This window comes from Hippocampus bargibanti, linkage group LG01 (genome assembly GCF_051943395.1).
Source record: "Hippocampus bargibanti isolate YZ-2025 linkage group LG01, ASM5194339v1, whole genome shotgun sequence".
NCBI lineage: Eukaryota > Metazoa > Chordata > Actinopteri > Syngnathiformes > Syngnathidae > Hippocampus > Hippocampus bargibanti.
Genome location: NC_142734.1, coordinates 24,954,542 through 25,085,195, shown reverse-complemented (window position 1 = coordinate 25,085,195; position 130,654 = coordinate 24,954,542). Strand labels below are relative to the sequence as shown.

Here is a 130,654-nt window from a genome sequence, read left to right as displayed (position 1 = left end):
TCAAAGTGTGCTGAAACTGCAAAAAAATGAAACCGGAAGTGACCAGTTTCAGAAGGTCCCACCCCCTTGTTCGTGGTGTCACCCCAAGACGTCTTGCCTAGCTGGAGAATCAAAACAATGGCTTCAGATTCGGAGAATATGCTTTCTTGTTACTCATCCAGTTATGAATATGATTCAAATAGTTCTGATTTATTCTATTCCGTGCCATTTTGAGGTATCTGGGTGCGGGAAATATAGCACCAAAAGAGGCAGAAAATGGCGACAAAGCTCCGTGTAAGGAATTAATCAGCCCGTTTCCACAGGCTGATTAATTCCTTACACGGAGCTTTGTCGCCCTCTTCTGCTTCTTTTTGGTGCTACATGAAGTTTTCAGACCAAACAAAGTACAGCAAAATGCATTGATGTGATGGAAGGACTGCTACAATGTGTCCCTTTTTTCGGTCAGGGGCGTTCCTTCAGTGACGTAACGTGAGGACTTGTCACCAACTCAAAACAAGACTTCCGGAATATTCAGCGTGAGTCTTAAAACGTAAAATATAGCTATATGCGGTTGAATCTTTGTAAAATACGCTCAGTAGAAGTCATTTGAAGCGATTTTACAAATTATGGACACAACTTGTCCGGAGACGTCGGTTGTCCTTTAACTTTCTGAACATAAATAAAATATTGAACATGAACTGTCCTAAACATGGCTTCTTTTGCTTACTTCTTGCTGCTAGAGACCTGGCAGCGCTTGTTTTCACAAAGCCGAGCCACATTTGGCTTGAGGGAGGAGGCAGTGGAGACTCTGAGTAGGGCTTGAAGATGCTCATCAGTAAGTCTGGACCTGTACTTGGACTTCTTGAAGTTCAAGGTGGAGAAGAGCTGCTCACATAAGTATGTGGTCCCAAAAAGACACATCCGCTTGAACATTCGGGAAAGTTCAGGGAAGCTGGGGGTTAACTCACTCAAAAATTGCCCAAGCTTGTCTGCTTATTCCATTCACATTCCTGAACCAGACTCTGCTATGAATATGTAGCAGAGTCATAGCATAGTCCGGCACTGCCATGTCTGGACAGTAGGGATATATATATATATAGGGCCTAAACTACCAGTAAGACTTTAGTTTGCTGACAAAGTTTCTTGGATAAGAAGCGAATGGTCAAACTCCTTCACAGGACATAATTTAGGACTTGGTAAAACTCCATCACAGGCCCTAATTTCGGACTTGGTCAAACTCCTTCACATGACATAATTTAGGACTTGATAAAACTCCTTCACAGGAAGAGCTCATTAGCCAGGTTACAAATCTCTCAGTTCATGGAAAGACAACCCAATAAAATGTCGACGTTCTGTTGGATTACAGCTGTTGGTGCTTGGGACGTCCAGGGGCGTGGTATTCAAATGAGGAAGACTATAGTTGACTCATGTATCACTCCAATTTGCATCTACTCTCAATAAATAGCTTGGGAAAGGGCTGCAGAGGTTGGGCGTCGGTCATGAATGGCTACGTGCATCCGCTGTCGGCTGTAAAAGACAATTTTCCTGCGTTCCAGCCTTTGTTCACAGTGTCCGACCTACCATCTCAGTTTGACAGTTTGAAAGTTTGACACTCAAGTTGGCGTGGGAGTGGCAATCAACAGCTTCAATCTGTTTTTTTTCTTTTAATATTTGAGTGGTGCTTGTTCCTGTGACGTGGTCTGAGTATGGTCTTCCATTGTCCCGCGCCAGTGGCCAAACGACGAGGGAATTACGACATTTCTAGATGTCGAAAAATTGTGTTGGAATCAGCCCTATGCCAAGGCTCTTTGCACAGCCTCAAATGGATTGCTTGAGCTCTCTTTTTTTTGCCCCACAGTCTCTGTCTCCTCTGATAAAAGTTGTCTTTTTTGACCCATCTATTAGCTATCTGGCTAGCTGGCTATCCAACTCGCTATCTATAGTATTAACTGTCTAGTTAGCTATCTACTGTATTAGCTATGTATTAACTAGCTTTCTATCTATTTGCAGATTGAGTTCCAGGTTGAGTGAATGCTGGTGCGTGTGTATAATAATAATAATAATAATAATAATAATAATAATAATAATAATAATAATAATAATAATAATAATAATACATTTGATTTCTAAGCGCCTTTCAAAACTCGCAAGGTCATTTTACAGTCACAGTATCAGTTTTTCTGTGGGTGAGCAGCGGCAGCCACATGCGCCAGTGTTCACTCAACCCGGAATAACTCTAATAATAATAATAATAATAATAATAATAATAATAATAATACGTTTTCAAGCGCCTTTCAAAGCTCTGAAGGACACTTTACAGTCACAGACAAGCATAGGTATAATAATAATAAATAAAATACAATTATAAATACAATACAATAAATAAAATACAATTATAAATAGATAATAGATAAATAGACAGAGACAGCATTTCCTTTTTTTATAAAAAATAATAATAATACATTTAATTTCAAGCGCCTTTAAAAACTCTCAAAGGTCAATTTACACTCACGGGATAATTATTTTTCTGTGGCTGAGCTAGCTGGATAGGTAATAGATAGCATGCTAGATAGCTAATACAGTAGATATATAGCTAGACAGCTAGACAGCTAGATAGCTAATAGATAGATAGATAGCTAATAGATAGATAGATAGCTAAGCAAGCCAGCAAGCCAGATAGATAGCTAATAGTCAGCAAATAGATAGCCAGCTAGGTAGCCAGCCAGATAGCTAGTTGGATAGCCAGATAAATAACATACATGCTAAGTTTCATAAATCCTAAATCCCCCCTTGAAGCAGCAAAATGCAATCCACCACAGTCGTACGTCCAAAAATCTGTAGACGTCCGCCCGCCTTCCTCCGGCATGTCCCGCCTGACAGGCGGAGCCTCATTCCCAACATCCGCACCCTTTTTCCAAAGGCTAAAAATAGCCTTGGCCAGCTAGAACAATATAGAAGAAGGAGCGAGCACTCATCTCGTCAAACATTCCTGACTGAGGCCTCACCGCCCTGGATGACGAGCGAACACGCCTTCCCCAACGTCCATTGCACGCAAACGCACACGGAGACACGTCCGCCGGTTCATCAGCGCACGGCAAGAATTCGAGAGCCTTCAGGGGATGACTTCCAACGTCATCCTGCACCAGGTATCAACTGAAGGCAGGCAGCTCCAAACCATGGTTAGCGCCGGCTGTCATCCATTTTGAGCGGTCAGCCCCCACCTGGGAATTTGCAGCGTAACGTTCACATATAGCGCGAGTGACTCACATTTTTGATGTGCAAGATGCAAGTTGTGGTTTGCGGTCAACTCAACTAAATTGACTTTGCAAACAGCAGCAGGTTGGCATCCGGACGACCTTTCTTCAAAAATGAGGCCTCCTTGAAGTTAGGGATTGATTGACACACTTGGGTGTCAAACCAAACATCACTTCAATACATTTCATTTGTAATCGCCTTTCAAAACTTTCAAGGTCACTTTACAGTCACAGGATACGTTTTTATGTGGGTGAGCAATGGCAGCCACATGCGCCAGCGTTCACTTAACCCGCAAGGAACTCAAATAGATAGAAAGCTAGCTAGCGAGCTAATAGATAGATTATAGATTGCTATTAGATATCTAGCTAGATAGCTAGATAGCTAATAGAAAGCTAGCCAGGTAGCTAGCCAGCCAGCTAGACAGCTAATAGATAGCTATTAGATAGCCCTTAGATAGCTATTAGATAGCTAGCCAGATAGTTAGCTAGCTAGATAGCTAGCCAGATAGCCAGCCAGCCAGCTAATAGATAGCAAATAGATAGCTTGGTAGCTAGCCATTAGATAGCTATTAGATAGCTAGCCAAATAGCTAGCTAGATAGCTAATCGATAGCTAGCTAGATAACTAGCCAGTTAGCAAGCCAGCTAGCTAATGGATGGCTAATAGATAGCCATGAGATAGCTATTAGGTAGCTAGCCAAATAGCTAGCTAGGTAGCTAATAGATAGCTGGCTAGATAGCTAGCCAGATAGCCAGCCAGCCAGCTAAATGATAGCAAATAGACAGCTCGGTAGCTAGCTAGATAACTGATATTGAATGGATTTTACAAGCAAAAATCTCAATTTTATATTCCATCATTCCTTTCAGTCCCTGTGCCCAAACATGAGCTCAGGCTGAAATGTCTTTGCTTGTCTGTTGAATTCACGGGGGTGAAAAAAATGGTCCTATGGGGACGTGATGGGCTGCCGGAAACCGGCCCGGATGCTCGATAGCTTCGGCACGGTAATTTCCATAAGAGGAAAATATTGGTGGGAACTGAGATAATAATAATAATAATAATAATAATAATAATAATAATAATAATAATAATAATAATAATAATAATAATAATAATAATAATAATACATTTGATTTCTAAGCGCCTTTCAAAACTCTCAAGGACACTCAGAAGAAAACACTCAAGTCACAGGATATCTTCTGATGGTTTCACGTCAAAATGCCAAACGCATTAGCTGGGTTATCAATTAGCATCGATGTGATACTGTTACAAGCTTTCAAGCAGTTGCTCGTTCATGTAAACCAGGGGTCGGGAACCTTTTTGACTAAGAGAGCCATAAAAGTGAAATATTTAGAAATGTTTTTTCAGTGAGAGCCACACACACACACACACACACACACACACACACACACACACACACACACACACACACACACACACACACACACACACACACACACACACACACACACACACATACACTTGCAAACACGCGCACACGCGATTTGAACAAAATGTCAGAATATATTCTTTAAACTAACTTTGTGATAATACTCACCATGAATATGAATAGTTTTCCGTTCCTCATTATTGGTAAAAAAAATCCATCCAAACAATCGGAATAAAAGTCAACTTGCCGGGTCTATAGGCAAAGCTACTGCTAGCTAGCCTGCACACTGCTCATTAGCTTGCACGCTTGCTTTCTCCTGTCTCTTGCAGAAGTAGATTGATGATAACGTTAGGATGGGGCTTGTCATAGAGCTACTGATATTCAATCGTGTCATTCATGGTATTGTTTCATTGCAAATTAGAATCACGGCAGGGCCTTTTCTCTCCACAAAGGCAAATCCTTCCGTCCATTCAACGTCATTCTTTTTACTCACCAGGCACATTTAAAAGGGGGCGTTTACCTGTTTAAACATCAACGGCCATAGGTCAGTATCATCCAATAAAAAATGCGCTTTCCACCAACTGCCGCCCAAACAGGAAATGGACAGCGAAAAGGCGAGAATATGTATTTAGTTTTATCGGCGAGCCAGATGCAAGAACAGGGAACAGGTGGCAGACAAACTACAGATGTGGAGGTATGCCCTGGAAAGGAGAGGAATGAAGATTAGCCGCAGCAAGATGGAATAAATGTGTGTGAATGAGAGAGATCCAAGTGCAAGAGTGATGCTACAGGGAGAAGAGATAAAGAAGGTGGAGGATTTTAAGTACTTGGGGTCAACTGTCCAAAGCAGTGGAGAGTGTGGAAAAGAGGTGAAGAAGCGTGTCCAGGCAGGCTGGAACGGCTGGAGAAAAATGTCAGGTGTGATGTGTGATAGAAGGGTTTCAGCTAAGGATGAAAGGAAAAGTTTATAAAACAGTGGTCAGACCAGCCATGATGTTTGGACTGGAGACAGTGCCACTGAAGAAAAGACAGGAAGCAGAGCTGGAGGTAGCAGAGCTGAAGATGTTGAGGTTTTCTTTGGGAGTGACCAGGTTGGAGAGGATCAGGAATTAGTACATTAGAGGGACAACTCATATTAGAGGCTTTGGAGAGAAAGTCAGAAAGGCCAGACTGAGATGGTTTGGACATGTCCAGAGGAGAGAGAGCGACTATATCGGGAGAAGGATGCTGAATCTTGAACTGCCAGGCAGGAGACCGAGAGGAAGACCGAAGAGGAGGTTTATGGATGTTGTCAAAGAGGACACGAAGGTAGCTGGTGTGAGAGAAGACGATGCACAAAACCGGGTTAGATGGAGGACACTGATTCGCTGTGGCGACCCCTGAAGGGAAAAGCTGAAAGGAAAAGAAGAAGAGGCGAGCCAGATGCAATCATCAAAAGAGCCAGATATGGCTCGCAAGCCATAGGTTTGCGACACCTGATGTAAACAGACACTTTAATAATCCCCCTGTGGTGGGGTGGATTTTGGGTTCTCTGCTTGAAGATAAAGAAAAAACAAGACAAAGACGAGTTCCAACAGCATTGAGACCTGATCTTGTTTGTTTGTGTCTGCATGACTGGACTAAGGGAACCAGCCGAGTCCAAGTACAGTGATACATTTGCTTCCGAACTTAATTGGTTCCCAGGAAGTGTGTGTAAGGCGAAAAGTGTGTATTCCAAACATTAATTTCCCATAGGAAACCATTACAATGCTAATAATCCGTTCCCAGGTCCCCATAAAACAGACATTTCTACTAAATAAGCCTTAAAGGACAACCGACGTCACTTTTTTGTTTTTTAACTGACATCAGAAAAACGTTTTATAGCATCTAAAATACCCAAAACACGCGCTATGATATTTTTATTCAAATGCAAAACACCAATAACAATGACTTAAAGGGCAAACGACGTCACGTTTTTGTTTTTTAACTGACATCAGAAAAACGTTTTATAGCATCTAAAATACCCAAAACACGCAGTATGATATTTTTAGTCAAATGCAAAACATCAATAAAAATGACTTAAAGTGTCCAAAATCTGCAAAAAATGAGCTGTGAATTGGGCATTTTCAGAAAGTCCCGCCCCCAGTTCGTGACGTCACGCCAAGATGTCTTGCATTGCTGGAGAATAAAAACAATGGCTTCAGATTCGGATAATATGCTTTCTTGTTACACATCTAGTTATGAATATGATTCAAATAGTTTTGAAGAGGAAAGCATACATGTTTGCCATCGATTAAAGACGTCCTTCCGTGTCATTTTGAGGCATCTGGACTGCAATGTAACGTCCCACAAAAGAGGCAGAAAAATGGCGACCAGCTCCTGTGACGAATGAATCAGCCCGTTTCCACAGGCTGATACATTCCTTGCATGGAGCTTGGACTCCCTCTTGGAGCTTTTGGATGTAACACAAGGGTTTAAAAAAAAAAACAGTACAGCAAAATACATTGACGTGATGGAAAGACGCTACAATGCGTCTTTTTTTACGGTCAGGAGGCGGTCCTTTTCTGACGTCACGTGAGGACTCGTCACCAACTCAAAAACAAGACTTCCTGAATGTTCAGCGCGAGTCTTAAAACGTAAAATATAGCTATATGCGGTGGAATCTTATTAGAATACGCCCAGTAGAAGTCATTTGAAGCCATTTTACAAATTATGGACACAACTTGTCCGGAGACGTCGGTTGTCCTTTAAAGTGTCCAAAATCTGCAAAAAATTGAGCTGCGAATTGGGCATTTTCAGAAAGTGCCGCCCCCAGTTCGTGACGTCATGCCAAGACGTCTTGCATTGCTAGTGAATCAAAACAATGGCTTCAGATTCGGAGAATATGCTTTCTTGTTACACATCCAGTTATGAATATGATTCAAATAGTTCTGAAATCGATTAAATAATTTATTCCGTGCCATTTTGAGGCAACATTGGGGTTAAATGTCTCACTCAAAAATAGGCAGAAGAAAATGGCGACCTCTTGTCGACATGACAGTGTATTGCGTTTCCACAGGCTGATAAATTCCATATATGGAGCTTGGACGCCCTCTTCTGGCGCAACACAAGGTTTTCAGACCAAACAAGCATTTACGTCAGTGACGTCACGCACGGATTCGTCACCAACTCAAAAACAAGACTTCCGGAATATTCAGCACGAGTCTTAAAATGTAACATCTGCGGTGGAATCTTTGTAAAATACGCTCAGTAGAAGTCATTTGAAGCAATTTTACAAATTATGGACACAACTTGGGGCGGCTCGGTAGTCGAGTGGTTAGCACACCGACTTCACAGTGCAGGGGTCGCCGGTTCGCGTCCCGGTCCGGCCTCCCTGTGTGGAGTTTGCATGTTCTCCCCGGACCCGTGTGGGTTTTCTCCGGGTCCTCCGGTTTCCTCCCACACTCCAAAAACATGCAAGCAGGCAGATTGACTACTCAAAATTGTCCCTAGGTGTGAGTGTGAGAGTGACTGTTGTATGTCTTTGTGTGCCCTGCGATTGGCTGGCAACCAATTCAGGGTGTCCCCCGCCTCATGCCCGAAGACAGCTGAGATAGGCTCCAGCAACCCCCGCGACCCTAATGAGGAATAAGCGGTACGGAAAATGAGATGAGATGAGAGACACAACTTGTCCGGAGACGTCGGTTGTCCTTTAAAACTACACACAATATACCTTGCTTTACGTATACTAAATGTGCTATGGTATTATTGGATTGGATATGCCTTTATTAGTCTCACAGTGGAGAAATTTACATTTCACAGCAGCAAAGTGATGAAAGGAATGAAAGTAGAAAAACGAAATACATGAGCTGCTGGAAAGGCAGCCACTCTCGCGGCGCCTTCTAATAAAATTTTAATTTATTCTAATTAAAGACATAAACTGTGATGTATAAAAAGTCGTTTCATTTATCTTTGTGATGGTCGTTGATGCTTGATGGAATTGATAGCTTTTTGCATAAAGTGTCCCAAGGAGCTCTGGGTTGTACATGTTGGAAGTTGTGATACTGCAACAGATGCATGTAGACTAGAAACTTCATTAATAGCTGGTTCCCTTGCTTGTCAAAGTCAGCTTTATTGTCAAATATGCTAATATGCATGAACTACCACACAGATGAAATGACTGTCCTCTCGGACCCAGCGTACAAGGCACTTAAATTGACTACTCTTCTAATTGTACAGATGGCTTGTGCAAGTTATTTGAGGAGCCTGATTGATGGGATATTTTAACCTTGCAGTATACACTCTGCCTTTGAACTGTCAATAAAGTTGAAACGAGTCCAAATTTCACTGTTTTCTATCCATTTTCTCAAACTCTCTCTGCCGTCTGCCTATCTATTATCATGTGCAGCTCTGTGTTTCTGTAACCCTCCCGCCCTTCTCTACCATGGATCTTGACCAATCACGTGCAACTTTAACTGAAGACTGGGGGCGGGGAATAGAGGGGAAAAAAAGGCTAGTGCCATTTTCCAGCTTCTTTCACTTCAGAGATCCAGCTCCAAGAACTGGCTCGTTACAGAATGAGCGAACATCACTCATTGTGGTGCTCCCTGTGTTTCCCGAAAAATAGTTTGAATGCCAAGATTGTATTCTCGCGAATTTAACATTCGTAAAGCGAAAAGTTGTTATTCTCCTTCAAAACCACATCACAAAAAGGTCTCCTTGTTTTTTTTTTGGGTGGAGACTGGAACGGATGACCACCACCACCTCAACCACCACGTGTGTGTGGAACTGAAGAATTGAAGCGGATTGACCTGGGACAGGAAATGTGAGATGATCTCTTGGTCAATACATGTGACCGCTTCGTGTTTGCGTTCAAAACGTAGGTTGTAGCAGACGTCTGCACGTTCTCAGCATGACGTTCATGGTCCACTGGTGAAAAGGAGGCTTTGATCCTCTGCTCTTTCATCTAGAACTGCTTCATACAACAAAGAGAAAGTGCTTTGAGATTGAATGACTGTGTCTATTATGTTAATAAATAATAATAAATATAATAATAACAATAATAATAATAATAATAATAATAATAATAATAATAATAATATCCATCCATCCATTTTCCATACCGCTAATTCCTCATTAGGGTTGCGAGGGGTGCTGGAGCCTATCTCAGCTGTCTTCGGGCACAAGTAATAATAATAATAATAATAATAATAATAATAATAATAATAATAATAATAAATTTCATTTCTAAGCGCCATTCAAAACTCTCATTGTGACTTTACAGTCACAGGATAAGTTTTTTTTCTGTGAGTGAGCAGCGGCCGGCACATACGCCAGCGTTCACTCAACCTAAAATAACACTGATAGAAAGCTAGCTAGCTAATAGCTAGCCAAGAGCTGGTTAGCTAGCTAGTAGCTAATTAGCTAGCTAATGTGAAATGTAGTGTGTAGTAAAATGTAAATTTCTCCACTCTGAGACTAATAAAAAAGGCAAATCATAACTTTGCTGCTGTGAAATGTAAATTTCTCCACTGCGAGACTAATAAAGGCAAATCCAATCCAATCCAATCCAAGATGGTCTAGCTATCTAGCTGGCTGGCTAGCTATCTAATAGTTATCCAATATCTATCTATTAGCTATTTAGCTAGCTATTTTGCTAGCTACCTAATGGCTATCTAATTGCTATCTATTAGATGTCTAACTGGCTGGCTAGCTAGCTATCTAATAGTTATCTAATAGCTATCTATTGGCTACCTATTAGCTATCTAGCTAGCTATTTGGCTAGCTAGCTAATGACTATCTAATAGCTATCCACTAGCTGTTTAGCTGGCTGGCTAGCTATCTATCAGCTACCTAGCTAGCGATCTAATAGTTATCTAATAGCTATCTATTAGCTAGCTAGCTTTCTATCTATTTGAGTTACTTCCGGGTTGAGTGACCGCTTGCGCGTGTGGCTGCCGCTGCTCACCCACAGAAAAACTTCCTGTGACTGTCAAGTGACCGTGAGAGTTTTGAAAGGCCCTTAGAACTCAAATGTATTATTATTATTATGACACCCAGGTGCCTTCTTGATAAATTGCTCCGAGCATGTCACTACCACAGAAGATCTGAAGGATAACCTCGGACTATACAGGGAACATCAGAGTTACGACAAAACGGTCGCAAGTTATTATGTATCAAAGTTAGTCGATGGGTTCTTTATGAGGGCGGCGTGTGACGTCACGCGCCCACGTGATCCAAATCCCATCCTTGATTTAGCGTCGCTTTTCGACCAAACTGGTCGACGCCCGTCACGGGTCCAAGTTCCCAAGTTCGTCCCGTGTCGAGTCGTCCGGTGGGGCCGCTGGTCCAAAAGAGTGAGCAGGACCCCTCCCCCACCCCCACGCCGAGCCGCGCCTTCCGCCCCAGCCTCTGAGAGGGCGGGGAGACGCCCCAAGGTCCAGAGGAAGACTTGAGAACTTGAAAGCCAAGTGGAGCCTCCGCTCGGAGGAGACTTTGATAGCCCTTATGCGCCCCGTGTGGCACTTTCGCCGACCTCCCGCCCTCGACGTCTAGGGCGGCGACGACAAAGAAGAAGAAGAAGAAGACAGCGGCGACATGTTTAGTCGCGCCGGCGAGGTGCTCGGACTTGTGTCGTTCGGCTTCCTTAAGTAGACTTCACAGCGACGGTTTTTAGGGTTGTGTTTTGTTGTTGTTGTTTTTTATTGCGCGTGGAAGTCAAAAGTTCCGACGAGGTGGTGGAAAGTTTGTCGTGCCTGCAGGTGAACAAGTCGCGCGGGAGCGCCGGGGACGACATGCCGCCAGCGGACAACAAGTCGTCGTGCTTCTCCAACATCAAGATCTTCCTGGTTTCGGAATGTGCCCTTATGTTGGCCCAGGGCACCGTCGGAGCCTACCTGGTGAGTTTTCGGCGCGGGCGAGTGGGCTCCCACGGCGCTGCTGGTGGATGGGCAACTTTCACGCAGGAAGGCGGGGGTGGGGGGTGGGGGGGGGGTGGACTTTCCGACTGCAAATCAGACAGCGAGGGGCACTCGTCCCTGTCAAGAGCACTGGGACGTACTCAAGTAGGGAGGCCCCCCACAATCCCCACCCCAGCCCTGGTCCACGACCGACCATCATGTCACGGTCTCAGGTCAACTGGATTCTCCATTATTGATGTGCCGTTCGCGAACGAGCCTGAAGTGAACGAAGAGAGCCAGTTCCTCACAAGGAGCCAGAAATGGGAGCCGATATTTTTGTCCTCTATTCCCCACCCCCAGTCTTCGGTAAAAGCCGCACGTGATTGGTCGATATCCGTGGTAGAGGAGGGAGGGGAGAATTACAGCACACGTAGCAGTGAGGAGAAGGGGGGGGGTGGGGGGGGGGGGGGTTGGGTAGACAGGTGGACAAATGTTATCACATTATGCTGTTATTATTCAATTATATTTTTTACTAGTTGGTATGATGACATTATTAATAAGAAAAACAAATTCGTGTCAGCTTATCATCAGACCAGAGTAACCACAGGGAAAGTGAAAGTTCGTGGATGCTCTCTGTGCACATATACATCAAGCCATATAAATAAAATATTTTACATAGTGTATTTTTTACATACGTAATTCAGATAGCCAGCCAGCTAGACAGCTAATAGATACCTTAAACGGATTCATGACATAAATAATAATAATAATGCATGTCATTTATAAGCACCTTTCAAAACTCTCAAGGACACTTTACAGTCACAGGATATTTTTTTTCTGAGGGTGAGCAGCGGCAGCCACACGCACCAGAGTTCTATCGTGTATTTTTTACATGAGTAATTCATTTTTCACACAATTTTACCCAATTTTTGGTAGTTAATTAATTTAAGCAAAAAAAAATTGAGGAGCCATTTAGGCGCTTTTTCGTGAGCTGAGCCCAAAGAACCGGCTCTCTGAAAAGAGCCGGAATTATTATCACTAGTTTCTTGGGCTAAAAAAAATAAAATAAAAGCCTTTAGGGAAGCACGGGAGCCACCCCACCCGCCACCCCGCAATAAAATAGGCGGCATGGGAACCCCACGCTGTAAAAACAAACAAACAAAAAGAAACAGCCAGTAAGTGTGGGAATATGTTGCCGACGGGCCATCAGGAGTGCGCCATGGAACCTTTCACCCTTTCCGTTTGGGCGCCTTTGACGGGACAATCTTTGACACCTTAAAAGACAAATAATAATAATAATAATAATAATAATAATAATGATGATGATGATGGTAATAATGAATAATAATAATAATACATTTATTTTTTAAGCGCCTTTCAAAACTCTCAAGGTCACTTTACAGTTACAGGATAAGTTTCTCTTCGGGTGAGCAGCGGCTGCCGTGTCGAGTATGCAAATTGCCAAACGAACGTTCGTGCTTCGGACTATACGTGACTGTGAAGTTTTGAAAAGCGCTTAGAAAGAGGAGTCCACGTGACTTGTAGCGGTTTGCTTGTAGCTTTTGCTTTATTGAATAAAACAAACGTTTGATTTGAAATCTTATGTTATTTTTTTCTTGAAGAGGTTGTTGGCCACCTGGGCCGAGACGTTTGTAAAGTTGTACGCCTGACGTAAAAGTTGTACGCCCCGGGCCTCCGGGCAGACGTTATTTCAAACACTGCTACGAGTCAACCGGGCTGGCTAGTAACTGAATCAACTCACCAAATGGGAAATGAAGTAAATGAATAAATAGCTAATCGATTGCCAGATAAACAACAGCTAGCCAGCTAACAGCCAGCCAGCTAGACAGCTAATATCTAGCCAGCCAGCTAATGCATAGCTAATAAAAAACTAGAAATAGCCAACAGCTAACAGCCAGCCAGCCAGACAGCTAATATCTAGCCAGCCAGCTAATGCATAGCTAATAAATAGCTAGAGATAGCCACAGCTAGCCAGCTATGCAGTTTACAGCCAGTCAGCTAGACAGCTAATATCTAGCTCGCTAGCTAATAGATAGCCGCCAGCTAGAGAGTTTAGACAGCTAATAGCTAGCTAGATAGCTAATGGATAGCTAATAGATAGCCAGATAGCTAACAGCCAGCCAGCTAGACAGCTAATATCAAGCCAGCCAGCTAATTGATAGCTAATAGATAGCCAACAGCTAGCCAGCTAACTGCCAGCCAGCTAACAGCCAGCCAGCTGAACAGCTAATAGCTTGCCAGCTATATAGCTAATAACTAGCCAGCCCTGCTCATCCACAGAAAAACTTCTTATCCTCTGACTGTAAAGTGACCTAGAGAGTTTTGAAAGGTGCTTAGAAATCAAATATATTATCATTATTATTATTATTATTATTATTATTATTATTATTATTATTATTATTAATAATAATTATTATAATAATTATATAATAATAATAATAATAATAATAATTATTATTATTATTATTATTATTATTATAATTATGGTTCATCTACCCATGGTGCACTGCAGTATTTACATTGATTGACATCCATGTTGCAATATGGAGCGTGACAACAGAAACTCTAGAAGAGATTCAAAAGTCAGCAAACAAACATTCTCGTGACAATTCGTTGCGGCAAACTGCTGTTCATGATTCAAATTTGTTGGCGAATGGGAAGCATTTCAGAGCTGTTGCAGCACATCTTCGATCTTTAAAGCCAAAAAATGTGTTGAAGTAAGAAATATTGTGACGAGTCTGTTTTCTTTGTCTTCTCTGAATGGATTTCGACCTACTTCTATTTTGACTTACGACCGTTTGGTCGGAACGGAACTCGGTCGTAAGTCAGATGTTACCTGTGTATTGGTTCAAGAGCCAGACTTATGTACTTTTTATACTTTATGTTACTTCTGAGTTGTGTGAACGCTGGCGCGTGTGGCTGCCGCTGCTCACCCGCAGAAAGAATATATCCTGTGATTGTAAAGTGTCCTTGAGAGTGTGGAAAGGCGCTTACAAATCAAATGTATTATTATTATTATACCGTCCAATCTCAAAATAGCTCAGGATTGATTGTGCAGTCACTCAAGAAAATGGAAAATGTTTATTTTGTGGAGGAATACATTCCTTGACTTGAATTAAAGTTGTTGATGTATATGAAAAATAGATTTGAGTCAAATAATGGTTTTTCATTTGCCATTTAGAAATACAGGTAACATCCGATTTACGACTGAGTTCCATTCTGACCAAACGGTCGTCAGGCAAAATGGTCGAAATCCATTCAAAATGTTGAATAGAGACTCTGTGCTAAATGACTAAATGACCTGATTCGGATGCCGCGGGGGCAGTTGGGCGTGGGTCAGGGTCGCCGGTTTCCTACGGTTGCCCTCTCCTTGACCTGACCCCGCTCTCTCTGTCAACGCCTGGCTCAACCCTGCGGCCTTCTGCAGCGCTGGCGCGCCCAACCCGCCAAACCCACCACCTCACTCCGAAGCAGAACCAACTGTCTCAAGGAGGCGGCGGCGCAAGCGCCTTGCGGTGCCAGGCGTAGAATTAAATTTTTTAAAAATTGGGTCTGGTGTTCATGGTCGTAAGTACAGGTAGTCGTAAGTCGGGGAGGGGGGGACATTAATGAGATAGGCAGACGACAGAGAGAGCGTGAGAAAATGGATAGAAAACAGTGACATTTGGACTCGTTTCAACTTTATTGATAGTTCAAAGACAGAGTGTAGACTGCAACGTTAAAATATGCCATCAATCAGGCTCCACAAATAACCCGCACAAGTCATCTGTACACTTGATGCAAAAAGCTATCGACCTCAACAAGATAAAATTATCGCAGAGAAAGCATTCCTCAAGATGGTGAAAGAAGGCTACGTTCCTCATCATCGATTCCATCAAAATGAAAATGAGTGAAATGTAAATTTCTTCACTGTGAGACTAATAAAGGCAAATCCAATCCAATCAAACCATCACAAAGGTAAATAAAACGCCTTTATTATACAGTACAGTTTATTACTTTAATTACAGTCCTTGTGGAATGTGACTCTCCTTCCAAACAGCAATTCCCTCCCTCCGACCTCCTCCCACCCCATCCTTTTAAGCCATTACCATCACAAATGTAAATAAAATGATTTTATTACACAGTACAGTGTATTTCTTTTATTACAATACAATATCACACTTATTATACATTAAACAAGGTATATTTTTTGTAGTTTTGCGGCTTACTTAGAACAAAATCATGTTTTATGGGGACCTGGGAATGGATTATTCTCATTTTAATGGTTTCCTATGGGAGATTAATTTTTGGGTTACACACTTTTGGCCCTACACACACTTTCTGGGAACCAATTAAATTCATAAGCCAAGCTATCACTGTATTTTGCTTGATTTCAATCAGTTGTGTATACTTCTGCAATGTAGTTCAATCGGGTGCCGTCCATTTTTGAATTTGGCCCACTTTTTTTCATTTCCCAGTTGTAGGTGGTGCAACCGTGTCGCGAGTGAGCGACACGTCTAATAATAACACGCGACGATTTGTTTGTGAATGGCTGGACCTTTGGCTGCGTTGACAAAAGCGTGAGCGAGCGACCCGCAGCGCGAGGCGATTTCCGTCTGGCCCGCCTTTTGGCTCAGGTCAGGACGGGCACAAAGGCACCTGAGCCTCTTTGCTTGATGACGTTTGTGGGTCGCAGGCGCAAGCAAGAGTTTCCGGACGCTCCAGCGTGATCTAGGACACTTCCTAATTGGATGATGGCGTCCAAAAGCGCTCGGCTTGTCTTCACGCTGACAAGCCAAGCTGTCATGCCGGGCGTACGTGAGTGTGTGCGCGTCTGGGCGCTGATCATCGGCACCAGGATCTTCATCCTTGAGACGCTGACGTTGGCAGAAGGCAAAGTCAAACCTTACAGGTCAAGTCGAAAAGTAGTATTGGTCAGTGTGCGTAGCCTTCCTAAAAACAAAGGTCTTTAGGAAGGCTACGCAAAAAAACAGAAGCCTTTAGGAAGGCTACGCTCACTCACCAATACTTAGTTTTTGATTCTAACCACTCTCTAAAATACAAACTAGGAGTTATCAGAACCCTCCAGCATAGGGCTAAACTCATACCAACAAGCGTCCAAGGTAGAGAAAAGGAGTCAAAAAAAGGAGTCAAAAATATCAGGAGAGCACTCACAAACTGTGGGTACCCTCAGTGGTCTTTTAACAAATGTCAGAAGGAAAGAATAGGGAATGAAACCAAAAATTCTGAAGATACAAAAAGGAGAGAGTAGCAGTACCTTACATCGCAGGAGTTTCTGAAAAACTACAGAGTCCTTTGGCAACACAAAATTCCTACTTATTTCAAACCGATAAACACTTTGAGGCAAAAATTAGTGCATCCAAAAGATAGGCTGCCAAATGAAAAACAAAGTAATGTAGTTTATTCAATACATTGTAAGAATGAAAATTGTATAGAGCAATACATTGGGGAGACTAAACAAATTCTCAAAAAAAGACTCAACATCGCAGGGATAATACTAGTGGGCCTCAATCGCCAGTACATATGCACCTAAAAGCTAGCAACCACTCATTTAATGACAATAAGGTTAAAATCTTAGCGAAAGAACATAGATGGTTTGAAAGGAGAGTAAAAGAAGTGATTTTCATGAAACAGCTAAATCCTTAACTATATGGTGGTGTGATGTTCAATTTGGATCTTTCGTACAACAGCAACAGTAATGCTGATGAAGTGATACCAGAGCAATTAGGGCAATCAGGCCAGTCGTTAGTCAGGACAATAGAAGCAATCAGTGGAGCCGCAGGGAGTAGTCCTCTGCTCACCCCAACCTAAGAGCAGGGACCTATCATAGCAGAGTCCGGCACAGTAGGGATATATATAGGGCAGGTACTACCAGTAAGACTTTAGTTCGCTGAAGAATCATCTTGGATAAGAAGCGAAACGTCCGACACCTTCAAAGAAGAACAGATGACGGCTGAAGAAACCTTTTCATCATTAACTTTAGCTTTCCCTCATCTTTTCAGAGAGCCACTTCTTTGGCTCGGCTCACTAAAAAGATCCGACCGGCTCTTCTCCCAAATGGCTCAACAGTTTGTTTGTTTGTTGTTGCTTAAATTAATTAACTGCCAAAAATCATGTAAAATTATGTGAAAAAAGAATTACTCATGTAAAAAATACCGTATATCAAATATTTTTATTTATATGTGCACAGAGAGCATTCATTAAAACGGCTCTCTTTGCGAACGACACATCACACTACAAGGAAGATCACTTGTGCTGAGGCGCTGGATGGACGACCCCTTTTTCAAATTGTCCTTTGCACGTCAGCAATAAAGTGTGGCACCATTTTTTTACTTTCACACGTCAGCCAAATTGAGCGCAAAAAAACGGTCCGATGCCAAAACCGCCGGTTGACTTTGAGTTCTGGTGGCCTGGGACAATTTGAAGGAGCCACTGAGAATGGAAAATTCCTTTTGGGCTCCCCGGGAGCGTTTGGCACCACTTTGAAAATAGCCTAGGAACCAGTCGGGTGTGTCGCAGCAGTTCGCGCGCAGCACAGGAACGGCTCCGAATCCCGCAGGCACGCCAGACCCAGAACCTTCACAACGCTTCACACGGGCGTCGGGCGTCCGTCTCTCGGGGTGCGACGGCAAATAATTGGCTGACCGGCAAAGGTCTGTCTTGCAGGTGAGCGTCCTGACCACACTGGAGAGGCGCTTCAACCTGCAAAGCGCTGACGTGGGCGTGATCGCCAGCAGCTTTGAGATCGGCAACCTGGCGCTCATTCTCTTCGTCAGCTACTTCGGGGCCAAGGCGCACCGGCCCCGGCTAATCGGCTGCGGAGGCGTGGTCATGGCCCTGGGCGCTTTCCTCTCGGCGCTGCCAGAGTTTCTGACCAACCAGTACGAGATCGGCGACACCTGGAGGACGGACGCCGGGCGCGACGTGTGCGCCAACGCCAGCGCCGGCCGAGTCCGCTCAGCCGAGGACGCCACTTGCGCCAACCGCAGCAACACCAACATGATGTACCTGCTCCTGATTGGGGCCCAGGTCCTGCTCGGCATCGGGGCCACGCCTGTGCAGCCCCTGGGCGTGTCCTACATCGACGATCACGTCAAGAAGAAAGACTCCTCCCTCTACATAGGTGAGCGTCCGCGAAAGCCGCGCGTAATTCCAAATGGTTGCTGTGTTCTTAGTCCTTGAAAATGATCGCGAGATGCAGAGGGTGATGAATGAGACCAATGAGACGTTACCTTTTCTCGTTTTCGCGCGGCGCCGGCGGCTCCGCTCGCTTGACCGTCATCGTAACGTCGTGGCAGGCTCTGGATTTCATCGCCAGGCTTTCACTAGTGCTATGTCTGAATCGCTCCAGTCCTAAAAAATGGTAGTGTGGTTTTCATCGCGAGGCCTACAGTAGTGCTACATCTGAATCGACCCAGTGCTAAAAAAGAGTGCTGTAGTTTTCATCGCTAGGCCTTCAGTAGTGCTACGTCTGAATCGATCCAGTCCTAAAAAAGGGTGGTGTGGTTTTCATCGCTAAGCCTTCAGTAGTCCTACATCTGAATTGATCCAGACTGAAAAACGGGTGGTGTGGTTTTCATCGCTAGGCCTTCAGTAGTGCTACTGTTCTGTTCAAATTCTTGTTTCTCATCTGGTTCGGTGTTCAACGAAGTTCTGTGATAAAAATATCATCGAGGACGATAGATGGTGAACAACAAAACTACTTTATTCTAGTGAGACAAAAAAGCACATCTCTCGTCGGAGCAGGAAGCCAGGAGCACACAGAACAAAGAGCACAAAGAAAGAGACAGGACCTCCCGCTCGGACTAGTTTTGAACGCACACTACAGCGATCTGTTGTCCAATCAGCTACGGACAAGTATAGGAAGTCACACAGCAGCGATCTGTTGTCCAATCAGCTACGGGCAAGTATGTTGGGAGAGAACATTTAGACTGAAACTTGAAACTTGTTACATCCTGCTTTCAAAACTATTCAACTAATGAGTTTAACAATCCATGTAGAATAAACTAAACATGCAATAACATAATATGTACTAAGCTAAACATGAAATAACGTAATATGTTTACTAATCTAAGCATGAAATAACGTAATATGTTTACTAATGTGCATAAGCACTCTATCATTCCCTCCTGTTTAAACATCAGTTCATACATTTCCAAAACAGTTTTCATGCATGCACGTCATACACTGTAAAACCCAACAAGTTGAAAGTACTCAAAATTTTTATGGCAACTGATTACATCAAAATTTTTGAGTACAGTTTACTCAAAAATTTTGAGTAGTGGAAATACATTTTATGAGTTTGACTGAACTTAAATGTTATGAGTTTGTTTGGACATAAATGTTATGAGTTTGAATGAACTTAAAAGATGTACTTTCAGTTTACTCTAATGTTTTCTTGTTATCTTAATTTTTAAGTTAAAATTAGGTTTCATATTTAGGCGTAACCAACTCCAATTTATAATGTTACATGAAAAAATTGTCACGGTTTGCTAGGTGGTGATGGCGGGTGCGGATCCCAAAAAGCAGGCAGGAGTGAGTAGGAGGTTGTTTGACAAATTGTATTAAAATAAAGGTCAGCAGGAACAAAATGTAAAACATCAAAATCATCTCAATGGAAAAAATACAAAGTAGCAAAAGAAGACCAAAAGTAAAAGTCCGCCAAGGTTAAACAAACACATGCGCAGCATGCAACAAACATGCAGCAAACAATGAACCGACACCGGATGGTCGTGCCGGGTGTCCTTTTAAGTGTCAGTGATTATAACGACCAGCACCTGCGAGGCTGCCTGCAGGGCTGACGTCGCTACCCGTTGGTCGCCAACCACATCATGACAGTACCCCCCCTTCAAGGGGCTGCTTCCAGAAGTCCCAACAGTCTCCCAAAAGGTCCACTCGGCAGGGATCGATCGGTGGAGAGGGCAACCGCTGCCTCTCCAGCATACGACGGGCGGCGGCCTGATGGGAACGGGACTCGGCCTGGGGTGGACGAAGACGGGGCACGGATCGTCGTGGGCGTGAGTGCGATCCCTCTCGCACGTTCACGCGACGGCGCATAGCTCAACGTGGACGTCGAACTGCCAGGCGCAGAATGGCACCCCGTACGGCCGTATGGGACCAGGTCTCGGCCGGACGCCGACGTGGACGTCGAACTGCCAGGCGCAGAATGGCACCCCGTCCGGCCGTATGGGACCAGGTCTCGGCCGGACGCCGACGTGGGCGTGAACTGCCCGGCACCGGGGGAACGAGACCAGTCCAGAGCCGCTCCGGAATCCAGCGGGTGGGGTCTCGGACTGACGTTGACGCGGACGTTGCACGGCTCGTCGTGGATGAGACTCAATTCGTCATGCACGACGACAGCGTGGCTGGACGTGGGCGTGCACTGCCAGTCTCCCAGTGTCACCCTGGACGGCCACCTGGAAGGAGGTCTCGGCCGGACGTTTACGTGGACGTTACGGCTCGTCGAGTGACGCAATTCAAACTCGACGAGGCTCGGGCTAACGTAATGAAATGAGACGGGTCCGATGTACCTGCGGGATCCGATGGTTGATCGGTTCATTCTGTCACGGTTTGCTAGGTGGTGATGGCGGGTGCGGATCCCAAAAAGCAGGCAGGAGTGAGTAGGAGGTTGTTTGACAAATTGTATTAAAATAAAGGTCAGTAGGAACAAAATGTAAAGCATCAAAATCATCTGAATGGAAAAAATACAAAGTAGCAAAAGAAGACCAAAAGTTAAAGTCCGCCAAGGTTAAACAAACACATGCGCAGCATGCAACAAACATGCAGCAAACAATGAACCGACACCGGATGGTCGTGCCGGGTGTCCTTTTAAGTGTCAGTGATTATAACGACCAGCACCTGCGAGGCTGCCGGCAGGGCTGACGTCGCTACCCGTTGGTCGCCAATCTGATCAGGACGACCAGCACCTGTGCAGGTGCAGGCGGGGCCGACAGCGCCCCCCGTTGGTCCCCAACCAGATCATGACAAAAATATATTCATGTATACTGTACTTACATTTGCCTTCTATGTCTAAAAACAAAAACCCACCTCACATGTCTGTTTTAGTGCACATTTTTTATTAAGGTTTAAAACAACCTTTGATAAAACATTCATAACAGTATCCAATGCACAGCATGTCCACGTACCAAAACAACAAATAAACCCCTGAGCAGTTTTTTTTTAGTAATTAACACAACATCGTGATAAAGATGTGAAATAAACACAACAACAAAACAAAATAGAAAAAAACAACAAATTATACTCTGCTGTTCTGTTAAAATATAAATTCTCTGACAAGCATATACTTGAATAATTACAAAAGAATACATTTCAATGTACTCGTTATAAGGTGCAAATCAAAGTAAAACTTACTAAAAACAAACAGTATTTGTGAAATGAAAAAAGACATTTTGGTGAAATCTAGGTTTACACATCAAATTATGAATACAAAATCAGTCACAAAAAGTGCATCAATGTTTAGGTATACAAAGCAGAGTAAAACTGAAATTACTTATCCAGTGTTGCTTTGTTCCGTAATATTGGAGGCCTTCAATATTGCGGAACAAAGCATTTTTCAAACTTAGCAGCCGTGGTTTGAGTGGTCTGTTATCATCAAGACACAGCAGTATTTTCTGAGTGAAGGTGAATGTGTGGATTAATTTTTTTTTGAGAATCTAAATGCAGTGCATACATTAAACCAAACAAGAGGAGGTGTGTATCAGCCAACCTGGGGAGACATCTCACAATAATGCCATCTTCTATCACAACAGAAATGCTGTTGGGGTTAAACAAGATGGCGCTAGTTGTCAGTTGTCACGGAGAGAAGTGCGACAGGAATGTTTTCAATGTTTGGATCCTCTTCCCACTGCAAAATACATCAATAGACATTTGTGTTAAGTCAGGCAATACATACATTGCATGTTTTGAAGAACTGTGAGTCATCTTCTCGTAGGTATGCATGGAGAGCACGAAGGGCCAGACTGCGTCTCGTGTATATCATGCTGTTCTTTATCAAAAGCAAGAGGAGATAAAAGCCAAGTTTTAATTTGGGGAAAGCGACAGGAGCTTAACATTGCAGTACTTGTCTTCAGCATCTCAAACCCAAGACAGTGGCCTATGGAGACCTATGGCGAATTAAGTTTAGGTAAAATACTGTTCAATATAAAATAATACATACATGTATTATTTTTAATATGATTCGGGTAATTAATCATGTAGCATTAATAAAAATGTAAACATACCTTAGATAATGGTGGTGTTACTCAATTTCCCCCCTGGGCTAAAAGTTTGAATAGAAAAAACAGACAACAACAAATGTAATCATTTAATTTAATAAAACACCCTGATCCATGTTTACTTTTTAAATTGAATAAATAATCTAATTTACCAGATTAAATGATGCCATCAAGCCAGTCAGGTGTTTGCAGTTTGAAAAATGGTGTTTGCAGGTGTTTGCAGTTTCAAAAATACATTTAAAAAGTTGTATGTTTACACATGAATGACCATTTAAAACTACACCAATTGTACAGAGGGATATTTCATTTGGCTAGCATTATATTTACTTAGTGCCTTCTTAAAACGGCAGCATAACTGTTGCACGTTGAATTAGCATGATTTATTGTGCTGCCGTTTAAAACAAAATTAACTCAAAGCACCAACCTGCTGGCGTTGCAGCATCTGTGTGGCGGATTTCGGGTGACCCTTATAACTTTTGAAGTTCATATAAAACTTAATTTAACACCCATTTGACGATTATTCTCAGACCTTCGCCGACACAAACAGTAACAACCTCGTGATAGTTGTTACTCCACCACCGCCCAAACAAACCTGCGCGGTACAATTCTCTTAATAACACTGCTGTGTCTTTCTACAAACAAGAGACGTTTAAGAAAAATTCCTACTTACCACAGAAGAGCTTGTAACATTAGGAGAAGTCCTTGGCTCGAGCAGTGGATGACATTGATATTAAATACGATTGTTTGTATTTCCACATATAATTTAAAAAAAATAATCCGTCGGTCTCTGCCAGATTCAGCCGTTGAGAATTCAAATGGCGTCCAATGAGAGCACGCAGTGATGTCATCACGCAGCTTCCTGCCGTGAACTCAAAATGTTTGAGTAAACGATTGACATGAACTCAAAAGTATTGATCTACTGCAAATTAAAAACGCAGGACTCATTCAAAAACTCAAAACGTTTGAGTTTTTGAAACAAAAAATCGGCTTTTGAGTTGACTGACCTCAATGACTTTAAGTCAGTAGTACTGTTCGGGTTTACAGTGTACTAACTGCACAGGGAACCATTCTTTATATTTTATTTTACTTTGTTTTATCTAATCTGTCTAACCTTATCTAATATTATCTAACCTAATCTAACCTATCTAACACCATGGAGAAGGTGAAAAACCTCTATCACAACTTTGCTGCTGTGATTTGCAACCTCTCCATTTGTGAGTTTTGAATTTTAATGAGGAAAACTCCTTCTCGGCCCTCCGTTTCTTTTTTGTTTTTGTTTGTTGGAGCAACCACACTCTGGCCATGGTGTACTATTCCTAGCTACAACACAGGGTCCCCTTCACGCATTTGTTGATACAAAACCTTTGCGTAATTCACCTGAGAATTAGTTATCATATTCATTAGCGTTGCTCTTAAGCATTGAATAATACAACCAATGACTAAGAAAATAAGTACAATCACAATTGCGAAAGGGATAAACATTCTGAGAAAAGTCCTATATCAGGGGCCCCCAAAAAGCCCGTCAAAAATCCACGGGTGATCAGTCCGTCGATCTTTGGCCATGGCATCTCTGAGATCCCTGATAACAGACAAAGCATCAGTCATGTTTATGGAATTCGCTTCTTCGGGTATGTACGTACAACAAGTGTCACCCACCATAGCACAGACGCCCCCTTGTGGGGCTGTCAAAAGGTCCAAAACCATTCTATTTTGCAGCATTTGTCTAATTGCTGCAATTTCGGTGTTTTGCATTTCATCTACTTCCAAACTGGCATTTACAAACACTTGAAACCTGTAGTCAATTGTTTCAATTTGTAGTATGTTTTTAGCCACTCCAATTTGTGGAAAAAGAGCTAACATTACTTTACTACCAGTGCTATGGTGTTTGAGTTGTTCTGGAACATCAGTTCCCCAGATCGAATCATGGGGCTTAAACGACACTCTTCTTTTCACATGATGGTGCCCTGGACGACTGGTAACGATGAAAGTATTGTCAGTTACATTAACAGGTGCGCACATACCGTAGGCTCTCGGAGGAATAAAAGAATATACTTTCCAACCGCATAACCACCAAAGATGTGAAGATACGGGTAAAATGGTGACATTGGTGTTTAACGGTAGCACATATAAACATATATCCTCATCTATAAAACCTAAGTTTTGACCTATACCGTACATTGCAACGCATACTGGTAATCACAACCCGCTCTCGGTCATAACCTGATTTTCAGTTTCCAAAATGGTATCTAAACTTGGAACAATCTCTCCTCTCGAAGTATTGCGAAGAACCGGAAAATGGTGATCAGGTTTATGCGAAGACATTAACATATACGCAGCTCGAGCCATTTTATCTCCAAATACCTTTGAATGCACTTGTTGTTGCGTCACGGAATGAGGCATATACGAGCACACAAAACAATTACTTTTCCTGTTTTGTTTAGCAATTAATGTAGCATAACGATACCACGTGTTTGATAACAACGGATTCCAGTCGTGCTTTTCTCCTGCAAACGGTTGATATAATGCGTCCATGACACCTGAATTTTTGGCCTTTTTGTCAGGTGTTTCCATATAGGCTGTCAGTTTGATGTGTGGTTTATGGTGTAAAGGCGATGTTGCGACTGGTGATGTCAAAGATGACATGATGCATATAGTTACTGGAAAACCAGTGTGATGTTCACGAAAATCAGGACAGAGTCTCAAGTCCATGCATCCTGCAACATCATGAGTTATGATAGCAAGTTGGATATCAGTCATTGTGCCAGTTCCAGTTCCTAACCAGTTCCCTCGAGCTATCTTGACGACAATTCGTTTTGCTTCTTGGGCAAGCAGGCTGCAGGATGTGCCATGTTTGGACACTTTTCTGCCGTCGTTGGGTGTAAGAATGGAATTTTGCAGGCTGATGGAATGGGAGGCTCTACGTGTGTCATCTGGATTGCCCCCACAAATCCGTACAGCAAGATGATGTGGACCAAACCCATGGCTATTGAGTAGTTTGGCTCCATCTCTCTTCCACCTGCTCAGGATCTGGTTGGTGAACGATCTTGCAATGGCTTTGATGCACCCAGGTGTCTCTTTCGGTGATCTTGATGGCAGTTGGCGTTGTGATCAGCACGGTGAATGGCCCCTCCCACTTTGGTGCAGACCAGGACTTCCTCTTGATTGCCTTGATCAGCACCTCGTCTCCGGGGCGCAGCCGCCTCTGTTCCTGTGGAGGAAACAAAGAGGACTGCGGCAGGACACATGCTGACTGGACCTCTTTTGTTGTAAACATTTCACACAACCATTTTGCCAACAAAGCGCCTGGATCTGATTCATTTTCTTGCCAGGGCACAGCTTCCCATAATGGGAGGATGAAAGGTCTGCCATGCAAGATCTCAAAAGGCGTTAAGCCGTTATTAGTAGGCGTTATTCTCATATATAATTTAACCAAAAAGAGACATTCAGGCCATGGTTTGCCTGTTGCCTCCATAGTTTTTCTGAGTGGATTTTTTTATCGTACTATTTGTTCTTTCAACTAATCCTGCACTCTGTGGATGATATGCACAGTGGTTCTTTAATTTAATACCTAAATGTTCGGAAATTTTGGTTATTACGTCATTAACAAAATGTGGCCCATTATCACTCCAAATTATTCTTGGTATACCATGTTCTGGAATATGTTTGCATAATGCATCGGATTTCTTTTGAACAATTTCCACCCATTTGGTGAATGAATCAATTAACACCAAACATGTCTGTGTAAGCTCTCAGTCGTACAGGAGTGGTCCATCGATGAGAAGGTTTCTTCAGCCGTCATCTGTACAAAAGTGCAGGTTTCGGACGTTTCGCCTCCTATCCAAGAGGCTTCGTCAGCGAACTAAAGTCTGACTGGTCGTATCGGCCCCATTTATATATCCCTAATGTCCAGACCTGGTGGCGCCGGACACAGCTATGATAGGTCCCTACTCTCAGGTTGGGGGGGCGGGACCCCTCCCTGTGGCCCCACTGATTGTTCCTACATTCCTGACTAACGACTGGCCTATTACCCCCACTCCCCCCGGTATCACCTCATCAGCATAACGACCCTCATCAGCATTGCGAAAGTTGCCTAACCTGTTTTGCCTGAGCAGGCTATTGTATGAACGATCCAAATTGAACCTCACACCACCAGACCGGTTTAATGAAGGATTTTGTTGTTTTATAAGAATCGCCTCTTTTACCCCCCTTTCAAACCATCTATGTTCTTTCGCTAAGATTTTAACCTCATTGTCGTCAAATGAGTGGTTGCTAGCTTTTAGGTGCAAATGTACTGCCGATTGAGGCCCACTAGTATTATCCCTGCGATGTTGATAAAGTCTTTTTTTGAGACTCAACAAATTCTCAAAAAAAGACTTTATCAACATTTTGAGACTCAACAAATTCTCAAAAAAAGACTTTATCAACATTTTGAGACTCAACAAATTCTCAAATAATCACAACCCGCTCTCGGTCATAACCTGATTTTCAGTTTCCAAAATGGTATCTAAACTTGGAACAATCTCTCCTCTCGAAGTATTGCGAAGAACCGGAAAATGGTGATCAGGTTTATGCGAAGACATTAACATATACGCAGCTCGAGCCATTTTATCTCCAAATACCTTTGAATGCACTTGTTGTTGCGTCACGGAATGAGGCATATACGAGCACACAAAACAATTACTTTTCCTGTTTTGTTTAGCAATTAATGTAGCATAACGATACCACGTGTTTGATAACAACGGATTCCAGTCGTGCTTTTCTCCTGCAAACGGTTGATATAATGCGTCCATGACACCTGAATTTTTGGCCTTTTTGTCAGGTGTTTCCATATAGGCTGTCAGTTTGATGTGTGGTTTATGGTGTAAAGGCGATGTTGCGACTGGTGATGTCAAAGATGACATGATGCATATAGTTACTGGAAAACCAGTGTGATGTTCACGAAAATCAGGACAGAGTCTCAAGTCCATGCATCCTGCAACATCATGAGTTATGATAGCAAGTTGGATATCAGTCATTGTGCCAGTTCCAGTTCCTAACCAGTTCCCTCGAGCTATCTTGACGACAATTCGTTTTGCTTCTTGGGCAAGCAGGCTGCAGGATGTGCCATGTTTGGACACTTTTCTGCCGTCGTTGGGTGTAAGAATGGAATTTTGCAGGCTGATGGAATGGGAGGCTCTACGTGTGTCATCTGGATTGCCCCCACAAATCCGTACAGCAAGATGATGTGGACCAAACCCATGGCTATTGAGTAGTTTGGCTCCATCTCTCTTCCACCTGCTCAGGATCTGGTTGGTGAACGATCTTGCAATGGCTTTGATGCACCCAGGTGTCTCTTTCGGTGATCTTGATGGCAGTTGGCGTTGTGATCAGCACGGTGAATGGCCCCTCCCACTTTGGTGCAGACCAGGACTTCCTCTTGATTGCCTTGATCAGCACCTCGTCTCCGGGGCGCAGCCGCCTCTGTTCCTGTGGAGGAAACAAAGAGGACTGCGGCAGGACACATGCTGACTGGACCTCTTTTGTTGTAAACATTTCACACAACCATTTTGCCAACAAAGCGCCTGGATCTGATTCATTTTCTTGCCAGGGCACAGCTTCCCATAATGGGAGGATGAAAGGTCTGCCATGCAAGATCTCAAAAGGCGTTAAGCCGTTATTAGTAGGCGTTATTCTCATATATAATTTAACCAAAAAGAGACATTCAGGCCATGGTTTGCCTGTTGCCTCCATAGTTTTTCTGAGTGGATTTTTTTATCGTACTATTTGTTCTTTCAACTAATCCTGCACTCTGTGGATGATATGCACAGTGGTTCTTTAATTTAATACCTAAATGTTCGGAAATTTTGGTTATTACGTCATTAACAAAATGTGGCCCATTATCACTCCAAATTATTCTTGGTATACCATGTTCTGGAATATGTTTGCATAATGCATCGGATTTCTTTTGAACAATTTCCACCCATTTGGTGAATGAATCAATTAACACCAAACATGTCTGTGTAAGCTCTCAGTCGTACAGGAGTGGTCCATCGATGAGAAGGTTTCTTCAGCCGTCATCTGTACAAAAGTGCAGGTTTCGGACGTTTCGCCTCCTATCCAAGAGGCTTCGTCAGCGAACTAAAGTCTGACTGGTCGTATCGGCCCCATTTATATATCCCTAATGTCCAGACCTGGTGGCGCCGGACACAGCTATGATAGGTCCCTACTCTCAGGTTGGGGGGGCGGGACCCCTCCCTGTGGCCCCACTGATTGTTCCTACATTCCTGACTAACGACTGGCCTATTACCCCCACTCCCCCCGGTATCACCTCATCAGCATAACGACCCTCATCAGCATTGCGAAAGTTGCCTAACCTGTTTTGCCTGAGCAGGCTATTGTATGAACGATCCAAATTGAACCTCACACCACCAGACCGGTTTAATGAAGGATTTTGTTGTTTTATAAGAATCGCCTCTTTTACCCCCCTTTCAAACCATCTATGTTCTTTCGCTAAGATTTTAACCTCATTGTCGTCAAATGAGTGGTTGCTAGCTTTTAGGTGCAAATGTACTGCCGATTGAGGCCCACTAGTATTATCCCTGCAATGTTGATAAAGTCTTTTTTTGAGACTCAACAAATTCTCAAAAAAAGACTTTATCAACATTTTGAGACTCAACAAATTCTCAAAAAAAGACTTTATCAACATTTTGAGACTCAACAAATTCTCAAAAAAAGACTTTATCAACATCGCAGGGATAATACTAGTGGGCCTCAATCGGCAGTACATTTGCACCTAAAAGCTAGCAACCACTCATTTGACGACAATGAGGTTAAAATCTTAGCGAAAGAACATAGATGGTTTGAAAGGGGGGTAAAAGAGGCGATTCTTATAAAACAACAAAATCCTTCATTAAACCGGTCTGGTGGTGTGAGGTTCAATTTGGATCGTTCATACAATAGCCTGCTCAGGCAAAACAGGTTAGGCAACTTTCGCAATGCTGATGAGGGTCGTTATGCTGATGAGGTGATACCGGGGGGAGTGGGGGTAATAGGCCAGTCGTTAGTCAGGAATGTAGGAACAATCAGTGGGGCCACAGGGAGGGGTCCCGCCCCCCCAACCTGAGAGTAGGGACCTATCATAGCTGTGTCCGGCGCCACCAGGTCTGGACATTAGGGATATATAAATGGGGCCGATACGACCAGTCAGACTTTAGTTCGCTGACGAAGCCTCTTGGATAGGAGGCGAAACGTCCGAAACCTTCACTTTTGTACAGATGACGGCTGAAGAAACCTTCTCATCGATTAACACCAAACAGTATTTATAAGAACTTCTTGTGCTTAGTTCAATGAAATCCATGTGGACCACTTCAAAGGGGTGTGACCACTGTGGAAATTTTCCTCTTTTTGATCACATATTACCCTGTGGATTATGTTTACAGCATATCAAACAACTCCGACAAAAGTTTTTTTGCATACGAGTTGAAACCTCTGCTTAAATGGAATACTTTCCCTGCTATAAACACCATGCCCCCTGTTGATACATGTGACCTACCATGGCTCAATCGAGCCACCATAGGGAACATGTTTCTCGGTAAACATGGTTTGTTGTCTATTTTATACAGCTCATCAACTAGCTTAGCACCATCGGCCAGCCACAAATCTTTTTCGGATTTTGTAGCTAACGCTTGCATATCCTTCAAAACTTGTGTGGGCACTAATTCACGCGTCTCTTGATTTACTAGATTGAAAGTTGTCTGAGCAGCCTTCTTGGCAGCTGCATCTGCTCTAGTGTTACCCAGGCTAATCCTGTCTTTAGCCCTTGTGTGTGCTGCACATTTGCATACAGCCACACTTTTTGCAAGGAGGGTAGCTTTCAATAAGCCTCTCAATAATTCTGCATGTTCAACAGATTTTCCGTTTGATGTAGTCATTCCTCTGCGGTTCCACTGAGCTGCAAAGCAGGGAAGTGTGGAAAACGCATATTGGCTGTCTGTAAAAATCGTCACTGTTTTTCCTTCCGCCCATTTACACGTTTCAGTCAAGGCAACAATTTCTGCTGCCTGTGCTGAATACGTATTTGGTAATGAGCCATCAGCAATAATTTCAACATCGGTCACAACAGCATAGCCTACCCTGTTAGCCCCTGCATCTGACCTAGACGCAGAGCCGTCAACGTACAGGTGGATGCTGTCAGGTAAAGGTGTGTCTTTCAAGTAGGGTCGTGGTTTGCAGGTCTCATTTATTCTGTCAACGCATGAATGTGGTTTTCCGTCAACAGGTAGAGGTACAAGTGGCGCTGGGTTAATGCTATTGCACCTCTCAACAGTTATGTGTGGTTGTTCCAGCAAAGTTGTCATGATAGACAAATGTCGTGCTGGTGACAAGAAAGTCATTTTCGTGCCTGTAATCAATAAGTCAACCGAGTGTGGTACCATCAGCATTGTGGGATGGAAAAGTACAAGTTCAGCTGACGACTGAACTGCCAACGCTGCGGCACACACTGCTCTAACACACGCTGGAAGAGCTGCAGCCACTGGATCCAGTCTTTTAGAATAAAATGCAACTGGTCTCAGCTTTTGTCCATGCTTTTGTAACAAGACTGAAGTCATGTATTTGTCTTTGCAGTCAACTGTTTGAACAAAAGGTTTGTCATAGTCAGGCAAGGCCAAAACACTAGTATTGGCTATCAAATTTTTTTTATTCTGTAAAGGCTGTAATGCCCTCTTCAGTCCACTGAATAGAGTCTTTCAGTGCCATTTCGTCTTGGTATAAAAGTAACAATAATGGTTGAGTGACTTGTGCATAATGCGGAATCCAAGTTCTGCAATAATTACACAGTCCCCAAAACGTCATCATCTGTTTTTTCATCTTAGGTCGGGGAACCTGCAAAATTGCTTGTTTTCTTTTAGTTGTCAACTCTCTTCCCTTTCTTGACAAAAGATGTCCTAGAAAAACAACTTCTTTTGGGCAAAACTGTAACTTATCCAAAGAAGCTTTGTTACCTGTATTCGCTAAATATTGGAACAAAGCTATTGATACAGTCTTGTTTTCGTCTTCAGTCGGTGAAGCAATTAAGATGTCGTCAACGTACAAAAGAATCTGAGAAGACTCAGGATGTTTAAAATCAGCAATACACGAAGACATTTCCTGTGAAAAAATTGTAGGGCTATCTAAACCCTTGTGGCAATCTTGTATAGGTATATTTTTTCCCTTAAATGTAAATCCGAAACAATGACGTGAATTTTTGTGCAACGGAATGGAGAAAAAAAAGCATTGCTCAAATCAATCACTGTAAACCATTTTTTTTCAGGTTTTAAACTGTTCAATAATGTGTGTGGGTCTGGCACACACGGAGCACGTGATTGTATGGATTTATTTATTTGATCTGTCGCAAATCATGCACCATTCTCCAAACTCCAGATTCAACTTTTTTAACAGGAAATATCGGTGTATTACATTCACAAGTTGGGTCTTCAATCAAAATACCAGCCTTCACCATATCCCGTATTACAGGAGTGATGCCAATAATAACATCCTGTTTTAATGGATAATGTTTAAGTCTTGGTCGACAAGTCGTTTTAGGCAATACTTCAACTGGTTTTGCTGTTTTAAGTAAGCCCACATCTGTTTTTCCCGATGACCAAAGGGTGGCAGGGACGTCTGGAAAGTCCTCCGCCCCTAGAGTGGCCATTAGTCATAATTCTAATGAATCAACCTGTACTGGGTCCCCCATAGCGTCAACTACAAAGGACTCCAGAAGGTTAACTTTTCTTCTGTTGGTATTAAGGCAATTTGTAGTTGTTGTAACAGGTCTCTCCCCAACAAATTTATATGACAATCACCACTCAAGACCATAGTGACCTTGTATGGAGTTAGTCCCTCATCTAAAATTTTTATTGGTTTAGAAATAGGTAACAATGTCACTTTCCCATCTGCAGATACAACAGAAATTTGTTGTCGACTCGGAGTGACACCTGGAATGGTGTCTCTTAACACTCATCTGCATGCACCACTATCGCATCTTTTTTCCCAATTTTTAGCCAATAATAAGGTTTTTCGTTTTCTGGCAAAGTCAAGGCAAATACATTTGTCAAATCCAATATTTCAACTGGTTTCATTGATCCCCATTTCCCACTGTTGTGACTGTTGTCATTAGTGTCGAAATGGGGTTCCGCGCATCAATCTGAATGTTTTGTTTTTTGTCCTCCACCATATCGTGTATTATATGGTGGAGGTCTGTAAAGTTTCCCATGTTTCCTTTGCGGTGTATTTTTTCTTTTGCAGTGACGAGCAATATGCCCTACACTGCCACAATTGTAGCATCGATCACTGGGCGGCATCCGTCTCTTCACCCGATCTTGGTACAACGCATTCTCCATTATGTCACCCATGGTAGATGCCATCACATGTTCCATCGGCGACTTTACACCATTTCCCCACTTTTTTCTCACCACTTCTTGGGCATGTATAGCCCACTCCATGAGATCAACCAACCTTCCAGTCCTGTGTTGGACATAATGTTTGCGAATGAAATCCCCCATTTCCGGCGTCAAATTCTGGAGAAATGTTTGCTTAAATTGATTGACATATACGGAATTCTCCTCAGCAGATTCAGGAATACAGCAGTGGTTCCGAAAAACATCTCCAAGGCGTCCCCGGAAGATATTAACATCTTCTCTATCATTTTACAAATTTTTAGCCAATAATAAGGTTTTTCGTTTTCTGGCAAAGTCAAGGCAAATACATTTGTCAAATCCAAGATTTCAACTGGTTTCATTGATCCCCATTTCGCACTGTAGTGACTGTTGTCATTAGTGTCGAAATGGGGTTCCGCGCGTCAATCTGAATGTTTCGTTTTTTTGTCCTCCACCATATCGTTTATTATATGGTGGAGGTCTGTAAGGTTTCCCATGTTTCCTTTGCGGTGTATTTTTTCTTTTGCAGTGACGAGCAATATGCCTTACACTGCCACAATTGTAGCATCGATCACTGGGCGGCATCCGTCTCTTCACCCGATCTTGGTACAACGCATTCTCCATTATGTCACCCATGGTAGATGCCATCACATGTTCCATCGGCGACTTTACACCATTTCCCCACTTTTTTCGGCATGCGGCTACAACCAGGCGCATCGAACAGATAATAGCATCGATGGCCGCGTGCACTATTCCGTCAGTGCACAATTCGGTCCGGCTTTATGGAGACCCACCTCGGTCAGATCACGGAACGGAACCGGAAAACGGGTCAGAAACCGATGAAAAATCCAAAAAAGCCGTGTTACAAGCCGGGAGGTACGTGGATTAACACGAATAGGACAACCTCTGGCCAGAAAGGGATCCCACAATACATTCAAATAATGGCTGCTAGCTAGCGCGTCACTCACCTAGCGAGCTTCGTTGACACAGCCGTGTAGTCAGTCAGCCAGAATGTCAGAAAGGGCTCCACCGCGCCGATACGAGCAGGTGTTTCCAAGAAGATTATGATCTTCCTGTCTCCCGTGAGAAATCACGGACAAACTCCACCGGAGAGAAGAAAAAAATAACTCTTCGTCTCTCGTAGTCAGCCATCAACCGGAAACCCCCCCCCCCCCTGTCTGTTTGGCACGGGTTTCGGCACCAATTTATGTTCTGTTTGAATTCTTGTTTCTCATCTGGTTCGGTGTTCAACGAAGTTCTGTGATAAAAATATCATCGAGGACGATAGATGGTGAACAACAAAACTACTTTATTCTAGTAAGACAAAAAAGCACATCTCTCATCGGAGCAGGAAGCCAGGAGCACACAGAACAAAGAGCACAAAGAAAGAGACAGGACCTCCCGCTCGGACTAGTTTTGAACGCACACAACAGCGATCTGTTGTCCAATCAGCTACGGACAAGTATAGGAAGTCACACAGCAGCGATCTGTTGTCCAATCAGCTACGGGAAAGTATGTTGGGAGAGAACATTTAGACTGAAACTTGAAACTTGTTACATCCTCCTTTCAAAACTATTCAACTAATGAGTTTAACAATCCATGTAGAATAAACTAAACATGCAATAACATAATATGTACTAAGCTAAACATGAAATAACGTAATATGTTTACTAATCTTAGCATGAAATAACGTAATATGTTTACTAATGTGCATAAGCACTCTATCAGCTACATCTGAATCGATCCAGACTGAAAAAAGGGTGGTGTGGTTTTCAGCACTAGGCCTTCAGTCGCGCTACGTCTGAATCCATCCAGACTGAAAAAAGGGTGGTGTGATTTCCTAAAATGTTATTGGTTCAATGCTTCAATACAGAACCACATCTGGAAGCAGCACAAAAGGGGAAAGAAAAGCAACGGAAGGAAGCTGAAAGTAAAATTTTATTTGATGGACAACATAGAATTCGCATCAGTCTGTGGTTCAGATCTTTTGAGGCCAGCCGAGAAGGCTTTGGGAGGTGCGCCGGTAGCCTCTGGGTTTTGCCGGGCCTCGGGGAGGAACAATGCGCTATTGAGCGGCCCTCAGCTGATTGCCCTAATCTTTCTGGGGTCATGTGACATGGCCCCAGCCGTGTGAATGGAGTAGATTGTGCGGCACCCGACCGCAAATCATTTGCATTCCTGGGCCGTTTGGCCGACCATTCACTCGCTGGTCTCCGTGAGGTTTGCATAAGACCGCCATACGTCCGGCAGATGCCCGAGGCATACGCCCTCCCTGTTGGTGTACGAGAGTCACGGGCTCTTTGCGTGCGGCTGCGCCGGCGCACAGGTGCAACCTCCTGGTTTCTGCTCAATTCTAGTCCAATTCCTGAGAAGAGTTGTCCGTCGAGCAGTCGGCGGACAATGCACGCCATCTCAAGCAGATTCGCCAACGGACGCCGGCCTTCCACTTGCTCTTGAAAACGTCACGGCGAGCCATGTGTGGCGCCGCGCGCTTGAGATTCATTGAGGTCATTTAGCACCGTGGGCACTTCTTGACACCGGGGTTAATCGGAATCAAAAGATTACCTTCCTGCCGCTCAGCCCACGTGGCCTTGGAGCGGATCACAGCTCAACCGTGATGCAAGGGAACTTTGACCTCAAAGGGGCAAAGTAAGCCATGTGCGGTACTGGCTCGTTTGCTCACTGAGCACTTTGGGACATAATAATAATCATAATAATACTACATTTGATTTCTAAGCGCTTTTCAAAACTCTGAAGGTCACTTTTCAGTCACTTTATAAGTTTTTCTGTGGGTGAGCAGCGGCCAGCCACATGCGTCAGCGTTCACGCAACTCAAATAAATAGCCAGCTTGACAGCTAGCCAGCTAGATAGCTAGACAGTTAGCCGGCTAGACAGGTAGCCAGCTTGATAGCTAGCCGGCTTGACAGCTAGCCAGCTGGACAGCTAGCCAGCTTGACAGTTAGACAGCTAGATAGCTAGCCAGATAGACAGCTAGTCAGCTTGACAGCTAGACAGCTACAAGATAGCTAGATAGCTGGCTGGCTGTCTGACCAGCTGTCTATCTGGCAAGCTATATTGGTGTCTAGCTAGCTGTCATTGGTGTTAGTTTCAAACAATAGAGGCTGTGTCTGGGTTTTGTCCAAGTGCGGAAGAGGAAAATTGCGGGCGCGGACTTGGTCAGCCTTGCTCTCTAAACAAATTAGATGGAGGCAAAAAGACGAGAGCAGATCTGTGTGATTGGATTAGGTCTGTTACGCTCCCTCGTGGACTCCCTCGTAAACTCCCTCCCCCCCAAGGGCTTTGGTGAGCTGCGCCATAAACAAGTTGCTTTAGCGCTTCTTGGCTTGCAAAAGGAGCCCTCGGCCGTGGCCATCTGTACTCCGCAGGTGCTTCAGAAATGACAGACTCGTTGGAGTCTTGATCTTATCAATCTAGCCATTTCACACAGCCATAAAAAAATATATGTACGGTGATTGGATTGGATTGGATTGGATATGCCTTTATTAGTCTCACAGTGGAGAAATTTACATTTCACAGCAGCAAAGTGATGAAAGCCCGATCTTGGTACAACGCATTCTCCATTATGTCACCCATGGTAGATGCCATCACATGTTCCATCGGCGACTTTACACCATTTCCCCACTTTTTTCGGCATGCGGCTACAACCAGGCGCATCGAACAGATAATAGCATCGATGGCCGCGTGCACTATTCCGTCAGTGCACAATTCGGTCCGGCTTTATGGAGACCCACCTCGGTCAGATCACGGAACGGAACCGGAAAACAGGTCAGAAACCGATGAAAAATCCAAAAAAGCCGTGTTACAAGCCGGGAGGTACGTGGATTAACACGAATAGCACAACCTCTGGCCAGAAAGGGATCCCACAATACATTCAAATAATGGCTGCTAGCTAGCGCGTCACTCACCTAGCGAGCTTCGTTGACACAGCCGTGTAGTCAGTCAGCCAGAATGTCAGAAAGGGCTCCACCGCGCCGATACGAGCAGGTGTTTCCAAGAAGATTATGATCTTCCTGTCTCCCGTGAGAAATCACGGACAAACTCCACCGGAGAGAAGAAAAAAATAACTCTTCGTCTCTCGTAGTCAGCCATCAACCGGGAACCACCCCCCCCCCGTCTGTTTGGCACGGGTTTCGGCACCAATTTATGTTCTGTTTGAATTCTTGTTTCTCATCTGGTTCGGTGTTCAACGAAGTTCTGTGATAAAAATATCATCGAGGACGATAGATGGTGAACAACAAAACTACTTTATTCTAGTAAGACAAAAAAGCACATCTCTCGTCGGAGCAGGAAGCCAGGAGCACACAGAACAAAGAGCACAAAGAAAGAGACAGGACCTCCCGCTCGGACTAGTTTTGAACGCACACAACAGCGATCTGTTGTCCAATCAGCTACGGACAAGTATAGGAAGTCACACAGCAGCGATCTGTTGTCCAATCAGCTACGGGAAAGTATGTTGGGAGAGAACATTTAGACTGAAACTTGAAACTTGTTACATCCTCCTTTCAAAACTATTCAACTAATGAGTTTAACAATCCATGTAGAATAAACTAAACATGCAATAACATAATATGTACTAAGCTAAACATGAAATAACGTAATATGTTTACTAATCTTAGCATGAAATAACGTAATATGTTTACTAATGTGCATAAGCACTCTATCAGCTACATCTGAATCGATCCAGACTGAAAAAAGGGTGGTGTGGTTTTCAGCACTAGGCCTTCAGTCGCGCTACGTCTGAATCCATCCAGACTGAAAAAAGGGTGGTGTGATTTCCTAAAATGTTATTGGTTCAATGCTTCAATACAGAACCACATCTGGAAGCAGCACAAAAGGGGAAAGAAAAGCAACGGAAGGAAGCTGAAAGTAAAATTTTATTTGATGGACAACATAGAATTCGCATCAGTCTGTGGTTCAGATCTTTTGAGGCCAGCCGAGAAGGCTTTGGGAGGTGCGCCGGTAGCCTCTGGGTTTTGCCGGGCCTCGGGGAGGAACAATGCGCTATTGAGCGGCCCTCAGCTGATCGCCCTAATCTTTCTGGGGTCATGTGACATGGCCCCAGCCGTGTGAATGGAGTAGATTGTGCGGCACCCGACCGCAAATCATTTGCATTCCTGGGCCGTTTGGCCGACCATTCACTCGCTGGTCTCCGTGAGGTTTGCATAAGACCGCCATACGTCCGGCAGATGCCCGAGGCATACGCCCTCCCTGTTGGTGTACGAGAGTCACGGGCTCTTTGCGTGCGGCTGCGCCGGCGCACAGGTGCAACCTCCTGGTTTCTGCTCAATTCTAGTCCAATTCCTGAGAAGAGTTGTCCGTCGAGCAGTCGGCGGACAATGCACGCCATCTCAAGCAGATTCGCCAACGGACGCCGGCCTTCCACTTGCTCTTGAAAACGTCACGGCGAGCCATGTGTGGCGCCGCGCGCTTGAGATTCATTGAGGTCATTTAGCACCGTGGGCACTTCTTGACACCGGGGTTAATCGGAATCAAAAGATTACCTTCCTGCCGCTCAGCCCACGTGGCCTTGGAGCGGATCACAGCTCAACCGTGATGCAAGGGAACTTTGACCTCAAAGGGGCAAAGTGAGCCATGTGCGGTACTGGCTCGTTTGCTCACTGAGCACTTTGGGACATAATAATAATCATAATAATACTACATTTGATTTCTAAGCGCTTTTCAAAACTCTGAAGGTCACTTTTCAGTCACTTTATAAGTTTTTCTGTGGGTGAGCAGCGGCAGCCACATGCGTCAGCGTTCACGCAACTCAAATAAATAGCCAGCTTGACAGCTAGCCAGCTAGATAGCTAGACAGTTAGCCGGCTAGACAGGTAGCCAGCTTGATAGCTAGCCGGCTTGACAGCTAGCCAGCTGGACAGCTAGCCAGCTTGACAGTTAGACAGCTAGATAGCTAGCCAGATAGACAGCTAGTCAGCTTGACAGCTAGACAGCTACAAGATAGCTAGATAGCTGGCTGGCTGTCTGACCAGCTGTCTATCTGGCAAGCTATATTGGTGTCTAGCTAGCTGTCATTGGTGTTAGTTTCAAACAATAGAGGCTGTGTCTGGGTTTTGTCCAAGTGCGGAAGAGGAAAATTGCGGGCGCGGACTTGGTCAGCCTTGCTCTCTAAACAAATTAGATGGAGGCAAAAAGACGAGAGCAGATCTGTGTGATTGGATTAGGTCTGTTACGCTCCCTCGTGGACTCCCTCGTAAACTCCCTCCCCCCCAAGGGCTTTGGTGAGCTGCGCCATAAACAAGTTGCTTTAGCGCTTCTTGGCTTGCAAAAGGAGCCCTCGGCCGTGGCCATCTGTACTCCGCAGGTGCTTCAGAAATGACAGACTCGTTGGAGTCTTGATCTTATCAATCTAGCCATTTCACACAGCCATAAAAAAATATATGTACGGTGATTGGATTGGATTGGATTGGATATGCCTTTATTAGTCTCACAGTGGAGAAATTTACATTTCACAGCAGCAAAGTGATGAAAGGAATGAAAGTAGAAAAACAAAATACATGAGCTGCTGGAAAGGCAGCCACTCTCGCGGCGCCGTCTTGAAGTCAAAAGAACAAAAAAAGTAAATAACAAATAATATGACAGCATAGAGACAATATGACAAAACAAAGACACAGAGAGACATTCATTCTTCAGGACTTGCTGTACCCTCTTTGTGATGACTGAAGCAGTTCTAGATGAAAGAGGAGAGGATCAAAGCGTCTTTCCACCAGTGGATCAGGGACATCATGGTGGAATGTGCACGTCGACTACAAGCTAAATGTTGAAAGCAAACACGCAGCTGTAGCATCCATTGACGAAAAGAGATTGTCTCACATCTCCTGTTCCACATACATCTGCTTCAATTCCAAGCCGCAACAGTTCCACATACGCATCGGCGCTCTGCGCTGACGCTCCTTTCTTCTTATCGCGGGTTCCCCAAGCCATGCATCCATCTAGCCGCAGACTGTCCAACAGCACTGACCTTTCCGCTAAACAAAGCGGGGCTGTGAAGACGCTGCCCATTACAGGCGCAAAAAAAGCACAATGGCCCCTTTGGTGTCCTGCGATGGCAGTCGAATGGCTCCGACATTCCTCCCATTCAAAAACAGTACTGGCATATTCATGCTGCAGAAAAAGCACAACCGCTCAGCACAGTCTCCTCCTTGATGAATGTCGTGGTCAAAAATGCTGAAAAACAATCTGTATCCATTCCACACGATGCACAACAACACAAAGTGACAAAAGAAAACACAAAACAAGACAAAAACAACCAAAAAAAGCAAGGCTCATGAGAGCACTTGCTGAGGCTGCCTACTCGGGCGCCATCTTGGACTTCATGATACGGTGGTTTATGAACCCCATAGCTTACTTTTTGTTTTACGAACGTTATATTTATGAAAATTTTTCCTTGGCATACGAACTATTTTTCGGGATACACACGGAGCGCCACAATGAGTGATGTGTCGTTGGTGAACGAGCCCGTTCTCCTAATTAGAAAATGGCAGCCGACTTGTTTTTATCCTCTATTCCCGCCCCCAGTCTTCGGTTAAAGCCACGTGATTGGTCAAGAACGCAGAAGTGAGGGGGGTTAAACATTAAATAGACAGGCAGAGGACAGAGAGTGGGTGAGAAAATGGATAGAAAACAGTGAAATTTGGACTTGGTTCAACTTCATTGATAGTTCAAAGGCAGAGTATAGACTGCAAGGTTAAAATATCCCAGCAATCAGACTCCACAAACAACCCGCACAAGCCATTTGTACACTTGATGCAAAAAGCTATCAACCCAGCAAAACAGAACACAATTGATGAAGAACAAGGTAAAATTATCGCAGAGAAAGCACCTACAACGGATCATTCCTCAAGATGGTGAAAGAAGGCTACGTTCCTCATCAAGCTGCCTCTCCCAGCCCTTCTCCACCCACTGTCATTCTGTAATCACGGACACGGGGCATTTATACGGTTCACGATCACCTCGTCAATGCCGGATGATTGACTCAACTCGCCACCGTACCTGGACTCTTCCTTCGATGCGCGAGTGTATCCGGTCCGAGGTATTTTCCCTGCGTCCCGTAAATGTATGTCATCTTCCGGGATTGCGTAATTTTGCACCCTCGTGTGCTATTTGCTTTGAGATAAGAAGGTTTCTTCAGCCGTCATCTGTACAAATTTGAAGGTTTCGGACGTTTCGCCTCCTATCCAAGAGGCTACGTCAGCGAACTAAAGTCTGACTGGTCGTATCGGCCCTATTTATATATCCCTAATGTCCAGCCAGGGCGGCGCCGGACACAGCCATGATAGGTCCCTACTCTCAGGTTGGGGGGAGCAGAGGACCCCTCCTTGCGGCCCCACTGATTGTTCCTACATTCCTGACTAACGACTGGCCCGTTTCCCCCACTCCCACCGGTATCACCTCATCAGCATTACGAATTTTGGATTGGATTGGATTGGATTTGCCTTTATTAGTCTCACAGTGGAGAAATTTACATTTCACAGCAGCAAAGTTGCCTAACCTGTTTTGCCTAAGCAGGCTATTGTATGAACGATCCAAATTGAACCTCACCCCACCAGACCGGTTGAATGAAGGATTTTGTTGTTTTATAAGAATCGCTTCTTTTACCCCACTTTCAAACCATCTATGTTCTTTCGCTAAGATTTTAACCTCATTGTCGTCAAATAAGTGGTTGCTAACTTTTAGGTACAAATGTACTGCCGATTGAGGCCCACTTGTATTATCCCTGCGATGTTGATAAAGTATTTTTTTGAGAATTTGTTGAGTCTCCCCAATGTACTGCTCTTTACAATTTTCATTCTTACAATGTATGGAATAAACTACATTACTTTGTTTTTCATTTGGTAGCCTATGTTTTGGATGCACTAATTTTTTCCTTAACGTATTTATCGGTTTGATATAAGTAGGAATTTTTTGTTGCCAAAGGACTCTTTGTAATTTTTCAGAAACTCCTGCAATGTAAGGTACTGCTACTCCTCTCCTTTTTGCATCTTGTGAATTATTGGTTTCATTCCCTATTCTTTCTTTCTGACATTTGTTGAATGACCACTGAGGGTACCCACAGTTAGTGAGTGCTCGCCTGATATGTTTTGACTCCTTTTCTCTACCTTCAATGCTAGTTGGTATTAGTTTAGCCCTATGCTGGAGGGTTCTGATAACTCCTAATTTGTGTTGTAAAGGGTGGTTATAGTCAAAAAGTAAGTATTGGTCAGTGTGCGTAGCCTTCCTAAAGTCTTCTGTTTTTAGCGCTCTGTCCTCTTTTATAATTACTTTACAATCCAAGAAGGCTAGTTGGTTCTCTTTAATGTCCTCACGAGTAAATTTAATGTTGATGTCTACAGAGTTGAGGTGATCTGTGAAGGATTGAATTTCTTCTTTTTTAATTATGACAAAAGTATCGTCCACATATCTAAACCAGTGTCTAGGTTTTGTCCCCGGGAAGGGAGGGCCTGTTTCTCCATCTCTTCCATGTACAGATTAGCCACTATGGGTGAAACTGGTGAGCCCATAGCACAACCATGAATTTGTTTATAAAATTTCTCCCGAAATTGAAAATACGTAGTATTAAGGCAGATTTCCAATAATTTGCAGATGTGATCCGCTTTAAGTTTGGTTCTTTCATGCAGAGAAACGTCCGCCAGCAGTCTCGTCCTCACCACTGAGGGTTGGGACAGATGTAAAGAGAGAAGTCACGTCGTATGATGCCAAAGTTTCCTCAGGTTCCAATATGAGGTCTTTGATCCTCTCTACAAACCCTGTGGTGTTCTCTACGTGATATTCTGTGTTACCAACCAACGGAGCTAAGATAGTTTTGAAATATTTGGCTACATTGTATGTAGAGGAGTCAATGCTACAAACAATAGTTCTGAGGGGGAACCCTTCTTTATGTATTTTTGGCAGGCCACAGATACATGGCGTGGCCTCTCCCGGGTATAATCTAAAATACATCTGTTTGTCTACATGTTTTCCTTTCTCTAACTTTTGGAGACAGTCGATCATTTCTTTCTTGTATCTATTGGAACCTTTTTAGTTGCTCATAAGTGTTAGAATCACTGATTAACCTATTTATTTTGTCTTCATAATCCAATGTGTTGAGAAGCACTGTGAATCTGCCCTTGTCTGCTGGCAAAATAGTAACATTTTTGTCTTTTTGTAGAGTAGTTAACGCCTTTCTCTCTTCTAATGTTATGTTGGACAGAGGTAGTTTGGCACTACTGAGAAGGGCTGATATTTTAATGCGTAGATCATCTGCCTCTGCATACGAAAGTTTGTTATTTTTAATAGCCGATTCAGTAGCTGTGATGTAATCTATTGTAGGTATTGTTTTAGGAGTCACTGAGAAATTTAAACCTTTGGTTAGTACCGCCTTTTCTGTCTCTGAGAGATCTCTGTCTGACAAATTTTTGATCCAATTCTCCCTTGAAATCTGCTCATTCCTAATTTTACGCGTGTTTACCAGTAGCTGGGATTGTTTCAGTAAAAGTAATTTTTGAAATTTACCATTTTGTCTCTCTTTGGTTTTGCTGTGGTGCCTCATATAACCGGATTTAGTAAATTCACACACTTCCTGATAGATTTTGTGGGTAAGTTTAGTTTGTAATCGCTGATAAGTTTCTATTTCTGACTGTTTGTTTTTTATCTCTATGTTAAGTCTCCTAATTCGCAAATTTTGTATTTTCCTAGTCTAATTTTGTTGCATTTTATCGGCTAAGTATCCGGGTTCCAGGGGTGCTTGCTTCAAGCATTTAGGAATTAACCGGCTCTGTCTACATCTAAGATTGAATCTGAGGTGGTTCTTTAAGTCAGCTAATTTAAAGGTGGCCTTTTCGAAGTTACGTACCAGCAGAAGGATGTCTCTCCCAAAGTTGGCAGCAATACGTCTGTGTAAGCTCTCAGTCGTACAGGAGTGGTCCATCGATGAGAAGGTTTCTTCAGCCGTCATCTGTACAAATGTGAAGGTTTCGGACGTTTCGCCTCCTATCCAAGAGGCTTCGTCAGCGAACTAAAGTCTGACTGGTCGTATCGGCCCTATTTATATATCCCTAATGTCCAGCCATGGCGGCACCGGACACAGCTGTGATAGGTCCCTACTCTCAGGTTGGGGGGAGCAGAGGACCCCTCCCTGTGGCCCCACTGATTGTTCCTACATTCCTGACTAACGACTGGCCCGTTTCCCCCACTCCCACCGCTATCACCTCATCAGCATTACGAATGTTGCCTAACCTATTTTGCCTAAGCAGGCTATTGTATGAACGATCCAAATTGAACCTCACCCCACCAGACCGGTTTAATGAAGGATTTTGTTGTTTTGTAAGAATCGCTTGTTTTACCCCCCTTTCAAACCATCTATGTTCTTTCGCTAAGATTTTAACCTCATTGTCGTCAAATGAGTGGTTGCTAGCTTTTAGGTGCAAATGTACTGCCGATTGAGGCCCACTTGTATTATCCCTGCGATGTTGATAAAGTCTTTTTTTGAGAATTTGTTGAGTCTCTCCAATGTAATGCTCTTTACAATTTTCATTCTTACAATGTATGGAATAAACTACATTACTTTGTTTTTCATTTGGTAGCCTATCTTTTGGATGCACTAATAAAGCCTCTTGGATAGGAGGCGAAACGTCCGAAACCTTCAAATGTGTACAGATGACGGCTGAAGAAACCTTCTCATCGACGGACCACTCCTGTACGACTGAGAGCTTACACAGACGCATTTGCGTTTTGGCGTAGTAAGCGGGTCGGATCACCCCCTGCCTTCTTACTCGCTGTGTTTTCTTTTATTTGTGAATAAACATCCTCCTTGGTTAATACGTGTCTGTTTTGGGATCCCAAACATTCCACTACGTTCCGACCAGTCATCACTCTCGCTCGGAACGTGACAGCTTCGGATGACTCGGCTACAGGATGTTCTTTTCTCTTAAAATATCTATCCAATGACACTTGCTCTCACTCCCACAGCAACATCACTAAATTTCACAGCCTCCTTATTCTTTAATATCGTACTGATCATAGATTTTGCCATGCTGTATTCCCTCGCCAGATCAGACACTCGCACACCTCCTTCATATTTTGCGATTATTTCTTTCTTAAATGCAATAGTTGTACGCACTACTTTTCTTTTGTCACTTTAAGCAGCACTTACTTTCTTTGGAGGCATGATTAGAGGCTAAAACTCTTCGTACACCTATATTAAACGCTAGAGCAAAACGCAGCACGTCCGCTAGCGACAACAGTTGGTCACGAACAGAGCGATACACCCGTGCGCCGCTCAGCTCCCCACCCTCGCGTACGCAGTCACACGTCATATCGGCGTTCGAACACCGATTGATGTTCGAATGCCGAAGCAAGAATATCTTGAATATTTTGTTCGAACACCGATTTGTTCGAACAGTGAGGCGTTCGAGAACCGAGGTACCACTGTAACTTAACCCGGTCTGCGTACTTCCACCTACGCAATATCAATCGTCTTCACCCGTCTCTCACTCCTCACACCACTGCTATCCTCATTCATAGTCTTGTCACCTCCCGGATTGACTATTGCAATTAACTTCTCTTTGGTGTCCCTCATAAACCTCTCCACAAACTTCAACTCGTCCAGAATTCTTCATCCCGGATCACCCTTTCACCTCATCACCCCCGTTCTCCAAGACCTCTACTGGCTCCCGGTCAAATACAGAATCAACTTTTAAATTCTTCTTTATACATTTAAAGCTATCCATAACCTTGACCCTCCATACGTATCTGACATTCTTCAAATTTATATTCCCTCTCGTTCCCTCATATCCTCGTCCTCCCTCCGCCTCTGTGTGCCCACCCCCTGCCCGTCTCAACACGATGGGTGACAGAGCCTTCAGCTGCTCTGCCCCCAAACTTTGGGACTCACTTTCTCCCAACATTCGTAACATCGATTCTCTTCCCACCTTCAAGTCCCATCTCAAAACCCACCTATTTAAAATTCCATTTTCCGTGTAGCTCCCTCTTCTTTTTTATAATTGTATTTTATTTATTGCATTCTATTTGTGATTGTATTTTATTTATTATTCTACCTATGCTTGTCTGTGACTGTAAGGTGTCCTTGAGAGCTTTGAAAGGCGCTTAAAATGTAATGTATTATTGTTATTATAGTTGGCTATCTACTGTATTAGCTAGCTAGCTAACTTTCTATCTGAGTTACTTCGGGGTTGAGTGAACGCTGGCGCGTGTGGCTGCCGCCGCTCACCCACAGGAAAAAAACTGATCCTGTGACTGTAAAGTGACCTTGAGAGTTTTGGAAGGCGTTTAGTTTGCATGTTCTCCCTGGACCCACATGGGTTTTCTCCGGGTCCTCCGGTTTCCTCCCACACTCCAAAAACATGCATGGCAGGCAGATTGAACACTCCAAATTGTCCCTAGGTGTGAGTGTGACAGTGACTGTTGTATGTCTTTGTGTGCCCAACGATTGGCTGGCAACCAATTCAGGGTGTATGAGGCGGGGGTCATGCCCGAAGACAGCTGCGATAGGCTCCAGCACCCCCGCGACCCTAATGAGGAATAAGCGGTATGGAAAATGGATGGATGGATGAATGTATTATTTATTTTTATTAAAAAAAAAAGGAAATGCTGCACCCTTGTGGGAAAGAAAAAAAACATTACCAGAGGCCATGGCCAACGCTTTATCGGCACCCAAGCATGAAAAAACAAAACCCAAACAATTCTGGAATGGTGCTCGAAGTCATCTTTTCAATTACCCAATCCATTTGTGAATGGCAGCGAATGAGGTGATGAGGAATAAGGTGAAAATAAGTGTCAACATGGGAAGAAACACTTTTTGCAAGTCAAATGAAGCCTCCGTCTTTCATGTCATCACAAGCCAAACGTGACGGCACTGCTTTTCTTTTGGGTCGCCAGCGTGCCGCAAAACCGATTGGCGCCAAGCAACCGAGGTCATGGAAACATTTCAATGGCTCCAAAATCCAACATGTGATAAGGCCGAGCGCTTGGGCCTTTGTGACCGTTTCAAAGCGTCTCCCGGTGGCCCCTAAAACGGGCCACGCCTCTCGTGTTGCCAGGGCGGCACGATCCTGTGATGTCATTTGGGTACGGAGCCTTTGCATCGTCGCTCCAGGATCCAGCGGCCTCCACTCGACAGACCAGTTGGATGACGCTTGCACACAAAAAGACAACTGAAGAACGACTCCATTATCACCATTATTCTTTTTTTTATTCCTTTTCTCATCATTTAAAGGACAACCGACATCACTTTTTTGTTTCCTGACATCAGAAAAACGTTTTATAGCATCTAAAATACCCAAAACACGCAGTATGATATTTTCAGTCAAATGCAAAACACCAATAAAAATGATTTCAAGTGTCCAAAATCTGCAAAAAAATTGAGCTGCGAATTGGGCATTTTCAGAAAGTCCCGCACCCAGTACGTGACGGCAAGACGTCTTGCATTGCTCGAGAATCAAAACAATGGCTTCAGATTCAGAGAATATGCTTTCTTGTTGCACATCCAGTCATGAATATGATTCAAATAGTTCTGAAGAGGAAAGCATACATGTTTGCAATCGATTACATAATTTATCCCGGGCCATTTTGAGGCAACATTGGGGGGAAATGTATCACCAAAAAGAGGCAGAAAATGGTTCAGTGTGAGGAATTAATCAGCCCGTTTCAATAGGCTGATAAATTCCTTATTTTTGTCGCCCTCTTCTGCCTCTTTTTGGTGCAACACGATGTTTTCAGACCAAACAAGTACAGCAAAATGCATTGACGTGATGGAAGGACTGCTACAATGTGTCCTTTTTTCGGTCAGGGTCGTTCCTTCAGTGACATAGGGTGAGGACTTGTAACCAACTCAAAAACAAGACTTCCGGAATATTCAGCGTGATTCTTAAAACGTAAAATATAGCTATATGCGGTGGAATCTTTGTAAAATACGCTCAGTAGAAGTCATTTGAAGACATTTTACAAATTATGGACACAACTTGTCCGGAGACGTCGGTTGTCCTTTAAAACAGGTACACGTCCCAGACACAACAATAATAATCATCATAATCATATATTTCATTTCTAAGCGCCTTTCAAAACTCTCAAGGTCACTTTACAGTCACAGGATAAGGTTTTTTCTGTGGGTGAGCAGCGGCCGAAACACGCCCCAGCGTTCACTTAAACCGGAAGTAACTCAAATAGATAGAAAGCTAGCTAGGGAATAGATAGCTATGTAGATAGCTTGAGAGTTTTGAAAGGTGCTTAGAAATCAAATGTATTATTCTTATGAGATGCAGACAGTTGACCGTACACAGCGATAAAAATGGATGTCATAGCGGTCCACCTTGGTTAATAGCTGCTCTTACAAATGATTTCAAGTCCAGTATAAAAGGCACTTAGAAATCAAATGTCTAGAATCTGTCATGATCTGGTTGGCGACCAACGGGGGGCGCTGTCGGCCCCGCCTACACCTGCACAGGTGCTGGTCGTCCCGATCAGATTGGCGACCAGCGGGTAGCGACGTCAGCCCTGCCTGCAGCCTCGCTGGTCATTTAATCATTGACACTTAAAAGGACACCCGGAACGATCATCCGGTGCCGGTTCATTGTTTGTTTGCTGCTTGGTTGCTGCATGCATTGTGTATGTGTTTGTTTAACCTTGGCGGACTTTTACTTTTGGTCTTCTTTTGCTACTTTGTATTTTTTCCATTCAGATGATTTTGATGTTTTACATTTTGTTTCCAGCTGACCTTTATTTTAATACAATTTGTCAAACAACCTCCTGCTGCCTCCTGCCTGCTTTTTGGGATCCGCACCCACCATCACCACCTCGCAAACCGTGCCTCGTCGAGTTTGAATTGCGTCACTCGACGAGCCGTAACGTCCACGTAAACGTCCGGCCGAGACCTCCTTCCTGGTGGCCGTCCAGGGTGACACTGGGTGACTGGCATTGCACGCCCACGTCCAGCCACGCTGTCGTCGTGCATGACGAATTGAGTCTCATCCACGATGAGTCGTGCAACGTCCGCGTCAACGTCAGTCCGAGACCCCACTCACCGCTGGATCCCGGAGCGGCTCTGGACTGGTCTCGTTCCCCCGGTGCCGGGCAGTTCACGCCCACGTCGGCGTCCGACCGAGACCTGGTCCGATACGGCCGTACGGGGTGCCATTCTGCGCCTGGCAGTTCGACGTCCACGCAGAGCCATGCGCCGTCGCGTGAACGTGCGAGAGGGATCGCACTCACGCCCACGACGATCCGTGCCGCGTCTTCGTCCACCCCAAGCCGAGTCCCGTTCCCATCAGGCCGCCGCCCGTCGTATGCTGGAGAGGCAGCGGTTGCCCTCTCCACCGACCGTTCCCTGGCGAGTGGACCTTTTGGGAGACTGTTGGGACTTCTGGAAGCAGCCCCTTGAAGGGGGGGTAATGTCATGATCTGGTTGGCGACCAACGGGGGGCGCTGTCGGCCCCGCCTACACCTGCACAGGTGCTGGTCGTCCCGATCAGATTGGCGACCAGCGGGTAGCGACGTCAGCCCTGCCTGCAGCCTCGCAGGTGCTGGTCGTTTAATCATTGACACTTAAAAGGACACCCGGAACGATCATCTGGTGCTGGTTCATTGTTTGTTTGCTGCTTGGTTGCTGCATGCATTGTGTATGTGTTTGTTTAACCTTGTCGGACTTTTACTTTTGGTCTTCTTTTGCTACTTTGTATTTTTTCCATTCAGATGATTTTGATGTTTTACATTTTGTTTCCAGCTGACCTTTATTTTAATACAATTTGTCAAACAACCTCCTGCTCCCTCCTGCCTGCTTTTTGGGTGCCGCACCCGCCATCACCACCTCGCAAACCGTGACAGAATCAAATTATTATTAAAAAATGGTGCCCATGTTGTTATTATTATTATCTAACCATTAGCTAGTTTGCTAGCTTTATATCTATTTGAGTTACTTCCGAGTTGAGTGAACGCTGGCGCGTGTGGCTGCCGCTGCTCAGCCACAGAAAAACATATCCCGTGACTAAAGTGACCTTGAGAGTTTTGAAAGGCGCTTAGAAATCAAATGTATTATTATTCTAAAATGGCGCCCATGTTGTTGTTATTATTAAAATGTAGCCACAAGGGGGCACAAGCCAGTGTTTTATTGTGCCGGTCCCAAGCCCGGATAAATACAGAGGGTTGTGTCAGGAAGGGCATCCGACGTAAAAATTTTGCCAAAACAAATATGCGAATCAAACCTCCGAATCCCATACCGGATCAGTCGAGGCCCGGGTTAACAACGGCCGCCATTGGTACTGTTGACCTTCAGGGTGCCAGTGGAAAATTGACTACTGTTGGTCAAAGAAGGAGAGGAGGGAGGTGTGCCCGGAGGAAAAGAGAGAAATGGAACGGCAAGAGTATAGACTAAGAGCAGGAATGTTTGAATGTAATAACAATGACAGGTAAAGGTCGAGAGCTGGTTGACATGATGCAGAGAAGGAAGGTAGACATACTGTGTGTCCAGGAGACCAGGTGGAAAGGGAGCAAGGCTAGAAGCTTAGGGTCAGGGTTTAAGTTGTTCTATCATGGTGAAGACAGAAAGAGAAATGGAGTTGGGGTTATCTTAAAAGAGGAGTTTGTAAGGAATGTCTTAGAAGTAAAAAGAGTATCAGATAGAATGATGAGTCTGAAGCTACAAATTGAAGGCGTGATGTTCAATATTGTTTGTGGGTATGCCCCACAAGTAGGATGTGAGCTGGCGGAGAAGGAGAAATTTTGGTTGGACTTTGATGAAGTCATACAGAACACTCCGAGAAGTGAGAGGGTTGTAATTGGCAATGTATTAACAGGTGCCAAATGTGTGATGGCAAGATGGAAATAGTACTTTGAAGAATTGATAAATGAGGAAAATGAGATGTGACAAAGGGTAGAAGACGTGACTGTTGTGGACCAAGACGTAGCAAACATTAGCAAGGATGAAGTGAGGAGGGCGCTGAAGAGGATGAAGGGGGCAAAGGCACTCGGGCCTGATGACCAGGTGGAAAGGGAGCAAGGCTAGAAGCTTAGGGTCAGGGTTTAAGTTGTTCTATCATGGTGAAGACAGAAAGAGAAATGGAGTTGGGGTTATCTTAAAAGAGGAGTTTGTAAGGAATGTCTTAGAAGTAAAAAGAGTATCAGATAGAATGATGAGTCTGAAGCTACAAATTGAAGGCGTGATGTTCAATATTGTTTGTGGGTATGCCCCACAAGTAGGATGTGAGCTGGCGGAGAAGGAGAAATTTTGGTTGGACTTTGATGAAGTCATACAGAACACTCCGAGAAGTGAGAGGGTTGTAATTGGCAATGTATTAACAGGTGCCAAATGTGTGATGGCAAGATGGAAATAGTACTTTGAAGAATTGATAAATGAGGAAAATGAGATGTGACAAAGAGTAGAAGACGTGACTGTTGTGGACCAAGACGTAGCAAACATTAGCAAGGATGAAGTGAGGAGGGCGCTGAAGAGGATGAAGGGGGCAAAGGCACTCGGGCCTGATGATTTACCAATCAAGGTATGGAAGTGTCTTGGAGAGGTGGCGGTGGTGTTCCTGACTTGGTTATTCAACAAGATATTAGATGGTGAACAGATGCCTGAAGAATGGAGACGAAGTGTACTGGTGCCAATTTTTAAGAACAAAGGAGATCTGCAGAGGTGTACTAACTAACTACAGAGGAATAAAGTTGATGAGCCATACAATACGTCTGTCTGAGCCATACAATGAAACTCTGGGAGAGAGGAGTTGAAGCAAGACTCAGAGCAGAAGTGAACATTTGTGAGCAGCAGTATGGCTTCATGCCAAAAAAAAGAGTACGACAGATGCAGTGTTTGCTTTAAGAATGCTGATAGAGAAGTACAGAGAAGGTCAGAAGGAATTGCATTGTGTCTTTGTAGATCTGGAGAAAGCGTACGACAGGGTGCCCAGAGAAGAGCTGTGGTATTGCATGAGGAAGTCTGGAGTGACAAAAAAAGTATGTCAGAGCGGTGCAAGACATGTATCATGACTATAAGACAGTTGTGAGGTGTGCTGTCGGTGTGACGGAGGAATTCGAGGTGGAGGTGGGACTCCGCCAGGGGTCAGCTCTAAGCCCCTTCTTATTTGCTATGGTGATGGACAGGCTGACAGACGATGTTAGACAAGAATCTCCTTGGACCATGATGTTTGCATATGACATTGTGATCTGTAGCGAGAACGGGGAACAGGGGGTGGAGAAACTAGAGATGTGGAGATATGCCCTGGAAAGGAGAGGAATGAAGATAAGTCGCAGCAAGACGGAATACATGTGTGTGAATGAGAGGGATCCAAGTGCAAGAGTGATGCTACAGGGAGAAGAGATAAAGAATGTGGAGGATTTTTAGTACTTGGGGTCAACTGTCCAGAGCAATGGAGAGTGTGGTAAAGAGGTGAAGAAGCGTGTCCAGGCAGGCTGGAGCGGCTAGAGAAAAATATCAGGTGTGATGTGTGATAGGAGGGTTTCAGCTAGGATGAAAGGAAAAGTGTATATAAAACAGTGGTGAGACCTGCCATGATTTTTGGACTGGAGACAGTGCCACTGAAGAAAAGACAGGAAGCAGAGCTAGAGGTAGCAGAGCTGAAGATGTTGAGGTTTTCTTTGGGAATGACCAGGTTGGATAGGATCAGGAATGAGTACATTAGAGGGACAACTCATATTAGAGGCTTTGGAGAGAAAGTCAGAGAGGCCAGACTGAGGTGGTTTGGACATGTCCAGAGGAGAGAGAGTGACTATATCGGGAGAAGAATGCTGAGCCTTGAACTGCCATGCAGGAGACCGAGAGGAAGACCGAAGAGGAGGTTTACGGATATGGTCAAAGAGGACATGAAGGTAGCTGGTGTGAGAGAAGAGGATGCACAAAACCAGGATAGATGGAGGACATTGATTCGCTGTGGCGACCCCCGAAGGGAAAAGCCGAAAGGAAAAGAAATTATTATTATTATTATTATTATTATTATTATTATTATTATTATTATTATCGAAGTATTAGCTAGTTTTCTAGCTTTCTATTTATTTGAGTTACGTCCGGGTTGAGTGAACGCTGGCGTGTGTGGCTGCCGCTTCTCACACTCAGAAAAATGTATGCTGTGACTAAAGTGACCTTGAGAGTTTTGAAAGGCGCTTAGGAATACAATGTACTATTATTATTATTATTATTATTATTATTATTATTATTATTATTATTATTATTATTAGCTAACTATTAGCAAGTTTGCTATCTTTCTATTTATTTGAGTTTCTTCCGGGTTGAGTGAACGCTGGCGCGTGTGGCTGCCGCTGCTCACCCACAGAAAAACGTATCCCGTGACGAAAGTGACCTTGAGAGTTTTGAAAGGCGCTTAGAAATCAAATGTATTGTTATTATTACTCTCAAGGACACTTTACAGTCACAGGATATTTTTTCTGCGGGTGAGCAGCGGCCGGAATTATTATCACTAGTTTCTTGGGCAAAAAAAAGCCTTTAGGGAACCACGGGAGCCACTCCACCCCCCACCCCACAATAAAATAGGCGGCATGGGAACCCCACGCTGGAAAAACAACAAACAAAAAGAAACAGCCAGTAAGCGTGGGAATATGTTGCGCATCAGGAGTGCGCCACGGAACCTTTTGCCATATCCGTTTGGGCGCCTTTGACGGGAAAATCTTTGACACCTTAAAAGACAAATAGTACCACCAGCAGCACCAGCACCAGCGCCAGCAGCACCGCCACCACCAGCAGCACCACCAGCACCACCAGCACCACCACCATCACCACCAGCACCACCACCACCAGCAGCAGCACCACCACCTGCACAACCACCAGCACCACCACCACCACCCAGCTAATAACTAGCCAACTATTAGCAAGTTTGCTAATAGTTGTTTGTTTGCTAGTAGCAACTTTCTATCTATTTGAGTTTCTTTCGGGTTGAGTGAACGCTAGCGCGTGTGGCTGCCGCTGTTCACACACAGAAAAACGTATACCGTGACTAAAGTGACCTTGAGAGTTTTGAAAGGCGCTTAGAAATCAAATGTATTGTTATTATTATAAAATGGCCCCCATGTTCTTCTTCTTCTTCTTCTTCTTCTTATTATTATTATTATTATTATTATTTAACTATTAGCTAGTTTGCTAGCTTTCTATCTATTTGAGTTACTTCCGGGTTGAGTGAACGCTAGCGCGTGTGCCCGCTGCTGCTCACTCACAGAAAAACTTATCCTGCGACTGTAAAGTGACCTTGAGAGTTTTGAAAGGCACTTAGAAATCAAATGTATTGTTATGATTATTATTATTATAAAATGGCGTCCATGTTGTTGCAACGTGCTCTGTGCAGGAATCCTCTTTTCCACGCTGGTGTTCGGACCGGCCTGCGGCTTCATCCTGGGTTCCGTCTGCACCAAGTTCTACGTGGACGCTTTGTTCATCGACGCCAGTGAGTCGCTTCGGTCCACGCGGATCACGGCGCGGAGGTGACCCAGGCCGCGTCTCCTCGCAGATCAGCTGGGCATCACCCCGGAAGACCCGCGCTGGATCGGCGCCTGGTGGGCGGGCTTCATCCTGTGCGGCGTTTTGCTCTTCTGCTCGGCGCTGCTCATGTTTGGCTTCCCTCGCTCGTTGCCCTCCAAGGACGGCGGCGAGGGCCCCGATGGCCAGCAGGCCATGCTAGCCCCTGCCCCTCTCGCTCCAAACCCAGAGGCTCCCAACGGTGTCACCTGCTGCCAGCAACTCAGGGGTGAGCCTTCTCCAGCGCACCTTCTCCAATCCGCTCTGCACATTTGGAGTCGCGCAACTTGGGTTCCGACCGCATCGCGGACCGGGCCGGGCGACTCGAGTCTTTGGGGCGAACGTGAAAACACATTTTTTTATTTCTTTTTTTTAACACTAGCAGCAAATGAATTACTTTGACCAAAAAAAACAACTTAAATTTATTAGATTGAAATATTTTGTTTCTGCAGATTTGGCTTACATTAGCAAGCTGGCTATCTATTAGCTATCTATCCAGCTAGCCAGCAAGGTAATAGCTGGCTATCTATTATAAGAAGCAAACGGCACTCGAGCTACCTATTCAGGTAGCTATTTGGCTACCCTGCGCTACTGCGCAGCAGCTTTCGATTTAATAATACTAATAATAATACATTTAATTTCTAAGCTCTCAACTCTCAAGGTTGAAGGTTTCTAAGCTTAAAACTCTCAAGGACAATTTACAGTCACGAGATAAGAACTTTTATTTTTTTGTGCAGGTGAGCTTTCTATCCAACTAGCTAGCATCTATCGATGAGAAGGTTTCTTCAGCCGTCATCTGTACAAAAGTGAAGGTTTCGGACGTTTCGCCTCCTATCCAAGAGGCTTCGTCAGCGAACTAAAGTCTGACTGGTCGTATCGGCCCCATTTATATATCCCTAATGTCCAGACCTGGTGGCGCCGGACACAGCTATGATAGGTCCCTACTCTCAGGTTGGGGGGGGGCGCGGGACACCCCCCTGTGGCCCCACTGATTGTTCCTACATTCCTGACTAACGATTGGCCTATTACACCCACTCCCCCCGGTATCACCTCATCAGCATAACGACCCTCATCAGCATTGCGAAAGTTGCCTAACCTGTTTTGCCTGAGCAGGCTATTGTATGAAAGATCCAAATTGAACCTCACACCACCAGACCGGTTTAATGAAGGATTTTGTTGTTTTATAAGAATCGCCTCTTTTACCCCCCTTTCAAACCATCTATGTTCTTTCGCTAAGATTTTAACCTCATTGTCGTCAAATGAGTGGTTGCTAGCTTTTAGGTGCAAATGTACTGCCGATTGAGGCCCACTAGTATTATCCCTGCGATGTTGATAAAGTCTTTTTTTGAGAATTTGTTGAGTCTCTCCAATGTAATGCTCTTTACAATTTTCATTCTTACAATGTATGGAATAAACTACATTACTTTGTTTTTCATTTGGTAGCCTATCTTTTGGATGCACTAATAAAGCCTCTTGGATAGGAGGCGAAACGTCCGAAACCTTCAAATTTGTACAGATGACGGCTGAAGAAACCTTCTCATCGACGGACCACTCCTGTACGACTGAGAGCTTACACAGACGCATTTGCGTTTTGGCGTAGTAAGCGGGTCGGATCACCCCCTGCCTTCTTACTCGCTGTGTTTTCTTTTATTTGTGAATAAACATCCTCCTTGGTTAATACGTGTGTAAGCTGTGTCCGGCGCCACCAAGTTTCTTTCGGGTTGAGTGAACGCTAGCGCGTGTGGCTGCCGCTGTTCACACACAGAAAAACGTATACCGTGACTAAAGTGACCTTGAGAGTTTTGAAAGGCGCTTAGAAATCAAATGTATTGTTATTATTATAAAATGGCCCCCATGTTCTTCTTCTTCTTCTTCTTCTTATTATTATTATTATTATTTAACTATTAGCTAGTTTGCTAGCTTTCTATCTATTTGAGTTACTTCCGGGTTGAGTGAACGCTAGCGCGTGTGCCCGCTGCTGCTCACTCACAGAAAAACTTATCCTGCGACTGTAAAGTGACCTTGAGAGTTTTGAAAGGCACTTAGAAATCAAATGTATTGTTATGATTATTATTATTATAAAATGGCGTCCATGTTGTTGCAACGTGCTCTGTGCAGGAATCCTCTTTTCCACGCTGGTGTTCGGACCGGCCTGCGGCTTCATCCTGGGTTCCGTCTGCACCAAGTTCTACGTGGACGCTTTGTTCATCGACGCCAGTGAGTCGCTTCGGTCCACGCGGATCACGGCGCGGAGGTGACCCAGGCCGCGTCTCCTCGCAGATCAGCTGGGCATCACCCCGGAAGACCCGCGCTGGATCGGCGCCTGGTGGGCGGGCTTCATCCTGTGCGGCGTTTTGCTCTTCTGCTCGGCGCTGCTCATGTTTGGCTTCCCTCGCTCGTTGCCCTCCAAGGACGGCGGCGAGGGCCCCGATGGCCAGCAGGCCATGCTAGCCCCTGCCCCTCTCGCTCCAAACCCAGAGGCTCCCAACGGTGTCACCTGCTGCCAGCAACTCAGGGGTGAGCCTTCTCCAGCGCACCTTCTCCAATCCGCTCTGCACATTTGGAGTCGCGCAACTTGGGTTCCGACCGCATCGCGGACCGGGCCGGGCGACTCGAGTCTTTGGGGCGAACGTGAAAACACATTTTTTTGTTTCTTTTTTTTAACACTAGCAGCAAATGAATTACTTTGACCAAAAAAAACAACTTAAATTTATTAGATTGAAATATTTTGTTTCTGCAGATTTGGCTTACATTAGCAAGCTGGCTATCTATTAGCTATCTATCCAGCTAGCCAGCAAGGTAATAGCTGGCTATCTATTATAAGAAGCAAACGGCACTCGAGCTACCTATTCAGGTAGCTATTTGGCTACCCTGCGCTACTGCGCAGCAGCTTTCGATTTAATAATTCTAATAATAATACATTTAATTTCTAAGCTCTCAACTCTCAAGGTTGAAGGTTTCTAAGCTTAAAACTCTCAAGGACAATTTACAGTCACGAGATAAGAACTTTTATTTTTTTGTGCAGGTGAGCTTTCTATCCAACTAGCTAGCATCTATTAGATATTTATTAGCTAGCTAGTTAGCTGGATGTCTATTAGCTATCTGATAGCTATCTATCCAGCTAATAGCTGGCTATCTATTAGCTAGCTAGCTGGCTATCTAGTAGCTAGATGGCTATGTATTAGCTAGCTGGCTATCAGCTATCTATTATCTAGCTAGAAAGCTGGCTATCTATTAGCTAGCTAGTTAGCTGGCTATCTATTAGCTATCTATTAGCTAGCTAGCTGGCTATCTATTAGCTATTTAATAGCTAGCTAGCTAGCTTTTGATCTATGAGTTATTCCGGGTTGAGTGAATGGCTAGCGCATACGGCTGCCGCTGCTCACCCACAGAAAAACTTATCCTGTGACTAAAGTGACCTTGAGAGTTTTGAAAGGCGCTTAGAAATTAAATGTATTATTCTTCTTATTATTAAATAGAAAGCTGCTGCGCAGTGGCGCGTCGTAGCCTAGAGTGCCGTTTTCTTCTAACTTTTGTGCAAGGCCACCAACGGTGAGGATTGCGGTGGACTCTTGGGGGCCCTTCATGCCGTTACATCATTAGCCAAATGAGCTCGCTAGTTTTTTCTTCAGACCGGGAGGCCGCAAATGGATCGACGTTGTGCTTGACGCCTCATTCTTGTTTGTTTTGTCCCGCAGTGATCCCCAAGGTGACCAAACAGCTGTTGTCCAATCCGGTGTTCACCTGCGTGGTCCTGGCTGCCTGCATGGAGATCGCCGTGGTGGCCGGCTTCGCCGCCTTCTTGGCCAAATACCTGGAGCAGCAGTTTAACATCACCACCACCTCAGCCAACCAGCTGCTAGGTCTGCACGGCCCCAAAAGCAAAATGCCATCGGGGCACAGCGGGGGAGGGGGGCAAGTCAGTTGTTGCCGTGTTCCGGTTTCCCCTCCGGGGGGGGGGGCAAATCGAATTTGGGAAAACCATTTGGGGAAGTCAAGAATAATGGCTGTTATTGTGGTTTAGAATTTGAAATTTAGCACTTGGCATGCTTGATTTGCTTTGGCGGGCCCAATCAAATGAGGTGGCGGACCACTTTTGGCCCCCTTGACTTGACAGTGTTGGACATCATCCCAGCGCGTACAGCTGAACATTTCGTGTGTGTGTGTTTGGTTCTTTGTGTGTGTGTGCGTGTCTGCGTTTGGTTGTTTTTGTGTGTGTTTGTGTGCGTGTTTGTTTGTGTGTATGCGTGTGTCTGTTTGTGTGTGTTTGTTTGGGTGTGTGTGTTTTTGTTGTGTGTGTGTGTGTGTGTTTTTGTGTGTGTTTCTGGGTGGTGGCACACGCGCAGGTATGACGGCCATCCCGTGCGCCTGCCTGGGCATCTTCATGGGAGGCCTGCTGGTGAAGAAGCTCAACCTGTCCGCGCTGGGAGCCATTCGAATGGCCATGCTGGTCAATCTGCTTTCCAGCGCCTGCTACGTCTCCTTCCTCTTCCTGGGCTGTGACACGGGCGCCGTGGCCGGCGTCACCGTCATGTATGGCAACAAGTAAGCAAGAAGAACATGACGCCACTCGTTAGGCGGGAGATCGCCAATCCCGTGCCGCTTTGACCTCTCCTTTCCTTGTCCATAAAAATAATACAGTGGGCCCTTGGCTTACACACTTAATTGGTTCCCAGACAGAGTGTGTAAGGCGAAAAGTGTGGATCCCAAAAATTAATTTCCCATAGGAAACCATTAAAATGAGAATAATCCGTTCCCAGGTCTCCATAAAATATAATTTTCAACTAAATAAGCCTTAAAACTACAAACAATATACCTTATTCTATGTATAATAAATGTGCTATTGTATTGTAATTAAAGAAATAAACTGTACTGTAAAATAAAGTCGTTTTATTTACCTTTGTGATGGTCGCTGATGCCTTGATGGAATGGGGCTCAGACTTCTCTTCCTGTGCTATGAAAGTCCGGTTAGGCATCTTTTTCCAAAAAAGGCCGGTCTCATCTGCATTAAATACTTGCTGAGGAACGTAGCCTTCTTCTTTCACCATTTCGAGGAATGATCCCTTGTATCAATAAATGGCGAACTTCCAGGTTGCCGCATGCCGATATCAAAGTGAATTAGCCGTGCTCTCTCGGCTATAATTGCTTTATTCACGCTGTTGCCGGCGAGCAGCTTTTCGTTAATCCAAATTAACAGAAGTTTTTCAACCTCTTCTATTGCCCCAGACCTTTGCTTTGACAGCACGGAAACACCTTTAGCAACACACGCAACTGAGCATATTGGTACTGGGCTGTTAAATCAGACAAACGCACACCTCGTTCGTGTTTCTCAATGATTTCCTTCTTCTCATTGACTATAATTTTGTATTGTATCTTCTTTGGCTGAACACGCTTTTCGGTCCCATAACAGCAAAAGTATCTGTAAAAAATCCGTGAAGAGGATCGACGTGTGCACTCAGAGAAATGGAGTGTGGAAAGGGCTGTTTGGTCATGTGCTTTGGTGTTCTTCCGCCGAAGATTACTCCGCCAGTCATGGTGGGGCGGCACTCCATTTGTATCCCGAAAAGTAGTGTGTATTCCAAGGTTTAATTTTCATAAATTTAACGTTCGTAAACCGAAAAATTCGTAAGGCCCGGTGTTCGTAAACCGAGGCCCCGCTGTACCTTTGATTTTTAAGTGCCTTTCAAAACTCTAAAGGTCACTTTACAGTCACAGGATACGTTTTTCTGTGGGTGAGCAGTGGCAGCCATATGCGCCAGCGTTCACTTAACCGGCAAGTAGCTCAAATAGATAGCAAGCTAGCTAGCTAGCGAATAGATAGCTAATACCTAGCAAATAGATAGCTAATACCATACAGATTAGATAGCTAATACCATAGCGAATAGATAGATAATACCATAGCGAATAGATAGCTATTAGCTAGAGCAGACATGGGCAAACTACGGCCCGCGGGCCACATACGGCCCGTTAGGCTTTTTAATCCGGCCCGCCGAATTTGCCCAAATTATAGTACAGTGTCTAAAACTCATGACAAAAAGTTAGCGAACAACAGGGCAGATAACTGAAAAGTTGCCTGCCCCATTTTTCAGAACTTGAAGCACACTGAGACAACTAATCACATTAAAAAAAGATTTTTTTTTTAAATCAAGAATGCACCTACTACAAATGCTACCTTGCTTAATTTACAGTCATGTGCATGGCTGTAGATTTTGCTGCAGTAGTCGATTATCATTGCGGTGCACAATGCAACATTTGCATTGCTTCCTAGGAGCCACTAAGCCCCTTGCATAAGTCTCACGTACACGTTACAGTCACGGTTTAATGTAAATTTACGTTTTGTAGCGTCACATATGTTGTTAGCTTCTTTTGAATCTTTCTTTCCTGGCTGAGGTTCTGTGCATCTATTTTGGAAAATGACATTCAATTGCACGACTTTATAACGCTTGCGAAAGTCCGGAAGAAAGAAGCAGGCTTCTGATTGGCTGCCATGCGGAGTATGCAAATTTCAACTGCAGGTCGTCAATGTTTGTGTGCTCGGCGACGGTACACGTGTATTGTTTGCGGGTGAAGGCGAGGGCGTCAGTGAGGAGTTTGTTGAGCGCGCGGTCAGGACAAACCATCTATGATTTGGCGGAATTTAACACAAGTAGGTATTATTGAGCTTGAATATTTCGTTGTGGAATAATATGTTTTGAATGATGAAAGTGATTCCATTTTTCAATAAATGTTGATTTCTTTAACTTTGCCCCTTCGATGGAAACTTATTAAAAACAGACGCAATCTTGATAAATCACAGTGCATATGTTATTTTAATCTATTTCCATTTCCTCCTCCAAGTATCTGCGAAATAGAATGTAAACGCCATATTCCTTGAGACAAATTTATTAACTGATCAGGGATATTTTTCACATTTGAAAGACAGTTAATAAATTGGGTTGTAGTGTTCTTACTGTGCTATGAGGTTTGTACATACGACATTTAAAGGACAACCGGCACCATTTTTTGTTTTCGTTTCCCACTGACATCAGAAAAACGTTTTATAGCATCTAAAATACCCAAATCAGGCAGGCTGATATTTTTAGTTAAATGAAAAACACCAGTAAAAATGACTTCAAAATGAATCCGGAAATGGTCAGTTTCAGAAGGTACCACCCCCCTGTTCGTGACGTCACGCCAAGACGTCTTGCCTTGCTCAAGAATCAAAACAATGGCTTCAGATTCGGAGAAGATGTTTTCTTGTTACTCATCCAGTTATGAATATGATTCAAATAGTTCTGAAGAGGAAAGCATAAATGTTTGCAATTGATTCAAGGAGTCCTCCCATATCAATTCGAGCCGTCAATGACAGCAATGTAGCACCCAAAAATGCTGAAGATGGCACCCAAGCTCCGTTGGAAATGGGCTAATTTGTCCACTGGGAATTTGTGTCAGCGAATATCAAATAGTTGTCTTGGTGCAACACACAACGATTCACCATGGCGTTATTTATGTGTTTTCCTTCTAATTTCACCATCAACACGGATCAACACGAAGTTTTCAGACCAAACAAAGTACCCAAAATGCATTGTGTGTCGCTTTCTCGGTCAGGGGTGGTCCAAACGTGACGTCACATGGGAATCGTCATCAACTCGAAAACAAGACTTCATGAATATTCAGCGCAAGTCTTAAAATGTAAACTATAGCTATATGCTGTGGAATCTTTGTAAAATACGCTCAGTCGAAATCATATGAAGTGATTTTATAAATTATGGACATAACTTGTTCCGAGTATTTCCGGCCCAAACACTCCCTCCAAATGCTCCTGGCCCGGCCCCTCTGTCAAATTTTAGAACCCAATGCGGCCCGCGAGTCAAAAAGTTTGCCCATCCCTGAGCTAGAGAATAGATGGCTATTAGCTAGACAATAGATAGGTAATAGCTAGCGAATAGATAGCTAATACCGTAGAGAATAGATAGCTAATACCGTAGTGAATAGATAGCTAGCTATATAGCTAATAAATACTTATTTGAACCCAACAAACTAGTGAGTATGCAGGGATGCATCTGGGAAATGTAAAAAATGGCCGCAATGAACCAAAATGGCCACAATGATTCAAAATGGCCATCTGTTTTTCTTAATTTTTCTTGAAGTGTGATTTTTTTTAGGCGTTTTGGAGGGTGAACTCTGGATCGCCGGCGGCGACTTGAACGGGTCGGTGGGTGTGGCTTTGTAGCAGAGTGGTGATTGGCCGTGTTGTGTCCAGTACGCTGCAGGTGGGCGCGACGCCTGAAGCCCCATGCATCCACCAGTGTAACTGTTTCACGTCATCCATCAGCCCCGTGTGCGGCTCGGACGGCGTCACCTACCTGTCGGCCTGCTTCGCCGGATGCACGCGCGCCGTTGGACAGGTTTGTCTGTCGCGCATCGCCATGCGTCGTGCCAATCGCCACAACATAGCGATCATTGTCATTTTTGAAGTGACATATCGGAATAATCACAACAATATTTCATGTTAAGCTCATTTACTGCTATTCCTGAATAGATTGGGGGATTGAAAAGAGGACGTCGAGCGCCATTCCCAAATTTGTAAGGGTTTTGTTTTTTTCATGCTTGGGTGCCGATAAAGCGCTGGCCATGGCCTCTGGCAATGTTTTTCCCTTCCACAAGGGGCATTATTTGCATTTTTTTCGTGTTAGAACTTCGTTCCAGCTTCAACTTGTTAAAGCACTCAAAAACCAATAAATATGTATTGCTTTGTATTTTGGACATACACCCTCATTTCAAGCTCATATAACTCCAGACCCATATCACTTAGGAATGAACTATTTTTCTTCTGATGAAACAAGAGTCTCCGGTTTCTAACGCTGCATTGAATTTTTATGTAGTCCTAAAACTCCATATTTTGGGGGTCCTGGAATTGGAGTCACAATGACAAAAACCCTGGCACTGGAGTAGACACATTTGATGCTTTTATTTGAACTTTTTAAAAGCAAGTTAGAAGCAAAGTCAATGTTTTGATTAATTTTCAGCCCCCCTCTAGCTACCTATCTGGCTGGCTATCTAACTGGCTATCTAACTGGCTATCTAGCTAGCTATCAATTTGCTATATATTAGCTATCTAACTAGTTAGCTATCAATTAGTTATCTATTAGCTTGCTAGCTAGCTAACTTTCTATCTATTTGAGTTATTCCGATTTGAGTGAACGCTGGCGCATGTGGCTGCCGCTGCTCACCCACAGGAAAACGTATCCTGTGACTGAAAAGTGACCTTGAGAGTTTTGAAAGGTGCTTAAATGAAATGTATTATTATTATGATTTGCCTCTTGTACAGCTGGCCCCATTTCAAACTTAGATAAATCCAGACCCATATCACTTAGGAATTAACTCTTTTTTTTTCTGATGAACTGCACCCCAAGGAGGTTTGGTCAGGCCCGCAGGATCATTTAAAAGTGGAAAAAAATTCAAAGACAACATGTAATTCATATTTTCAATGAAAACACGGAATTAACATTTCTTTTGGTATCATGACAGTGCAATTCAATGATTGTCCACTAGGGATCAGAGTGGTGCTGCTTCGATCAATGTAGAAGAAAACAGCGGTGTTTTTCCTCATCCGCGGTTTCAACACACTCATTAGCCAAAATATTAGCCAAAATATCCAAACCTCGAAAAGTAGATCAGGAGTGTAGAATTTTCAATGAAAAACGGAACACGTCATATCTTTTGACAGAGATGCGTGGGAAACAGTGCTTGGTGTGTTTTCAACAAGTTTTGGCATTGAAGGAATGATATTTGCTAATTTGTAGCATGTATGGTATCATTTTAATGGTCCGGCCCACTTGACATCTACCGAGGCCATTTGTGGCCCACCATGTCAAATGAGTTTCACACCCCTGATCTAGGGTTTCGAATTATGTATTATTATTATTAATAATAATAATAAGAATACATTTGATTTCTAAGGGCCTTTCAAAACAATCAAGGTCACTTTACAGTTAACAGGATAAGTTTTCTTCTGTGGGTGAGCAGCGGCAGCCACACGCGCCAGTGTTCACTCAACCCGGAAGTAACTCAAATGGATAGAAAGCTAGCTAGCTAAGAGATAGGTAATGATAATAATAATACATTTCATTTACAAGCGCTCTTCAAAACACCCAAGGTCACTTCACTGTCACAGGACAAGCTAGATAGCTAGCCATTCGCTCGCTAGCTAGCTAGCTAGCCAACAGCTAGCTAGCTAGCAATACAGTAAATCTAAAATGTAAAATTTTAAATTTAAAAGTTATTACAATGGGCCAAATTAATAACATTAAATACAATGTATCTTAATATAAAAACGAACTACAAAAGAACACAATATAAGATACATTTTAGTTCAAGCTTTCTAAATTACAGCATTAAAAAAATCAATAAAATATACTGTATATTAAACTTAATTAAAAATGCACAAATAAGCATTGTGACTTAAGTTAATTAATTTGTCATAATAATATTAATCCTCAAAGAATAATCTCTGTACTAACTTGCAGTACCATGAAAAACAAATAAATAAACAACAAGTACAAAAATGGAATTCAACACACCAAGTCAATCAGAATCTGAATCAGAAAACCTTTTTTAATTGCTTGCATTAACGGCACTTCCTTGACGTCGCCACTAGTAGGCGGTATGTTAGATGTGAAGCTGCCAAAGGCTAAGTGTCAAAAGCTTCAGGCTGGAGCATTTCCTTTTCCCCACGCACCATACTGTCTGTACACAAAATCACTCTTTAAAGATGTCGTTAAAAATAAATAAAATAAAAAAGCTGCTGTCGAGATTTCCGCCAAGATGTCGTGGAGTGTGAAGACAAAATATGACCCAAATGTGCATTAAGCACGGTGTATGTCGTCCTAAAACTCAAGATTCTGTGGGTCCTGGAATTTGAGTCACAATGACAAACACCCTGGCACTGGAGTAGATACATTTGCCTTTTGTACAGCCACCCCCATTTCCATTGCAGATAACTTTAGAGTTAAATAAAATCGTCAAACTTTTTTTTTCTGATGAAAGAAAAGTGTCTATGGTTTCTAACGCTGCATCGACTGTTTGTCGCCCTAAAACGGAGTTTTCTGTGAGTCCTTGAATTCAAGTAAAACCCTGGCACTGCAGTGGACAAATATTTTGCACATTGTCTGGCAGTGAAAGAGTTAAAGGACAACCGACACCTCCGGACAAGATGCGTCCACAATTTGTAAAATCACTTCAAATGACTTCTACTGAGTGCATTTTACAAAGATTCCAGCGCATATGGCTATAGTTTACGTTTTAAAACTTGCGCTAAATATTCAGGAAGTCTTGTTTTTGAGTTGATGACGATCGCTGAGGGAACGAACGCCCCTGACCGAGAAAGGACACACAATGCATTTTGGGTACTTTTTTCCATCTGAAAACACTGTGTTGATCGCGAAATTAGAAGGGAAACTACATAAATAACGCGATGGTGAATCGTTGTGTGTGGCAGCCAATTGGGGTAACACACATAAAGAAAGTGTACGTTTACACAAATTCCCAGCGGACAAATCAGCCCATTCCAATGGAGCTTGTACGCCATCTTGTGCATTTTCTGGGCGCTACATTGGTGTCCAGACAGCTCGAATTGATACGTAAGGACTTCTTTAATCAATTGCAAACATTTATGCTTTCCTCTTCAGAACTACAGTAAAGTCTCGTTATATCGATATCAGATATATCGATAGTCCCGGTTATATCGATACTATTTCTATGCACGCACGGAGAAAATTACATGCAAACAGGGTCGGATATATCGATAGTCCCGGTTATATCGATATTTTTTCGGACTCCCTTGAATATCGATATAACGAGACTTTACTGTATTTGTATCATATTCATAACTGCATGAGTAAGAAGAAAGGATCTTTTTCAAAATTTGAACACTCTGAAGCCATTGTTTTGATTCTGGAGCAAGGCAGTTTGTAAAGCAATAAAATAAGCTATTTTCATAAAACAACAAAATCCTTCAAACCGCCATGGTGGGGTGAGGTTCAATTTGGATCGTTCGTACAACAGACTGCTTAGGCAACATAGGCTTAATTATGCTGATGAGGTGATACCACAGCAAATGGGGCAATCAGGCCAGTCGTAGACCTCATACTAGTACCAGTTTTTGTCATTGTCACTCCAATTCCAGGACTCACAGAAAATTTAGTTTTAGGACGACATAAACAGTCAATGGAGCGTTAGAAACCTTTGACTGTCTTCTTTCATCAGGAAAAAAGAGTTAATTCCTAAGTGATATGGGTCTGGAGTTATATGAGCTTGAAATAGGGGTATATGTACAAAAGGCAAATGTGTCTACTCCAGTGCAGAGTTTTTGTCATTGTGACTCCAATTCCAGGACCCACAAAATCTCTGGTTTTAGGACTACATAAACATTCAATGCGGCATAAGAAAACTTAGACTCTCTTGTTTCATCAGAAGAAAAGATTGAATTCTAAGTGATATGTCTCTGGAGTTATATGACCTTGAAATGAGGGCGGCTTTCCAAAATACAATGCAATCCATCCATATTGGTTGATATCGCACTATAACAGTAATTGAAGCTGAAACAAAGCGCTAACATGGAAAAAAAGGAAATTGTTCCCCCTTGTGGATGAGAAAAAACATTGCCAGAGGCTATGGCCAGCGCTTTATCGGCACACAAACACGAAATTCAGGAATGGTGCTCTACGTCCTATTTTCAATTCCCGAATAAATTCATGAATGGCAGTGAATGAGTTAATTATTGACTCATTTTCAAATCAGAAGTCAAGAATAATGATTTTATTGTGGTTTACATGCGAGAATTAGAAATTTTGGTTCAGATTTTAGCTAGCATCATGACACTTGACACGATTTGCTGTGGCGGGCTAAATCAAATTATGTGGCGGGCCACTTTTTGCCCCTGTGCCTTGACTTTGACACTTTGACACGTGTGCTCTTTAAGGACAACCGACACCATTTTTTGTTTCCTAACTGACATCAGAAAAACGTTTTATCGCATCTAAAATAGCAAAAACATGCAGGCTGATATTTTTAGTTAACGGCAAAACACCAATAAAAATGACTTCAAGTTGCCCAAAACTGCCACCAATGAGCTCAAAACTGGAGTGATTCAGTTTGTGATGTCACATTTGGAACATCCTTTACAAACTGCCATGCTCCAGAATCAAAACAATGGCTTCAGAGAATTCAGATTCGGAAAAAGATACTTTCTTCTTACTCATCCAGTTATGAATATGATTCAAATACTTCTGTTTAAAGAAGTCCTCCCGTACCAATACGAAACTGGTGAAGGACACGTCATATGAAGCATATATGACGCTCCGTGAATTAGCAGTATAGCATCAACTTGGGTGATATGTGGCATATAAGGGCATGGATAACAAATAATAAGCTACAAGATGTCAACATTAATGCAGATTGTTTACTGGTTGTGCATGCAAAAAGTTGCTTGAACTCTCAAGATTGAACTTGCGTATGAATGACAGCGGTTATCCATCGCTAACTCCAGTTAGCTCTTCGTTCCAGCAGCTGAATGTTTGTCCGATCGGTTTGCTCCACTATTATGACGATTGCTCTCTTTCACCACTGGAAGCAACTTTCTACCCATTGTCAGGCTGAGAGGACGACAGCGGTTATCCAAGCGGGGATTTGCGCACTCCGGGGAGCTCCTCGGCTAGCGCTTTACTGCTCTGCTCCGGTGGAAATGGCTGAGTTGCCCGCTGGGAATTTGTGTCAACTTACACCTTCTTTATGCGTGTTACCGCAATTGGCTGCCACACGACGATTCACCATCACGTTGTGTCGTTTTCCTTCTAATTTCGCCATCAACACGGTGTTTTCAGACCAAACAAAGTACCTACAATGCATTGTGTGTCGCTTTCTCGGTCAGGGGCGTTCCCTCAGCGATTCTCATCAACTCGAAAACAAGACTTCATGAATATACAGCACGAGTCTTAAAAATGTAAAATATAGCTATATGAGCTGGAATCTTTGTAAAATGCGCTCATTTGAAGTCATTTGAAGTTATTTTACCAATTATGGGCGCAACTTGTCCGGAGGTGGCAGTTGTCCTTTAATACTTTGCAACAATTTTTTTTTTTTTGCGATTAGTAGTCTTATTGTGTTTCAAGTCGTGAAAAATGGGTTGTTTAGTCAAATGCAAAACACCAATAAAAATGTCTTAGTGTCCCAAAACTGCCACAAATGAGCTTGAAACTGGGGGGATTCAGAAAGTCCCGCCCCCTTGTTTGTGACGCCACGTTAGGATTGGCCCACCCACAAACTGCCTTGGTCCAGAATTAAAACAATGGCTTCAGAGAGTACAGATTTGGAGAAGATGCTTTCCTTGTTACTCATCCAGTTATGAATATGATTCAAATAGTTCTGAAGAGGAAAGCATAAATATTTGCAATCGATTAAAGAAGTCCTTCTGTATCAATACAAGCCGTCTGCAAGTGATGAAACCGGTGAAGATCTGGACTCCGATGTAGTGCCCAGAAAATGCATGGCGCTCAAGCTGCATTTCGTCCAGTATTATAAAATGGGCTGATTTGTCCCCGAGGAATTTGTGTCAACTTACACCTTCTTTATGCGTGTTACCATAATTGGCTGCCACACGATTCACCATCTCGTTATTTATGTAGTTTTCCTTCTAATTTTGAAATCAACACGGTGTTTTCAGATGAAAAAAAGTACCCAAAATGCATTGTGTGTCGCTTTCTCAGTTAAGGGCGTACCCAATGTGATGTCACTTCCGGCATCGACATCAACTCGAAAACAAGATTTCATGAAAGTAAAATATAGCTATATGCGCTGGAATCTTTGTAAAATGCGCTCAGTAGAAGTCATTTGCAGTAATTTTACAAATGATGGACGCAACTTGTCCGGATGTGTCGGTTGTCCTATGACTGAAAAGTGACATTGACAGTTTTGAAAGGCGCTTAGAAATAAAATGTATTATTATTATTATTATTATTATTATTATTATTATTATTATTATATTTTGTTAATTATTTTTTTATTATTATTTTTTTTATTTTTATTAAGTATCGTCAATGATCATTTCTGGATTTGTTTGTTTGTTGTTGCGGGCGCAGAACCTGAGCGGATGCTCTTGCATCTCGCCCGAGAGCAACTTGTCCACGGCGGTGGTGGGCAAATGCCCGCCGGCCGGCTGCCAGCAGGCTTTCCTGATCTTCCTGTGCATCATCTGCCTGTGCAGCCTGGTGGGTGCTATGGCCCAGACGCCCTCCGTCATGGTTCTCATCAGGACCGTCAGCCCCGAACTCAAGTCCTACGCACTCGGCGTCTTGTTTCTCCTGCTGCGACTCTTGGGTAGGACTTTCTCAGCTCGCGTCTGATGCGCAATATTGATGCTCGGAGGCGGCGGCGGGGGCATTCTGAACTGCCGGATAGTCAAAAACTTTGCTCCTTCTTGACACCGGAGGAGTTGGCAGGGGTAGAGAGGAACATACTCAATCAAGCTCCAAATGTCATTTAAGAGCCCAGACATCATTTCATCTATTCAATTTTGTTGTGGAATTACGTACTCATGTAAATACAGTGATACCTCGGCTTATGAATGATTTAGCTGACAAACATTACAAACGTTACATTCGCGACAATATAATCTTGGCAGAGTTAGTTTTCGGCGGATGAACACCTAACCACATGGTCCAACAGCGCCATGGTGGCTGGTGGACCAGTTTTCCACACCCCCTTTGAATGTAGATACTACAGGGCTCCATATGCAGACGTGGTTTGATATCGAGCGCAGTACTTTTGGTATCAAAAAGACCCTACCACAGGATAGTGGTAAGTCAAAGAGGACACAAAAGAAAATGACCGTCGAGCAGAAGGAGATCATTGAAAAACACAGACGATGTGTGCGTTTGTGTGACTTACCGTCCCAGTACCAGTATGCTAAGTTGACCGTTGCTACGTGTCGCTAAGGGTGTTTCTGTGTTGTCTAAGCCACGGTCTCAGGCAATAGAAGAGGTTGAAAAACTTGTGTTGATTTGGATTAATGAAAAGCAGCTAGCAGGGGAGAGTGTGAGTAAGGGTATTATCGTCGAGGCAAAAAGGCACGGCAACTTCACTCGGATATCATCAAGAGGCAACTACATAAACGACTATCACAAAGGATCAGATCCAACTGAGGAGGAAGATCAGAGAGGGGAAGAAGGCCTACAGGATGAAAATGGAGGAGCAGCTGCAAGCCAGCAATGTCGCTTGTGTCTGGAAGGGCCTGAAAAACATCTCAGGCCACAAAAGCCCAGTGACATTGAACGAAAAAGACAAGGACTGGGCAGATGAACTCAACCGCTTTTTCAATCGGTTTGACAAGACGCCAGCCGCCCCCGGCCCACCGTCAACTTCACCTGTAGCTGCTCCTGCACCAACTCTCACTGTGGCCTTACCCTCCCTGCCCCCTCTCACGACCAGCTTTCCACAACCAACATCTGCCCTCCCAACCGTTGCCACACCCTCAGCCGCCACTCTGCCTCCTGGTTCCTGCCTGTCTGTCACAACTGCGCAGGTGAGGAACCAACTGAGGAGGATGCAGGTGAGGAAGGCAGCAGGTCCGGATGATATCAGTTCTCGACTCCTCAAGACCTGCTCCGACCAGCTGTGTGTCATTGTCCATCACCTGTCCAACCTGAACCTGAAGCTGGGCAGAGTTCCACAGCTGTGGAAAACGTCATGCCTGGTCCCAGTGCCCAAGATTGCCAACCCAAAAGAGCTCAACAGCTACATACCGGTGGCGCTGACGTCTCACCTGATGAAGACGATGGAGAGACTCGTCCTCGCCCACCTGCGACCGCTGGCAAGCTCATCGCTGGACCCGCTACAGTTTGCCTACCAGCCCAGCATCGGTGTGGAGGATGCCATCATCTACCTCCTCCATACGGCGTTGCTGCACCTGGAGAATGCTGGGAGCACGGTGAGGATCACGTTCTTCGATTTCTCCAGTGCCTTCAACACCATCCAGCCAAATCTACTGGGGGACAATCTGCGGCATGCCGGAGTCAACCATCACCTCACATCCTGGATTACAGATTACCTCACAAACAGGCCACAGTACGTGAGGGTAAAGAACTGTGAGTCGGGCAGGCTTCTCTGCAGCACCGGAGCGCCGCAGGGAACAGTCCTGGCTCCATTCCTCTTCACCCTCTACACCTTGGACTTCAACTACAACACCCCAACCTGCCACCTTCAGAAGTTCTCTGACGACTCACCTATTGTCGGCCTCATTACAGAGGGAGACGATAGGGAGTACAGGGGACTGACAAAGGACTTTGTGGACTGGTGCCAGCAGAATCACCTCCAGATCAACACGGGGAAAACCAAGGAGCTGGTGGTGGACTTCTGCAGGAAACAATCCTCACCTGCACCATTGAACATCCAGGGTTTGGACATTGAGAGGGTGACCTCCTACAAGTACCTGGGTGTTACTCTCAACAATAAACTGGACTGGTCAACAAACACGGATGCCCTAATCAAAAAGGGACAGAGTCGCCTCTTCCTACTCAGGAAACTGAGGTCTTTTGGAGTTCAGGGGTCACTCCTAAAGACTTTCTATGACTCTGTGGTGGCATCAGCCATCCACTATGGCATTGTCTGCTGGTCAGGCAGCATCACCACCCGGGACAGAAAAAGACTGGAGCGCCTTGTCAAGCGGGCCAGTTCTGTCGTGGGCTGCTCGCTGGACTCTCTGGAGGAGGTGGGCAACAGACGGACGCTAGCTAAACTAAAAGCTATGATGGACAGCCCCTCCCACCCCTCCTGCCCACCCTGACAGCACTGGGTAGCTCCTTTAGCCAGAGACTATTACACCCGCGCTGCAAGAAGGAGAGGTACCGCCGCTCGTTCCTACCGACTGCTGTCAGGCTTCACAATTCTCAATGATCACATGTGAAAAAAGAAAAAAAAACTGGACACTTGTAAATATGGGTTGTTGCAATATATCAAAATGCATTTCTTGATTCTGCACTATGTACAGTTTTTCTTATGGAACGGTTTTGCACATTTACATCTGCACAGTATACAGTCGACACTTTATTTTGTTATGCTTAGAATATCTTGTTTTCTATCCTTTCACCCCCACCCCTACCCCATCCTTTTTCAATTGCTGCTGTGGACTGCAAATTTTCCCATTGTGGGACGAATAAAGGTATTCTGATTCTGAAAACCACTTTATTAACAGCACAGTTTATTTCATTACAATACAATAGCACATATATTATGCATACGATAAGGTCTATTTTGTGTAGTTCTATGGCTTATTTAGTAGAATATTATGTTTTATGGGGACCTGGGAACGGATTGTTCCCATTTTTATGGTTTACTATGGGAAATGTATGTTTGGAAGACACACTTTTGGCCTTACTCACACTTTGCATCAAGCCGTCAATGACCAACACAAAAGTCAATAAAACTACTTCATTATACAGTGCAGTTTATTTCTTAATCAAACTATTTCATAGAAAATGATGTTCAATGTCAGGGGTCTCCAAAGTCTTCGAGGGCCGCTGTCCTGCCTGTTTTCCAGCTCTCCCAGGAGCAACGCACCTGATTCAAATCATCAGGACCATTTTGACGCTGCTTCAGAGCTGGCTGATGAGCTGATCATTTGATCATTTCATATTATTATTATTATTATTATTATTATTATTATTATTATGTTGGTAAGCTGAGGTATGACTGTATGTCATTTCGATAGCAACGATCTGCTCTGGAGCCACAATTGTCCTGTGACCCGAGTACAAATGGACTTGGACCCAGTAGAGGAGGGTGTGACGTGGCCCAGTGCCTCTGCGCCGAGGTGCTGGACCATCTGGCCTCAAATTCAGATTGTGTGAAATCTCTTTTGCCGATGATCACAGAAGCACACTTGCCCATTTGCTGCTTTGAAAATACAGTGATACCTTGGCTTACGAACTTAATTGGTTCCCAGACAGTGTGTAATGCGAGAACTGTGTATCCCAAAAAATAATTTCCCATAGGAAACCATTAAAATCACAGTAATCCATTCCCAGGTCCCCATAAAACATAATTTTCTACTTTCTAGCTAGATAGCTAATAGATAGCTAACTAGATAGCTAGCAAGCCAGCTAGAATGTGCTTGGGATCAGGTAAGGCTTTGCCTGAAGTCCACTCCTGGTGCGGTAGTTGGGTTGTCCTTTTTTTCACGTCTGACTGGTGACAAAGGCTTTTCTCACACAGTAGCTTTTTGTAGAGTTTTTGAAGAGTTATCCATTGCCCTTTGTGACATCTCAGATGGATTACTTTAATGTAGTTTACAGTGATACCTTGGTTTAAGAACTTAATTGGTTCCCAGACAGAGTATGTAAGGCGAAAAGTGTCTCCCCAAAAAATAATTTCCCATAGGAAACCATTAAAATTAGAATAATCCGTTCCCAGGTCCCCATAAAACATAATTTTCCACTTTCTAATTTTCTAAGCCTTAAAACTACACAAAATATACATTATTTTATATATAATAAATGTGCTATGGTATTATAATTAAAGAAATAAACTGTACTGTATAATAAAGTTGTTTTATTTACCTTTGTGGTGGTCGTTGGCTTGATGGAATGGAGTGGCCGGTTTCATCAGCATTAAACACTTGATGAGGAACGTAGCCTTCATCTTTCACCATCTTGAGAAATGATCCCTTGTAGGTGCTTTCTCTGCGATAATTTTACCTTGTTCCTCATCAATTGTGTTCTGTTTAGCTGGGTTTATAGCTTTTTGCACAGATGGCTTGTGCTAGTTATTTGTGGAGCCTGATTGATGGGAATTCTAACCTTGCAGTCTACACTCTGCCTTTGAACTATCAAAGTTGAAACTCGTCCAAATTGCAGTTTTCTACCAATTTTCTTACTCTCTATGTCGTCTGCCTGTCTCTTTAATGTTTAACCCCCCCACCACCACCACTGCTGCCTTCTTGACCAATCATGTGGCTTTAACCAAAGACTGGGGGCAGGGAATAGAGGAGAAAAACAAGTCGGCTGCCATTCTCTTTTTTGGAGTACGGGCTCGTTCGCGAACGACACATCACTCATTGTGGCGCTCCGTGTGTATCCCGAAAAATAGTTTGTATGCTAAGGTAAAATTTTCATAAATTTAACGTTCGTAAACCGAAAAGTTCTTAGGCCAGGAGATTCGTAAACCGAGGTATCACTGTATTGAAACGGGGCAGCCAACCTCCCTCCGTATCTCGTGTGGTTTTGGAATCCGGCCGAGCGGCACTTCAGTGGCCATTTTTGCCATTTGCCCGACTGTGCCGACAGTTTTTTCCTTGCCGCCAATTGCGGGTTCATTACTTGACAACTCTGCGACTTTGGGTGTCGCTGCTCGGCCTTTGGCTACGGCGTGCGTCACTGTCAGACCTGGACGGGCGGGTGTAGGGTTGGCCTCATCAACGGGCTCAGGGGTGGGAACGATCACTAGATCATGTCGGAATGGCAAGTAAGAGTGCATTTGGTGTTCCGCCAGGCTTCATCCCGCCGCCCCTCATCTTCGGGGCAGGCATCGACTCCACCTGCCTGTTCTGGAGCTCGGACTGCGGCGAGCAAGGCGCCTGTCTGCTGTACGACAACCAGTCGTACCGCCGGCTGTACATCAGCCTGGCCATCGTCCTCAAAGCGGCCGCCTTCCTCCTCTACGTCACCACCTGGTTCTGCCTCCGCCGCAACTACAACGCCTACATCAAGAGCCACGCGACTAACGCGGCGCCCGCCCACTTGTACCCGGCGCTCTCCGAGGCCCCCAAAGCGGACAGGGCGCGGTTCCTGTACAACCTGTCGGATCAGGAGTATTGCGCCAATGTGGAGTCGGTTTTGTAGGACCTGCTTGGAGGAACCACTTGGTCCCACGTCCCATTGAACGGCCATGAACTGCAGCTGGCCAATTGGGCATTCCAACGCCAGGTGTGGCGTCAGGCAGGTCGCAAGGCGGAAACCTTTTCCTGGATTCCCACGGGAAGAAGTCAACATGGCTCATTGGGGAAATCGAAGCCCAAAAACGACATTTGTGCTTCTTTCAAGGTGTTGGACGTTTGGCTCCTCATCCGAAAAGCTTCGTCACTTCCTTGTTGTCAAGTGTGCCATCTCAATGTTGAAATGTGACGTTGACACGCTAAGGCTCATGATTTGATGACAGATTTTTTTAGGTTTCTGTTTTTTTTAACACTAGCAGCAAACGAATTTCTCTGACCAAAAACAAACAACTTGAATTTATTATATTGAAATATTTTGTTTCTGCAGATTTGGCTTACATTAACTAGCTAGCTATCTATTAGCTATCTAGCTGGCTTTCTGGCTATCTATTAGCTATCTATCCAGCTAGCTAGCCAGCTAATAGCTGGCTTTCTAGCTGGCTGGCTATCTATTAGCTATCTATCCAGCTAGCTGGCTATCTATTAGCTATCTAGCAAGCTAATATCTGGCTATCTATTAGCTATCTATCCAACTGGCTGGCTATCTATTATCTATCTATCCATCTAGCTGGCTATCATTAGCTATTTGTCCAGCTAGCGGGATATCTATTAGCTATCTAGCTATCTATCTATTAGATATCTATCCAGCTAGCTGTCTATTAGCTATCGAATAGATAGCTAGCTTTCGGTCTATTTGAGTTATTCCGGGTTGAGTGAACACTGGCGCGTGTGACTGCCGCTGCTCACCCACAGAAAAAAATGATCCAGTGACTGTAAAGTAAGCTTGAGAGTTTTGAAAGGCGCTTACGAAGGAAATGTATTATTATTATTATTATTATTTGTGAATGTGTTTTTCACCCGTCTTAACTTTTTGTACAGGTATTTCATTGAAGTTTTGTCATTGGACCTTTCAAGCGGTTGAGTTGATCGGGCTTTTCTGTTGCGCAGTCATTTCCCCGACGAAAGCAGCCATGTGACTTGAGTGATCCCTTCTGTCATACTGTGTTGCACTGTTGCAGCGATGAAGGAAATAAAAGGACACATCCACGCGTTTGCAATTATTAAGACGGCAGCAACGTGGAGCTCAAAAGTGTCACCGTTGTGACTCATCAAACCCTTAAAGTGAAACAAGGGTCTTTTTATTTTGATTGACATTTTGCACAACATCCAAACTTGGGGCTTGTATTTCCAGGTAAGCTCTGTTGCTCTGTCAGAGGCGAGTGTGATGAGTTCAGAAGGAACTTTGTAGAACGAGAATAGTAATACATTTGCCTCAAGGTCACTTTACAGTCAGTCACTGGATCTGTTTTTCTGTGGGTGAGCAGCGTCAGTCACACGCACCAGCATTCACTCTACCCAGAATAACTCAAATAGATCGAAATCTAGCTAGCTAGTTATTCAATAGTTAATAGATAGCCAGCTAGCTAGCTCATCGATAGCCTATAGACAGCCAGCTAGCTAATAGCTAGCAAGCTGGATAGATAGCTAACAGAGCCAGCCAGCCAGCTAGATAGCTAATAGGTAGCTAATAGGTAGCCAGCTAACTATCTCGCTAATAGATATCTAATAGATAGCTAGGTAGCTGGATAGATAGCCAGCTAGCTGGATATATAGCTAATAGATAGATAGCAAATATTTCAATCTAATAAATACAATTTTTTTCACACACAACACATATTTTTCACCCACAACAATTTAATATAAGATGATTAAATGATGACAGAAGTGAAGCCACGGCCCACAGTGTGGCCCTAACTTTCCCCCCTAGCTCATGCAGAGCTACCTGGGAAGTCGCATGGTGAGTGGCATTTCTCAGCTGGTCTGGATTAAACTGGCGTTTTCATGACGACATCGCATTTTGTTTTCCCTATTGTGGTGTATCTAATTCGTTGCCCGATTCCTTCCGAGTCCAGATAATAATAATAATAATAATAATAATAATAATAATAATAATAATAATCTTATTTTCCTTTCGGCTTTTCCCTTGACGGGGTCGCCACAGCAAATCAGTGTCCTCCATCTTTAGAGGTTTGATCTGCATGTTTGTTTTGGCCAAGGTTTTACGTCGGATGCCCTTCCTGACACAACCCTCTGTATTTTTCCGGGCTTGGGACCGGCACAAGAAGACTTATGTCCCTTTGTGGCTACAGAACAAGCAACTCGCTCAGTTAAAGGCTCCCAAACACAAAATGGTCATCGGCACAGCAACAATAATAATAATAATAATACATTGGCTATCTAGCTTACTGGCTGGCTATCTATTAGCTATCTATCCAGCTGGCTGGCTATCTATTAGATATCTATTAGCTATCTAGCTGGCTATCGGCTATCTATCCAGCTGGCTACCAAGCTAATGGCTGGCTATCTAATGGCTATCTAGCTGGCTGGCTGGCTATCTATTAGCTATCTATCCAGCTAGCTAGCTATTAGATATCTATTAGTGATATAGTTGGCTGGCTATTAGCTACCTATTAGCTATCTAGCTGGCTGGCTGGCTATCTGTTAGGTATCTATCCAGCTCGCTAGCTATTAGCTAACTAGCAAGTTGGCTTGCTGTCTATTGGCTATTAGCTAGCTATCTATTAGCTATCGAATAGCAAGCTAGCTAGATTTTGATCTATTTGAGTTATTCTGGGTTGAGTGAACGCTGGCGCATGTGACTGTCGCTGCTCACCCACAGAAAAACTGATCCAGTGTCTGTGTTAACAACCAACGGAGCTAATAGAGTTTTTAAATATTTGGCTACATTGAATGTAGGGGAGTCAATGCTACAAACAATGGGTCTGAGGGGGAACCCTTCTTTATGTATTTTTGGCAGGCCATAGATACATGGTGTGGCCTCTCCCAGGTATAATCTAAAATACATCTGTTTAAACCTTTGGTACTACTAACCAAAGTTTTAATTTCTCAGTGACTCCTAAAACGATACCTTCAATAGACTACACCTTCTTCTTTTCCTTTCGGCTTTTCCCTTCAGGGGTCGCCACAGCGAATCAATGTCCTCCATCTAACCCGTTTTTGTGCATCCTCTTCTCTCAAACCAGCTACCTTCATGTCCTCTTTGACCACATACATAAACCTCCTCTTCGGTCTTCCTCTCGGTCTCCTGCCCGGCAGTTCAAGGCTCAGCATCCTTCTCCCGATATAGTCGGTCTCTCTCCTCTGGACATGTCCAAACCATCTCAGTCTGGCCTCTCTGACTTTCTCTCCAAAGCCTCTAATATGAGTTGTCCCTCTAATGTACTCATTCCCGATCCTATCCAACCTGGTCACTCCCAAAGAAAACCTCAACATCTTCAGCTCTGCTACCTCCAGCTCTGCTTCCTGTCTTTTCTTCACTGGCACTGTCTCCAGTCCAAACATCATGGCTGGTCTCACCACTGTTTTATACACTTTTTCTTTCATCCTAGCTGAAACCCTTCTATCACACGTCACACCTGACATTTTTCTCCAGCCGCTCCAACCTGCCTGGACACGCTTCTTCACCTCTTTTCCATACTCACCATTGATCTGGACAGTTGACCCCAAGTACTTAAAATCCTCCACATTCTTTATCTCTTCCCCCTGTAGCATCACTCTTGCACTTGGATCCCTCTCATTCACACACATATATTCTGTCTTGCTGCGACTAATCTTCATTCCTCTCCTTTCCAGGGCATATCTTCACATCTCTAGTTTCTCCGCCACCTGATCCCCGTTCTCGCTACAGATCACAATATCATCTGCAAACATCATGGTCCAAGGAGATTCTTGTCTAACATCGTCTGTCAGCCCGTCCATCATCATAGCAAATAAGAAGGGGGTCAGAGCTGACCCCTGGTGGAGTCCCACCTCCTCGTTGAATTCCTCTGTCACACCGACAGCACACCTCACAACTGTCTTACAGTCATGATACATGTCTTGCACCGCTCTGACATACTTTTCTGTCACTCCAGACTTCCTCATGCAATACCACAGCTCTTCTCTGGATACCCTGTCGTACGCTTTCTCCAGATCTACAAAGACACAATGCAATTCCTTCTGACCTTCTCTGTACTTCTCTATCAGCATTCTTAAAGCAAACACTGCATCTGTCGTACTCTTTTTTGGCATGAAGTCATACTGCTGCTCACAAATGTTCACTTCTGCTCTTAGTCTAGCTTCAACTACTCTATCCCAGAGTTTCATTGTATGGCTCATCAGCTTTATTCCTCTGTAGTTAGTACAACGCTGAACATCTCCTTTGTTCTTAAAAATGGGCATGAGTACACTTCGTCTCCATTCTTCAGGCATCTGTTCACCATCTAAGATCTTGTTGAATAACCCAGTCAAGAACACCAGCGCCACCATACCTCGATTGGTAAATCATCAGGCCCGAGTGCCTTTCCCCCCTTCATCCTCTTCAGCGCCCTCCTCACTTCATCCTTGCTAATGTTTGCTACGTTTTGGTCCACAACAGTCACGTCTTCTACTCTTTGTTCCTTCTCATTTTGCTCATTCATCAATTCTTCAAAGTACTCACAATAGACTACACCACAGCTACTGAATCGACCATTAGAAATAAACTTTCGTATGCAGAGGCAGAGGATCTACGCATAAAAATATCAACACTTCTCAGTAGTCAGGTGAGGTTCAATTTGGATCGTTTCTACAACAGACTGCTTAGGCTTAGTTATGCTGATGAGGTGATACCAGAGCAAATGGGGCAATCAGGCCAGTCGTAGACCTCATACTCAGGCAGGACAATAGAAGTAATCAGTCAGGACGATAGAAGTAAACAGTGGAGGTGCAGGGAGTAGTCCTCTGCTCCCCCCAACCTGAGAGCAGGGACCAATCATAGCAGAGTCCGTCACCACCATGTCTGGACAGTAGGGATATATATATATATACAGTAAAGTCTCGTTATATCGATATCGGATATATCGATAGTCTCGGTTATATCGATACTATTTCTATGCATGCACGGAGAAAATTACATGCAAACAGGGTCGGATATATCGATAGTCCCGGTTATATCGATATTTTTTCGGACTCCCTTGAATATCGATATAACGAGACTTTACTGTATATATATATATATCAAAGTCAGCTTTATTGTCAAATATGCATATATATAATAAATAAATATGCAAATAATAATATGCATGACATACAGCATATGCATATGAGCATATATATATATATATATATATATATATATATATATATATATATATATATATATATATATATATATATATATATAGGGCCGTAACTACCAGTAAGACTTTAGTTCGGTGACGATGCATCTTGGATAAGAAGCAAAACGTCCGACACCTTCAAAGAAGTACAGATGACGGCTGAAGAAACCTTTTCATTGATGGACCACTCCTGTACGACTGAGAGCTTACACAGACGTGATCCAGTGAATGTGAAGTTTTTTGATATTTGGATATGTGTCGTTTCAGAGGGCGTCATAGAAGTCAATGAGACTGTTGGGCTCGAATGCGTCTTTCAGACCATCAACATACATTGAACAACATAAACAACATACATTGATTACATTGATTAAAATAGGAATAGACAATGATCGAAAACCGACTTTTGACTTGTAAAAGGATTTTTTATTTTTCTGGAGACCAAATAGGAAAAAAAAATTATAGCAACTCTGGTATTGTTCACGGGGCCGGACCAAATGTGCTACTGGGCCGGATACGGCCCGCGGGCCATAGTTTGGTGACCCCTGTGTTAAGGAATTTCCATCCTGAATTTCACGAACCAGCTAATAATAATAATACATTTGATTTCTAAGTGCCTTGCAAAACTGTCAATGTCACTTTACAGTCACAGGATAAGTTTTTCTGTGGGTGAGCAGCGGCAGCCACATGTGCCAGCGTTCACTCAACCCCAAAGTAACTCAGACAGAAAGCTAGCTAGCTAGCTAATGACTAGCAAATAAATAGACAATAGATAGCCAGATGGCCAATAGCTAGACATCTTACAGCCAGCAAGCTCGCCAGCTAATAGCTAGCCAGCTAGCTAATGGATAGCTAATAGCCAACAGCTAGCCAGCTATCAGAAATAGAGCTAACAGCCAGCTAGCAAGCTAATGGATAGCTAATAGATAGCCAGATAGCCAACAGCTAGACAGCTAACAGCTAGCTAGCTAATGGATAGCTAATAGATAGCCAACAACTTGCCAGCTAACATCCAACAAGCTATACAGCTAACAGCTAGCTAGATAATGGATAGCTAATAAATAGCTAATAGCCAGACAGCCAACAACTAGCCAGCTAATAGCCAGACAACTAGCTATCTAGCTAATGAATAGCTAATAGATAGCCAGATAGCCAACAGCTAGCTAGTTAGCTAATGGATAGCTAATAGATAGCCAGACAGCCAACCGCTAGCCAGCTAACAGCTAGCTAGATAATGTATAACTAATAAATAGCTAGATAGCCAACAGCTAGCCAGCTAACAACCAGCCAGCTAGCTAGCTAACAGATAGCCAACAGCGCTACAATTGGAGAAAATTGCCCAAGTCCAAGAACGGGTGAAAAAAAGCCACAGCTGTTTGCCTAACAACTGACTGCTGGACATCCTGAACCACAACATCTTACATGTCAGTTACATGCCTCTCGATTGAAAATGTCAAAGTGGGCACATGTCTGCTGGATTGTTTTGAGTTCAGTGAAAGACACGTTTCTGAGAACGTAGCAGAGGAACTGCTCCAGGTGGCCAAAGAGTGGGATGTGGAAAACAAAGTGGTTTGCTGTGTGAGCAACAATGCATCACAAAAGCAATTCAAACCCTAAAATGGACCCATCACCCATTTAACCTGCTTGTAAGAGATGCCCTGAAGGTGATGACTGTGGACAAAGTGAAGGGGATAGTGGATTCTTCCAGAAAACCAGTGTCTGAAACTCATGACAAAACGTAGCGGACACTCGGTCAGACAACTGAAAAGTTGCCTGCCCGGCCATAAAGTTGCCTGCCTCATTTTTCACAACTTGAAACACAATAAGACGACTAATTGCAAAAAAAAACCTTGTTGCAAACTATTAAAGTACAACCAACACCTCCAGGCAAGTAATAATAATACATTTCATTTATAAGCGCCTTTCAAAACTCTCAAGGTCACTTTACAGTCGTGTACATAATTTGTAAAATCAGTTCAAATGACTTCTACTGAGCGCATTTTACAAAGATTCCACCGCATATAGCTATATTTTACCTTGTAAAGGACAACCGACGTCTTCGGACAAGTTGTGTCCATAATTTGTAAAATGGCTTCAAATGACTTCTACTGAGCGTATTTTACAAAGATTCCACCGCATATAGCTATATTTTACGTTTTAAGACTCTTGCTGAATATTCCGAAGTCTTGTTTTTGAGTTGGTGATGAATCCGTACGTGACGTCACTGAAGGAACGCCCCTGACCGAAAAAAAAGGACACATTGTAGCAGTCCTTCCATCACGTCAATGCTTGTTTGGTCTGAAAACCTCGTGTTGCACCAGAAAGAGCCAGAAGAGGGCGTCCAAGCTCCATATGAGGAATTTAACATCCTGTCGAAACGGGCTGATTAATTCTTCAGAAGAGCTTGGACGTCATTTTCTGCCTCTTTTTGGGTGATACATTTCCCCCCAATGCTGCCTCAAAATGGTACGGAATAAATTCTTTAATCGATTGCAAACATCTATGATTTCCTCTTCAGAACTATTTGAACCATATTCATAACTGGATGTGTAAAAAGAAAGCATATTCTCCGAATCTGAAGCCATTGTTTTGATTCTCCAGCAATGCAAGACGTCTTGGCGTGACGTCACGAACTCGGGGCGGGACTTTCTGAAAATGCCCAATTCGCAGCTCAATTTTTTGCAGATTTTGGACACTTTAAGTCATTTTTATTGGTGTTTTGTCTTTGAATAAAAATATCATACTGCATGTTTTGGGTATTTTAGATGCTATAAAACGTTTTTCTGATGTCCGTTAGGAAACAAAAAAGTGACGTCGGTTGTCCTTTAAGACTGGCGCTTAATAGTCAGAAAGTCTTGTTCTTGAGTTGATGACGATGCCCTATGTGGCGTCACAGAGGGAACACACAATGCATTTGGGGAATTTTTTTTCATCTGAAAACATGATCGCGAAATTAGAAGGAAAACTACAAAAACAACACGATGGTGAATCGTTGTGTGTCACAGCCAATTGTGGTAACATGCTAAAGAAGGTGTAATTTTCACAAATTCCCAGCGGACAAGTCAGCCCATTTCCAACAAAGCTTGTGCGCCATCTTGTGCATTTTCTGGGCGCTACGTTGGAGTCCAGAAGGCTCGAATTTATACGGAAGGACTTCTTGAATCGATTGCAAACATTTATGCTTTCCTCTTCAGAACTGTTTGAATCATATTCACTGGATGAGAAACAAGAAAGCATCTTTTCCGAATCTGAACTCTCTGAAGCCATTGTTTGGATTCTGGAGCAAGCCAGTTTGTGAAGGAGTATCCTGGCATGATGTAACGAACAAGGGGGCGGGACTTTCTGAATCTCGCCAGTTCCGAGCTCATTTTCCGGCAGTTTTGGGACACTATAGTCAATTTTATTGGTGTTTTGCATTTGACTAAAAATATCAGCCTGCGTCTTTTGGGTATTTTAGATACTGTAAAACGTTTTTGTGATGTCAGTTAGCAAACAAAAAAAATGGTGTCGGTTGTCCTTTAAGGATTGTTTTTATGAAGGATGTACCTACCACAAATGCTCCCTTGCTTAATTTATTGTAAATATCCCTTGCTGATGATTTGGCTCAAATTTGTCGTTTGTTCATACACTCTTCGTCATTTTGCAAACGTAAATAAAGCAAACGTTTTTCTTTTATTGAAAAAGTTGTCGGCCCCCCGGGCTGAGACGTTTTGTAAGTGGTACGCCCGACGGAATAGTTGCCGACACTGTTTCAGACACTGAGAAAACAGACGATGGAAAAAAGTCAACGTAAACGCGCAATCAAAAAATACAATTTTACATCATTAAAAAAAAAACAACCCCCCCCCCCCCCCCAGACCAGGTCGAAGCCACACAAAACCACCTCAGTTATCGAACAAGGGGACCGTCATTTTGATCCGATATTACATTTCAAAATAATATCATCCAAAACAATAAAATAAAAACTGTGGCCCTTGTCTGGAAAATTGAATCGGATAATGGATGTTTTCCGGCTAAAATCGGCATACTACATGTGGACGTGTTTTACAACAGATTCTTTTCTGACAGACAGTGGCTTTTTAGGTGTTCGGTTACCTTCCATGTTTTGGCTTGTACTTCCGCCATCGTCAGTGTCACGGATATTGTTGTGACGTGCCTTTTTCAGCTGATTGATTAGAAGGTTTCTTCAGCCGTCATCTGTCCTTCTTTGAAGGGGTGGACGTTTCGCTTCTTATCCAAGGGGCTTCGTCAGTCAACTAAAATTTGCTGGTAGTTTTGGCCCTATATATATATATCCTTACTGTGGTCTTTTAACCACCTTGACAACACAGGAACCTACGCAAGGATCCTGTTTGTGGACTACAGCTCTGCGTTCAATACCATCATCCCAGAACTCCTCATCCCCAAACTTCTCCAGCTTGGTGTGTTCCCCACGATCTGCCAGTGGACCCTCAGCTTCCTGACAGGACGGACACAACAGGTCAGACTGGGAAATATATCATCCACAACACGAACCACGAGCACTGGAGCCCCGCAGGGATGCGTCCTCTCTCCATTGCTCTTCTCTCTCTACACGAACAACTGCACCTCAACGCACCCAGCTGTCAAATTCATAAAGTTCGCAGACGACACCACGGTCATCGGTCTCATCAAAGACGGCGACGAGTCTGCTTACCGACAACAAGTGGAGCAGCTGGAGCTCTGGTGCAGCCGTCACAACCTGGAGCTGAACACGCTCAAGACAGTTGAGATGATGGTGGACTTCAGGAAACATCCATGAAGCGATTCTTATAAAACAACAAAATCCTTCATTAAACCGGTCTGGTGGGGTGAGGTTCAATTTGGATCGTTCATACAATAGCCTGCTTAGGTAAAACAGGTTAGGCAACTTTCGCAATGCTGATGAGGGTCGTTATGCTGATGAGGTGATACCGGGGGGAGTGGCGGTAATAGGCCAGTCGTTAGTCAGGAATGTAGGAACAATCAGTGGGGCCACAGGGAGGGGTCCCCTGCCCCCCCAACCTGAGAGTAGGGACCTATCATAGCTGTGTCCGGCGCCACCATGTCTGGACATTAGGGATATATAAATGGGGCCGATACGACCAGTCAGACTTTAGTTCGCTGACGAAGCCTCTTGGATAGGAGGCGAAACGTCCGAAACCTTCACTTTTGTACAGATGACGGCTGAAGAAACCTTCTCATCGATGGACCACTCCTGTACGACTGAGAGCTTACACAGACGTTATCCTGTGAGTACTATCACAAAGTTAGCTTAAATAATCCATTCTGATATTTTGTTGAAAAGTGACCGCGGGTGTTTGCGTATGTGTGTGTGCGCGCCCGTGTGTGTGTGCGCGTGCCCGTGTGTGTGTGTGTGCGCGCCCGTGCCCGTGTGTGCGTGCGCGCGCCCGTGTGTGTGCACGCGCGCGTGGCTCTCGCTGAAGAACATTTCTAAATATTTTACTTTTATGGCTCTCTTAGTCAAAAAGGTTCCCGACCCCTGCTTTGGGGTCAGGTGCAACAAGGTCTCTTTAGAAATACCCCCTTGCCTCTTGGGTGTCATCACAGCCTCATCCATCTCCTCCCTCTCAGTTACCGAGATTTCTCTGATGAATAGGCTCTGGGACAGGGGTCACCAACGCGGTGCCCGCGGGCACCAGCTCGACCCTAAGGACCACATGAGTCGCCCGCAGGCCTGTTCTAAAAATAGCTCAAATAATGCCACTGAACACTGGTAATAAATAATACACCATGTTTTTTTTTTTTTTTTCCTCCAACCATACGCTTTCGCGCTTTGACTACCGACAGGCAACAATATAAAAAAACGCCTTGAAAAGTGTTTAATATAAATCAACTTTGACCTAGTATAGTTGAAAGATCAGTAATGTGGGCATGCGTAAACCGCGGAGTTTGTGGAGAGCCAGCGGGGGCAGCGAGAACGAGAGGAGTTAACCCCAAAAATGGCTGAAAAAAGAAAGAAAACGTATCATTTTCACGATGACTGGGAGGTAGAGGTTTTTTTTTTACCACTGCGAAAGGATCCTGCGTGTGTATTATTTGCGGGGCGACTGTGGCGACGGCAAAGCGGCACAATGTGGAGAGACATTTCACAACGTGTCACAAAAGCTATCATGCGAACGACCCACCGTGCAGCGCACTACGAGCGGAAAAATCCCGTGAGTTAAAAGCAGCGTTGCGCAAACAGCAGTCTTTTTTTACAAGACCGGTTAAAAACTCCCAAAAAGCAACAGAAGCCTCGTTTAGAGCTACGGAATTCTTGATAAAGAAAAAGAAAGCTTTTTCAGACGGGGAGGTTGTCAAGGAAGCAATGATGTTAATTGCTAAAACTATACTTAAAGACAAGAAGTATGGAACCGATGTTCAACTCGGCGCAACTACAATGGTAAGAAGAGTTTTGGCGATGTCTGGGAACTTGGCAGACCAGCTCGACCGGGATCTGGCGAGATGCAGGTGGTTTAGCATCCAGTGTGACGAGTCGGGGGACAGTAGCAGTACGGTGCAGCTCATCCGGATGGTGTTTGATGATTTCTCCACCAAAGAAGAACTTCTGACAATACTACCCCTGAAGACAACTACGAGGGGAGTTGACATCTATAACGCGGTCAAGGAGTTTTTGGTGGAGAAAAAGGTGCCGCTGGAAAAGCTAGTATCAATGACTACAGATGGGGCTCCTGCTATGGTCGGCCGACACACAGGATTCATCGCTCTCTGTAAAGGTGACTCAAACTTTCTGCATTACCACTGCATTATTCACCAGCAGGCCTTGTGTGCAAAAGTGATCGGCTTTGAGCACATAATGACTCCCGTCGTAAAGATCATTAACAGCATCCGCTCCAAAGCTAAACAGCACAGAACATTCAAGGAACTTTTGGAGGAGCTGTCAGCTGAATATGGTGACCTGCTACTACACACAGAAATACGATGGCTCAGCAGGGGACGGATTTTGCCTCGTTTTTTGTCACTTTTGGGTGAAATCAAAGAGTTCATGCAGTCCAGAGGTGAGGACACCTCGCTGCTGGAGGACACTGAGTGGACACTTGATCTTGCATTTTTGACAGACATTACTGGGAAACTGAACAGTTTGAACTGTGAGCTGCAAGGCAAAGGTAAAACCATTACTGATATGATTAGTGCTTCATTTAAAGCTAAGATAAACATTTTCTCTGTGCACTTACAGAGAAAAAAGGCGCTGCATTTTCCCTCTGTGCAGATGATGCTGAAAGACAATGCTTCTGCATCTGAGGCCTTTGACAAAGTTGCAGAAAAGTACTCTCAGGTCATAAACAGAGTTGGGCAAGAGTTTGAGAACAGGTTTTGTGACCTCGATCAGCTTGAGCCATGTGTGTCGTTTATTTCTAATCCTTTCATGAACGTGGACATATCATGTATTGCTGAACAGTTAAGTGCAATGTTCAGCATGGATGCTGAAATGCTAGAGACAGTAGCTGCAACAACAACAGTAGCCAAAATGGAACTGTATAGTGCCACTTAGCAGTTTTTTTGACGACGATACTAGTGCGTGTTCTACCGGAAACAAATTCCTTGTGTGTTCTACATACTTGGCAATAAAGATGATTCTGATTCTGATTCTGAGATGGAAATTGTAACACTGCAAAATGACCTCCCCCTCAAAGCCCATCAGACTGCACCAACTTTTTGGTGCTTTATTGACACAGAAAAGTACAGTGGTGTATGCACAGCAGCTATGAAGGTTGCAAGCCTGTTTGGTTCAACTTATCTTTGTGAATCAGCCTTTTCTGACATGAATTTCATCAAGAACAAACACAGAACACGGCTCACTGATGCACATCTACAAGACTCACTCAGAGTTGCAGTGTCAAGTTACACACCAGAGTACAACACACTGGTGAAAAGCATGCAATGCCAGGCTTCCCACTAACTGACAAAGAAACAGATAACAGATTTGGTGTCCAGTTCAAAGTGTGATATAAATTATTTAAAAATCTGACTGTTAATTTTTTACTTCTTGTATTTTTGTATTTAATTGATTCATAGAAACACTGGATATGATGTTTTCATCCAAAGTGCTATGGACTTTGCATGCCAGGGGCGTCCTTCCCAAAGTAGTGCATGATTTGTCAAAAAATGTAAGTGGTTAGTTAAAATGAGACTTTTTCTTTTCCTACAAAAGTGATCATTTGAAAAAGTTTCGCTTAAAGAAAATATAAAATAAAGTGTTGGATATTTATTTTAATCTCTTTATATATTTATTGTGAGAAATCATTTAACATGATCTGTTTCTTCACATAGAGAAATATCACAAATTATTAATAATAACATAGATTTGAAGGTAAATTGAGCAAATTGGCTATTTCTGGCAATTTATTTAAGTATGTATCAAACTGGTAGCCCTTCGCATTAATAATTCCCAAGAAGTAGCTCTTGGTTTCAAAAAGGTTGGTGACCCCTGCTCTGGGAGCTCAATGGTTCCAATTGTTTCTCTGCATACAACTTCAGGAGATTCACATGTAGAAGCTTTTTCTTTTGTTTGTCAGGGCAGAGAATCTCATATGTGACAGCTCCTATTTTCCTAGTCACTGTGTATGGGCCCTGCCACTTTGCCAGTAGCTTACTTGGTCCCGTAGGTAGCAACATTAACACCTTCTGTCCAGGGTGCAAATCTCTCTCTGGCGTGTTTATCATACCACACCTTTTGGTTTCGTTGAGTCTCCTCTATGTGTGTCTTTACCATATCCCTGAAATTCTCCAACATATCCCTCATTTGAAGAATATAGGAGATGACACTGCGTGACGTCGCCTCTCCAGCCACCCAGTTCTCCTTCAGCATGTCCAGGGGTCCACGCACCTGTCTACCATAAAGCAACTCAAAAGGAGAAAAACCAGTTGACGCTTAGGGCACTTCTCGATAAGCAAATAATAGAAAAGGCAGCCATTTGTCCCAGTGTTTACCAGTTTAAGAATGAACTTCCTCAGCATTTGTTTTAATGTCCCATTAAATCTTTCAACCAGACCATCGGTTTCAGGATGGTATGGAGTGGTTCTTATTCCTTTAACTACAAGATGGTTATATAGCCCTTTCAGCAGGTGAGACATAAAGTTTGTACCTTGGTCTGTTATTATCTCTTTCGGTATGCCTGTTCTCGAGAATAACTCAACCAAACATCGGACTACATGTTTCACCTGCATAGAACGTAATGACATCTAGGACATCTGCAGGATGCATGGACTTGAGACTCTGTCCTGATTTTCGTGAACATCACACTGGTTTTCCCGTAACTATATGCATCATGTCATCTGTGACATCACCAGTCGCGACATCGCCTTTCCAGCATAAACCACATATCAAATTGACAGCCTGGATGGAAACACCTGACAAAAAGGCCCAAAATTCAGGTGTCATGGACGCATTATATCAACCGTTTGCAGGAGAAAAACATGACTGGAATCCGTTGTTATCAAACACGTCGTATCGTTATGCTACACTTATTGCTACACAAAATAGGAAAATTAATTGTGTTGTATGCTCATATGCCCCATTCTGTGACACTACAACGTGTGCATTCAAAGGTATTTGGAGATAAGATGGCTCCAGCTGCATAAATGTTAATGTCTTCACATAAACCTGATCAACATTTTCCGGTTCTTCGCAATGCTTCGAGAGGAGAGATTCTTCCAAGTTTAGATACCATTTTGGAAACTGAAAATCAGGTTGACAGAGAGCGGGTTGCGATTACCAGTATGCGTTGCAATGTACGGTACGGGTCAAAACTTATGTTTTATAGATGAGGATAGATGTTTATATGTGCTACCGTTAAACACTAATGTCACCGTTTTGCCCGTATCTTCACATCTTTGGTGGTTATGCGGTTGGAAAGTATATTCTTTTATTCCTGCGCGAGCCTACGGTTTGTGCGCACCTGTTACGGTAACTGACAATACTTTCATCGTTACCAGTCGTCCAGCGCACCATCATGTGAAAAGAAGAGTATCGTCTAAGCCCCAGGATTCGATCTGGGGAACTGATGTTCCAGAACAATTCAAACACCATAGCACGGGTAGTAAGGTAATGTTAGCTCTTTTTCCACAAATTGGAGTGGCTAAAAACATGCTACGAATTGAAATAATTGATTACAGATTTCAAGTGTTTGTAAATGCCAGCTTGAAAGTGGATGAAATGCAAAACACCGAAATTGCAGCAATTAGACAAATAGAATGCTGCAAAATAGAATGGTTTTGGACCTTTTGACAGCCCCAAAAGGGGGCGTCTGTGCTATGGTGGGTGACACTTGTTGTACGTACATACCCGAAGAAGCGAATTCCATAAACATGACTAATGAAGTCTGTTATCAGGGATCTCAGAGATGCTATGGCCAAAGATCGACGGATTGATCACCCGTGGAGCTTTGACATGCTCTTCGGAGGCCCGTGGTATACAACTTTGCTTAGACTGTTTATCCCTATCGCGATCGTGATTTTACTTATTTTCTTAGTCATTGGTTGTATTATTCCATGCTTAAGAGCAACTAATGAATATGATAACTAATTCTCAGGTGAACTACGGAAAGGTTTTGTATCAACAAATGCGTGAAGGGGACGTCAATATTTTTGATTTAATTGAATTTACCTTCAAGACTCTCGCAAATGGAAAGGTTTCATATCACAGCAGTAAAGTTATGAGAGGTTTTTCGCCTTCTCCATGGTAAAGTAAAATTTAAAAAAATGGTTCCCTGTGCAGCATGAAAAGTTTTGGAAATGTATGTACTGATGTTTAAATTTGCAACAGGAGGGAATGATAGTGTTTATGCACATTAGTAAACATATGTTATTTCATGCTTAGATTAGTAAACATATGATGTTATTCCATGTTTAGCTTAGTACATATTATGTTATTGCATGTTTAGTTTAGTCTACATGGATCTATGAAGCTTATTAGTTGAATAGTTGTGAAAGCAGAATGTAACAATATTAACGTTCAGTCTGATGTTCTCCCAACATACTTGTCCGTAGCTGATTGGACAACAGATCGCTGCTGTGTGACTTCCAATACTAGCTGATTGGACGACAGATCGCTGCTGTGTACTTTTAAAACTAGGTTGAGCGGGCAGGCTTTGTTCTCTTGGCTCCCCGCTCCGACGAGAGATGTCTCTTTTTGTTTCATGAGAATAAAGTAGTTTTTCTGTTCACCATCTATCGTCCCCGCTGGTATTTCATCACAAAACTTCGTTGAACTCCGAACCAGATGAGATGTAAATTTCTCCACTGCGAGACTAATAAAGGCAAATCCAATCCAATCCAATCCAATCAGGAATTAGAACTGAACAGTAAACATCTGGGTACCTGGTTGCATAATCACAGATTACTAGAGCATACTTGCATCCTGAGCTACTTTTTGGAAATGGGCCAATAATGTATGGGACACTCATGATAGGTAATGGCTGTGTATAGCCTCTATCCGATTTTTTTCTGGTGCAACCATCTGACAAGTGCCACATTGCCTACAATATTCTTGTACATCTTTATAGAGCCCTGGCCAATAGAATCACTGACTGACTCTGTCATACGTCTTTGCCTGTCCTAGATGTCCGGCCCATGGAATAGTGTGTCCTAAATGTAAGATGAGCTGCCTGTAATTGGTAGGGATAACTAATCTAGGTGTTGCAGTGTCAGAGAGATACAATAAGTCGTTTCTTAACATAAACGTGTCTCCGGTGATTTTACCTAAAAGCTATTCACTGGCACCCCATCAACCTAATAAACTTTCTCAAACAGTAATTTCAAAGTTGGATCATTTTTTGATGATCCCTAAAGTTCTCTGGAATCTGCCACTCTGGTTTGATGTTTGTGCCCTCCATACCAGTTTGCATTGAAATGCTAGGAGGAACACATCTCCAGTTCTTTTCCTGTCTGCGCTGCCGTCTACTTTCATCGAGATTAGGTAATGGTTCCAACACTTTTGTTTGAGACAGAGTGAGTGCCATACATGTGCAATCCTTCGCAATTTTATGGACAACATGGTCCAATACAGGCAAATCATCCCCCAACACGACACTCGCAGTTCTTTACCCTCACGTACTGTGGCCTGTTTGTGAGGTAATCTGTCATCCAGAATGTGAGGTGGTGGTCAACTCCAGCATGCCGCAGTAGATTTGGCTGGATGGTGTTGAAGGCACTGGAGAAATCGAAGAACGTGATCCTTACCGTGCTCCCAGCATTCTCCAGGTGCAGCAGCGCAGAGTGGAGGAAGTAGATGATGGCATCCACCACACCGATGCTGGGCTAGTAGGCAAATTGTAGCGGGTCCAGTGATGAGCTTGCCAGCGGTCGCAGGTGGGCGAGGACGAGTCTCTCCAGCGTCTTCATCAGGTGAGACGTCAGCGCCACTGGTCTGTAGCTGTTGAGCTGTTGTAGCCGAAAGGACGCTTGGATGACAGTCAAACCTGGTACGTATTGTAATGCCCCTCAGCGTGACATGCACAACACAAGCACCGGACGTTACAGTATTATTCCGACAGTCAGTCTTTTATTTGAATCGAACACGAATGCTTTTCTTGACCCCGTGATTAAATTCCAATTAACTGGATGAGTAACAAGAAAGGATCTTTTCTGAATCTGAACTCTCTGAAGCCATTGTTTTGATTCTGGAGCGAGGAAGTTTGTGAAGGAGGTTCCCAATGTGACATCACGTACGTGGGGGCGGCACTTTCGGAATCTCACCAGTTTTAAGGTCATTAGTGGCAGTTTTGGGTTATTTGAAGTCACTTTTATTGGTGTTTTGCCTGCGTGTTTTGGCTATTTTAGATGCCATAAAAAGTTTTTCTGATGTCAGTTAGGAAACAAAAAATGGTGTCGGTTGTCCTTTAAGATTTCACAGCAGCAAATTTATGGAAGAAATAGAAAAGGAAAAAATAAGTCAAAAAACTCAATCGAGCAGCTGCCACTCTCGCGGCACCGTTTTTAAGTCAATACAACAAAAATGCCAAGATAATATCACAACACAAACGAATTATTCAATCGTTTGTTTGGGGGTTTAAGTTGAACGATTAAAACATTACTTTAAATAGCACCTTTATTACAAATATATTAAAATACGTGCCAGTTAAACTCTGGGTAAAAGGAACGTGAGCTTTTTTTTTCTTCGCTATCGAGGAAGGCATCGAGTCAGCCATTTTCTTTCTGCTTTAGTGTGAACAATCTAAACTTGGCCAATAGATGGTGACAGAAACAAAGTCAAACCGGAGATCATAGGCATGTTCAAGGAAGCGCCTTTGGGTGAGCCCGAGATGACGCTGAGAGCCCTTTGCACCTTTTTGTGCGTGCTCACTTTGTCACTTCCTGGTTGTGCTTTGCGTGGGTGGGTGGGGGCATCACGGTACAAGGGGGAGGGAGCTGGTCATTTCTTTGTTGTTTTTTTGTACATTTTTATTCTTTTTTAATTAATGCATTGTGTCCACTTTTGTGACATTTTTTGACGTTTATAAAATTGACACTCGAGAATGGTTTAAACTGAACGTCAAAATCTGATGGAATTTGTACAGCTTCCCCCGCCCCCATGCATATTAGCATATTTGACAAAAAAGCTGACTTTGACACCATTTGTTTTCCCAGTGTTCGAAAAAAGAAATGGTGTTGTATGGAGGGTGGGGCGGTGAGGGGGGCGGGGGGTGTCCAAATGGTCTATCTGAAGTTTGGAGATGTGAACGTCAAAGATCAGAATCGGAAAGCTGTTAATAGTCCCACAACGGGTAAATTTGCAATCGACAGCAGCAAAATTGAAAGGGGAATGGGGGGGGGGGGTGAAAAGATAAAAAAAGTATTATATGCATCATAGAAATAAAATAAATCAACAAAATAGTCGAACAGAAATGGATTTGTTAGGAGCTGGTCAAGTCAAGTCAGGAAACATATTAACTATCTAGCTAGCGAGCTATCTATTAGCTACATAGCTAACTAGCTATTTGAGTCAAGAAACATATGCGCTATCTAGCTAGCTAGCTATCTATTAGCTAGCGTTCTATCTTTTTGAGTTATTTCGGGTTGAGTGATACTAGTGCAGCGTGTTCTACCGGAGACCAATTCCTTGTGTGTTCTACATTCTTGGCCAATCAAGAGGATTCTGATTGTGTTCATGCAGTGCTATAAGGGCTGCAGTCAAATACTCGACACACTGCCAAACAACATTTTATTCAAGTATTAAAGTGTAAAGCACATTATTTTGAATATTCACAAAGTACCAACTGACCAAAAAAGCTAATTTGCAACCTGGTCCGTCTATATCTTGTACAACCTTCCTTTGCTTCTTTTTTTTTCCTCTTTCATGTGATGCATAGAAATATTGATCCAGGAGCTTTTGCAAAACTACAATCCTGTGGCCAAAGTTGTCTATCTGTTGGTCCCTTAAACATAAATTATGACCCCAAAAAATGTTCAAAACGCTGAGGTGGAAATGCTTGAAAGCACAAAAAGTATCATGAACCCAAGCTAGTGAACCAATTTGAGCGGGCTTCACACAGACCAACCAAGAATTGGGCCAAATTTGCCTACCTTTTCGTTTTAAGAGTCACCAAAAGCACAATTCACTTGTTCAAGTTTTGGTTGTTCTTAGGGGGTGTCGATACAGCGCTGGGCATGGCCTCTGGCAATACGAGGGGGCAGCATTTCTCATTTTTCTATGTTAAGGCTTTGTTCCAGCTTCAGCTGTTATATCAATCAATATATATGCATTGAATTGTATTTTGGACAGCCAGCCTCATTTCTAGATCATATAAATCCAGAGCCATATAATTTAGTGATAGAGAATAGACAGAATAAGACGTTACCATATTTTAACGTTTCAAGGTTAGTTAGCCGCCGAACACAAGGCCCACAAATGAAGCACATATATTCTGGTATCAATCTGAGGTGAACAGACACAGCCTGTTAAACTGTCATCTTAATGTAGGAGATCTGGGCTTGGACTAATTTAGGACCTGGGAAACTCCTTCACAAGAAAAGGTCATTAGCCAGGTTACAAATCTATCAGTTCATGGAAAGACCACCCATTGAAAATGTCTACGTTCTGTTGGATTATGAATGTTGGTGCTTGGGACGTCCAGGGGTGTGGTATTAAATTAAAAAGACTATGTTTTGGACTTCCGGTATGCAGCAAACACACGGAGCTCCCGGCCATACGAGCAAAAAAAATTAAAAAGGCTGGTAATAAACGGAAACAACAACTCGAACAAAATGGATATGAACCAAACTCAGAATGGAAAATGAAAGGACAAAAAGAAGAAGAACGAGAAACAGAGTGAAAACACGTACGACGGAGATACAAGAAATTCTTGCGTCTCACTTGAACAACAAAGAAATCTACGAGAGAAAGTGTCCGAGTTGGAAGGAAGATCAAGAAGGAATAACTTTCGGATTTGGGGACTGAAAGAGGGGGTCGAGGGTGACTCCGCAGCAAACTACGTGGATAAACTTACCCAAAAAGAACTGGGAATATCCAAAGATGTTCATCTCGAGATTCAGAGGGGGCACAGAACGCTGGCCCCAAAGCCACAACCGAATAAACCACCACGAGCGATGATCGTAAACTTCCTCAAATTCAATACCAAAGAGGACATTCTCAAGACGGCCTGGCGGTCGCCGATTCAAGTGGAGGGAAACAGGGTGAGTTTCGATCACGACTATGCAACAGAAGTGGCGGCTAAACACAGAGTACAACGGGACTAAAACAAATACTCAAAGAGAACGGCATTCGATTCCAATCCCCGATGGACACACTGAGGGTCCCCTGGACCGAAGGAGTAAAAACATATAACAGCGCACACGACGCGGCAAAAGCGATGCGGCTGAGAGGATGGCGGGTGCCAAACCCTGAAGAAGAGAGTACGACAACCCAACAGAGATTGGAGTCAGCGCACAGGTGGATAAAAACTAAGAGATAAAGACGAGATTACACGAAAGACACGAGGACAATGAAAGACTAAGAACTCAGACGGAAAGACAATTGCATACAAAGGACAAGTGAAATCCACATAACGTGCTTTGAGAACATTTTCTTTAGATCTACGGTTGGTGAGTAGGAAATTAATTCAATGTGGGAATATTGTCAAAGGAATTTAAAGGGCGTTAACTGATTCATAATTGGCAATGTGTTGATAGATTTGGGATATTGTACTGTATAACTAGGATATATAGAGAAATAAATCAACAGATAAGAGGGTTTTTTTCTCCCAAAAACAATACATTTAAAATATATGCCAAATGAGCTCCTAGAATTGAATTGTTGGACATTTTCAGTGAGCCTGAGATATCAGCAATGGAGGTCATCTCTGCCACTCGAGGGGCCCTCTCATTAGGAGAGGCTACACCCCACACCCACCAACAGGGGAAAGGGGATTTAAACGGGGAACCCCTAAATGCTTTGGAAGTTCATGTTTGGAGTGAAGTATATATTTGTTTGTGTTTTATTGTTATTATTGTTTGTATTTATATTGTGATCAGTGACACATGGGTAACAAGGGTAAGCTAAGAATTACAACACAACATAGAAATATTAAAGTGGTGTCATTAAACGTGAACTGCATCAACAACCCAGTAAAAAGGGGGAAAGTGTTGACAAAACTAAGAAAGGAAGAGATACTAGTCATTTTCCTACAAGAAACACACCTAAAATCACAAGAACGTGAGAAATTTAAAATATATGGATACACTAATACAATATAGTTCATTTAAAGAAAGCCACGGGAGAGGGTGGCTATATTAATAAAAAAAACAGTGAAATTTGTAATTGACAAAGAACTAAAAGATAAAGGAGGCAGGTATACTGTGGTCAAAAGGACGATGGAAGGAGAAAAGGTGACATTAATCAATGTATATGCTCCACCAGATAGTGACAAAAGCTTTTTTGAGAATCTGTTCAATGTTAGATGGGATCGTGATATGTGGAGGAGGTGCTCAACCATGACCTAGATACAACAAGCACAAATAAATCTAGATTACACATAACCAAATACATTAACACACAAATAAAACAACTCGGGATAATAGATGTATGGAGTGACTCAAACACATTACATATAGACTACACAGATTACTCCCATCCACACGCAATCTATGCTAGAATAGACTATTTTTTCATGAAGATCGAAGACAAACACAAAGTGGAAGAATGTAGGATTGGTGTCACAGATTTATCAGACCACAATGCCATTTATATGACAGTGAAATTGAACAGTAGAAGGAAAAACACAACTTGGAGATTGAACACAGGGTTATTGAATGACAAGGAACTAGTACAGGAACTAAATGGAGATATAATCAAATATAAGGAAGAAAATGATAATGGAGAAGTGAATCCAAATATTGTGTGGGATGCGCTAAAAACAGTTAAATGAGAGGGAAATGTATAGCACATGCAATACATCGTAAAAAGACAAGACACAAATTATATAAAACCATAACAAGACAATTGAAAGAACTCGAAGACCAACATAAAACAACAAACAATACAGATATATTAACAAAGATTACAGAAACCAAAAGGGAAATAAATCAAATATTATTAACAGAAGTGGAAAAAAGAGCACGTTTTGTAAAACAGATTTACTATGGAGGACACTAAGCAAATAAATTACTGTCAAGCAGGTTGAGGACACAACAAGCGCTAAACACAATAACAAGATTCGGTGCCCCAAAACCAATACAATATTAAAAGAACCAAAGGAAATAGAGGAAGCATTTGATCAGTATTATAAAACTTTATATACACAACCGAAGGCAGCAGATGAGGAGAGAATCGCAAAATTTTTGAACGGTCTGAAATTACCATCGAAAAGGGAAGAAGATAATGAACTCCTGAACTCTGAGATAACGGAACACGAATTGGAGTAGTGATCAATGGAACAAAAAATGGTAAAGCTGCGGGTAGTGATGGCTTCCCCTCAGAGTTGTACAAGATATTTAGACAAGAACTTGGCCCACTTTTGTTATCTTCACTCAGATATACCATGAAGGAGGGCAAAATTTCCTCCATCATGGAAAGAGGCAATCATCTCTATAATACCAAAAGAGGGTAAAAATAAAGAGTTATGCAGTATCTACAGACCAATATCCATACTTAATGTCGACTATAAAATATATACTTCGATTATGTCAAGAAGATATGAGTCATTCATGCCCGATATTGTCAATAGCGAACAGACGGGTTTTATAAAAAACAAATAGGGCCAGGATAACATTAGAAAAACTATACACATATTAGAGGCGATCCATAAGGCAGGAACACATGCAATGTTGGTGAGCATGGGTGCAGAAAAGGCATTTGACAGTGTCCGCTGGGCCTATCTATACAAAGTCAAGGGAAAATTCGGCTTTAACAAAGATTCAATTAGAAATATACAAACACTATATAATGGGCCAACTGCAAGAGTGAAAGGGAATGGCAGCTTGACGGACCGAATAATACTAGAAAGATCGACAAGACAAGGATGTTGCCTCTCACCAACATTATTCAATATCTTCATTGAACCCCTAAGCCAAGCAATCAGACAGAACCACAACATCAAGGGCGTGGAGATGAGAGACTCGGAACATAAACTCAGCCTGTTTGCTGATGATCTGAAAGCATATTTGATACAACCGGAAGATAGCCTCCCGATACTGATGCAACAACTTGAGGAATATGAACATTACTCAGGATATCGACTTAATTTGACAAAAACACAAAACTTAGCACTAAATTACACTCCATCAAAATCAATTATGGGAAAATACAAATTAAGGTGGGATGCTGAAAGGGTAAAGTATCTTGGCGTGTACATCAAAAAGCACAGACAAACTGTTTGAACCAAACTATATAAAGATTAACCAAGCCGTGAAAGCAGACCTGGGGAGATGGTCAACACCCATCCTAGATTTAAGCTCCAGGATTGAAATAGAGAAAATGAATATTCTTCCAAGGTTGCTATACCTCTACCAGTCACGACCAGGGAACTCAACTCTATACATAAAAAATGGGAAAGGGAACTTCAAACCAACATAACAGAGGAAGAATGGTCAAATATGTGCAAAATACAACAATCAACAACCACTTTGAGACATTGGAGAGAATTTGTTTGGAAGAATATCATAAGATTTTTTACAACCCCGGAGATGACCGGGAAATATAAATCGGGACAGAACGAGTGCTGGCGGCTATGCGGAGAGGAAAGAAATGTAGATCACTCACACATATTTTGGAAATGTCAAAAGTTGAAAGGTTATTGGGAAGAACTGAAAAAGATAATTGGCTACGAAATACCAAAGACCGACATGGTGATGTATCTAGCTGACCTAAATCAAGAAAACGTGCAAACAAGAGATGAGTACTTGACAAAAGTGTTGCTGATAGCCAGCAAGAAAGCCATAACAAGAAAATGGTTTAAAACCGACCCACCAACAAAGAACCAATGGATCGGAATAGTGGAAGAGATATTTGAGGTGGATAGGTTCACACACATATTGAGGGTCCAAGCGGGGAAGTTTAAAACAAGAATATTGGGATGAATATAAAAAAACAATCAAACAAATGAATGAACGAACGACACCACAAACCAGACAGTCAAGATAGCTAATACATATAAATCCCAAAAAAAGGGAAACTTGTCATTATCTATCACTTTTTTTGCTGTATTGTTATTGCTATGTTTTAATTTTGTTGATTGGTTGTTTTCATTGTTGAATAATTTGCAGTTACAAAAGGATGTTATTATACAAATTGGCCACAAGGCATTCTGTATTCAAATGTTCAATTTCAATTATTTTTAAATGTTAGAAAAATAATAAAGATGCAAGTTACAAAAAAAGACTGTTTTACTCATGTAATAGAGAATAGACAGAAAAAGAAGTTAGCATATTTTAAAGTTTGATGGTTAGTTAGCCGCCGAACACAAGGCCCACAATGGAAGCACAGGAATTCTGGGGTCAATCTGAGGTGAACAGACACAGCCTGTTAAATCTGTCATCTTCATGTAGGACAGTGGTCTCAAACTCACGGCCCGTGGGCCAACTGAGACCCCCGAAAGAATATTTTGCGGCACGCCTTGATATAAAAGATTAATGTTAGTGCGCCCCGCATGATTGATATGAATGAAACTTGGGTGTGGAGCTGAACAAGTAGGCAAGAGAAGCCATGTTTAGGACAGTTCATGTTCAATATTTTATTTGTTAAGAAAGTTAAAGGTTAAAGAACTGTGAATACAGACATTTGAAACTTTATTAAAATAATTAATTTTCCTGTGTTTTTTTTTCAGTCGTCTGTATCTGCCTTATAATAATTATAATTATTTTATTTATTTATTACTGGTTAATTTATTTTTTATTAATTTTTCCATTTATTCATTCAATTCATTTTTTTGTGTGTTAAAAATAAAGATTTTGAGAACATTGGAATGTTTTATCTGTGCTTTTCTTGTGGAAATCCTGATGCGGCCCAGCCTCACCCAGACTCTGCCTCCAATGGCCCCCGGGTAAATTGAGCTTGAGACCCCTGATGTAGGAGATCTGGCCTTGGACTAATTTAGGACTTGGTCAACTCCTTCTCAAGAAGAGCTCATTAGCCAGGTTACAAATCTGTCAATTCATGAAAAGACAACCCATAAAAATGTCCACGTTCTGTTGGTTTATGAATGTTGGTGCTTGTGATGTCCAGGTCCGTGGTATTCAAATCAAGAAGACTATGTTTGACTAATGTCTCACTTCAATTTGCATCTAGGGTCCGTGGTATTCAAACCAAGAAGACTGTTTGACTAATGTATCACATCAATTTGCATCTAGTCTCAATAGCTTGGCAGAAGGCTGCAGAAGTTAGGCGTCGGTCATGAATGGTTGCGTGCGTGCCCTGCCGCCAGTAAATGACAATCTTCCTGTGTTACAGCCTTTGTTCAGTGTCCGACCGAATATCTCTGACACTTAGGAATTAACTCTTTTCTTCTGATGAAAGAAGAGAGTCTACATTTTCTAAGTCAGTACTGAATGTTTACATAGTCCTAGAAGTCAATATTGTGTGGGTCCTGGAATTGGAGTGACAATGACAAAAACCCTGGCACTGGGATGGGCACATTTTTGCACAATGTCTGCCAGTCAATGAGTTAGTTCTCGTTTTTCTTTGTATAATTGGCTATTGTATTTTACATTCAGATGACTAGTCATGGGTTCAATCCTGGAGATTCCATTTCTCACTGCGGGCAGATCAAGAATTCAGTTTTTGTTTTGTTAGCACATCATTACATTCAGCCACTGATGTCCTTTGTCGTGGTTTATGTTGGCTTTATTTGTTCTTTTTGTCCTTTTTCCTACTTGTAGGCTTTCTCATTTTGTTCAAACATTGAAAACATGAAATGTAAATTTCTCCACTGCGAGACTAATAAAGGCAAGTCCAATCCAATCCATTTTCAGGTTGGTATGTGGATAACCCGCTTTGAGCCCAGCGGTTTTTGATACATTGATCCTTGTGGGTCTCCGCTACAAACACACACAAGACGTTTCCTACCACGGAAGTCCAAAGAGGACATACAGTGATACCTCAGTTTACCAACTTAATTGGTTCCCAGTGTGTGTAAGGAGAAAAGTTTGTCTGCCAAACATTTATTTCTTATAAGAAACCATTAAAAATGAGAAAAATCCATTCCCAGGTCTCCATAAAACATCATTTTTGACGAAATAAGCCTTAAAACTAGACAAAATAAATTTTATTTAATGTATAATAAATCTGCTATTGTATTGTAATGAAAGAAATAAACTGTACTTCATCAGAAAGTATTTTTATTGACCTTTGTGATGGTCATTGATGTAGTTGACTCTTGATGATATCCGAGTATAGTTGCCGTGCTTTCTCAGCGATAATACCTCACAATGTCCCCTGCTAGCTTCTTTTCTTTAATCCAAATCAACAGAACCTCTTCTATTGCCTGAGAACGTTGCTTAGACAACCCATAAACACCCTTAGCCACACATAGCAATGGTCGACTTAGCATACTGGTACTGGGATGCTAAGTCACAGAAACACACACCTCGTTGGTGTTTTTCGATGAGCTCCTTCTTCTGCTCGGCCGTCATTTTCTTTTGTGTCCTCTTCGGGTTAACACTAGCCTCTGGAGGGGTCTTTTTCGCTCCCAAAAAAGCAAAAGTATCCACTCCATAACAAACCACGTCTGCACTGAGTGCACGAAAGTGGGTGTGGAAAAGTAGTCCGCCAGGTACGGTGGCGCTCCGTCTGGTTTGGTTCGTTTGCTGAAAACTAGTCTGTCGGCCAAGACTATATTCTCATGAATTGAATGTTCGTAAGGCGAAAAGTTCGTAGCTGAGGTATCACTGTACTTCATAATGTCATTCTCCATCTTTTTGTGTTTTTTTGTTTTATTCAAAGTGATTATCAGAAAAGGCACAACGAAATCCACTCCCTAACAATTGGAATCCTATTTGCTCATTTCCCCCAAGCGCAAGTCATCCGTCATCAACCCCGATAAACATTTGCAACAATATTCTCTGCTTAACTTGAGTTCAGCAGGCAAATCTCCCAATTCAACAAAAATGGAGGCATAGATTACATTTTTTTTGTGCCAATGATTTGGTTTAACGGCTTGTATGCCCTTCATATTTGACATCGTCATAAATCTGCTGACTACTAATGACGTTAGCATAGCGCTAACCAACCAACGTCTTATGGGCTGGATGCCTGTGATAAAACGGGTTGAACAATACTTCGTATGAGTTCAAAAACTTGCCATTTTAGTTCATTGTGGTCAAGGGGGGAACAAATCACAAAAATCCGCAACTCATTACACCAAGCGACTACGGAAGAGCATTAGGGCCAGGTTGAAATATATATTTTTTTCGAGATGGGGTATTATTCTGAGAAGAAAAGTCGCAAATTTGCTAGAGTCAAACTCCCAAATTTGCTAGATTCAAACTCACAAATTTGCTGGATTCAAAGTCGCAAATTTGGTAGATTTTAAATCACAAATTTTCTAGATTGAAAGGTTAAAAAAAATATAGGAGTTTGAGATACATCTTTCGGTCAGTCTAATGCTCTTGCTTCGTTGACGGATCCGGTCTTGCTGAAATGGACGAGTTAATCAGTTGTTACTTTGAGATGGGGTTTAGTAACAACGAGATCCTTCAAGTCTTGGCACAGAATCACAATATTGTGATTTCTATCTGGAGTTTGAAGAGGCGGTGACGTGAACTCGGTTGCGGCCAAAAGTATTATATGTTGTACTTAGTTAGGCCATGAAAACCTTATAAAATAAATGAATTACACAATAACTGCAATTCCACAGGTACCCACTTCTGTTCTGCAAATTATCTCACATATCGTCTCACAAGGCTGCTAACGCTAATCCACCGCACAACCGAATGATGTATCTTAAACTCTGAAACTTTTTTTTTAATGTTTAAATCTAGCAAATGTGTTACTTTTAATCTAGTAAATTAGCTAATTTGAATCTAGCAAATTTGCAAGTTTGAATATAGCAAATTTGCGAGTTTGAGTTTCGCAAATTTGCGAGTTTAAGTCTCGCAAATTTGCGACTTTGAGTCTTGAAAATTTGTGAGTTTAAATCTAGCAAATTTGTGGCTTTAAATCTAGCAAATTTGCGACTTTAAACCTAGCGATAGCGAGTTTGAATCTACCAAATTTGTGACTTTAAATCTAGCAAATTTGTGACTTTAAATCTAGCAAATTTGCGACTTTAAATCTAGCGATAGCGAGTTTGAATCTACCAAATTTGTGACTTTAAATCTAGCAAATTTGTGACTTTAAATCTAGCAAATTTGCAAGTTTGAATCTAGCAAATTTGTGACTTTAAATATAGCACATTTGTGACTTTAAATCTAGCACATTTGCGAGTTTGAATCTACCAAATTTGTGATTTTAAATCTTCAAATTTGCGAGTTTGAATACAGCAAATTTGCAAGTTTGAATCTAGCGAATTTGTGACTTTAAATCTAGCAAATTTGTGACTTTAAATCTAGCAAATTTGCGAGTTTGAATCTAGCTAATTTGTGACTTTGAATCTAGCAAATTTGTGACTTTTAATCTAGCAAATTTGCGAGTTTGAAACTTGCAAATTTGCGACTTTTTTTCTCAGAATACCCCATCTCTAAAAATATATATATTTCAACTTGGCCCTAATGCTCTTCTGTAAGCAACAGACAGCTGCTGTGCAAAGAAAAAGAAAAGAAAATGGGTGCCCAAAAAAGTGCCTGCAAGTGCTTTCCATTGCCAAAGTCTTTCTTTAGTGACGCTATGTCATCTAGTAAACAAGATGCTCATTTTGCTCATTTTAAACAGTCGCACGACAAAAAAAGAGATAAAGGAGGGAATCCCTGGAGAAGCGAAACTTTCTAAACAGAAGCGAGTCTTCATGACCGAGTGATTCCAAAACAAAATGTCTGTAAGCACGAACTGCGCTGACCTTCTGAGGGGTCGTAGCAAAGAGCCCAAATCACCTCCAGTCGGAGCCTCCATACCACCAATGGGATCGCAGCGGCACAGGTCTGCCGAAGGCCAACCGTGACGTGATGTCTGGAACACACCATCTTAGCACCCCGTTCGCCGCCTTCAAGTCATGCCCACTCTGGAAGCTTTTTGGCTTCAATCCGCCGTTATGCCTTTCTCCCGCAGCTCCTCCGACACGCGCACCAGGTACGTTGGGTCTGGGTAGCCAAAACTGACAAGGATTCCAAAGGAATCAAAAACATCACATCAAAAACCGATGGGAAGACCAGGCGGCCAAAAATCAACCTCAGCTTCCATTGGTTCGTTACTGGTTACTGTTGTCCTAAATATCGATGAAAAGGTTTCTTCAGCCGCCATCTGGACTTCTTTGAAGGTGTTGGACGTTTCCCTTCTCATCTAAGAGGCTTCGTCAGCAAACTAAAGTTGTGCTGGTAGTTCTGGCCCTATATATATAAATATCCCCAAATGACAGAGGTGGCGGTCCCAAACCTCTGCGCTGATAGGTCCCTGCTCTAAGGTTGGGGTGAGTAGTGGACTACTCCATGAAGCCAAAAGGATTACTTCTGTAGTTCGATCCCTGGCTCTGTTTTCACCTCATTAGCCAATCTGATTACTTCTATTTTTCTATCCCTGGCTGTTTTCACCTCATTAGCCAATCTGATTACTTCTATTGTTCCATCCCTGGCTCTGATTTCACCTCATTAGCCAATCTGATTACCTCTCCACTCTGATTACCTCTATAATTTTAACTCTGGCTCTGGTTTTACCTCATCAGCCAATCTGATTATCTCGATTGTTCTGTCCCTGGCTCTGGTTTCACGTCATTAGCCAATGTGGTTACTTCTATTGTGCTATCAATGGCTCTGATTTCACCTCATCTGCCAATCTGATTACCTCTCCACTCTGATACCTATATAGTTCTATCGCTGGCTCTGGTTTCGCCTGATTAGCCAATTAGATTACCTCATTAGCCAATCTGATTACCTCTATTGTTCTGTCCCTGGCTCTGGTTTCACCTCATTAGCCAATGTGGTTACTTCTATTGTTCTATCCCTGGCTCTGATATCAGTTTATTAGCAAATCTGATTACCTCTCCACTTCGATTACCTCTATTGTCCTATCCCTGGCTCTGGATTCACCTCATTAGCCAATGTGGTTACTTTTATTGTTCTATCCCTGGCTCTTATTTCACCTCATTAGCCAATCTGATTACCTCTCCACTCTGATTACCTATATAAATCTATCCTTGGTTCTGGTTTCACCTCATTCGCCAATCTGATTACCGTATTTTCACGACGATAAGGCGCATATAAACGTCTCAGATTTTTTTCAAAATGTGCGGTGCGCCCTGTCGTGCAGTGCGCCCTATGTGCGGACGTGTTAGAGACCACCATGAGGAGGACGTGGTAGAGAACATGAGGGAGGATGTGTGGGCGTGGATTGTGTATAAAATAACAGGTATGTGCTTTATGCAGAACATTGCTGTTTTAACAACCCTGAAAATGGCAAAGAGACATGGTTATGAAGCTCAGTTTAAGCTGAATGCTATCAGCTATGCCGAGGAACATGCGAGAGAATATAAAATTAACGAGTCGATGCTTCGCAAGTGGAGGAAGCTGGAGAACAAGCTCCGACAGGTGAAGAAGACAGCTGAGTTTTCGTGGACATAAGAAGAAAGACTCGAGCAATGGATCGTCGAGCAAAGAGTGAGCGGAAGGAGCGTTTCGACTGTCACCATCCGACTCAGAGCAGTAACGCTCGCGGAGGAAATGAAAATTGAACATTTCCAAGGAGGTCCGTCTTTGTGCTGGCGTTTTATGAAACTGTGCCATTTTTCCATCCGCACCAGGACTACGGTAGCGCAGCAACGTCCGGTACGTATTCTGAAAAGCTAGCGAAAAGGCTTTGTTTACTCTTGTGCTTGGCTGCCATGCTAACGGAGAGAAGCTGCCGCAGATGGTGATTTTTAAAAGAAAGACTTTGCCTAAAGAGACATTATTAAGGCAAACGAAACGGGCTGGAAGTCACGCCACAGTTTGCCAATGGATTGTGGATGCTTGGGCTAACGTACCTGCTGGCACAGTGGTTCGAGCTTTCGGAAAAGCCGACATAATTTCCAAGGAGCCGCACGGCACAGAAAGTGACTGACAGTGAGGAAAGCGAACTTGCCATGTTGGATTTAGCGGAGCTGTTCGATTCTGAGACAGAGGATGAGGACTTTGATGGGTTTGATCACTGACTGTTACCGGTAATGTGCTTGTTTTTACCATGCCGATGCCTATTGAGTGATTAATAAATAAAGCACGACCAAACTCAGTTTTGCTCCCGATCTGTTTTTTTAAATACGCAGACTTGTATGCCTGTGTGTTGTAAGGCGGATGTACGTATGGCAGTAGATATGTACCGGTATATAAAACTTGCGCCCTATCATCAGGTGCGCCCAATATGTATGTTAAATACAGAAATAGCACACATAAATGAGACTGCGCCTTTTCAGACGGTGCACCCTTTGGTCGTGAAAATACGGTACATCTATTGTTCTATCCCTGGCTCTGACTTGATCTCATTGGCCAATCTGATTACCTCTCCAATCTAATTACCTGTATTGTTCTAACCTCTGGTTTCATCTCATCAGCATGACTAAGCCTACGTGGTATCGGCCTAACAAGTCTGTTGTAAGCACGGTCTAAATTAAAGCTCACGCCACCATGACGATTTAATGAAAGGTTTTGCTGTTTCATGAAAAAATTGCTTGATGACGGCTGAAGAAACCTTTTCCTCGATGGACAACTCCTGTACCACTGAGACCCTACACAGACGTTGACCGAAATAGTTTTCTTGACGTAAGCCTACGTGGTATTGGCCTAAGAAGTCTGTTGTAAGCACGGTCTAAATTAAAGCACACACCACCATGGCAATTCAGTGAAGGGTTTTGCGGTTTTATAAAAAATTGCTTGATGACGGCTGAAGAAACCTTTTCCTCGATGGACAACTCCTGTACCACTGAGAGCCTCCACAGACGTTGCCCAAAATAGTTGTCTTGACGTAAAGGTGCAATGTTTACATTTAATAAGGATCAACTTATTCAAAGCGCTCTGTAAATTGCAACTTCATAGAGTCACCATTCTATGATTGTCCAGTCTGGCATTGACAAGGTGTGTTTTAGCAAAGTGGCTCGGTAATAAAAAGACGTACCAGCGGGGGCCACCCCATATGGAGGTCTTGTGGTGTATGTCGTTCCAGGTGATGACATTTTGCAATCCCGTGGTCATGGAGGTACCGATGGTGAAGGTCAGGCGCTGCTCAAAAGCCCGCCGCAGCATCCCTAGCACACGGTTCCCCTCGGGGCTGTCGGGGAGGTAGGCCAAACGGTCCGTTCCGGGGTACCGCACGCCCGGGTTAGGATGCTCGGGCTGTTGGCAGCAACGATACACAACAAAATCAGTTAAGGATCTTTTGGATTGTGCAACCAACATGTAAGGACATACAACATTCAGCAACGACCTTCATCGAGGAGAGCGCTTGCGCCTTTTCAGCAGCACATATGTGCCAGCACCGTTTTTGATTGTGAGGAATGTCGCTGCCATTTGACTGTCATGGCTGAACAACTCTGGGGCCATTGTGCTTTTTTTGTGCCTTAGTGGGCAGCAATTTCACAGCCCCGCTCTGTTCAGCGGAAAGGTCGCTGCTGGTGGACAGTCTGGAACTGTCGCGGCTTGGAATTGAAGCGGATTGACGTGGGACAGTAGATGTGAGACATTCTCTTTCCGTCAATGGATGCTACAGCTTGGTGTTTGCTTTCAACATTTAGCTTGTAGCAGACCGCACATTCCACCATGACGTCTCTGATCCACTGGTGAAAAGGAGGCTTTGATCCTCTCTCTTCATCTTGAACTGCCTCATGTAATTACGTGTTTGTCTTGTGCTCAAACATCATTGCCCAACGGTCCTGTTCTGTTTATTATTTTGCTTTGTGTTGACTATGATGTGAAGCGCTTTGTTACTGCTGCAGCTGTTGCGAAAGCGTTATATAAATTACGATGTATTGTATTGTAATCTCTTTTGGTCAATGGATGTGACAGCTTCGTGTTTGCTTTCAACAATTAGCTTGGAGCAGACGTGCACATTTTTTAGCACGGTCTCTGATCCACTGGTGAAAAGGAGGCTTTGATCCTCTCCTCTTTTATCTGGAACTGCTTCATACCACAAGAGGGTGCAGAGAGTGTTTAAGACTGAACGACTGTGTCTTTGTATTGTCATGTTATTTGTTTTTTGTTGTTGTTTTGTCTTCAAGTTGGCACTGCACGAGTGGCTGCCTTTACAGCAGCTCCTGTATTTTGTTTTTGCTGCCGTGAAATGTACATTTCTCCATTGTGAGATGAATAAAAGCTCATCTAATCGAATCGAATCTTGGACTTCTATCCTCAATTGCTCAACACTACGTTTGACGTGCACATTTCACTGATCCACTAGTGAAAAGGATTCTTTATCCTCTTTTTCATCTAAAACTGCTTCATACAACAAAGTGCAGAAAATGTTTAAAATTGAATGACTGTGTCTTTGTATTGTCATATTTGTTTTTTATTGTTTTGACTTCAAGATGGTGCTGCATGAGTGGCTGCCTTTACAGCAGCTCCTGTATTTTGTTTTTGTTGCTGTGAAATGTAAATTTCTGCATTGTGAGAGGAATAAATGCTAATCTAATCTAAGACTTCTTTCCTCAATTGCTCAACACTATGTTTGATGTGCACATTTCACTGATCCACTGCTGAAAAGGATGCTTTATCCTATTTTTCATCTAAAACTGCTTCATACAACAAAGTGCAGAAAGTTCTTAAAATTGACTGTGTCTTTGTATTGTCATATTATTTCTTTTTTGTTGTTGTTTTGACTTCAAGATGGCGCAGCACGAGTGGCTGCCTTTACAGCAGCTCCTGTATTTTGTTTTTGCTGCTGTGAAAGGTCAATTTCTCCACTGTGAGACAAATAAAGGCTCATCTAATCTAATGGAAATGTAATTTAAACTGGTAGATCAGCCCGAATAATGTTGCTCACGTGGAGTCTGATCAATCTTGTTGAATTGCGAGCAAATGTTGACAATTCCACCATCAATGTTTCCATTTGAAATGCGAGCTTGATGAACTGACCGCCTGGAAGCCGGGAGGGAAGCTGTAGATGATGCAGATGCAACCGTAGCCTTCGTGACCCGACAGTTGCAGGGAAGGATGGCGCTCAACGATCATGGCGCCGTTGGCGGGCTGGTTGCCGATCAGCTGGCCGTAAACCAGGCGACAGACGGGACAGGCCCTCTTCACCTTGAAGGCCTGATCCAAGCAGCAGCGGCAGAAGGAGTGTCCGCATTTTTCCAGGGTGGTCTTCTCCACCATATCCCCCATGCAGATGGAGCAGCAACTTTTGTCGTCCGCCTCGCCGTAGGAAGCCGCTGCGCAGTCTTTGCGGTGGTGGAACGCGGAAAAGGCCTCTTCTTCCGCAGCCTTGCGGAACTTCTGCTGCTGCTGCCTCTGAGAACGGCGAGACGGCGGCTGCGGCGGTTGGAGCTGCGCCGCCTCACCGTTGGGCTCCACGCAAGGCAGGAGGGCCCTCTTCCTCTTGGGGCCGCCGTCCTGCTTACTCATCTCCTTGCGGGCGCAGCGGCACAGGTCGATGAAGGCTTTGCGCGTCTCGCTGGAAACGGGGGCGCCCGTCGCTGCCAGCCTGGCGCCCGACACCGGCTGCAGTCTGACGGCGCAGCAGCCCCCGCTCTCGCCGCGCCGGACGATGCCGGCGTTCATGCCCTGCTTGCGCTGGAAGTCAAGGAGCCAGGGCCTGCCGGAGGCGGCCAGGTAGTCCCACACCGCCTGGGACACCAGCACCTCATCGCTCCCCTGGCCGGCACGCACGCTCATCTCATCGGATGAAACTGCAAACAAAAGTATAAAAGAGTCAATCGATGAAAAGGTTTCTTCAGCCGTCATCTGTACTGCTTTCAAGGTGTCGGACGTTTCGCTTCTTATCCAGGAGGCTTCATCAGCGGACTAAAATTTGCTGGTGGTTTTGACCCTATATATACAGTGGAACCTCGGATCTCGACCATAATCCGTTCCAGAACCCTGTTCGAAAAGCGATTTGTTCGAAAAGCGATTTGTTCGAACACCGAAATCATTTTTCCCATTATAAATAATGTAAATCGTTTTAATCCGTTCCAACACCCTGAATGTTTACCTGTTTAGTATTTTATACATTATTTTATGCATGAAATAGCACATTAAAATGCTGACCAACACATAAAAAGCAATGTATATCTCAGAAAATGTTAAGCAAAATGGCAAAGACAGACGCTGGCACTCACCCAGCGTCGGAAGATTCTACGCCTCGCACCTCGCCCGTGCCTTGAACTGCTATCGGTACGAGAGTTGCTTCGCCCGAGGTATTTATTAGCCTTGATCGCGTCAGTTGATACTCTCGAGATCGTATGCTGTTTTGCACCCTCGTGTGCATTTTAATTTTTCCCTGAGCGAGTGAGGTCACCCACTCGCTGTGCTCTGTTTTGTCACTTTTTGTTCAACCAGTTTTGTCCGGGTCCGCGTGATCTCGGACCCGCGCCTTTTGTCAATAAATCATCTGCCAGCACCAAGGTCTCTGTCACCTGCTTAGCGATCCTCCCCAACAATTAACGTTTCGACTCGTCAGCTGCTACTGTCACCATCGGAACGTGACACAGTTGGTCAAGAAGAGAGCGATCTACACCCGTACTCCTCCAACCTTACATTGCAGGAGTTTCTGAAAAACCACAGAGTCCTTTGGCAACACAAAATTCTGACTCATTTCAAACCGATAAACACTTTAAGGCAAAAAATAGTGCATCCAAAAGATAGGCTGCCAAATGAAAAACAAAGTAATGTAGTTTATTCAATACATTGTAAGAATGAAAATTGTCAAGAGAAGTACAATGGGGAGACTAAACAAATTCTCAAAAAAATACTTTATCAACATCGCATATGCACCTAAAAGCCAGCAACCACTCATTTGACGACAATGAGGTTAAAATCTTAGCGAAAGAACAGATGGTTTGAAAGGAGAGTAAAAGAGGCGATTTTCATAAATCAACAAAATCCTTCATTAAACTGGTTTGGTGGGGTGAGGTTCAACTTGGATCGTTCATACAATAGCCTGCTTAGGCAACATAGGATTAGTAATACTGATGAGGTGATAACGGTCGAAGTGGGGCAATCAGGCCAGTCGCTAGTCAGAACAATAGGAACTATCAGTGAAGCTGCAGGGAGTAGTCCTCTGCTGCCCCCAACCTGAGAGCAGGGACCTATCATAGCAGTGTCTAGCACCGCCATGTCTGGACAGTAGGGATATGTATATAGGGCCTAAACTACCAGTAAGACTTTTGTTTGCTGACGAAGTTTCTTGGCTAAGAAACGAAACGTCCGACACCTTCAAAGTACAGATGACGGCTGAAGAAACCTTTTCATCGATTAACATACATTATACATAACCTTGTGCTCCATACCTATCTGACCTTCTTCAAATTTCTATTCCCTCTGGTTCCCTCTCGTTCCCTCAGATCCTCTTCCTCCCTCCACCTCCCTGTGCACCCGCCTGCCCGTCTCAGTACGATGGGGGACAGAGCTCTCAGCCGCTCTGCCTCCAAACTCTGGAACTCACTTCGTTCCAACATTCGCAACATCGATTCTCTTCCGACCTTCAATTTCCATCTCAAAACCCACCTATTTAAAATTGCATTTTCTGTGTAGCTCTTTCTCTTGTTACTATTTATAATTCTATTTTATTTATTGTATTCTATTTTGTGATTGCATTTTTTTATTATAGTACCTATGCATGACTGTGACTGTAAAGCAACTTGGGCAAACTACGGCCCGCGGGCCACATATGGCCCATTAGGCTTTTTAATCCGGCCCGCCGAACTTGTCCAAATTATAGTAAAAACAGTGTCTGAAACTCATGACAAAAAGTTAGCGGACAACAGGGCAGATAACTGAAAAGTTGCCTGCCCCATTTTTCACAACTTGAAACAATAAGAATCACATAAAAAAAAAACATTGTCATAAAGTAAAAAGTTTTTTTTAATTAAGGATGTACCTACAACAAATGCTACCTTGCTTAATTTACGGTAAATGTCCATGGCCGTAGATTTTGCTGCAGTAGTCATTTGTCATCATGGTGCACAATGCAATGTTTGCATTGCTTGCTACAAGCCACTAAGCCCCTTTCATAACTCTCAAGTACACTTTACAGTCACGGTTTAATGTAAATTTACGTTTGTAGTGTCACATATGTTGTTAGCTTCTTTTGAATCTTTCTTCTGGGCTGAGGTTCTGTGCATCTATTTTGGAAAATAATATGCAAATGCACGACCTAGAGCGCTTGCGAAAGTCCGGAAGAAAGAAGCAGGCTTCTGATTGGCTGCCGTGCCGAGTATGCAAATTTCAACTGCAGGTAGCTGATGTCTGTGTGCTTGGCGATGGTACACGTGTACTGTTTGCGCGTGAAGGCGAGGGCGTCCGTGGGGACTTTGTAGAGCGCACGGTTAGGACAATCCATCCATGATTTTGCGGAATTTAACACAAGTAGGTATTATTGAGCTTGAATATTTCGTTGTGTAATATGTTTTGAATGTTGAAAGTGATTCCATTTTTCAATAAATGTTGATTTCTTTAACTTTGCACCTTCGATTGAAACTTATTAAAAACAGATGCAATCTTGATAAATCACAGTGCATATCTATTTCCATTTCCTCCTCCCAGTATCTGCAAAATAGTATGTAAACGCCATATCTCGCATATTCCTTGAGACAAATTTATTAACTGATCAGGGATATTTTTCACATTTGAAAGACAGTTAATAAATTGGGTTATAGTGTTCTTAGTGTGCTATGAGGGTTGTACACACTACATTTAAAGGACAACCGGCACCATTTTTTTTTTGTTTCCTACTGACATCAGAAAAACGTTTTATAGCATCTAAAATACCCAAAACACGCAGAATGATATTTTTTAGTCAAATGAAAAACACCAATAAAAATGACTTCAAAATGAATCTGGAAATGGCCAGTTTCAGAAGGTCCCGCCCTCTGGTCTTGCTCGAGAATCAAAACAATGGCTTCAGATTTGGAGAAGATGCTTTCTTGTTACTCATCCAGTAATGAATATGATTCAAATAGTTCTGAAGAGGAAAGCATAAATGTTTGCAATTGATTAAAGGTGTCCTTCCATATCAATTCGAGCCGTTAATGACAGCAATGTAGCACCCAGAAAATGCAAAAGATGGCGCCCAAGCTCCGTTGGAAATGGGCTGATTTGTCAGCTGGGAATTTGTCAGCGAATATCAAATAGTTGTCTTGGTGCAACACACAACGATTCACCATCGCGTTATTTATGTGTTTTCCTTCTAATTTCGCCATCACCACGGATCAACACGAAAGTTTCAGACTAAACAAAGTACCACAAAATGCATTGTGTGTCCTTTCTCAGTCAGGGGCGTTCCTGACATGACATCAAGTCAGGAATCGTCACCAACTGACTGATTATGGTCTATGACTGGCTTGATTGCCCCATCTGCTATGGTATCACCTCATCAGCATAAATAAGCCGATGTGGTCTAAGAAGTCAGTTATAAGAATCATCCAAATTAAACCTCACCCCACCATGGGGATTTAGTGAAGGGTTTTGCTGTTTTGCAAACATGGCTTCTCTTCTTTGCTAGCTGATAGAGAATAGACAGAATAGAAGTTAGCGATGTAATGTAGGGAAAGAGATGCCCACTTCACGGTAAGATCAGAGCATTGTCATCAAATGGTGAGTATATTTTTTGCTTCTTTTTTAGTTTTAGTTTTCTTTTTATAGTTTTTGCTTCGCGGATAAATACAGAGGGTTGTGTCAGGAAGGGCATCCAACGTAAAAGCTTGGCCAAAACAAACATGCGGATGAAACCTCTAAAGATGGAGTACACTGATTTGCTGTGGCGACCCCTTGAAGGGAAAAGCCGAAAGGAAAAAAGAGCTTCTTTGTCTCCCCTTTCAAAACATATATTTTCTTTCGCAAAGATTTTAACCTCATTGTTGTCAAATGAGTGGTTGCTAGCTTTTAGGTGCATATGTACTGCTGATTGAGGCCCACTAGTATTATCCCTGCGATGTTGATAATCTTTTTTTGAGAATTTGTTGAGTCTCCCCAATGTATTGCTCTTTACAATCTTCATTTTCACAGTGTATCGAATACTTTATTTTTCATTCGGCAGCCTATCTTTTGGATGCACGCATTTTTGCCTGAAAGTGTTTATCGGTTTGAAATAAATAAGAATTTTGTGTTGCCATAGGACCCTTTGTAGTTTTTCAGAAACCCCTGCAACATAAGGTACTGCTACCCCTCTCCTTTTAGTATCTTCAGAATTTTTGGTTTCATTCGCTATTCTTTTCTTTTGACATTTGTTAAAAGACCACTGAGGGTAACCACAGTTTGTGAGTGCTCTCCTGAGATGTTTTGAATCCTTTTCTCTACCTTTGACCCTTGTTGATATTAGTTTGGCACTATCAGTGACGTGCAGTCAGGGGAGGCAGGTGAGGCCGTGCCTCACCTGTCATCATGGAAATATCAAATGAAAAACTAAATTATACAGTTCTATTTAGTGATTTGTACTTTAAAGTTCCTTTCCATTTAACTTCACCATTTTTGGATTTTTTTTTTAAATCGCTGAATTCTCACATTTACCGTTCAAATACTAAGTAGACACGAACGGTGAGGCAACAGCCGGCTGAGCCTCACTGTGGATTGCGCAATGACTATTCTAACTGTGCTGGCTTGCTCTGCAGTGAGACCGCATTGCTGTTCCTCTGCATATCGCTATTCAAGTGTTCAAACACTTTTAGTATAAGAACTTAATTTCTACAGTTTAGCTGGTGTATATAATGTAAAGTCACTTTACATTATAAACACTGTACTACAGTGATTATTTTATTTTTATCAAAACTGTGTGCATAGGTGAGGCACACAGTTATCCTGCCTCATGACAGGGGGCGCTGGTGATTACAGATTCTTCTTGTGCCTCCTCGGCTGCAGAATAATAGAATTAGTGACCGCAAGCTACAGTAAACACTTAGCAAGTTAAGTGCAACCATCCAGTCATTTTTTCGTGTTGCTTGGCCTTATGGAGGATTACATATCTAAATTGAAAGAAATAGAGACTTTTAAAAATGAAGAAAGATAAGGAAGGCCTCTACAAAGAAGTTATCGATGCCTTTCTTCAGAAGGAGCGGTGCATGGACTTCATTTATAAGTAAAGGTAACACGATAACGTTTTTTTAAATTCTTTTTTTTCTATGCTAGTTTGTATACAGTATATAAAGAATGCTGACATGACATTTTAAACAAAACACGTTAACTGTTGCCAATCAAATGGTGAATAAGCTACTCTGTAGAGTTCATGTTTGTAAATCTGACTTTAATGACGTCAGTGCCTCACCAGCCAGGAACCTAATCGCACGTCACTGGGCCCTATGTTGGAGGGTGCTGATAACTGGATGGTTGGAATCAAAAATTAAGTATTGGTCCGTGTGCGTGGCCTTCCTAAAGACTTGTTTTTAGGGCTCTGTCCTCTTTGATAATTACTTTACAATCCAAAAAGGCTAGTTGGTTCTTTTTAATGCCCTCGCGAGTAAATTTAATATTGATGTCTACAGAGTTGAGGTGATCTGTGAACGATTTAAATTTCTTGTTTTTTTTTATTATGACGAAACTGTCATCCACGTATCTAAACCAGTGCCTATGTTTTGTCCCGGGGAAGGATGTGATGGCCTGTTTCTTCATCTTCGCCAAATAGTGGATATATTGCGCAAACAATCGTCAGAGCTGCTCGCCACACATTTGCAGGACATAATAACATTGGAGCCGCGATGGGATCAGCTGATCGGGAACCGAGGCTGTCTGTAAACAAGACAAAGCTCAGTGGCGTCACAACACGCACTGGCGCTAATATTTACCTTGTGAGCCCATAAATCTCCTCACTGGCACCGGAGGCTAGAAGCGGGCGAGAATGGAGCAACACGCAACGGCTGGAGAGATGAGCCAATATGATGGAAGGTGTTCGCCAGTCCGCCATTCTCCGACCAAGTCAACGCGTTCGCGACATCGGTTCAGCCGTCGATTTGTCACCTGGCGACAGTCAACAGATCTTGTTTGGAATTCTGTCCACTTTTGTCTTCTGCTCGCTAGCTGAACGCCACCGTCATTGGATTGTTTTGAATCGACAGCCAGCAGCGAGCCTTGCTATTGCTAGCTAGCAGCTTTGTAGCCGATGTAGACTCGCTAGCCAACAACGAGGAAATTCAAGAGCAAGAAGCGTCTTGTTTTGACTTTCCACGCGTTGGCGTTCAAAATCGAGCAATTGTGTAAGACGGCAAACGCTTCTTAAAGATTGACACCCTTGGACCCCCCACCCCACCGACAAACCTTACGTGGTGGTCAAGCCAGCCTCCGCTCACAAAATTAAAGTGAGCCAGCACTACGATTGTCAATACTGTGCATTAAGGTAAACAGTCGCAGGCGAACGGCGTTTGCCACCTTCAAAATGAAAGCGTCTCAACTAAGAGAACGCCATTGGCACTGTTATGAGAGTTCTTATTCTTCCTGGGTGAACCGTTAACGTTACCCAACCGCTAATGCGCTTATTTTACATTGGTTTGTTTAAATCCAAAGCCACTGCCGTGCATGCACCGATTATATAGCTTTTATTTCGTAGGTGGCCTACGCAGCTCGCTGGCGGTGGACTACCGTAATGCACAGTTGTCAATGTGTCGGTTCACTTGATTTGAATTTGGCGAGTGGAGGCTGGTTTGACCGCAGTGACAGTCTTGACGACGTGACATCGCGCTCTACTCACGTACTGTAGCGGCGTTGGTGTTCGGAGAAACGGCGATTTGTGAGTGCGAACTATCAAGTGTCCAACCCAGATCAGATTCGAAATATAAAAAAAGACAAGCACGGAAGTTCGTCAGTGTTGCTGTGATTGGCCAGGGGAACGAGGCTTCTGTGACGATGTTTAGCGTCTAATAAAGGATCACTTTAGTTTATGACAAATGCTTCCAATGCTTATGCTATTCCCAACTGTCATTACCGCGTGGATCTCAACTACCAACGAAAACGTTTTTATTCTGTTGATTTGGATTGGCCTTTATTAGTCTTGCTGTGGAGAAATTGACATTTCACAGTCGCAGCATTATGGAAGGAAGAGGAAAGAAAGTAGAAAAACAAAATACAGGACCGGCTGTAAAGGCAGCCACTCTTGCGGCGCCACCTTGAACTCAAAATGTGACGGGTGTCACAACAGTGACTGTCTTCATCCCCACGATGCTGCCGTATTAATGAAGACGAGACGCGTGGATGTGTCTTTTTATTTCTTTTATTTCTGCAACACAGTATGGCAGAAGGGATGGGTGAAGTCGCATGGGTTTCGTCTTGTGATTAACCTGAATCTCCTCGAGATTGTTCTCAAATGCAAAACATTGTAGATAACAAAACAGAATTAACAACGTGTGATCGTATAGTGGTTATTTACAGAAAAAGAGAATACAACACAAGTTCACTGTTATTTACAAGATGTCCCTGAACGCATCATGGGCGGAGACTCAGCAGAACACGCGGTGCGCTTGTAATGGCTGGCGCACAGTTCAACTAGCCACGGACACTCACGGGCAAATGAGACACGACACAAGAAACTAAATATTGTTCAATAAAAACGAAATGAAACAATTATTACCTGCAACACAGTATGGCAGAAGGGATGGGTGAAGTCGCATGGGTTTCGTCTTGTGATTAACTGTGCAATAGAAAAGCACTATGAAGCTAAGTTCCACTCGACAAAACGTGAAGTAAATAATGACACAAAAAGTAATCTGGACTCGAATGAATAAGGGAACTAATTAGATAACACTAGACAGTAAAAAAGGGGAAACAAAATAAGATATTTTCATGAAAATGCGCGTTAATCAAGACCAACAGAAAATTGCGACTCACCCTGAATCTCCTCGAGATTGTTCTGGAAACTATGGGCGGGACATAGTGCCACACTGTGCGCCGTTGCGTCACTTCCTTCATAATTTAATAATCTAAGCGCACAACTCCGTTACATACACCCCCCTTAAATTATGCAGAAGTGAGGCAACATACACACGGAAGACAACAGAAAGACCAACAGGCAAAATAGACAAGGTTATCGGGCAAGGATGTACAAAAATGCTGTCTAATTATGTCACTCATCTGACCAACTACGTCAGGTGACTGGAGTAAGGGATCTGTCGCCGGTGTGTCAGGGTCTGTGTGCTCGTCGGAGATGCACTGTACTGGGTCTGGGAAGGAACTCTGTCCCCACTAACATAAGTGGCCTCAGCTCGCACCTGCCCATTCCCCTCTGTACAAACTACATCACCCTGCATAGCACTACATAACTGTGACAGACTGGAGAAAGGTATCTGTTGCTGGTGTATCAGTTGTCTGTGCGCTCGTCGTAGGTGCACTGCACTGGGTCTGGGAAGGAACTCTGTCCCCACTAACATAAGTGGCCTCAGCTTGTACCTGCCCATTCCCCTCTGTACAACCTACACCACTCTGGATTGCACTATACAACTGTTACACGGTTGGGAAGCCTCTACCTCTACCAACACACTCATTCAACGGTGTGCTACTTGTTACATGTAAGGAGCTCATTCTTAGCCTTAACACACAAAAACACGTACATGAAAAAAAAAAAAAAAAAAAAAGCACACTAATTGCAAAACAGCAGGTCAGACAATTAACACACTACATGTATTTCCAAAACGGGAGTCGACACACCGTCCACCGAGTGATGGGACTGCACAGCGTCTTCATTGTGCAGCATCGCGGTCCCGGTCCGAAGTGGAGAGTCACTTGTGAATCCGGGTCACGGCACCAATGTGACGGGTGTCACAACAGTGACTGTCTTCATCCCCACGATGCTGCCGTATTAATGAAGACGAGACGCGTGGATGTGTCTTTTTATTTCTTTTATTTCTGCAACACAGTATGGCAGAAGGGATGGGTGAAGTCGCATGGGTTTCGTCTTGTGATTAACCTGAATCTCCTCGAGATTGTTCTCAAATGCAAAACATTGTAGATAACAAAACAGAATTAACAACGTGTGATCGTATAGTGGTTATTTACAGAAAAAGAGAATACAACACAAGTTCACTGTTATTTACAAGATGTCCCTGAACGCATCATGGGCGGAGACTCAGCAGAACACGCGGTGCGCTTGTAATGGCTGGCGCACAGTTCAACCAGCCACGGACACTCACGGGCAAATGAGACACGACACAAGAAACTAAATATTGTTCAATAAAAACGAAATGAAACAATTATTACCTGCAACACAGTATGGCAGAAGGGATGGGTGAAGTCGCATGGGTTTCGTCTTGTGATTAACTGTGCAATAGAAAAGCACTATGAAGCTAAGTTCCACTCGACAAAACGTGAAGTAAATAATGACACAAAAAGTAATCTGGACTCGAATGAATAAGGGAACTAATTAGATAACACTAGACAGTAAAAAAGGGGAAACAAAATAAGATATTTTCATGAAAATGCGCGTTAATCAAGACCAACAGAAAATTGCGACTCACCCTGAATCTCCTCGAGATTGTTCTGGAAACTATGGGCGGGACATAGTGCCACACTGTGCGCCGTTGCGTCACTTCCTTCATAATTTAATAATCTAAGCGCACAACTCCGTTACAAAAAGAACTACAAAAAAACACACAACAAACAAAATACCAAAATAATATGACAACACAAAGACAGTCATTCAAACTTAAACACTTTCTGCAACATCTTTGTCGGATGAAGCAGTTCGAGATGAAGGAAGGGAGGATCAAAGCATCCGTTTCATCAATGGATCAGGGACGTCATGGTGAAATGTGCACACGTCTGCTTCAAGCTAAATGTTGAAAGCAAACACGAAGAGGGTGCAGAAATATGATTGTGTTGTATAATATTTATTTTGACCTCGATATGGCGCCACGAAAAGTGGCTGCTGTTCTACTTTTCTTTGCACTTCCTTTCATAACTGCTGCTGTGAATTGTGAATTTCTCCACTGTAAAACGAATAAAGGATCAATGTTAGGTCTAATCAGGTGTAATCTAATCTAATATAGCCTGAATGATCGATGCAAACAGAGATCCTCCGTAAAACACGTCATTCTAATCGTTTTCAGCTAAAACGAGTTGTCAGGGGAAGCTGGCCTTTCAGCAGGTCTTGTATTTTGTTTTTCTATTCCTTTCTTTCCTTTCCTCTTCCTGTCATCGCTTTGCTGCTGTGAAATGTCAATTTCCCCACTGCGAGACGATTAAAGGCTAATCCAATCCAATTCAATCAAGTAGCAATGTAAAATGGCTGCCCTCTGGCTTCAACAGCTCGATCGTCCATTGATAATTTATGTAAATTTGTGAATCAACGGCATTCAGTACATGTGTAACGGAGTTGTGCACTTAGATTATTAAATTATGAAGAAAGTGACGCAACGGCGCACAGTGTGGCACTATGTCCCGCCCATAGTTTCCAGAACAATCTCGAGGAGATTCAGGGTGAGTCGCAATTTTCTGATGGTCTCGATTAATGCGCATTTTCATGACAATATCTTATTTTGTTTCCCCTTTTATACTGTCTAGTGTTATCTAATTAGTTCCCTTATTCATTTCGAGTCCAGATTACTTTTTGTGTCATTATTTACTTCACGCTTTGTCGAGTGGAACTTTGGAGCACATGTGTTTCAAAGTGCTTTTCTATTGCGCAGTTAATCACAAGACGAAACCCATGCGACTTCACCCATCCCTTCTGCCATACTGTGTTGCAGGTAATAATTGTTTCATTTCGTTTTTATTGAACAATATTTAGTTTCTTGTGTCGTGTTTCATTTGCCCGTGAGTGTCCGTGGCGGGTTGAACTGTGCGCCAGCCATTACAAGCGCCGCGTGTTCTGCCGAGTCTCCGCCCATGATGCGTTCAGGGACATCTTGTAAATAACAGTGAACTTGTGTTGTATTCTCTTTTTCTGTAAATAACCACTATACGATCACACGTTGTTAATTCTGTTTTGTTATCTACAATGTTTTGCATTTGAGAACAATCTCGAGGAGATTCAGGTTAATCACAAGACGAAACCCATGAGACTTCACCCATCCCTTCTGCCATACTGTGTTGCAGAAATAAAAGAAATAAAAAGACACATCCACGCGTCTCGTCTTCATTAATACGGCAGCATCGTGGAGGCGAAGACAGTCACTGTTGTGACACCCGTCACACATGCATCATACATCGCGCGAGAACACGAAACACGCGCGATGTTTGGAGAGGTTTATTCTAATCCCGTTAGGCATTTATGTTTCACTACGACAATCTTTCGTTATAGCTGTTTTTATAGCTATTTGAAGAGGGACGTTATCTTGCAAACACGGTGAAGATGTAAGTCTGGATAGTATACGATGTCCATCTGTTCTTTTTAAGCAACGTTTTCCATGGAATACTATTACATACTAAACTGTTTACAGTTCATTTCTAAATTTGATCACTGTCAGTGTCATTTTTATCATTTTATATTTCGTAATATTGATTTTCATTACTGTATAACTGTACCAGTAATACACCTGTGTAAGCTCTCAGTCGTACAGGAGTGGTCCATCGATGAAAAGGTTTCTTCAGCCGTCATCTGTACTTTTTTGAAGGTGTCGGACGTTTCGCTTCTTATCCAAGAAACTTCGTCAGCAAACTAAAGTCTTACTGGTAGTTTAGGCCTTATATGTATATCCCTACTGTCCAGACATGGCGGTGCCGGACTCTGCTATGATTGGTCCCTGCTCTCAGGTGCTCCACTGATAGTTCCTGTCGTTCTGACTAACGACTGGCCTGAGTGCCCTACTTCGACCGGTATCACCTCATCAGTATTACTAATCCTATGTTGCCTAAGCAGGCTATTGTATGAACGATCCAAATTGAACCTCACCCCACCAAACCGGTTTAATTAAGGATAGTTGTTTTATGAAAATCGCTTCTTTTACCCCCCTTTCAAAACATCTATGTTCTTTCGCTAAGATTTTAACCTCATTGTCGTCAAATGAGTGGTTGCTAGCTTTTAGGTGCACATGTACTGCCGATTGAGGCCCACTAGTATTATCCCTGCGATGTTGATAGTCTTTTTTTGAGAATTTGTTTATTCTCCCCAATGTACTGCTCTTTACAATTTTCATTCTTACAATGTATTGAATTAAACTACATTACTTTGTTTTTCATTTGGCAGCCTATCTTTTGGATACACTAATTTTTGCCTTAAAGTTTTTATCGGTTTGAAATAAGTAGGAATTTTGTGTTGCCAAAGGACTCTTTGTAATTTTTCAGAAACTCCTGCAATGCAAGGTACTGCTACTCCTCTCCTTTTTGTTTCTTCAGAATTTTTGGTTTCATTCCTTATTCTTTCTTTCTGACATTTGTTAAATGACCACTGAGGGTACTCACAGTTTGTGAGTGCTCTCCTGATATGTTTTGACTCCTTTTCTCTACCTTCAACGCTTGTTCATATTAGTTTAGCCCTATGCTGGAGGGTTCTGATAATGGTTGTTATGATGGTTAGAATCGAAAAGTAAGTATTGGTCAGTGTGCGTAGCCTTCCTAAAGCCTTCTGTTTTTAGCGCTCTCAGCTTTTTGCTGTGGTGCCTCATGTATCCGGATTTGATAAATTCGCACACTTCCTGATAGATTTTGTGGGTAAATTCAATTTGTAATCGTTGATAATAAGATTCTATTTCTGACTGTTTGTTTTTTATCTCTATGTTAAGTCTCCTGATTCGCAAATTTAGTATTTTCCTAGTATAATTTTGTTGCATTTTATCGGCTAAGTATCCGGGTTCTAAGAGTGCTTGCTTCAAGCATTTAGGAATTAAACGACTCTGTCTACATCTAAGATTGAATCTGAGGTGGTTCTTTAAGTCAGGTAATTTAAAAGTGGCTGTTCGATTCTAATTCTTGTTTCTCATCTGGTTCGGTGTTCAACGAAGTTCTGTGATGAAATATCAGCGAGGACGATCGATGGTGAACAAAAAAACTACTTTATTCTCGTGAAACAAAAGGAGCACATCTCTCGTCGGAGCGAGGAGCCAAGAGCACACAAACACAACAAGAACAAAAAGCAAAAGCACAAAGCCCGCCCGCGCCCGCTCAACTAGTTTTAAAAGAACACAGCAGCGATCTGTTGTCCAATCAGCTACGGACAAGTACTGGAAGTCACACAGCAGCGATCTGTTGTCCAATCAGCTACGGACAAGTATTTTGAGGACATCAGACTGAAAGTTGATACTTGTTACATTCTGCTTTCACAACTATTCAACTAATAAGCTTCATAATTCAATGTAGACGAAATTAAACATGCAATAACATAATATGTACTGATCTAAACATAAAATAACATAAAATGTACTAAGCTAAACATGGAATAACATAATGTTTACGAATGTGCATAAAAACACTATCAGTGGCCTTTTCTAAGTTACGTACCAGCAGAAGGATGTCTCTCCCAAAGTTGGCAGCAATATATACGTCTGTGTAAGGTCTCAGTCGTACAGGAGTGGTCTATCGATGAAAAGGTTTCTTCAGCCGTCATGTGTACTTTTTTGAAGGTGTCGGACGTTTCGCTTCTTATCCAAGAAACTTCGTCAACAAACGAAAGTCTTACTGGTAGTTTAGGCCCTATATATATCCCTACTGTCCAGACATGGCGGTGCCGGACTCTGCCATGATCGGTCCCTGCTCTCAGGTGCACTGCGAGACTAATAAAGGCAAATCCAATCCAATCCAATACAGCATTATTACAGTATTAAGACAACATATACTGTAGGTACAAATAAGAAATTAAGCATGTAACAAAAGTACAAAAAATGGCTCTCCCTGTTAATGGCCAGAAGAGGTCGACGGACATACATGTTCGGACTCAGGCGGACGCTGAAGGAAAAAAGCAGTGTACAGTACTGCAGAAGATGTTGCCGAAACGGTATCTGCACTGTACATACCTGTCAACCTGTACGTTTTTGCCATACACAGTACGTATTGTGCATATTACGACGTGTATGACGTACAAGAAAATCTGTACGGAAAAACGCAAATTTGTCAATTATGGGTACGATCCGGTATACACCGGCTATCACAAAACAGCAAATCAATCAAGTCAAACGAGTTCGCCGAGGTAGCCTCGGTCTCGGTATCGTTTTTTTTTTTTTTTGTTGCAAACGAAGGGAGCGGAAGGGAGCGGCAGAGAATGATTTGTGTTAAATATGAATATTTTATGTTAAATATGAACAAGAATGCATTGTCAACTTCAGATTTAAAGTATTTTATTTAAATAAATGTTCAAAAAAATAACAAACACCATGTTTGCCTCATGATAAATACATTTTACATTCATTTGTGTGACCAGTAGTAACTAAAAACTGCTCCTAATTAAGTCATGATAATTTCATAACAATGAGCGAGTAGAAATGACAGATTTTTGGGTAAATAGAGTAGTCTTACATGTCACTGGTTCTAAAACCGCCCTTTTTCTGTACTACTTTCTGTGAATTTTTGTGAAATTTTAGAGTATACCCACTTCTCAAGGGACCACTACACCACTGAGAAGAGGCAAGCATCACAAAGAGTGGGAGCAAATGTCAGGAAGATACGAGGGATTGATACAAGCTTTGAATAAAGGTGTGGAACATTCGTATTGTGTTGCTTGCAAAAAAAGATGTGAAAGTAGCTGCCTCTGGTTTTTATGATTTAAAGACGCATTTTGATAGAAAGAGACACTCCAAAAACGTAGAAGTCTAGAAAACATATCGATCAATGGATGTTCATTTTGCTCCTAAAAAAGAACCGGAAGAGTCCTCAACAGTGGCATACAATAGGGAACACTGCAGTAATTCAGCAACACTTGTAATTTCATCATTTATTAAGAATATGTACAGAATGATGCCCATTCCACTGTAAGATCAGAGCATTGTCATCAAATGGTGAGTATAGTTTTTGCTTTTTTGAATGTTGCTGTGCCGATTACCATTTTGTGTTTGGGAGCCTTTTACTGAGCGAGTTGCTTGTTCTGTAGCCACAAAGGGACATATGTCTTCTTTTGCCGGTCCCAAGCCCGGATAAATACAGAGAGTTGTGTCAGGAACGGCATCCGACGTAAAACAAACATGCGGATCAAACCTCTAAAGATGGAGGACACTGATTTGCTGTGGCGACCCCTTGAAGGGAAAAGCCGAAAGGAAAAGACGAAGACAGAATGATATAAAGAAACACATGTACAACATAACATGTTAAACAACATAAATAAACACGTTTGAAAAAAAGTATGGTGTACGATTATTTTGTATTTTGTAAGGGAAAATATGACAGTTTGTAAGGGCATGGAGCCGTGGAGGTTGACAGGTATGGCACTGTACTACTAATGTACTGAGTGTAGTCAGACAGATGATTGCTGTGCGAGTGTGTGACATGCTGGCTGGTCAAAATTGTAGCACGCGTTGCCGGCTGCTTGTGTGTTGCGTTGCCAGGCGTAGAATTAAAAAAAAAGAAAACAAAGGGGGGGGCTGGCGGTTGTGGTCGTAAGTACGGGTCGTCATAACTCACGGCGGTCATAACTCAGATGTTACCTGTAATCTCTTCTATGATTTATAATTTCACTGTGGTTTTAGTGCTCAGGTGTATAATGTCACATCTCGTTGCCATCCGGGGCGCGCCCCGCCCCCTCCTGTCACCTCCTCCGCCAATCTTGGGAGACGGCCCCTCCAATCGTCATTCACCTGGGTTCCCACAGCTGAGTGTCATTCACTGATGGTGCCTTCTGACTATATCTGTCTCCCGCTCACTACCGTCTCCGTCGGAGTATTTTTGGTCATTGCCGTTTCCACTTCCGTGTTGCCAGGTCTGCTGTCATTCAGTTATCTTCCTCCACTCTTCCCTGTTTGTTATTATTTGATGCTGTTTCCAGTAAAGACTCTTGATCCATCCAAGCCTGTCACGCCGTGTATTTCGGGTCCTTCCCTATCACCAAGATTCCGTCGCTCGAGGTCTGCCTCCTAGCACTCGAGCGTTCGTCACACAATACTCCGACCACCCATGGACCCCGCCGGCGATGACAGGTATTTTACCGCCCTTGTACAAGAGGCGGAGCGTTCGAGCCAGCTGGCCCAGGCGATTGAGGAAATGCGCTACGCCACTACCTCGCTGGCTCAACGCCTCAAGGAGATGGAAAAGTGCATCGCCACCCTCTCTGTTCCTTCCCCCCCGCCCGTGGGCAGGCGCACGCCCCCGCTACCCCAACCCTCACGCTACGCAGGCGAAACCGAGCGCTGCGCTCAATTCCTAATGCAGTGTGCGCTCGTGTTTGAACAACATCCTGACGCCTACGTTAGCGATGAGGCTAAGGTAGCCTTCATCACCAGCCTGCTCGCGGGTGAAGCCGAATCATGGGTGCTGGCGGTACGAGAGTCCCGACCGGAGCTGTGCGCCTCGTATCCGGACTTCGTAGCCGAGATACGCCGGGTGTTTCACCATCCAGTGACGGAGGTCGAGGCGGAAGGGAGAATCCTCGACTGCGTCCAAGGGGCCCGTTCGGCCGCAGAATACTCCGTCGCTTTCCGGATCCAGGCCGCTGGCAGCGGCTACGGCGACCGAGCGTTGAGGGGGGTGTTTCGTCGCGGCTTGAATTCCGACCTAAAGGATGAGTTGGCTACCCGCGACGCCGGCACCACCTTCGACGACCTCGTCGGGATTGTCATCGGCTTGGATCATCGTCTTCGAGAGCGGCGAAAGGAGCTGAGCGACCGATGGCCCGAGGTACCCCGAAGCCGACCTCGGTCGACCACACCCGGCAGCGACCGCGCGCAGCCCCAGGAGGGACTCTTTGAACCGATGGTGATAGGGGGGGGAGACGACCGCGCCAACCCGAGGGCTCGTCGCACCCGAGGCCCCCAGCCTAGGACCCACGGCCAATGTAAGTCCCCGCCGAAACGGAATCCGTTGGGGGCTAAGTCCACTACACGAGTCACACGGTTGGAGCTGGAGAGTGAACTATTTGGCCCCTCCAGCTCCCAAAGAGTGCGGGCACTAGTGGACTCGGGGGCCGACGGGTGCATCATCGACCCCCACCTGGCCGACCTGCTGGGCTGCCGACTTTTAGATCTCCTTCCCCCTAAGGAGATCGTCGACCTGGATGGCCGATTATTAGCCCGGGTCACCCACCTCACGGCCCCACTTAAGCTCCGAGTGGCAGGCAACCATGTGGAGCACCGCCAATTTCTTGTTATGCCCTCCCGGAACGCGCCATTGGTCTTGGGTCTCCCCTGGCTCAAGGCCCATGACCCATCCATTTCTTGGGAGGGCCCCACCATTCAGGGCTGGAGCCCCTACTGCTACGCTAACTGCCTGCGGTCGGGTACGGCAGGGCGTAACCCCTCCCGCGGTGGCCCGCCTGAGGCCATCTGCCTCAAAGGCGTGCCACATTGCTACCACGACCTGCGGGAGGTGTTCAGCAAGGACAACGCCCAATCCCTGCCGCCCCACCGACCGTATGACTGTGCTATTGACTTGCAGCCAGGGGCTCCATTACCGGACTCCAGACTTTACCACATTTCACAACCGGAACGGGAAGCCCTGAGCACTTACATAGACTCCTCTCTAGCGGCAGGACTCATTCGCCCGTCGCGTTCCCCGCTGGGCGCAGGGTTTTTCTTTATCGACAAGAAGGACGGATCCCTGCGCCCATGCGTTGACTACCGGGGCCTGAACGACATCACCATCCGCAACAAATACCCTCTCCCCCTCATGGATTCGGCCTTTGCGCCCCTTCAGTCCGCCACCATTTTTTCTAAATTAGACCTTCGCAGCGCCTACCATTTGGTCCGAATCCGTGAGGGGGATGAATGGAAAACAGCCTTCAAGACGCCTTTAGGGCACTTTGAATACCTGGTGATGCCGTTCGGGCTCATGAACGCGCCTGCCGTATTCCAGAATTTGATAAATGATGTGCTCAGGGACTTCCTCAATGTTTTTGTTTTTGTATACCTGGATGACATTCTTATTTTCTCTCGCTCTGCAGAAGAACACCGGCAACACGTCCGACGGGTCCTGGCGTGGCTCCTGCAAAACCGGCTCTATGTGAAGGCAGAGAAGTGTGACTTCCATGTCCGCTCTCTGTCGTTCCTGGGGTTTGTTGTGGAGCAGGGGCAGCTCAGGGCCGACCCCGCCAAAACCAAGGCGGTGGTGGAATGGCCGATCCCAAAGACGCGCAAGCAGCTTCAGCGGTTTTTGGGGTTTGCCAACTTCTACCGCCGCTTCATTCGCGGGTATAGTCAGAAGGCACTCCCCCTCACTAACCTCACGTCCACCAAGCTCCCTTTCAGGTGGACTCCCGATGCTGAGGGGGCTTTCAACCACCTCCGTCGTGCATTCACCAACCCCCCTGTTCTGCGTCATCCCGACCCGGAGCTCCCGTTCACGGTCGAGGTTGACGCATCCGAGTCCGGAGTAGGGGCCGTCCTTTCCCAGCGCTCTCCCACCGACCAGAAGCTACGCCCATGCGCCTTCTTCTCCCGCCGGCTCAGCCCCGCCGAAGCCAATTACGACGTCGGCAATCGGGAACTGCTGGCGGTCGTCCTGGCCCTGCAGGAATGGAGACACTGGCTTGAGGGAGCTAAACACCCCTTCACTGTCTACACGGATCACAAGAACCTGGCGGCCATCCGGTCGGCCAAGAGACTTAACTCACGGCAGGCCCGATGGTCACTCTTCCTCACCCGTTTTGACTTTTCTCTCACCTACTGCCCAGGGTCACAGAACACCAAGCCCGACGCCCTATCCCGTATCCATGAGCCGGCAGAAAGGGAGGAGACCACCGCCAACATCCTGCCGGCCCGGCGCCCTGAGGTGGGAGGTTGAGAGAAAAGTCCAACAAGTCCAGGGAACTACCACCATCCCCAGGGGCTGTCCCAAGGATCGCCTGTTCGCCCCCCCCCCTCTACGCACTGAGGTGCTTATCTGGGGGCATACATCTAAGATAGCTTGCCACCCGGGGGTCAACAGGACGATCCAACTCATCGCCCAACGGTTCTGGTGGCCGGGGTTTAGGAGGGACATCACCCTCTTCGTGAAGGCCTGCCCGACCTGCGCCCGTGGAAAGGCCTCCCACCAGCCCCCGGCCGGACTCCTCCAGCCCCTACCGGTTCCGTCCAGACCCTGGTCCCACATCTCCGTCGACTTCGTGACAGGCCTTCCCCCCTCCCGTGGCAAGACGGTCGTCCTCACCGTAGTGGACCGATTCTCCAAGTCGGCCCACTTCGTTCCGTTAACCAGGTTGC

At 43.6% G+C, this 130,654-nt stretch overlaps 2 protein-coding genes across 4 annotated transcripts; one reads left to right on the top strand and one right to left on the bottom strand.

The window, feature by feature from the left end:
* The first annotated feature begins 9,811 nt into the window (after positions 1-9,811).
* On the top strand, positions 9,812-76,644 carry LOC148903555 (solute carrier organic anion transporter family member 3A1-like). The gene is made up of 10 exons (XM_089004970.1): positions 9,812-11,196; positions 11,340-11,477; positions 18,165-18,621; positions 54,466-54,564; positions 54,628-54,864; positions 58,334-58,498; positions 58,982-59,180; positions 62,878-63,022; positions 69,752-69,989; positions 75,156-76,644. Exons 1-10 carry the CDS (start codon positions 11,176-11,178, stop codon positions 75,503-75,505), a joined length of 2,049 nt encoding a protein of 682 aa, XP_088861096.1. The 5' UTR covers positions 9,812-11,175; the 3' UTR covers positions 75,506-76,644.
* A 17,998-nt stretch (positions 76,645-94,642) lies between these two features.
* On the bottom strand, positions 94,643-118,954 carry dtx3 (deltex E3 ubiquitin ligase 3). 3 transcript variants are annotated; one of them, XM_089004963.1, is made up of 5 exons: positions 118,144-118,954; positions 117,245-117,416; positions 110,388-111,160; positions 108,436-108,653; positions 94,643-105,451 (listed from the first exon to the last, which is right to left on the bottom strand). In XM_089004963.1, exons 2-5 carry the CDS (start codon positions 117,255-117,257, stop codon positions 105,376-105,378), a joined length of 1,080 nt encoding a protein of 359 aa, XP_088861089.1. In that variant the 5' UTR covers positions 117,258-117,416; positions 118,144-118,954; the 3' UTR covers positions 94,643-105,375. The 3 variants fall into 3 exon arrangements, with proteins under 3 accessions (XP_088861089.1, XP_088861075.1, XP_088861080.1); XM_089004949.1 differs by having other exon boundaries at positions 118,148-118,954; XM_089004954.1 differs by lacking the exon at positions 118,144-118,954 and adding an exon at positions 117,719-118,125.
* Positions 118,955-130,654: the final 11,700 nt, after the last annotated feature.

Coding starts and splice junctions, on each gene's coding strand:
- LOC148903555 (XM_089004970.1), top strand. CDS start 11,176: ATGTTTAGTCGCGCCGGCGAG. Junction 11,197..11,339: donor TGTTTAGTCGCGCCGGCGAG/GTGCTCGGACTT, acceptor TCGTGCCTGCAG/GTGAACAAGTCGCGCGGGAG. Junction 54,565..54,627: donor CGCTTTGTTCATCGACGCCA/GTGAGTCGCTTC, acceptor GTCTCCTCGCAG/ATCAGCTGGGCATCACCCCG.
- dtx3 (XM_089004963.1), bottom strand. Junction 108,654..110,387: donor TCCCTCCCGGCTTCCAGGCG/GTCAGTTCATCA, acceptor TGCTGCCAACAG/CCCGAGCATCCTAACCCGGG. Junction 105,452..108,435: donor ATATGGGGTGGCCCCCGCTG/GTACGTCTTTTT, acceptor AATCCTTGTCAG/TTTTGGCTACCCAGACCCAA.